Genomic DNA, 128,339 nt, shown 5'->3' with positions numbered 1-128,339 from the left:
AGACCACCGAGGTGTCCCCGTGGCCCGTGCAGTTGCTGGGTGAGCAGGACATGTTCTGCTTGAGCATGCTGGTGTCTCCTAGACAAACACAAGCACGGCTGAGAGGGCTGCGGCAGGGTTGCTTAGCTCAGTGAGGCACTGGAGTCGCTGAGGAAGTTTCCACGGGTGTGAAGAAAGCCTCTTCCCTGTCAGGAGTCTCTGACCTTTATCAGGGAGACTCAGAGACCCGGGTTAACTTTCAGTCTAGACAAAGGCCAACAAGAGAGCCCGGGCTAGGCAGCAAAGGCAGACGCAATACCTGACCATCCAGCCAGGAGCCTACAACGCCTCTAAAAGCAATGAAAAGGACCCCTGCGCCTTGTGTGGCGTGAATCACAACAGGCGTCCCCGGCGCCTCGCTCAGAGAGACAACGGCGCCCGTGTTCGCGTCAGATGCAGGACGTCATAAGCGACCCGGGTCTCCGGGCATGCGCACACAGGGAGGGCAGAGGAGGTGCGTGCAGGAGAGGAGACCAAGGCCGATGCCTGTGCAGTAACGTTTGTCAACATGAACGCCAGGAACTAAAAACAAGAGGTCTTTTTCTTTTGTTGCTGGTTGTGTTTTCTTTGCCTTTTGTTCTGTGTGTCTTTGGGAGGGTAAGGAAGCCACGGAGATGGAGGGTGAGCAATGGCAGCTCTCGGTCCTCACGGATGCTACGTTGGAAATGAACCCTACAACTCGCAGGGGGGGCTGGGAGGGCTGGGAGGAGCAAGGGGAAGGGGACACCGTTCCAAAACGAAATGTGCTCTCGGTCCGACGTGTGTAACTGTAACCCCTCTGCACAGCGCCTTGTAATAATAAACATAAACTTAACAATAAATACATGGTGAGAACTAGAACCAAAAACGAAAAACAAAGTGGAATGTGAGGTCAGCCCGGCTCCCTAGAGCTGAGTTAGGATAGGATTAGACACTCGCAAATCTGGCTATTTGAAACGGAGATTAATTAGATCGACGTGGCAGTGCATGCTTGTGATCAGTGCAGCTGCAGGGGACAGCAAGTTCAAGACCAGCCTGGATGGCCTAATGAGATCCTGGCTCACGAGGCACGCTCAGAGGGCAGGCGGGACCTGTGAGGGGCTTCCTTGGCAGGAGGCGGCTGCGGCCTTGCCCGCGCATCACAGAAAATAAAATAGAACAGACCTAAAGTCAGCTTCCCTCAGCATGGCACCCACAGTTCAGACGCCGGAAGGGAAGTACGGGCCGGGAGGAAGGCCGCTGGGCAGCGCCGATCTAGTTTACAGAAAGCACCAGGAACTGGGGTAGACATTAACTGACACCACAAGGAAGCGATCGGCGCGGTGCGGTGGCTCACACCTGTACGTGCGGCTCCGATTGGCACAGTGCGGTGGCTCACACTTGTACGTGCGGCTCCGATCATGGTGCGGTGGCTCACACCTGTACGTGCGGCTTCCGATCGGCGCGGTGCGGTGGCTCACACCTGTACGTGCGGCTCTGATCGGCACAGTGCGGTGGCTCACACTTGTACGTGCGGCTCCCGATCGGCACAGTGTGGTGGCTCACACCTGTACGTGTGGCTCCGATCACGGTGCGGTGGCTCACACCTGTATGTGCAGCTCCGATCGGCGCAGAGGCCAGAGGGAGGGAGGCTTGCTGACCAGCTCAGGCAAGAGTTAGTGGGACACCACCTCAACCAACGAAAATAAACTGGGCCTGGTGTACACACCCATCATCCCAGCTCTGCAGGAAGCACTAACGGATTGTAGTCTAGGCCAATCCAGGCATACATTTAAGAGCTTATTTTAAAAGCTAAAGCAAACATGGTCTGGGGAGCCATGGTTCAAGTAGCAACAGCCAGCCTAGCAGCACAGAGCTCTGAGCTCACACACCCACGGCTGCGGGAGGGGCAGGGGGGGGGGAGAGAGAGAGAGAGAGAGAGAGAGAGAGAGAGAGAGAGAGAGAGAGAGAGAGAGAGAGAGAGAGAGAGAGAGAGAGAGAGAGAGAACAGCAGTTAACCAAAGCCAGAGACATGGATCAGCTGCAGGAAAACAGGTTCACTTCTCCAATAAATCCCTAGGATTGAACCAAAAAAGTGATGAACTAGTTTATAACAAATTAGACTTAATAAGCCTACCAGCAAAATGCAAGTTGGGGATTGGGGGGGGGCAAATGCTAACTCTAATACGTCAACTATTTGTATTACAACACCTTATAATCACTAGGAGACTTTATGGTTACTAGCTTTAAATAGTCATAAGAGGGTTTCCGCTCATATGTTTATGAATACAGTGCCTCTTGATCAGCTTCATCCACCCCTCCATTTACCTGCTTCCCTTTTACATATGTATATTGAATATTAACTTTAAAATGGTTTAAGTATTAGAAGAAGCTGAAAAATATCAGTTAATTTCTTTGGTATGATCATGATATAGTAGCTATAGCTAGAAAGTTCCTATCAGATATAAATTACTAAAGTATTTTTGTGGACAATAACTGTGTGTGTGTGTGTGTGTGTGTGTGTGTGTTTACTTCAAAATACTATGGCAACAAAAAATGTTGGCAATTACTGACCGAGGACGTTTTAAACGGCAGCTCAAGGTACGATCTCTTCCTGTTTTGTGTATAGAGAAGTTCTGTGCTCTCAGAGTGAGATTACCATCATGGCTACAGGCAAAACGTCTGGTGAGGAAGCACTTGAAAGGAAGTATGTTTGTTCTAGCGGAGAAAGGACCCGTTTGGGAAACAGAGTCTGGGACTGCGGGCCTCTGGGGCCGGTGGCTGCCTGGAAATTTAACCAGGGCCTGCCTTTGCTTCTTAGACCCACGAAGGTCCAGCTAGAATGAAGCCCCAATCGAAGATAGCAACTTCTCTTTTTGTTGCTTTCCCTTTGTGTTTTCAGAACTCGGTTTGAACTCAGGTCATCCTATGTACTGAGCAGGCTGCTGCCACCTGATTCCAGCCCTGATTAGTTTCGAGGTGGAGTCTTGTTTCCAGCTCCGATGGTCAGTAGGATCTGCTGGGAGGCTTCCTGTGATAACTGGAATAAACGCCACACACCGCCATTTCCAGCTCCTCACCGACATGGTGTGTCGCCAACCCTTCTACCTGGACCTGCCTAGGACCCAGACCTTTCGGCCTCCCGGAGAGGCCGGCTTGCGGGCGGGAGCCACCGGCGCCCGTCCGGGACATCACAAGGTGCTGATCGGCCTGTCTGGCGCTGTCCGGGGCTCTGCTCCAAGGTCCCCACACGTGACACCCTCCCCCCCCTCCCCCGGCTGGTCTGGGCGGGCAGTCTCATTCACGACTCTCCCGCCCCAGCCAGCCTCACGCAGGGACCTTCCCACTCCCGCAAGGTCCTCGGTGGGCGATGCACGCACACGTCCAGATGGCTTACCCAGAATGGAGCTGGTCAGCCAGGCCACACAGCTGTGGGCGTCTGCTGCGCACTCGGTCGCACTGACATTCTCGCAGGAGCTCACCGTGGTGTCACACTGGGCGCAACTTAGGGGCTCTAGGAGGCCACACATCCGTGGGGTCAGCCTCCAGTGGACGTTCACCAAGCAGGGAGCCCGGGCCGGCAGCGTGGAGGAGCTGGAGACCCTGCGCTCCAGCCCCCCCCCCACCCCCCTCCACTGTCCACCTCCCACCAGCCCCCCTACCCACCCCCCTCCACTGTCGACTTCCCACCAGCCCCCCCTCCACCCCCTCCACTGTTCACCTCCCACCAGCCCCCCCCACCCTCCACTGTTCACCTCCCACCAGCCCCCCTACCCACCCCCCTCCACTGTCCACCTCCCACCAGCCCCCCCCACCCTCCACTGTTCACCTCCCACCAGCCCCCCCCTCCACTGTTCACCTCCCACCAGCCCCCCTACCCACCCCCTCCACTGTTCACCTCCCACCAGCCCCCCTACCCACCCTCCACTGTTCACCTCCCACCAGCCCCCCTACCCACCCCCCTCCACTGTCCACCTCCCACCAGCCCCCCCCACCCCCTCCACTGTTCACCTCCCACCAGCCCCCCACCCACCCCCCTCCACTGTTCACCTCCCACCAGCCCCCCCCCCACCCTCCACTGTTCACCTCCCACCAGCCCCCCTACCCACCCCCCTCCACTGTCCACCTCCCACCAGCCCCCCCACCCCCTCCACTGTTCACCTCCCACCAGCCCCCCACCCACCCCCCTCCACTGTTCACCTCCCACCAGCCCCCCCTCCACCCCCTCCACTGTTCACCTCCCACCAGCCCCCCTACCCACCCCCCTCCACTGTCCACCTCCCACCAGCCCCCCTACCCACCCCCCTCCTCTGTCCACCTCCCACCAGCCCCCCCAGCCCCCCCAGTGGGCCCCGGGGACTTCTCTCACCCACAGCTGTGACGGCCAGGGCCGCGAGGAGCCCGGCCAGGAGGGCACACTGACGGTGCCGGCGCTCATGTCTCTGGAGCGTGGGAGCGTGGGAGCGTGGGGCCCGAGCCTCAGCCTGCAGAGACACAAGGAAACAGCCCAGGGCTGGAGACACCGCACACCAGCAGCCCCGTCCTGGGCCCCCTTTGAGTGGACATCAGCATCCCGCCAGGGAGAGCGGCGCGGTGATGCGCGTCCACGCCGGGCTGACACGAGGTTCCTAAGCGTTAATGCCTGTAGCGGCATCTTTGCACCCAGGTGAAGCCCAGCGGGGCCGTTTCCTGGGAGCCAGGGCAGCAGACCCAGGTTCAGTTAGGAGGAAGAGGAGTCGGCTGGAAGCCCTTCACTGAACAGACACCCGGCCTGATCGCCTCAAAGCAACACACGATCCCTAAGGCCTGTGGTTTCAGCGGCTCAGCTTCTCCAGGGCCCATTGCCTTGGGCTGGCGGCGGGAGAGCACGGAGGAGGGCACAGGAGAGCACAGGAGAGCACAGAGGATGGCACAGGAGAGCACAGGAGAACACAGGAGAGCACAGGAGAGCACAGGAGAGCACAGGAGAGCACAGGAGAACACGGGAGAGCACGGGAGAGCACAGGAGAGCACAGGAGAGCACAGGAGAGCACAGGAGAACACAGGAGAGCACAGGAGAACACAAGAGAGCACAGGAAAACACAGGAGAACACAGGAGAACACAGGAGAACACAGGAGAGCACAGGAGAGCACAGGAGAACACAGGAGAGCACAGGAGAGCACAGGAGAGCACAGGAGAACACAGGAGAGCACAGGAGAGCACAGGAGAACACAGGAGAACACAGGAGAGCACAGGAGAGCACAGGAAAACACAGGAGAGCATAGGAGAACACAGGAGAACACAGGAGAGCACGGGAGAACACGGGAGAACACGGGAGAACACGGGAGAGCACAGGAGAGCACAGGAGAACACAGGAGAGCACAGGAGAACACAGGAGAGCACAGGAGAGCACAGGAGAACATAGGAGAGCACATGAGAGCACAGGAGAGCACAGGAGAACACAGGAGAACACAGGAGAACACAGGAGAACACAGGAGAGCACAGGAGAGCACAGGACAGCACAGGACAGCACAGGAGAGCACAGGAGGGCACAGGAGAACACAGGAGAGCACAGGAGAGCACAGGAGAACACAGGAGAACACAGGAGAACACAGGAGAACACAGGAGAGAACAGGAGAACACAGGAGAGCACACAGTGCTGTGTGTCCCGTCCCCGCCCAGCAGCAGGATTGCTCAGCAAGAGCGTGGGGCCGGGTCCCAGCCTCTCCTTCAGGGGCACACACCAGGGCAGCTAACTTCCCGTCATAGGTTACACCTTCTAGAAGTTCTACCACCTCCTGGCTGTGCTGCAGGCTGGCCATTAAGAGCACACACATGGCTCTTTGGAGGACATTATTAAATCACTCATCACTGAGTGCCAGGGAAAAGAGCCGGGCTGGGACCCACGTCCGGCTCTCTCAGAGCGCGGTGTCTGTCTGTAGCTGGGCTGGGACCCACGTCTGGCTCTCTCAGAGCGCGGTGTCTGTCTGTCTGTGGCTGGTATCTCCCTACGGTCTCTTTCTATTCTTAGGAGTTCTGTCATGGCCACTGGTGCCACAGATACACACGCGTCGATTGTGCTGTACGGTGCTTTCTGCCAAATCTTTACTCTCCGCTGGTGTAATCCATCCATCGCACCCTTACTAGCACTTACGGGAGACTAAGGTCTGGAGAGGTGAACGAACGCACTCAGAACCAAGTTCTCACCCCTGGCTGGTGTGAGACAGAGCCCCTGACCACCGCCGTCACCAAGGACGGCTCTCAGACACGGCTGCTCAGGCCCAGCCGGAGCCCTCTCCCCCAGCCAGCAGCCCAATCCCTGTGCTCCTCCCACTGCTGATTCCATCTTTGTGGCGTGCTAAGTTGTCCTTATGTGCGTTTGGATTCCGAGGACCTCGATGTGCCGCGTATGGGAGAATGCAGCGCGCGGCCGCCCGGTCTGCACAGCCCGCCTGCCCGGCGTTCCCGGCAGGCGGCTGTGGAGCCGAGACACTGAACCAGACACGCTTGGAGCGGCCAGTGCTGAGCGCCACCGCGTGGCCAGGGAAGGACAGAGCAGGCGTGTTCCCGCTCGGCCGGCCTCAGCTCTGCTCTAACACAGACACAGACGTGCAGGGGCGTCAGCAGCTCTGGGGCCGAGGTGGCGCAGGTCCCTGCACACCTTCAGCTCCGGAACTCACTTGCACATTGCAACGGCTGCCGACTAAGATGGCAACACCCGCCCTCATAGCGGAGTCCTCGCTACCTCACGCTACACGTGCGCCACACCATACACACACCCGAACATCGCCCGGCACGAAAACACGCCATTCCTACCACCGACGTCATACATGTAAATCACATGCTATTCACACACACACACCATGCACCACGTCCTACACTGCCATACACTGTACATCTCTCTCTCTCTCTCTCTCTCTCTCTCTCTCACACACACACACACACACACACTCTAATACACACATTGCACGGTGATCCTCTGGTTGACTTATTAGGATCAGTGAAAAGGAAGAATTAACCCAGTCAGGAAGGCAAGAAGTCCGGATGTTTCCCCAACGGTCCTACTATTTAGAGACCCAGAGAGAAAGGTAAACTATGTCTCCCGGGGACCCATGGCACCCAGGCTGCGAAGCAGCCTCGTGCTCTCGGTATGGGAGAACCCTGCGTGTTGGACCCGGGGTGGAGGGGTCCCCGAGGCTGGGCCTCCCAGGAAGGGCCTCCGGGCTCACTGGTGTGAAGGAGGAGGGGAGGGAGAGGACAGGGTGGAGGGAGAGATTAAAGCGCCTCGGCTCTTCTGTGTGCACACTTCATCATGAGCCTCATTTCCAGAAGGAAACGTGTGAAGGTCAAAGAGGTCAAGACTCCGCTCAGTGGAACACAGCAGACAGGAAGAGTCGAGTTGGTCCAGCAGGGAGACTCAGAGCCTGCTGCCACTTCTGCAGACAGCAGGGGCCAATACAAGAGGTGGCATCCGTGTGTCTGTCTATCTATCTTATCTATCTATCATCTATCTATCTATCTATCTATCTATCTATCTATCTATCTATCTATCTATCTATCTATCTATCTATCTATCTATCTATCTATCTATCTATCTATCCATCCATCCACCTACCTGCCTACCTATCTATCTATACATCCCTAAACATTTCCTCCAGCTTGCGAAGCTCTCCCACAATGACGGTCATCTTACTGGAGCCAGAGCGCAGGAACATTCTGAAGATACAGCACAGCACAGAACAGAAAACACAACAGCAAGCCCCTGCCCCTGCCCCGGCCCCTGCCCCTGCCCCTGCCCCTGCCCCGGCCCCTGCCCCTGCCCCTGCCCCTGCCCCGGCCCCTGCCCCTGCCCCTGCCCCTGCCCCAGCCCCTGCCCCTGCCCCTGCCCCAGCCCTGCCCCGGCCCCTGCCCCAGTCCCAGCCTTGCCCCTGCCCCGGCCCCTGCCCCGGCCCCAGCCCTGTGCTGGCCCCTGCCCTGGCCCCGGCCCCGGCCCCTGCCCCGACCCCGGCCCCTGCCCCAGCCCCAGCCCCTGCCCCTGCCCCGGCCCTGGCCCCTGCCCCAGCCCCAGCCCCTGCCCCTGCCCCGACCCCGACCCCGGCCCCGGCCCCTGCCCCGGCCCCGGCCCCGGCCCCGGCCCCAGCCCTGCCCCGGCCTCGGCCCCGGCCCCTGCCCCGGCCCCAGCCCCTGCCCCGGCCCCTGCCCCAGCCCCAGCCCCTGCCCCTGCCCCGGCCCTGGCCCCTGCCCCAGCCCCAGCCCCTGCCCCTGCCCCGACCCCGACCCCGGCCCCTGCCCCGGCCCGGGCCCCAGCCCCGGCCCCAGCCCCGGCCCCGGCCCCGGCCCCTGCCCCTGCCCTGGCCCCGGCCCCGGCCCCTGCCCCGGCCCTGGCCCCTGCCCCGGCCCCAGCCCCAGCCCCTGCCCCTGCCCCTGCCCCGGCCCCGGCCCCAGCCCTGCCCCGGCCCCGGCCCCTGCCCCGGCCCCGGCCCCGGCCCCAGCCCTGCCCCGGCCTCGGCCCCGGCCCCTGCCCCGGCCCCAGCCCCTGCCCCGGCCCTGGCCCCGGCCCCTGCCCCTGCCCTGGCCCCGGCCCCGGCCCCTGCCCCGGCCCTGGCCCCTGCCCCGGCCCCAGCCCCAGCCCCTGCCCCTGCCCCTGCCCCGGCCCCGGCCCCAGCCCTGCCCCGGCCCCGGCCCCTGCCCCGGCCCCGGCCCCGGCCCCAGCCCTGCCCCGGCCTCGGCCCCGGCCCCTGCCCCGGCCCCAGCCCCTGCCCCGGCCCTGGCCCCTGCCCCTGCCCCGGCCCCGGCCCCGGCCCTGGCCCCAGCCCTGCCCCGGCCTCGGCCCCGGCCCCTGCCCTGGCCCCAGCCCCTGCCCCGGCCCTGGCCCCTGCCCCTGCCCCGGCCCCGGCCCTGGCCCCAGCCCTGCCCCGGCCCCTGCCCTCCCCTGGCTCCCGGCTTCTGTCTCCTGAGGGCGTGACAGCAGAGGAAGCCTGAAGGGTCCAGGCTGGGCCGGGCGGAGTGAGCTGGGCGAGCTGGGCTGAGCCGGGAGGAGCGAGCCGGCCAAGCTGGGCGAGCCGGCCTCGAACCGTCTCCCTGTGGCCTCAGCTGCGGCCTTGGAATCCCCCTCACCTTCTCGGTCTGTGTGGACGCTGGCTGGGAAGCGGCTCCCGGTAGGGCTGGGCGGGTGGGAGGCCGCTTTATAGAGCAGGTGCGGGGCAGAGGCAGTCTGGGCCGGGCGGGGTCTGGGAGGCCGGGCTGGGCTGTGAGCCTCACGTGCCACACACATCCACACGCCACCGACGCCCTCTACCGCACCCCTGGGTCACTGGCATTTTCTTGTGTCCCCGGTGGCTCCCTAAGTCACTTCCTGACCCGTGAACAGCACCCCTCATGCCAGCATAACGGAAAGCTGTTTCTTTATTGTCCCTGAGACACGAAAACAGCCCCTGCGTAGATAAAAAAGCAAGGCACAGGAGGAGGAAGGACGGAGCCGATTCCACGGCAGACAGGACGGCGCGTGGAGCTCCCCGCGGCCGGGGACCGAGGCTGGGCCGACACAGGAAGCCAGGGACCGCCAGGCCCCGCTCCGAGCGAGCCCAGCCCTGTGCAGGGAGAGCAGGCCTGCGGCCGCCGCGGGCCGCACATGCGTGAAGGCTGCCGGAGACGCCGCCCGCCGCCCGGCCACACAGCTCACCTGTGTGCGGTCCCCAGGAGCCGGCCAGGCCGCCCCGGGCCCCGCCACGTCCACGGCGCGATGGCGCCCGGGCTTGGGCTGTGTGCCTGAGTTGCCTCTGCTACCTCTCTGTGTCCTGACACCCCACAGATTCGCTCATGGAGAAGCAGCGGGAGCAGGTGCGCCCCAGGGCACAGCCCCCCAGACCCCGCCTGCGCTTCTGCGCTTAGTCTTTGATGCGCTTGGCTCTTAGAAATCAACACTTCTTAGTCATGTGCTCCCCTGGCTGTGATTTAGCCTTCTTACCCCCCTCTCTCTGTCTCTTGTCTGTCTCTCCCTCCCTCCCTCCCTCCCTCTCTCTCTCCCCTCTCTCTGTCTCTCTCTCTGTCTCTCTCTCTGTCTTTTTCTTTCTCTTCCTCCCTCCTCTAACCTCATGAACGTAACTAACAGATGTTTCTGAGCACCCATGTTTCTCTGCTCTAGACATCGGGAGGCACCGGTGATCAAGGAGACAAACATCTTTACTTTCTTTGGAGTGTGTTTCTTGGAGGGGACACAGAACACAAATTCCCGAAATAAATAAGAAAGCCACAGGAGAGGTCAGAACGCGAGATCTGAGAAAAGCAAGACAGGGTAAGGCGGCCACACTGCTGGAAGGCGGGGTAAGGCGGCCACACTGCTGGAAGGGCAGGATTCAATTTGAATCAGAAAGTCAGGATTGTTTGAGGGAGGAGGCAAACCAGGAGTCGTATGCTGAAGCAGAGCTTCTGGCCATCTCTTCTAGAAAGTACAGTCAGCACCCTAATTCACCAAAAGAAGACAGAATGCCTGTTCCTAACACCAGCTCAGGGATGCAAACCCGGAGCTGAGGCCACTCCCAGAGACGCGCCCTGGGGTCATCTGCAACCATGATGGCTTTCCCTTGACCCTCAGCCAAGCTGGGGGTGAGCTTCAGAAACATAAGTATGTTCACATACTTGCCCAAAACAGTATAACATATAGAACGAGTTTGACCAAGCATATTAAAGACCTCTATGACAGAATTACGAAATATAATGAAAGAAATTGAAAAAAATCGAAAGACTTCTGATGATAATGGACTGGGAGGAGCAATGTTGAGATGCCCATACTCCCCAGAGCTAATAAGATTCAACGTAATCCTTGCCAAATGTAGAACTAGAAAAGGCAATACTGAAATTTATATAAAAGCCACAAAAGGTCTCAAATAGTTAAAGCAATCTTCCACAAAAAGAAGTATGTAGGCATCACGATATCTGAGTGAAAACATTAAACCCACTGTCCTGCCTAAGCCGCCATGACACCGGCATAAAAGCAACGTGTGATTTTTTACTGGTGCTAATTACTCATCCTTGAATCCAAGAATGTTTAGAAAACCAAGCTGAGCACCGGTGGCTCACACCTATCATCCTAGCAATTCAGGAGGCTGAGATCTGAGGATCATGGTTGGAAGCCAGCCTGAATAGGAAAGTTTCTGAGACTCTCATCTCTTGTTAAGCACCCCCCACCAAAAGCCAGAAGTGGAGCTGTGGCTCAAGTGGTAGAGCACTAGTCTTGAGCAAAAAAGCTCAGAGACAGTGCCCAGGCCCTGAGTTCAAGCCCCAGGACTGGTAGGTACATATACATACATATAAATGTACTCTCTCTGTCTCTCTCTCTGTCTCTCTCTCTGTCTCTCTCTCTGTCTCTCTCTTGGTGACATTGTCCAAAACAGGACTGGCACAAATACATATATATGTATATATACACATATATGTATACATGTATGTATTTAAAATGGTGACATTGTCCAAAAGTCAAATGTATGCACGATCTGAATTGTGAAATGGTAACCCCTCTGTATAATATCTTAATAAAAACAATAAAAAAGAATAAAACTAGCCAGCTATCTCCTGCCATCTATAAAACTCAAGCGGATCAAATGCAGCTGGGCTTGGTGGTGTAAAAATTCAGGAGCATCTTGAGTTCTAGGCCAGGCTAGGATACATAGTGAGTTTCTGTCTCAAAAGGCAAAAAAGGGAAAAAGGAGCTGGTTGTTATGGCTTGACTATGCGCTGTCCCTCAGAGAGGGGTGTGTTGAAGACTTGGTCTCTAAGGTGTGGACTCTCAGAGCGGAGTGGATCATTAGGCTCTGACGTCATCCGTGAATGAGCCGACGGATGAGTCCCCAGCTGCAGGGACTATAGGAATACTAGAGGGAGCTGGAGAAGGGTCCCTGGAGACGCGCCTCGGACTGTCGTGCTCTGGTCACTGGGTTTCTCACTCTGCTTCCTGTTGGCTCTCAGGGGAGCCGCTTTGCTCTACCCCACGCTTCCCACCTGATGTTCTGTGTCATCCTGACTGCAGAATCAACGGAGCCAAGTGATCACAGACAGAAACCTCTGAAACCATCAGCCAGCCAGCCAGCCAGCCAGACAGACAGACAGACACACAGCCAGCCAGACAGCCAGCCAGCCAGCCAGCCAGCTAGACAGACAGACAGCCAGACAGACAGCCTGCCAGCCAGCCAGCCAGCCAGACAACCAGCCAGACACACAGCCAGACAGACAGCCAGCCAGACAGACAGCTAGACAGACAGACAGACAGCCAGCCAGACAGACAGACAGACAGCCAGCCAGCCAGACAGACAGCCATACATACAGACAGCCAGATAGCCAGCCAGCCAGCCAGCCAGACAGACAGCCATACATACATACAGACAGACAGACAGACAGACAGCCAGCCAGCCAGACAGATAGATAGATAGATTGATTGATAGATTGATTGATTGATTGACAGGTATTTCCCACTTTTAAGTTATTTCTCTCTGGCATTTTGTCTCAGTGATGGGAAAGTAACTGACATATGAGATGTCTGGCATTTCTATCCCCTACCCAAGAAATGGTGCGACTCACACTGCTGGTAACAAAAGTTGTCCCAATTTTATAATACTTCCAGCCAGGCACGTGTGGCTCATACCTGTAATACTAGCTACTTGGAAGATTGAGATCTGAGGATCATGGTTCAAAGCCAGTTCATGAAGAAAAGTCCCCAAGATTCTTACCCTCCAATTAGCCACCAAAAAAGCTAGAAATGGGGCATTGACTCGAGTGGCAGAGCACTAGCTTGAGTGAAAGAACCGAGGGACAGCTCCCAGGCTCTGAGTTCAAGCCCCAGGACCGGCACCACAAAAATTTAAATTAAGTAATGAATAAATAAACTTTTGTAACTCTCTAGAACACTCCGTGGGGGATTGTGCCTCCCAGCTGAGAACTATTGGCCTGCCACTGAAGCGTTTGATGGAAAGATTGACTGGTATACACAAACAAAAAAAAGCAGCTGTTGGTCCTAATGGGTGTGTGGGAGGGACATTCATACCACATTGAGGTCAGTAATTGTGAAAGCATGTCTTGAATTATCAGCCACATGGCTAGGGTCTGCTGTAGGAATAACTCTCCAGAAGAGAGCCCTACAGGCTAACAGGATGAGTATTTATTTCTCCTTCTGCTCCAAGACTGCATGCATGGGTAGAAGCAGCCTGGCAAAGTGGCAAAGCCAGTGTCATGTCACGTTACCAGGCAGGGGGCAAGAACATGCCCTCCCACGGACACCAGGAGGAGAAGAATCCGTGCAAGTGGCTGGTGACGACTGTCGCGGGTTCAAATGCACCCCTCACGATCGGTGAGATTCGCACTCACTGCTTAGTCTTTCTGTGGCCCTGCCATGGGTCTGGGCTTCGCGTGAACCTGGTCAGCTCCAGCTGGTACCAACCTCAACGCTCATACAGCCCGCCCTCCCCTTTGCCGGATGAGGAATTTGAGGCTCCGTGAGAGTTGGTCCAAGTGTCCTAGTTCTCTCCAATCCCCCCTCCGCGCCCATCGTTCTCAGCGCGGGAAGGTGGAGGCTGTGCTGCCCTCATTCCCAGCTCCCAGAGGAACGGCCGGTAAAAGGCAGCGTCCAGCTCCTGACCTAGGAGGAGCCGCCGCGCTGACAGTTCCCAGAGACCCACACACAGGAGAACAAGGCCCCTTGGAGTGTCTGAAGCCTCTACCTCCCACTGCAAGGGACAGGTGGGATTTGCATAGCTCAAGGACAGAGCTCTTATTGTGTAAAGGTGGAGGAGGAAATAAGGACTGCAAACATTCCATCTCTCTTTATGGCATGCATTCATAGACCTGCCGGTGACTAACCCACCAAAATCCTGTTCTTCCTGGATGGGTAAAATTGGGACAACTTGAGCCAAGCAGGGCTGAGGGGGAGTCTTGGGAGTGAGAGAATCAAGCCAGCGCGGGGCAGCACCCGGAACAGTCATTCTAGAGGAAGGCATTCCACGGCGCCACTGCCCATCCAGGACTCCACAGCCCCAGTGTACACACCAGACGGCGCCACTGCCCATCCAGGACTCCACAGCCCCAGTGTACACACCGGGCTCCTTACAGGAGCCGGGACATGAGGGGTGTAAAAGCTTACCCTTTTCTCTCTTCTCTTATTTTTATTTCTTTGCCAGTCCTGGGGCTTGAACTCAGTCCTGAGCGCTGCCCCTGAGCTGCTTTTGCTCAAGGCTAGCACTGCACCACTTGAGCCACAGCCCCACTTCTGGCTTTTTCTGTGTATGTGGTGCTGAGGAATGGAACCCAGGGCTTTGTGCATGCTAGGCAAGCGCTCTACCGCTGAGCCACCTTCCCAGCCCATGCTTACATTTTCCTGCACAGACTCTAGATGGGCAGCTGGCATGTCTGAGCACGTTGTGGCCGCCGCCGCCGCTAACACACTCCTAGCCTCGCTTCTGCGGCTCCTCCTCCATGACCACTTCCATGGCCCTGGGACCTGGAAGATACACCAGATGTGAATGGGCCCAAACCTTGGCCTGCGCAAACCCCCAATCTGGTGTGGGGAGGGAGACAGGAGACCAAGCACGAGGATTCCAAACTTGAGCCCCAGAGCTTTTGTTTTGTTCAGACGACGGAGCCTGGCCAGCCATGGCTGTTCATCCCCAAGCCACGGCTGGGGTCGCCCGGCGTGGTCCAGGGTCGGGTGTGGATGGGACAGCGTGGCCTGCGGCAGGACTCCCAGGTGACATCACGGCGCTCTGGAAAGCCCGTGTGGAGATGCCGCAGGGACAGCTGGATGATCTGGGCCTCGTCGCTTCTTCCCCGGGACAAGCTGACCCAAAGCCCCACGCGGGTGCCGTGGCCGTGGGAAAGCATGTGCACCCAGCTGCTTCTCCCGGGCAGCCACAGAGTCACAACCCAGAAAGAACTTTCTAGCTCCCGGGGAAGCAAGCGAGGGGCAACGGTGGGGATTCAATGGTGACCTGAAAGACAGGTAGGGGAGACACAGCAGCTTCACAGCACTGAGACCGAGTCTACAGGAAAAAAGAGAGGTGAAGAATGAATGAATGAATGGACGAACCAAGCAGTGCCTCCAGACCTGGCTTCTCCGTCGAGATCTTAACCCCTCTGGGGGGTCCGGTTCTCCTGGCTGCCGTTGGTGAGTGCCTTCTAAGGGGACCTCGGAGGACGCGTGTTTCCTGAGACCACGGGGAGGTGGAAGCCCGCGGGAGCCCTCGCCAGGGCTCGGTTCTTCTGCCACCATAGCTTTCCGATTCCCACCTCTGTGGGCTGTCGGCCGCCCAATCGATGATGCTCGCTCCAGCCACTAACTCTGACAATAACCACCTTTGCCTCAGACCTGCCATAGAGAAGCCCGTCCACTGGATGGTTCAAACAACAGAGATTCTGTCACAACTCTAGAGACCAGAAGCTGAGCTCAAGATGGGACTGTTTCCCCTCGAGGCCTGGGCGAGCCTCTCCCCCTCGCCTCCCCTAGCTCTTAGCCCGACCAGCCGGCCCCGCACCCTCCAGGCTAAATCACTCCGTGGCTGCTTCCACCGTGACCTGCATCGCATTCTGCATTTCTCTACTCTCTTATAGTCATCGTGGATTGGAAACCACTCTAAGCTAGTGTGCCTTCATGTCAACCTGATCACATCAGCCACAATCCTATTTCCAAATGACGTACCGTGTCTGCTCATTTCCTGAACGAGGAGGCCGTGTGTTTCCCGCAGCCAACCCCGGGGTAACCTGGGCCCCCTCCACGTGGCCGGAGGTGACCTGCACGCGGCCTTGGGACTGGGTGAGGCTGTGTCCTGCTGAGGCCATTCTTGGCTAAAGGCTGGTTTTGCCCTGGGGAGTGTAGAGAGGTACACGCTGGTCAGGGTGCAGCCGGGTGCTGTGTGTCTGTGCTGTGTGTGACGGCCACCGCGGAGTCTGTGAACAGGGGAGCCCCTAAATAAACACATGACATCCTTTCCTACCGTCCCTCCAGTGCAGTCAGAGGACCCGAGACCCACGGTACAACAGACAGCAGCAGCCGCCCCGGCCTCTCCCCGTTCTCCAGTTCTCACTCCTCACCTGGCCATCTGGGTGGCAGCATCAGCTCCAGAAACAATGCCTGTGAACATGCGTCAGCCACTCTGAGCCGGCCCTCTGCTTCTTAGTTGGTTATTTTGCTTTCTTGCACTTGTAATATCTCCTTGACCTCAACTCAAGGCCAAAAACTACAAATAATAACAGTAACTATAAGAAATAGCCAAGACTTAATACATCTGAAACATCTTTGAATCCTCATAGGATTGTAACATAAATTTGAATGCCTTGTAATAATCTTTATCCATGAAAATTAATATTTTAAAAAGTAAAGCACAAGCAAAGATGTACTAAGAAAAAGATGTAGTCCCACAATTCCAGGGTTATAATGGGTGTTGGATCCTTGTGATCGTTAATGGATTTTCATTATTAACTTAGTATACAATTAACATTAAAATTTGTTAAAAAATTAACTGAACATTAAATGAATTTAACATGTGAGGCACTGTGAGTCCTAGAAAACCCATAAATTCAAAGCTGAGATAGGGAGGCTCATAGTTCAGGACTAGCCTGGGCAGAAACACTTACAAGACCCCTTCTCAGCCACCGTGTTGATTATGCCTTTAATCCCAGAGGCCAGGCTAGCCCATGCTAGCCTTCCTAGGGTCATCAGACTCCATGTTCGTGGAGAGAAGCTGGGTGTGGTGGGCAGCGTCTGCCTCTCATCCCGGCTGCACTGCGAAGCCTAAAATAGGCAGATCAAAGTCCAGGTACTTGCTGAGCAGGAAGTGAAGGCCTAGCTCAGTGGTTGAGCACCTGCCTAGCAAGCACAAGGCAAAGAGTTCAAACCTCAGCAACACACACACACTCGCGCACACACACACACACACAAGCACACACACATGCACACACACATGCATGCACACACTCACACACACACAAGCACACACATGCATGCACATACACACTCACACACACACAAGCACACACATGCATGCACACACACACTCACACACACACACAAGCACACACATGCATGCACACACACTCACACACACACAAGCACACACATGCATGCACACACACTCACACCACACACAAGCACACACATGCATGCACACACACACTCACACAAGCACACACATACATGCACACACACAGGCACACACAAGGGCACACACACAAGCACACACATGCATGCACACACACACAAATTCAACATGTGCAACATCTAATCCTTTGGAAGAGTGCTTGAGGAAACACTCAGATAACTTTCCTCCAGTGACTGTCACCAAGCGTTGGGCTGAGCTGCGAAGCCAGCGGCCTGTACGTGTCATCAAGAAGACACAGCAAGCAAACAGAAGGGTGAAATCATGAATATTTTACTTTCACTGCTGATATTTTTCTTTGAAACGCATCTCTTGTAGGTGCTGTTCCTCAAATCGTTCATTTTTACTGACTGGAGTGCTTTATTGAGGAAGGACACATTGTGTAACTCAAAGTAAATTTCCTGTTTGGTCAGTCACGATGCTGTAACTCAGGACCTCGGTGCTGTCCCTGAGCTTTTTTGAGCTACAGCACCACTTCCAGTTTCTGGTGGTTTATTGGAGATAAGAGTCTCACAGACTTTCCAGCCTGGACTGGCTTTGAACCATGATCCTCAGATCTCAGCCTCCTGAATAGCTGGGATTACGGGCGTGAGCCACCGTTGCCCGGCCTGACATTCAATTTTAACTTTTTACTTACAGATATACTAAGCATTGGAATAGACATAGCGTCCTCACTGCAGAAGAGTGGTTTGCGGGTCACATGGCCATGGCTGTCCTCTGAAGACACGGGGTAGATTTTTTCCAGAAGTTTCCTTTTGAAATTATACTACCCTGAGCTCTGGACACAGCCTTGTTCAGCTGGGAAAAAACATCGGAATGGTTTCTAATAAAGGCATCCAACAGTGCGCGTGAATCAGGCGGGGAAACACCAGCCAACATTGTTTTACAGATCTCCTGGTGTTCGTGTTTTTTGACATGTTTTTTTTTTTTTTTTGTCTAGATGGTGTAAACCGGCCCTCCGTGTTCAGTTCCTTTGTTGAAAGCAAATGGGGAAATGATTATGAGTCCTGGATAAACAAAAACAAGACAATTTACCACTAGCAGATTATTTTTGATAAGAAATAGGAGAGGGCCGGGTGCCAGTGGCTCATGCCTGAAATCCTAGCTGCTCAGGTGGCTGAGATCTGAGGACAATGGGTCCAAGCCAGCTCAAGCAGGAAAATCATAAAATTCTTATCTCCATTACCCACCAAAAAAGTTAGAAATGGAGCAAAAGCTCAAGCGGTTGAGTGCTAGCCTTGAGCACAAAGGCTCAGGGACAGTGCCCAGTTCCCGGATTCCAGCCCAGGGCTGGCATGGGAAAACAAGAACCAAAGAAATACTAGAAGGTATTTGGGTCCAAAACAAGAGACACCAGATTATAATTTGACTTGATGTCAGAAACAGAGAGCAGTCAGACCCTGGTGGCTCAAGATTAATCCTCGCTCAGGAGGCTGAAATCTGAGGATCATGGTTCAAAGCCAGCTTGGGCAGTAAAGTCCATGAGATGCTTTATCTCTAATTAACTACCAAAAACCTGGAGATAGAACTGTGGATCAAAGAGGTAAAGCACTAGCAAAGAAGTTCAGGGACAACACACAGGCCCTGAGTTCAAGCCCTGCAATTGACAGAAAAGGGAAGTGAGCACTGGTAAGTATAATTATAAAACGACAAAAGACAATATAAAGGCCATCTCATCTTTTTTCTTCTCCTAAAGTTTAAAAATTCATCACAAAAGCATATGTAATGTGTTTTTTACCTGTAACACATAAAAACTGTAATATACTTCCAATAACAGGACAAAAAATTGGTAAGAACAAAGCTCTATTGGGGCAAGATGGTTGTTCAAAACCACACACTGTACCAGGCACCCGTGGCTCACTTTCTAATAACAATAAAAAATTCAAATCACACAAAAAAATTAGTAAAAGGGGGCTGGGAAGGTGGCTCAGTGGTAGAGTGCTGGCCTAGCATGCACGAAGCCCTGGGTTTGATTCCTCAGCACCACATACACAGAAAAAGCTGAAGTGGCGCTGTGGCTCAAGTGGTAGAATGCTAGCCTTGAGCAAAAAAGCTCAGGGACAGAGCCCAGGCCCTGAGTTCAAGCCCCAGGACTGGCAAAAAAAATTAGTAAAAGGGGAATAAAAGACTAAAAGGATCTATATAAAAAAATCAAATATATATATATTTCATTTGTATATTTTGTATATACATATGCAAAGAAGAAATTTAAAATAGCGAATATAAATTTGCTTTGTATCAATAATAACATTGAATGTGAATAAATTTAAAAAGTGTTGATATGGGAAAAAATATAAGGAGATAGGGAAGGCATCTGGAAGGGGGGAGGAGTTGAGTGATAAAGAAGGGAAGGTAGTCTAGGAAGAGAAGGCAAAGCACGAGCAACAGGTTTATTGGGGTAGAGAGTGTGTCTTGCCTAAGGAATTGAACAAAGGAAAATTACTGAGAATTTACCAGGTAGACTCACGCCTTCCTCCTGAGCTGTTTCACAGGCAGCTTAGATGGGGGGCAAAGAGCAGTGGGCTGGGCTGGAATCCAGGATTCGTTTATGAGCTGTGTGCCAGCTTTTCTCAGTGAATCACAAGTTCCTTACCTATAAAGTAGGAATTTCTAAAATAGCTATACCTACCTGAGACAAAGTGGTTTTTCCCCTTCTCCACCATTTATGAAGTAGAATGAGAATCAGTTTGCTATTAGTTTCAGTAAACCTGGTAAGTCTGTTATGTGAGCCAGGCCAGAAGTGAGCCCAATATCAATCCATACGGAGCAAAGGCGTGTTTACAGGTAACATACACTTTTAAAATAAATATATCTGATATATTTGTAACATATAAATGTAATAGAATATATAATATATATGTACATGTAATACATAATGTCATATAAATACATATGCTATAGATCACATACATTTAAGGGTTTTGATTCAACCAGATTGGGGGCTGGGAAGGTGGCCCAGTGGTAGAGTGCTTGCCTTGCATGCATGAGGCCCTGGGTTCAATTCCTCAGCACCACATAAGCAGAAAAAGCCAGAAGTGGCGCTGTGGCTCAAGTGGTAGAGCGCTCACCTTGAGCTGTAGAGCTGAGGGACAGGTTCCAGGCCCAGAGTTCAAGCCCCACAACTGACAGGAAGAAGAAAAAAAAAAGCTGATTCTACCAGATTATGAGTACAGTGCATTTTGATCAATGTCACCGCTACCATCCGTTTCCCCTCTTTCCCAATCCCATTCACACCTCAGATTTCACATATGTCCGTAGAGTATACTTTCTTAACACAGGACAGACTTCCTGTGTCTTGAGAAGACCTTCAATGCCATGTTTGTGTTCCAGATCAAAGGTGATGTTGTACGCAGGTGACCCCAATGGCTGAGGCTCTGGAGACGCCAGCTACACTTCCGCCTCAGAACCTTGCACAGAGGGCCATCTCCATGAACTATAGCATTTTTTATCCTGAACTGAAGGTGTTAGTTAAGACTCCAGAAGTATCAGGGGCACCCATGGCTCACGTCTGCAATCCTAGCTACTCAGGAGGCTGAGATCTAAGGATCACGGTTCAAAGCTAGCCCAGGAAGAAAAAGTCTGCGTGACTCTTATCTCCAATTAACCTCCAAAAAGCTGGTAGTGGAGCTGTAGCTCAACTAGTAGAGCATAGCTGTTAGGAGGAAAAGAGTTCAGGGACAGGCACTGAGTCAAGCTCTAGGATCCTGTGTCTCTTCTGATAAAATAGAAGAAAAATGAGATGTAAGGCTGCACAGATGAAGACAGGGACAGAGGATGCGGGAAGAGGAGAGGCAGAGAAGCAGACAACTCCACACCTGCTCCCCTCCGCCAACCTCTCTGTGAAGCGAGGACAGAGCCACATGGATGTGTCTGGAGGAGGCAGGCAGACATGACTGGCCGACTTGAGATGGATACAATGCCCTACAACCACTCTGATGGTGGTGACAACACAAACACGTGTTATTCTGGAGGGGTGTGTGTGTGTTTTCTTTACCAATACTTAGTCCTTAAAAACAACTTGAAAATTTGGTCGTAGTGGCTCACGCCTGTCATCCTAGCTACTCAGGAGGCTGAGATCTGAGGATCACGGTTCAAAGCCAGTTTGGACAGGAAAGCCTGTGAGAAACCTAAAGGTGGAGCTGTGGCTTGGAGTGGTAGAACATTAGTTTTAAGAAAAAAAGAACTCAGGAACAATGCCCAGGCCCCGAGTTCAAGCCCCATGACCAACACACATACACACACATACACACACACACACACACACACACACACACACACACACACACACACACACACACAGAGAAACATATCCCTTGGGAACTCTAGAGTAGCTCAACATATTTGTTTGGGAACCATCAGGACTTATACCTTATTCTTTTATTCCATTTGCTAATTAATTAATTAATTAATTAGCTAATTTAGTTCTGTGGCTTGAACTCAGGTACAGGACACTGTCCCTGAGCTTCTTTTACTCAAGGCTAGCCCTCTACCACTTGAGCCACAGCGCCACTTCTGGTTTTTCTGTTTATATGGAACTAAAGAATGGAGCCCAGGGCCGCATGCATGCTAGGCTAGCACTCTACCATGGAGCCACATTCCCAGCCCTCCATTTGTTACAAAGGCAAAGAATACAGAAGTTTAGCAGGACCAAGGAAAACAAGCAAGCGCAGGGCACCGAAGACAGCCCCCTTCCCTCAGCTTCGAGTGCGGTGCCTGTGTGCTCAGACATCCTGCACTTTGTGAGGTTCCTTTGGGACTCTCATCCCTTCTCCTGGAAATAGCTAATGAACTGTCAAAGTGTGACGTTGATAGTGTGTGAAATAAGAAAACGAGTTCTTACTTCTGGTTCTTCGGAGTGACTTCAATCAAAGTCCTTCTCTTGTCTGTATCCCTGAAACACACTGAGTTCAGGCTAGCTTCAGGGGCGTTGCTCCAACAGAATCAACTCTTCTGAGACTGTAGTCCCAAGTTTAAGTGCTTTCTTAGGATCTAAATATCTTCACCTAGAAACCGGAAGAGTAGCTCAAGTGGGAAAGGACCAGACTTGGGAAAACAAAAATCCAAAAAACTGAGCAAGAGGGTGAGACAAAGACACTGAAACAGAGTTCTGGCCGTTGCGGAGAGCTTGAGTTGAATCATCACATAAAGTCTTTCAAAATTACCAAGTGGGTTCAAGTGCACATGAAATGTTCATAGGGACAGAATAAGGACAAGATACCTGTCCACATATTCTATCTCCAGTGAAATCTGTATTTTAAAATAAGAGTTCAAGACTGGAACTGCAGGGTTAGACGTCAACACGCAGACACACGTCAGATGCAAGCATGATGGTGAAACTCATTTTGACAAACAACCAAACAAAAGTCTCCGCAATTGTACTGAGAATGCAGCAAATAAAGAAATGGTTTATTTCAGAAAGCCTTCCAAAATACTGTAGGAACAGTGTCTGTGCAGACTTGGACCAGACACCTGTTTGCTACATTCCACACGTGGCCAAACAGTGAACAGACTCCAGGGGGGTGCAGGCCGGCGGGAACAAGGTCTTCCGCCCCCCAGCTCTGGGGTGAGGGTAATGGGATCTTCCTGGGAGCTGCTGAATGTTGGAATTTCTCATTTCCCAGAATTACACCTGGCAGAGGCTAAATTCCAGGCAAACGCAAGCCAGCAGTTCTTTTCCTTTGCCCAGAAATCACCTACTCCAGTAATAGTGTTAACTGTGAGGGCCAGGAGTGCGGCTTGAGTGGTAAAGGGCTTGCTTGGCAAGCCCAAGGCCCTGAGTCCAACCCCAGCACAAGGCGGGAAGGCTCACGCCTGCAATCCTAGCTACTCAGGAGGCTGAGATCTGAGGACAAGCTTCAAAGTCGGCCTGGGCAGGAAAGTCGGAGACTTTTATCTCCAATTAACCAGCAAAAGGTTGCAAGTGGAAGTGTGGCTCACGCGGTAGAACAACAGTCCTGAGTAAAAGGCCAAATGAGAGTCCAACATCCCGAGTTCAAGCCCAGTCCTGGCACACACGCACACGCATGCACGCACAGACACACAGACACACGGATGTAAATAAAGTATGCTGAAAGTATGCTTTCTCTGTTTTTAAGTACTCCAACCGATTCTATTTTGTCTCCTTTCTTGATGTATCCATTCTGTATACTTCCGCCAATATACTTCCTTAAAAAAAATTCCTGCCAGGATGCCCACGCTGGCCTGAGCTTGTGATTGGTCTGAAGCAAGCAGGACCACCTCCTGGGAGGAGGCCTAAGTCAGGAAAGACCCAAGGCCCACCCCTGGGTGGGGCCTCCAGTTGAGGGCTCTGGAGGACCCAGAACCTGTTGACTGATGTTTTCCTCAGTCCCCTCTAAACAATGCTATTCTGTTTCATGTATGATACTTACTAGTGTATGCATAATCATTTGGTAAAACACTATTTCTTTAACAAGTGGTTATCTTCTAGGTCCATGAAAAACAAATATTGTGATTTCATTTATTGCTCTAGCAGATTTTTCTTTTCTTTGTGCTGATTTGTCAAATGTCTTCATTCTCTCAGATCATTCCTCTCCTTATCCAAAGTCCCGAAAGGTAAGTCTGCTAGTGATGCATTCTATTTTGGTTTAGAAAAATAATTTTGTTGACATAGAACTTTAATGGTTTTTCTTCTTCTAATATTTAATATTTTACTCCATTGTCTTTACTCAGGTGACTTCTGATTTTAAAAGCACAATTATAATTCTGACCCCTTGTTTCTTTTAAGTGTTTTGTTTTTGACCTTATACAAGATTTTAGTTTTCTATAGTTTGAATATGATTTGCTCAACTTGGCATTTTTCAAGATTCTTGGGTATGTTATTTGGCACCTGTCATTAATCTTGGGAAATTCTTGGGTTTTATTTCTTAAGACGTGTCTGTAATGCCATTCTTTCTTCCTGCTTTTGTAAATGACACACCTGTTACCCCTCTTGTCTGTGGTGCTCTAGGTGTTTTCCAGTTCTTTGTTCATCTTGACTGCTCTTTCAGGTCACATTTTCTCATCTAGGTCAATACAGACAGGCTATTCTTTGTTATGCAGATTCTGATTTCTAGCACTTTGTATTTCTTAGTTTCCCTCTTTCTGCTTTCATCACCTATACTGCATAGTTTTTTTTTTTTGCATTACAGCACTTATAATAGTTATTAGTTATTTCAAATTCCTGACATAATTACAACACTTGAACTTGGCTCTGGTGTTGGTCATTTTGTGTCTTGAGAGAGTATTTTTTCTTACCGTACAGCATAACTTTTTGGTAGAAAGCTGAAAGTGTTATATTCAGTAATAATGACTGATATCAGTAGGTTTTTAAATATGAGAACTGTGATCATCTCACCAGAATTCAGGCTTAGTTTAATGTGTTCTACCCTTGTAACCACCACTTTTTTCAAATTCCACTAGTTTTGTTTTTATTTTGGAATTTCCTAATACTCTCCTACAGCGATAGTGTGTCTTGCTGCTCTTTTATTTACTATCTGCTATTACTGGAATAAAATCCTGGTGGTATTGTAGTCAGATGTGAAGAAGAGCCTTCATAATCTTCCAATTAAGTTGCATTCATTTAGTGGTCCTATGATTTTCACAGATGCTACATTTATAGCTCCACTCCCCAGTCTCTTAGGTAAGATCAGAGCAAGAGGTGTGCTGGAGTAAGAGCAACGTCTCCTGTTCTCAGAGAAGGAGGGTGAGTTCTGGTGGCATCTTTTCCCCTGGATAGAAGGCTGATAGGAAACGCTTTGAGCGTATTTTACCATGATTCCTCTTCCTCTGTTGATGGAGAATAAAACCAATCTAGTTGAGAATGAAGAAAATTATATTATTTGGGGCTAACAGTCTGAGGAAAACAGATCTGAGCAATCTTACAAATGTGCTCTGATGTTTCACAAAATGGAAGGAAGCTGAATGTGTCCATGACATCCCTGACTAGCCGGGAATCCTGATGCTGGCAAAGGTCAAGCTGTCCTGTAAGAAGGAGATGGGCATGATGGGGAGAAGTCAACAGAAGTCAACAGAGGTTTCAGGAACCTGCAGTATGGCCCAAAGGTTTGTCCCCAACATGTCTGGGCTCGGACTAGCAAGAGCCTCTCAATACCATATTAAGAAGGCCCCAAACTAAAGCCGGCCTCTATTTTGATTTAAAAATTTCCCCCTTGTGTTGGGTCACTGGAGCCGTGAGTTCGTCCTAAAACCCTTGCCATGATTGGGCAGGGTCCTTCAAGCTCTTCATCACAAACGGCGTGTCCCGTGGGCCTGCAGCCCGGGCAGTTACTCATTCTGGAGTGAGGCTTCACACCGGCTCGAGCACTCCGTCAAAATACCCCTTAACGATTCTTACAAGCTTATGGCTCCAGTGCCTTGCGGGGCTTAGCGATCTCTTCCAAAGCTTGTGATTTTGTAAGTTTTGTAGTCGAATGTTGCCCTGAGACTCAGGCTTGGATGGATCTGAGGAAAGTTTAGCCTAGCCTCGGTGTGAGTCAGGGTGACAATGTTCCAAGCTCTTATCATGTCTCCTTTGAAACCAGCAGTCCTGGGGGGCACCAGGGGCTCATGCCATAATCCCAGCCACTCAGGAAGTGGAGAGGTGAAGAGTGCAAATCCATGAGTCGGATCTCGAATTAACCAACAAAAAGTTGGAAATGACTCACCACAAACAACGAACTCACAAAGAGAAAAGGAAAGGGAGGAAAAGGAAAGGAAGGGAATTAAGAGTCTCAGAGAATATAAATCTTAATAACAGAATATTTCATAGGTTTATGGGATTATTAATCCAACAAACTTGTTTATATATTTAGTGAATTAATACAGTTCTAATAAACTTTATTAGTGTATTGATTTAGTTAAAAAAATTGGGGCTCCTTCAAAATCAAAGTACAGTTTTTGGAAGACTATACCTAAAATGTGTATGTTCCCCTAGGCTAGCTCTTGTATCACGACGTAGTATCACTACGCAGCCCCTGAGAACAGATCGCACTGTGTAGTGAGATCTTGGGAGGGGTTTTTTTTTTGGGTCCGGTCATGGGTCCTGAACTCTGGGCCTGGGCACTGTCCCTCAGCTCTTCAGCTCAAGGCTAGCGCTCTACCACTTGAGCCACAGCGCCACTTCCGGCTTTTTTCTTTTTGCTTATGTGGTGCTGAGGAATCGAACCCAGGGCCTCATGCATGCAAGGCAAGCGCTCTACCACTGAGCCACCTTCCCAGCCCCATCTTAGGAGGTTTGATACCACCACTCCAAGTGTGTTCTATTAGTCGAGGAACAATAAGCTGGCCCCAGAGCTTCCCAATTGCCATATTTACAGGAACTTGGATTTATAGCTAAGAAACATTTTAAGTTATCTGGTTGCAGAAAATACTCCAGAAGAAGCAAGCAGTGCTGTGTTGGAGAACGCAGGCAGGCCCAGAAGTGCTGCTCCAAAGCCCAGCAATCCTGTCATTAGGCAGAACACAGGTGTTTGGGGTTTGTTTACCCTAACAGTTCCGATTTCTTGAAAACTACTTGCCAGGTGTTTCTTGCAATAGCAGGTTGAGCTAGTTCTGATAACAGCAGGGTTGAACGAGTTCTGATTTGTTGCAGGTTTTCCTTACATGTGTGTGTGTGTGTGTGTGTGTGTGTGTGTGTGTGTGAACGAGTTCTGATTGTTGCAGGTTTTCCTTATGTGTGTGTGTGTGTGTGTGTGTGTGTGTGTGTGTGTGTGTCCTGAGGCTTGAACTCAGGGCTGTCTTTGAAATGGGTGCTGTCTTTGAGTTTTTTTTTTTTCTTTTGCTAAAGGCTAGTTCTCTACCACTTGAGCCACAATTCCACTTCTGGCTTTTTGGGTAGGTAATTGGAGACAAGACTCCCTTGGGTTTCCTGCTGCTTTGAACCTTGATCCTTAGATTTCAGCCTCTTAAGTAGCTAGGGTTACTGGCGTGAGCCATTAGTGTCTGCCAAGGATATGCTTTTTCAATAATAATAATAATAAAATATCCACCTCAAGAGAGGGAATGTGGTCAAACTCCTTCCAACAATAAAATCCAAGTGCAAATCCCAAGTTAGGCTAGGTGACTTAGCTTTGGCTGGTGACAGGTAAGTAGATGACAAGTCTTGGGACCCTTCAGGCTAATTGCCATGAGTCTTCTGTCTGCCTGGGTGGTATGTTTATCCAACTCCAGCATATACCAGAATCACTGAAAATATGCTGGGGCCTATTCCCAGAATTTCTGAAATGACTGGACAAGGGGAAGACCGAGGATCTGTGTTTCTGACAAATTCCAAGTAATCCTGTGTTGTGGATCAAGAGAACATATTTTAGAGGTCACAGTTAGACAAGGTCTTCTCTTGGACAGCGTTTCTGAATCCTGTTTAGGATAAAGCTTGGGTAAGAAATAAGCCTTTACTCTGACCTCATTCCACAGCAAGATTTTGATGTTCATACTTGAAAGAGCATATTTCACTATCTCCAAGCAAACAATAGTTCTGATTAGATAACGGCTTGTTAGATTCAGCCGGTTTCCAAGTAACCAAATCCTCACAGATCAAGGATACCTAGGAAGACTACATCTGAGCAAGACTTCAGAGATGTCCTAGGATGGAGCCTGTACTGTGCCTCGGCTGGAGTTCTGTGTCTCCCATTCACTTACAGCCTCTGGACTGTCACCATGAAATTGGAGAGAAAACAATACTGGACCCACGCTTGGGTGGAGTTTGAGGAAACTTTAATCAGTGATTTTCCTGGTATAAGTCATAAACCTATGGCTATCACACAACTAAAGAATTTGGGCAGCTCCAGAAAAAGCCCCACTCCTACGAACCTTAACCAGATCAAGATAAGGGAGGGCACTAGGTCTGCCCGGCTCATTACAGTCCAGGCCGCTCTGAGTGTCTGGGCTAGAGCCAGGCACTTCCAGGGGCTTTCCTCAGGTCCGTTCTTCCGGCCGAATGAATGAATCTTGGGGATTCTCTTCCTCGCCTCTCCACCCCTTCTTCCACATTTTCGAGTTCTTTCGGTGTCTATGGACAGGATGTGCAGTTCGATTGGCCTGCCTGTCTCATTCTGCCTTCTTCGTGCCCTCTGCCTGATTCTCAAACAGAGTCTTCACAAAAGCAGGGACAGGAAACAGAAGTGTGTCAAAAGTGACCAAAATACTTGTTTTTTAAAAATTTACCTGGAGTCCTTTCTGTTTGTCGTCAAGTGCTACGCCAGGTCTTGCAGCTGGCTGGGCATACCACACCTGCGCGGGACAGCAGGACAGCGGGACAGCGGGACAGCGGGACAGGTCTGAGCAGAGGCTTCTGACGCCCTGGCCAGTGGAAGAGGGGGTGAGGAGAAAGGGCGTCTGTGAGGCAGGGTGGTCGGATGTGGGGCCGGCGGGACCTGTCACACGCCCAGACCCCTGTGCCCGGGCCGGCGGGACCTGTCACACACCCAGACCCGTGCCCAGGCGTGTGGGGCCAGCGGGACCTGTCACACGCCCAGACCCCTGAGCCAGGGCCGGCGGGCTGGGACCTGTCACACGCCCAGACCCCTGAGCCCCGGCCGGCGAGCTGGGACGCCTCCAACAGCAGCGGCACTGAGGCTGGGAGCCGCAGTGTTAGGCTGTGGTCTCCTCCGCCCATCACCCGGTGGCCGCCCCAGGGAACCCATCCAGCTCCAGGCCCCCCAACAGCCTCCAGGCCCCCTGGCCCTGCCTGCTTCGGGACTGGGAGTGTGCGAGGGTGGGGCCGCAGCTCAGCCCAGCGCCTGGCTCCTTCTGAGGGGGGCGGGGAGGGCGATGCCGGCCATGAACCACAGAAATCCCAAGAAAACTAAGAAAACCAGAACTGCGGCAGCGGACGGGGCCTGGAAAGAGGACTTCATTTCCTTTTTTTTTGGGTCGGTTGTGGAGCTTGAACTCTGGGCCTGGGCGCTGTCCCTCAGCTCTTCAGCTCAAGGCGAGCACTCTACCGCGTGAGCCACAGCACCACTTCCGGTTTCCTGGTGGTTTATTGGAGATAGGAGTCTCACGGACTTTCCTGCCTGGGCTGGCTTTGAACCGCGATCCTCAGCTCTCAGCCTCCTGAGTAGCCAGGGTGACCGCGTGAGCCACCGGTGCCGGGCTGATAGAAGAAATGAAATCAGAAAAGAAATGGTCAGCCTCGGGAGGCGTCCCTGGGCTGGTGGTGGAGCTGGCAGCGCAGCCCGATGCTCTGGGACCATCCCTCCCCTTGGACCACTCTTGCCACAAAAACATGCAGACGATGTTTTAGAAGTTTTGAAGGTTTCAGAAAGCGTTTACCAGACTAAAAATGCTTGCAGTAGCCAGGCACTGGCGGCTCACACCTGTAATCCTAGCTACTCAAGAGGCTGAGATGGCTGTTCAAAGCCAGGCAGGGCAGGAAAGGCTGTGAGACTCTGATCTCCAATGAACCACCTAAAAACTAGAAGTGGCTTGTGGTTCAAAGTGGTAGACCTCTAGGCTTGAGCAGAAAAGCTCAGGGACAGCGCCCAGGCCCTGAACTCCAGCCCCACAGTGGGGGGGGGAGTGGGGAAGAGCCCTTCCTTTCAGCCGAGATGTGGTGCTCTCCCTGCCTCCCCCCCCTTGGTGGGCACAAGTCCCTGGACTTGGAGGCGCTGCAGCCTGGCCAGGACCAGGAGGGGCGGGGAATCCCTCCAAGGCGGCTGCTGGGATGCCAACGGAAGGTCCTTTGTGGGGCCACACACTAAATCTGAAGAGGTCATGGACTGCGCAATACCGATGGAGCCCAACACAGGAAACCCACCAGGGTTTGTTGGGCCTTTCCCAAGATCCACAGTGTGGAGAGGTCCTAGACCAGACAGACAGAGGTCCTAGTTGAGGATGGGGGCCTCTGGCAACTTTGGGGATATGGAGGCCAGTGAGCCCCGACAGATCCCAGTAGATGGGGATTTATTTTTACTGAGTTTAAAGGAGGAAATGTCTCAAGCTCCCAGTGGAAGCAGGTGTGAAACCGAGCAGGCCTGCCAGAGGTCTAGCAGCAGCGGATGTGGAAGCGGCGAGAAGGAAGAGGTGGAGGGGCGTGGGGCGTGGGGCTGGGGCTCGCGCAGCACAGGGTACAGGTGCTGCCCGCCGGAGCAGCTGGGTCACTGCCCGTGGCTATGGTGGCTACGAGCCAAGGCCGCACAAATCCAGGGAGGAAACCAGGGCCGACGGCATCAAAGCAATCACCAGACACACGGAGGCGTGGCAGGAGCCGCCAGGTGACCAGTAGCGAAGGGAACGCATCCGGTGCCCAGTGAACACGGGTGCGTACTGACTCTTTACACGCTATCCCATGTGCGTCCCCCCACCCCTCTGAGATCACCTCCTGTCTACCGTTTGCAGAGCTCCACTTGCAGCCTGCTGTGTCTCAGAAGTGAGTCGCTCTCAGGGCTGACTGGATGACCAATTTCCCAGGATGGGACGGAAGGGCAGCCTCCTGCTGCTGCCCGGCAGCCTGGACCTGTCGGTCGTAGTTGTAAGCGGCATTTAGGGAAAGGTGTTCATCTGTTAGTTTTGTACTGTGTGCGCCACGCAGTTCCTGAGAGGGAAGTGGTAAGTTTTTTGGGTATCTTACAGAGGTATCTTACAGAGTTTTATTTTGCCACAATATAGACACTGAAGCTATTCAAGCTTTTAAAATAAGTTTAACATCCCCCCCCACCCCCAAAGCGTTGTTAATTTTCCAAGTACGGTGAAGTGTGTACCGTGTGGCGCTGTCAGGCGGTGGACAGCAATGGTGACATGAAGACGTAACAAAGACACAGAGCGCCTCCTCACACGGTGCGTCTGTCGATGCCTTTATTTCTAGTGAGTGCTGTACAGCCTGCACACCCTGGCATTCAGGATGGCAGGCTGAGGTTTGCAGACTACCTGTGAGGCAGGCGCCCCTCCACAGCGGGGACCTCTGCCCTGCTGGCGGGGTAAGGCCACAAAATCACCCGGACCTTAGAGTCGACGCTTCTCCTTGGCTTCCCTGAGCCGGCCTGCCTGCCGGGATAACTCGTACAGCTGCGGACCATGTTTAAACACCCCAGCGGCCCTTGGCAGTCAGAAGGCTCCCGGCTCTGGCACGGGAAACAGACCACCTGAGGCCTGACAGGTGACAGCCCTTTCTGGACGGCGTGGAAAATGTTTTCAACGCCTGACCTCACGCATGAGAGCGACCACCGAGCCTGGATGACCCAAGCCAGTCTTGGGTCCTACCTGCCGTTTCAAGCCTTCGACCAGGTAGGAGCCACATACAGGAGACAGATGTTTACATCAGGATAGAGCTCCAGGAATTCAGAAGAGCCATGTGGAACTTGGGATTATGGGAATTCATTCGATTGGACCGAGGGCTGGAAACCCAAGTCCACACAGAGCAATGGCAGCAGCGCAGCCTACCATCCCGGCTGGCAGGAGGCTGACGCAGGAAGATTCCAAAGTCAGGCCAGCCTGGGCTATACAGGGAGACTGTCTGAAAACCAAGCAATCACTTAGCTTCGAAAACCAGGAAGGAGTTTAACAAGTAGACAAGGGGGTAATTTGTATATGGGTAGCACAAAAGGAAGTCAGGAGACACATGCTTGGTGCCAAGTCCTGGGCCACAGAACAGAGCCATGTTTGTGAGGGGGTGGGAGGGGAGCCAGGCGGTCCTGGGCGGCGGCGGCAGCGGGGTCAGCCTGCAGTCCAGGGCTCAGAGCCACAGCCACAGCCGCCCTTCCTCAACGCCCTGCTCTCCTTCTGAGCCGTCCAGCTCTCTGTGTCACTTCCTTCCTGCGCTCTCCTAGAGCGTGCTTGGTGTGTGCTGTTATCAACCCCGCCCGTGTTCTCTAGTGGAAATACCTGGTAAATAGTTAACAGGCTACACACATTCACCTGCCAGCCAGGGATGCAGGCCCATTTCCCCCCGTCAGGGCGTGAGCGAGGCCGGGCAGCCTGGGTTTAGGACAATGGGGGACAGGAGGTGGGGTGGGAGACAAGCCCTGCTGCGGGGCCCCCTCTCCCCCAGCGCGCAGGGAGCTCTCACGTCAGTGGCTGGAGGCCGGAAGGCCAGCGGGGGATGGACGAGGCCAGCTCCCCGGCCTACCCCAGGGCGGCCGCTGCTCGGGATCACAGCCCACTCATTCTGAAGGCTGCTGCCCCCTGGCGACCGTGACCGTGACAGGACAAAGCGGGCCAGGTGGGTGGGAGGCCTGTCAGAAGTCACACCGGGAGAGGGAGCGCAACCTCCGGATGACCAGGTAGGTGGGAGGCCCGTCAGAAGTCACACCGGGAGAGGGAGCGAGCGCAACCTCCGGATGGCTTGTCTAGTACAGGGTCAAGCATCCAGGGCTGAGCTGGTGACCAGTCACGTGGCTCACATCCGTGGATGGAGCATCGCGCACGACACACCCACCTGATCCTACTGTTGGAGGTGACAAAAGGGGAGTGTGGGGAAATTGGAGGCTTTCCCTGGAGACATAACGACGTGATCGGGGCCGTGCAGCTGAGCCCTCAACTCTGTGCCAGTGACGTGCGGTGGTGGGGGCGGAGCTGGGGCGGAGCACCGCCGCTGACCAGGAGGCTCAAGGCGGGCACAGCGCGCCAGCGAGGCCTGCCCCAGCCTCAGAGCCAGTGCACACACGCGCTGCCTGCCACCAGCGCGACCAGAGACACGAATACACAAGCAAGCGCGTGTTCCTGGAGTGAGACGCACCAGGTGAGTACAAATATCTGTGGGTGTGAGGAAGCATCTTTGCTGCGCGGAGGATTCAGAATTTGTTTCAACTTTCTCGGTCTCTCTCCACATTTGCCCTATCTGGGAGAGGACTGCAAGAAGAATCTTCCAGGCCCAGCCCCGCGTTCCTTGGGGGCAGCTGAGCCAGGAGCCTGCACGTCCTGCCTGCCAGGGCCGGGGGCCGCTCAGGAACGACGATCACATATATGTCTCCAAGTCCACCAGGAGAGATCAGGCGTTCTTAACTCAAAAGGAACATGCTACTATTCAGTAAAACGTCATCTGCCCTCTTCACACATCACTCCTGGGGAAGGGAGGGAGTGGGCTTTGCACTCAGGGTTTTATGCCTGTTAGGCAGACAGCCTCCAGCCCTCATATTGCTAGTACTGGTGTTGTATAAGCCATGCACACTCCTGGCAGCTTTTCTTCTTTGAGTTGTGGTCCTGGGTTTGAACTCAGGGCCTCGGGCGTGCTACCCCTTGAGCCATCCACCCAGCCTCACAGCAGCTTCTCTAGCAACAAAAGGAAATTATGTTGGCATCCATCACCCATGGCAGGAAAGGTGGTGTCAGAGATCTGGCCAGGACCTGTCACAGGGCACACAGTGACCGACACACAGTGACCATTCAGCTGTCACAGGACACACAGTGACCGGTCAGCTCACTGTCACAGGACACACAGTGACCGGTCAGCTCACTGTCAAGGGACACACAGTGACCGTTCAGCTCACTGTCACAGGACACACAGTGACCGGTCAGCTGTCACAGGACACACAGTGACCACCCAACTCACTGTCACAGGACACACAGTGACCACCCAACTCACTGTCACAGGACACACAGTGACCGTTCAGCTCACTGTCACAGGACACACAGTGACCGTTCAGCTCACTGTCACAGGACACACAGTGACCGTTCAGCTCACTGTCACAGGACACACAGTGACCGTTCAGCTCACTGTCACAGGACACACAGTGACCGTTCAGCTCACTGTCACAGGACACACAGTGACCGTTCAGCTCACTGTCACAGGACACACAGTGACCGTTCAGCTCACTGTCACAGGACACACAGTGACCGGTCAGCTCACTGTCACAGGACACACAGTGACCGGTCAGCTCACTGTCACAGGACACACAGTGACTGGTCAGCTGTCACAGGACACACAGTGACCGTTCAGCTGTCACAGGATACACAGTGACCGGTCAGCTGGCTCTGCCGCCTGTTACAGGCGTGTCACCGGGAACGCGGCTCTCCCCGGTCCCTCCAGCTCCTGGCCGTCCCTCTGTGCTTGCTGGCCCCCCACGAGCTTCCTCGCTGGCCGTGTGTTCTTCCTTCCGTGGCTAAAGGCAGCACACCCCAGCTGAGGCTCAGGCTCGACCAACAACCTTTGGTTTTCACCTCTGAGGCCCCAAGTTCATATCCCGAAGTTCACAACCATCTACCACCCCTCCCGCACGACCCGTCGCACTCCAACCCGGAGTCTTCTTCCACTTTTTGCTTCAGATGCACATGGGTAACAATACTGAAAGCATGTCCTAATGACTACAGGAGACACAGGCCACCGTCTACTTGAAACTGCGTTTAGGTGGTTCACCATCTGATACGTCCACCGCTCCGCTTTGATCTCTCCCCTGGCCCCCCCATGCCAGGTCCAGGGCACTCATGGTCTCAGCTCTCAGCTTCAACGGTGCTCACGACCCCTCGCCCCGTCTGCACCCCGCCTGGGGACGCCCTCACTTCTCGGCACAGCTGCAGGGCTCCCCGTAGCTGGCTTCATCCGTCCCATCTCCAGAGCACAGAGCTCGCACGCCTGACCACAGTGCTGAGGCCCTGACCTCCTTTCCCCAGCCTCACCTCTGCCCTTTTCTCTAACAGGGACAGCAAACACTACTGTTACATAAACTATTTTTATTTGTACTTAAATAAAACCAGGACTGACCCTTATGTACAGGCACACGCACACCCACTCACACAGACGCACTCACGCGCGCGCACACACACACACACAGCCTTCCGTTCTCCTCTCCATCCACAGTCACATCAAACCCCACAGGTTCTCATTGTGACCATCTCACATCAACCCGAAGAAGGGAGACCGCCGTGCTAGCTGTGAGGGCCCTCCTCACCCGGAGCTCACGGTTCTCAGACAGCTCCAGGCGGACGCCAGACTTCTGGGGTAACCCACTGGCAGGGCCCCTCACAACCTATAAGCACCACCCAGTACCTAAAACTGCTCGCTAAGGGCTGACACTTCACCCAGGACAAATCCTGCCCTGCACAGGGGGAAAGAGAAGCAAGAGCCTTGGGTGTTTCCTGGGAAGAAGCAAAAAAGAGCATTTGAGCACCAAATTCCCTAATGCCACATTGCAGGAAGGCGTGGACATACAGCTCTGCCACTTCCACCCAGAAGAAACGAAAAAGCACAGGGGCAGGAACGGCCAGGCCGCGCGGCCTCGGGGGTCCCGCGTCTCTAGGCCCCGCAGGGAGCCTGTGAAGGGCCCTCTAGCACCTTGGCAGTGCTGGGCTCAGCCAGCCGGGGAAACACGCGTGCGCCGGCTGAGCCGACGGTGCTCTCCACGGCGAGGAGAGGGCTGGGCAGCCCGGAGCCCCGCCCGGAGCACTCGTCACACGAGGCCAGGTCAGAAGGGACCTCGGAGGGAAAGATGGTGCTTCCAGAGGCACACAGCCCATCCGCAGGCGACAGGCAGGCAGGGCAGAGCCCCAGGCCTCAGCAGCATTCCTAGGGCACCCTGGGAGCTGCCTGGGGTGGGGCCAGGGTCAGGGGGCAGCAGGGGGAAGCCTGTCCGTCCAGTCAGGTCAGAGGACTCGTTTTCCTGTGTCTTCTGTATCAAGTTCCCTGAGGGGAAGAGCCGGACAGCTGGAACTCAGACAGAGAGGGAAGCAGGGCGTTACCCGACAGAAGCGGCAGCAGACGAGGAGATGGGCAGGCCGAGAGCAAGCCTTCGCAACGAGTAAGGCCAAGAGAGAGCTGCCTCTTGGTGGATGCGTGAGGGGCGATGGAGACCACGGGCGCCGGAGCACTGGACACAGCGGACTCTCCTGGGAAGCACTGCGGCCGAGGACCTCGGGGGAGACCCCGGGGTGGGGCTCGGGGCCTGGGGGGCCACGTTCGGGAGGGTGATGCCAGCAGTCCTGGCCGGGTGCTGGCTACAGGCTGACGCTGCGCTGGTGGCGGCCCCCCCGGGCCCCCCCGTCGCTGCCCCGGCGGCCCCGGCTCTGCGGGCCCAGCTCCTGGCCGTCCAGGCTGGCGTGGTCCGAGAGGCCTCTCAAGTGCTCCACCGAGTCACACTTCTGCAGGTCAGAGGCGACCGTGCGCAGGCTCAGCAGGCTCAGCGTGTCCACGTCGGGGGTGGGGCCGGGCCCCAGCCCCCCGCCCTCAGCCCCCTCCGTCCCGCACTCCCCGTCCTCGGCGCCCACGGGGGAGGAGCGCCGGGGGCCGGGGGCGTGGGGGGGCAGCCCCCGGCGGCGAGCGTGGATCTGCTCACTGATCTGCTCCAGGTTCCGCAGGGCCACGGAGTAGCGAGTCTTGGCCTGAGCCACCTGCTGCTCCAGCTCCGTCACCTTGGCCTTGTGCTCCTGTGGGGGGTAGGGGGGTGACCGCACGCAGGGGGCGGGGGCACCCCAAGGCCTCTCCCCTTCCCACTCAGAACCGCAGGCCCGGCACCCCTAGGACCCACCGCAGGTCTCAGCGCGACCGCTTTCTCTGCTGTCTGCTCTGCCCGAGCGCTCCCTTCCACAGCCCTCCTCCCAGCTCCTCCTCTTCCTGCCGGTAACTGGTTTGGTTCCTTTCCCCAGCCCTGCGTTCCAATCCTTCCTTCTTCTCATCCACCTCCTCTTCCTCAACTTGGTTCTCGTGGGCACAAATCTCCACCTGGCCTCCCTCCTGCAGCCATGTTGCAGGTGGTCGAGGAGAAGCCTTTCCCGGCCCGCCCCACAGGAGGCGCCCCAGGCGCACGGAGCCCGCCCCGCCTCCCAGGCCTTTCCTTTTCTTGTCCCACTCAGCTACCTCCAGGATTTGGCTGAACTGGGCCTTGAGCTCAAAGTAGGGGCGGCTCTTGCCGATGGCCCGCCGGAGGGTCTTCTGCAGGGACTGGACGCGGGCCTCGGCCTGCTGGCACAGCCGGGTCACTCGCTGGTGCTCCCGCTCTCCTCGGAGCCGCTCCTCCTCCGCCTCGTTCACCTGGCCCCAAGCGGCGGGAGACACATCAGGGATCGGGGGCAGGCTGCCCATTCGAGCCCTGCCTCGGGGAACCGCAGCCCCACCGAGGGCAGAGCTGGCTCTCGTGCGAGGAACACACGTGCGTTAGCCACACGGCGTGGCCTGCTACCTGATCCCAGCTAGCCCTGAGGACGTGTTTCTGCAGCCACTGTGTCCCATGGTCTTATCTACCGTCAACCATGGCGCCCACCGCTCAGCCTTGCTGACGCTTGGACCAAGAATGCTGAGCCCATCCAGAGCACTCAGGAGCAGGAAGGGTACCTGTGAGCACTTACGAGCACTCATGAGCACGAAGTGCCCGCGAGCACACTGCACACACACCGGCGGCAGCGCAGTCCCGGGGCTCTCGAGTGCCTGAGGCGGGGTCAGGGCCCGAAGGAGGCCCTGGGAGGGAGGGAAGCCACAGCTGTGCCCGGGTCCCCGGTTTCTACACACCCCCTGTGCAGCGGGTGCCCATGTCCAAGGAGCACAGGATGACGCGGCAGCCGGCCAGCAGTGCACACGTGCCGCACTCTGGGCAGAAGCAGGCCCACCACCCTCATTACGCTACCCACACCACTGTAAATCCCCCCACGGGGAAGTTCTTTGTCCCGTTAGCATGAGCTCCTCAGTACAAGAAGAACCAAAAGACACAGCCACCTCCGACGGGCTGAAATGGGCCCCGCTCAAGATGCAGGTGACAGAACAAACCCATGACAGGGTCTTCTCATTCTTCAACCTACTTTCAAGCAGAGAAGGGAGACCATGCTGAGAACAGAAGCAGTCACCAAAAACAAGCCTAACAATGTGGCTGGCGGATCCAGGCGTCCATCAGCGACACAGTTTGGTTAGTCTCACTCAGAGGGGAGGCGCCCGGAGGGAACATTCTGAACTGAGGGAAGGCTGCAGGGGAGGCAAAGAAAGGAACACGGAGAGGAAACGGAGAGAGCGAAGGAGCGCGAGGCCCGGCGAGGCACCGCTGTGTGCGCACTCACCTTGCAGGTCGCGTGGTTGAGCATCTCTTGCCACGTGGGGTCTAGCCGGTTCTTGTCGGCCATGACACCCTGTTCAGCCACAAACACCATCTCCCGGGCGGCATTGTGCATGCTCACGGCCCGCTCGTACCGCAGAGCAGCCTTCTGTGTCTCCTGCTGGGCCTGGGGGGAGAAGGTCATCAGGATGAGGGGGGGCTGCTCTGAGCATGAGGACAGTAGACGGACAAAGGCCCACTTGCAATCACTGCTAGTGCCATTTCTAAACTTCACCAAGAAGGCCGTGAGAGCCATGTTCTATAATGCACATTTCCTAAGGATATGGCTGAGGAACAGAAATACATATTAACACTGGTGCTGGGTGGTCCATTTCTATAATCCTTGTTACTCAGGAGGCTGAAATCTGAGAATTAGAGTTTGAAAGCAGCCCAGGGAAGAAAAAAAAAAACAAACCCAAGATTCTGATCTCCAATTAACCAGCAACAATCTGGAAGAAGAAGTGTAGCACAAGAAGTGGCGCTGTGGCTCAAGTGGTCGAGTGCTCACCTTGGGCTGAAAAGCTCAGCGACAGTGCCTAGGCCAGAGTTCAGACCGACCAAAAAAAAAAAGAATAAGCGTAGCACAAACCAGCCATAGTGAAAAGGTCGAAGAGCATGAGAGCTGAGTTCAAGCCCCAGGCTCAGACCTAGATACACACACATATGTATACCTATAAAGTCTACCCATGGACGGCAGGGAGGTTTATACTCTCAAAGGCGGTGTCCTTGGGCCCTAGAAAAGTCCTTACCATTTCAGTTGGAAGGCAGGAAGGGCTGTGGGCCAAATGTTACAGGAAATAGGCTTCAGAGATCCACATCCAGAGGGTAAGTTGAAGAAAATAACCACATATGTGTTCAAAGATATTCATCACAGCCATACAGATCAACTGTCCTTAATCAAACATCTAAAACCCAAAATGCTCCAAAATCTGAAACTTCTTGAGTGCCAATGTAACACCGCAAGCAAAAAATTCAAAATTCAACCATGCACAAAATGATTAAAGATATTTGGATAAAAATTACCTTCAGGCTCTGTGTATAGGGTATTTATGAAATATAATGAATATTTCAACATGAAACCAGAAACACTTTTGGTTCCAAGCATTTCAGATAAGGGATTTAACCAAGCAAAAAACTGAAAGTAAATTTTGTTTTTTCTTTCTTCTTTGCCAGTCCTGTGGTTTGAACTCAGGGCCTGGGTGCTGTCCCTGAGCTTCTTTTTCTCAAGGCTAGCACTCTACCACTTAATCCACAGCACCACTTCTGGCTTTTTCTGTGTATGTGGTACTGAGGAATGGAACCCAGGACTTCATTCATGCTAGGCAAGCACTCTACCACTAAGCCACGTTCCCAGCCCTGCAAACTTGTTTTCAATTGCAAGAAATTCACTAAGCAAATAGCAGTGTACTTTTGAAATGGCATGGTTAAGTTAAAAGCTGTGAGTCAACTCAGTGGCAAAGTACTTGCTTAGTATGCAAGACTCTGGGTTTGATCCCGGCACCCCCACTCCATTATATATGGCCATACATATACACACACACACATATATATAGATATACGTATGCATATACACATGTATATGTGTATAGGCATATATATACACACACACATATATACACACACACATATATATATACTCATGCATATACACATGTATATGTATACAAGCATATATATACACACATACACGTATTTGTATATGTGTGTATATACACATACAGACATGGTATCATATATCATAATGGTAATAGAACAAGAACAGTACATATTGTATAATCTCATTTTGTAAAATACATAGCAAAATCATTTTTAAAACAAACTACAAAAAACACACATGGTTATCTGTGCTACATGAATCACATTGTGTATTTTCTATTTTTTGACATCTTGAAGGCAAGCTAGTTTGGAAGGGATTGTGCCTCCCAGGGCTAACAAATTCCTACACTGTAACTCCTCCGTTTCACCAACCAACCTAAAGCTGAATTCCCCAACCACCTTTACCAAACTAATTCTCACACACCAAGCCAATATTTTGCTTGCCCTAAAACCACCTCAGGGCCAGGAACTAGAAAACTAGATACCACTCTTATAGCCTAGAGTCTATCATATCTGTTCAGACTAGCCCATCCTAAAATCACTCCAACTTGCCTACCAGCTTTACCCATTCTTTCCTAGGAAAGCCAGAGTCAGGCAATGGGCTATGCTTTCTTCACTAGTGCCACCTACTGGCGCCTAGTGAGACCCTCTCCTGGCTGCTCATGGCTCAGGCCCTTCCGAAGTCTTCTTTAGAAATAAACTTCTTTGGAGGCAGTTGTCCACAGATCTAGCACCTTTACATACCGGAATAAAACAAATAATGGATATCCGAGGAGGATTTGGGGCAGTTTTGGATTTCTTTTCATTCTTTTTTTTTTTTCTTTTTTGGTAGAAAACTGTAGACAGAGACTCATGGGCCCCTCTGCCTGGGCTGGCTCCGAGCCGTGCCCCTGACCTCTTGAGTAACTAGGGTTACGGGCATGAGCCACCAGTGCCTGGGCTGGTTTCTTGTTTCTACTAGTCTTATGGTAAACAGATAATTTATGTAAAAACACAGAAGAGGATTGGGTCAAGAGGGTGGATTAAACAAAGACAAGACACATAAAAGACACAAGAAGCAAAGGGAGAGAGAGAGTGGTGGGGGGGGTGAAAATAGTAGAACATTACAAGTAGTATAATAGATAAGCCCTAAGACCGGATTCCTGACAAACAGAAGACATTTCAATTAAACATCAACAAGGGGAGAGTGTGGGTATAGCTCAGTGGTCGAATTTTTGCCTAGCCACTGGGTTTGATTACAAAAAGAAAACAAGAAAAATAAACAAAAATTTAAGGAAAGCAATAAAAGCCAAAAAATAACAATGAACATTAGCAGAACGGAGTTAGACTTTCTATCTCAGGACCCACAAGCCTGCTTCCCACCGTGTCTGAGGCCATAAGCCCAATTTCTAGATCTTAGCCACGGGAGGAGAGGAGTTTCCTCCACCGGCGGGACTCTGGGACTCTCTCCGTCAGGTGCGACGCTTTGTTTATACTCCATCCAGACACAGCAGTCTGAAGCCCTCCCCGAGGGCCAGCCACTGTACCTCCTTGGCCAGCCGCCGGGCCTCGTAGTAGGGCCGGGCCTTCTCAATGCAGCTGCCCAGGTGGGAGCCCTGAGTGTTGAGCTTCCTGGCCGATTCCTGCAGAATCCTGCGGTAGGTAGTTCTGGCTTCCTGGCGGAGGGGAAACAAGCATATTGGTTCTGTACTCTCTTCTTTCCACGACTGTTCTTCCCCCTGCCACTGTCTCGATCTGGGACGGATACAGAGACACCCCGGGACCAGCCTGAGCACGGGACAGAGACACACTCACGTCTAGCTGTAGCTCCACCTGATTGATCTCCTCACTGGCCTGGTTCAGGTGCTCCAGCTCTTCCTGCCAAGAGGAGCAGTGAGTTAGCGCAGAAGGACGTTGCAGAGCGGGTCACGCCCAGAGCAAGCCCCAAAGGACCAGAGGAGGGAAGGGAAGAGAAATGAACTATTCCACTGCCCCCTTCTCTGGAGACATAATGTAGACCATTACATGTAACCTTCACAACTCCACTTTGTGCTGGGCAATCAGACCCTTATTTTAAGGATGAGGAAACTGACGTTCAGGGAATGCATTACTAAAATGCACACAGTATGGTAGCAATGAGTCAACCACCTGTTGCACCGCTTTCTCTCAAGGGAGACCCCTTGGAGCTGCAGGGCTCCTACAAGAGAGCCCTGGCCAGGTCCACTGGGCGCATGCACACTGGAGACTCACCACCTCTAAGCAGGGTAACTCAGGAACTTACCACACAGACAGTGAGGAAGAGCATCACATACTCTTCAGGCTCCTGGAGTAAGAACACTGAGTGAGCCTCGCTGACGCAGTGTCATCTGCCTGGGCAGCTGGCCAGGGCAAGATGCCCGGAGTGGCAGCTCCACCCCACCCCGAGCACCAACGAGTAGGCCCCAAGGTAGACAAGTTCACGTCACAGAGCACCATAGGGCTGGGGTACTTGGGCTCCTCCCGGTGGCAAAGGAGCCCCTCGGAGCCTAGTGTGGTTTTACAATATAAGAAAGCTCGGGAGGGCCACGGAGACCAAAGTAAAAACTGCCACCAGCCAGATGCCCATGGCTCCCGCCTGTCATTCTAGCTACTCAGGGGGCTGAGATCTGAGGATCACGGTTCAAAGCCAGCCCCAGCAAGGAAAGCCCCTGAGACTCTTATCTCCAATAAATTACCAGAAAACTGGAAGTGACGCTGTAACTCAAGTGGTAGAACCCTCGCCTTGAGCTGAAGAGCTGAGGGACAGCACCCAGGACCAGAGCTCAGGCCCCACGACCAACAAAAAACAAAAATACCTGCCACCAGCATTTCATATGGAAGAGAGAGGGTAAGCCCAAGGAAACAGTGCACAGAACCACAAGGGATTGGCGGACGACACAGACCAAGACCACAGAGAGTACCGGCTCCCAAGAGGCCTATGGCCTGCTCGGACAGTTGGGACCCCATGTCCCAGTGAAGTCCCCCGGGGCATAGAGGCGTTCCCAGGGGAAAGCAGCAGGTGTGCCTTACTTGTCCCCGACTGGACAAAGAGGCAATGAAATGACTGCAGGCTTTCTGTGGACTGGCAGAGGGCGAGTGGTCCTCGTCTGGAGGCACCCTCCTTGGTGCAAGGAAGCACACAAGCTCCCAGCGTTCCTAAGGAGCGAAGAGACTCCCAGAGAGCGCTGGTCAACCCCACGGGCTCTGTCTCCAGAAACGCTTAGTGCTTGGCTGCAGGCTCCATGGGACTGCAGGACCCAGACCCGCGTTTGCACAATACATACACACTTTGATCCTGAGTACTCTGCTCCCACCAGCACACACATACATGCTTTGATCCTGAATACTCTACTCCCTGTATAACTCTACACACACACACACACACACACACACACACACACACACTTTGATCCTGAATACTCTAAGTTTGTAAGAAACAGGAAATCAGTCAGATGCATTCAATACAGCAAAAGAAATACAAAAGCAAAAACCTATAATGGAATAAAGAACCAGTATATGAAATTATGCCTACTCAAAGGGAGCATGAGCTTGTCTCTACATTTTCTAGAATAGAGCAGTAGACAGAAGTATAATGTGAACTGCATATGGAGTGTTTACATTGTGTCTTGTGTGTTCTACTTCTTGGTAGGACTGTGACTTGAACCCAGGGCCTCTACTTGAGCCACACCTTTTTTGCCTTTATTCTTCAGATAGAGTCTCACCAACTTTTTTGCCCAGGCTAGTCTTGAACCACATTCCTCCTGTCTTCGCCTGTCTAGTAACTGGATAACAGTGTAAGCAACTCTGCTTAGATAGAATACAAACTTTCCAGCAATCATATTTTTTTTTTTTTGGTCTGAGACCAGAACTTGAAGTCAGTACCTGACGCTTCTACCCATGCCTCCAACCCCACAATCACATTTTTAAAAACCAAAAAACCAAGTGAAATTTAAATAATACATTTCACTTCACCCAATATATCTAAAATGCCATTTTATCATGTAGATATAAAATATTAACCATACTTTTATATTCTTTAAAACGAACTCTACTATATCCACATGAATTTGGCTTTTGTTACATCTTAAAGACACTGGCATCTGAATTCTGGGTTGGGCCATGTGGGTCTAAAAGCTGACATGCATATTGGGAACTGAACCAGTCAAACAACCCAATGATGTGAAACAACAAATCACGCAAGAACAGGGAGCTGACACAATTCAGAGGACTTGAGAGCCCTTAACAGCAGAACCAACACCACAGAGACAGAGCTCCAAGTTTCACAAAGTCACCTCAATAAGGACATCACCACAGCAGATGGGATTACGGGGGGGGGGGTTAGGGGGGTAGGGGGGTGGGGGGAGGCTCTCAAAAAGGCAATCCTGTCAGAGTTAGAGGCAACATCATTCCTGATACGCCCCACCCCACCACAGGGTTTCAGGCTGTCTAGAAGTGACCAGTCCTTCGACAGCTTGTACTGAAATGATCTAAGGCTGCTCATTTACATTAGGTGAAAAATGATGAGAAACAGAATTTGTGACAGTTTGGTCTAGTTCCAGGACCCAGTCTTTGATTTCACTGTCCTGCCTGAGTGGCACTTGGGTGAGATTGAGGCTGTCCTTGCTCAGATGTCTCAGAAGACAGAAGTACTCCTAGAAAAGTAACCTAGAAAACCCACAGCCCTTGTAGAAAAGTAAAGGCCTCAGGAACACAATAATCATTGATTCTAAGGGTGAAGGGAAATTGTTGAAGACCACCTGGCAATGTTTGTATAAGCAAACTGAAGTCCAAGATCAGAAGCCTACTTGTTTGTATGGAGACTGCTCACAGTCCCCAGCCCTCTGCTTCAACAAGACAATCAGAAGTAGATAGCTCAGCATAATCTGTCCCCAATGGAAAGTTATCAGTGCGCTTTCTACTGCCAGTGGTGGGGGTGCCATCATCCTGCAATGGAAGAAAATCACTAGCTTCCAGGAGTGGAGGTGCACATCTGCGATCACGAGTTTTGGGAGGCTGAAATAGGAAGATCACAAAGCAGAGTCAGGCCGAGCCTGTCTTTAGAAAAGTAAACTGGGCATGGGTGGCTCATACCTGTAACCTTAGCTACTCAGGAGGCTAAGATTTGAGGTTCACGGTTTGGAGCCAGCCCAGGCCAAAAAAAAAAAAGTCTGTGAAACTCTTACCTCCAATTAACCACCCCAAATTCAGAAGTGGAATTGTGGTTCAGGTGGCAGAACACTAGTCTTAAGCAAAACAGCTCAAGGGCAGTGCTCAGGGCCCAAGTTCACGCCCCAGGATCAACAGATATACGCACATATATATGTACATAGGTATATATGTGTATGTATATATATATACACACACACACGTACATGTGCATATGCACATGGGTATGTATATATGACGAGGAGAAGCCAGGCAGTGGCGGCAGTGGCAGCAAGATGGGAGGGCAGGGCAAGCTGGGACCCAGGAAACCAGCCTGGAGCAGGTCCAAGGCAACTATGAGTGGGAGTCACTGCGTAGTCAGGTTTTGTTTGGGGCAGTCACAACACATTCCATCTGGCCTGCTCCACCAGGGCCTCCGGCCCTCAGCTGAAGTGGAGTTCTGAGTCATCACCCCTCGGTGAGCCGCGGCCAGCAGGGAGGGCAGCCTCCCTTGGGCACGCTGGACACGGTCCCAGAATGCCAGGCCGCTGACTCGAAAGCACAGCCACGGCGGCCAGCGCCTCCCACCCCACCTGTGGCCAGCTCCCGTCCCCTCCCATAGTGCGCTGAGAGACTCAGGGAGATAATAAGCAGGACCCACAACTTTCCTGTGAGAGTTCCACCAACAAGGACATAGAGATAACAGCTCAGCCCAAAGACGCTGGAGAGGGGTAATTACACGAGCGTGTCCACGCGGCTGAATAAACCATCGTGAATAAATTACATGAGCGTGTCCACACAGCTGAATAAACCATCATGAATAAATTACGTGTGTCCACGAAGTTGAATAAGCCATTGTGAATAAATTATGTGTGTGTCCACGCAGCTGAATAAACAATTGTGAATAAATTACATGAGTGTGTCAACACAGTTGAATAAACCATCGTGAATAAATTACGTGTGTTCATGCAGCTGAGTAAACCATTGTGAATAAATTATGAGTGTGTCCACACACTCATATGATGGTTGAATAAACCATCATAAATTACATGTCCACACAGTTGAATAAATAATTGTGAATAAAGTATGTGTCCACGCAGTTTAATAAACTATTGTGAATAAATTACGTGTACACGCAGTTGAATAAATAATAGTGAATTACATGTGTCCACAGTTAAATAATTGTGAATAAATTATGTGTGTCCACACAGTTGAATAAACCATCATGAATAAATTACGTGAGTGTGTCCATGCAGTTGAATAAACCATTGTGAATAAATTATGTGTGTCCACACAGTTGAATAATTGAGAATAAATTATGTGTGTGTACATGCAGTTGAATAAATAATTGTGAATAAGTTACGTGTCCACAGTTGAATAAACCATTGTGAATATGAATAAATTATGTGTGTGTCCACATAGTAGAATAGTGAATTATGTGTGTCCACGCAGTTGAATAATTGTGAATTACTTGTGTCCACACAGTTGAATAAAGCATTGTGAATAAATTACATAAGTGTGTCCACACAGTTGAATAAAGCATCGTGAATAAATTACGTGAGTGTGTCCACGCAGTTGAATCAACAATTGTGAATAAATTGTGTCCACACAGTTGAATAAATAATAGTGAATAAATTACATGTGTCCACACAGTTGAATAAACCATTGTGAATAAATTACGTGCGTGTATCCATGCAGTTGAATAAACAATTGTGAATTATGAGTGTGTACACACAGTTGAATAAATTACGTGTCCACAGTTGAATAAACCATTGTGAATAAATTATGTGTACACATTGTTGAATAGTGAATTGTGTGTCCACACAGTTGAATAATTGTGAATAAATTACTCGTGTCCACACAGTTGAATAAAGCATTGTGAATAAATTACGTGAGTGTGTCCACGCAGTTGAATAAATAATAGTGAATAAATTATGTGTCCACGCAGTTGAATAAACCATTTTACGTGTGTCCACACAGTTGAATAAACCATTGTGAATAAATTACGTGTGTCCACACAGTTGAATAAACCATTGTGAATAAATTACGTGCGTGCATCCACGCAGGTGAATAAACAATTGTGGTATCACAAAAAGGCAGAGCACAGCACAGGGATTACTAGACCCAGGCCATGCTGGCAGCGCCCTACCTTCCACCGAGACCCTTTCTAAGAAGGCCCGAGGACTGTGAGAACTCAAGGGATGTCAACAGGGAGAGCCAGCCTTCCCTAGAGGGGAAGACAACATAGTGCAGTACCCGCTGGCTTGCTGCCACAGGCGGCCTGGCCTGCACACCGAAAGTCCCAGCCCCACATCAGAGGACAGCCACTTTGCCCTACCCCTCGCTGGTGGCTCGGCCCTGGCTGTGCGCCGGGCCACCTCTCACCCCACTCACACCAAGTGAGTCCAGGTGTCTGGCAAATGTTTTATGACTCCCTGGTGGGGTTTGATGGGTTTACGGGTGGAGACCAACGGCATGAATTGAAGATTCAGGAAGATGGACACTCACTGAAACTGCCAACAGTTACATGAATCTCAGAAGGACACGTCTTCACCTTCCCCCATCCAGGGCCACGCACAACAGGGCATGAAGAAGGGCCGGCCCCATACTAGGGTGACTTTCACACAAGACATCAAATCTTGACTGAGCTGGAGGAATGGCCAGGCCACACACATCATGTGCTGGAAATACCTCAAAAGCTCTCCTCCCTATGCAAATACAAGGTTCCACAGCATGCCACACAATGCACAAGAGAAACAAGGAGATGGCCTCCTCCTGTAAGTCACATTGCAAGCTCAGTGGTGGCAAAGTGGCTCTTGCACCTCCTCAGGATGCCAACCCGCACAAGCTCAGCTGAGAGAAAGAACTGTGGAGTGACAGAGATGTTCCATTGCTGCACTATCAGTATAGCACTGCCAATACAGCACAGAAGAACTCCGCTTTTTATCAGAGATGTTAATTTCCAGAAAAATCACAAAAGACTGGAGACTGCTTGAATATAGCCCAAGACTTTTACACAACTTACCCCTTCAGTGGACAATAAACCAAACAAGAAAAAAATTCACCTGTTTTCAATGTAGCCTCCTGAGGCTCAGCAGAAATAAATTACTGACTTACGCCAGAAATAACCAGCACATCGCTGCTTCCACGTAAGCACTTTCGCATCCTGAGAGGCGTTCCCCTCACTGTCCCATGTCCCGGGAACCCACCAAAAAAAATGGCCACATAAGACTGGCTTTGGTCCCTTCACAACTTACTGGAACAATCCAGTCAAGGTTTGTTGACAGAGAAACCCATGGGTTCAAGCCTGAGATGCTCTTACTCGGAAATGACTGAAAGTCAGGCTGGGGCACAACCACACACGAGCGTCCTGTTCATTACCTGCCCAAGCAGCTCCTCCAGCAATTCCTTCTGCCGAATGCCTTGGAATACCACAGCTCGGCGTAGTTGGCCAGCCATCAGCTCTGCCCAAGCCCCAAGGCTCCCACACAGAGGTCTCTACCAAGCAAACTGTGACTAGTCTAAGGCAAGGAACTTCTTTCCCACCACTCTCTCCACGACACCCCAAGCCTGTAAGTAAGAACTGATCATAGCGAAACACATTCTCGTACATACATACATTGTTAATAGGCCCAAACCTGACACCACCTGAAAGGTCTGACAGCTAACAGAAGTGAACGTCACTGGAAGAGGGAAGCAGGGAAAGGGAAGATTGCTTCCAAGCCGTCCAATCTTGGAATCACCTCATTTCGTTTCTGAAACGAGCAGCTCCTCTGCTTGACACCAACTTCAAGTGTGCCGGGTGCTGACAAGGCTCACTGCGCTCCCCGGGCACCCGCAGGCCGTCCCCGCACCGCCAGCGCTGTCGGACACCGGCCACGTTACGCGGACGCGCTGTGACAGGCCTGCCCAGGCCGGCGCACGGAGGGGCGCACGGAGGGGCGGCGCGGAGGGGCGGCGCGGGCGCGGCCGCGGGCTCCTCACCTGGATGCGGGGGTCCAGCTCCTCCTCTTCCCGCGGGGGCACTTTGGCGTCGCCCCCGCGGCCTCGGCCCGCCGCGGGCGGCTCGGCGGCCGGGCTCCTGGGCGCCGCGTCCTCCACCGGCTCCGGCCGCAGCTCGCCCGGCGGGGTCTCCCGGCCCCCGGGGGCCTGTCTGCACTCGGCCATGCTGGGGCCTAGGGGCGGGAGGGGGCCGCCATGCCGGCCGGCCGGGCTTCCGGGCCCCGGAGACCCCCGGGGGGAGCTCCTCTTCTCCAGCGCGCCGCGGCGGAAGGCACAGAGGGCGGCGGCGGCGGCCCGGGGCCCGAGCCGGGGCGCGCGAACGCCGCCGGAGCCCGCCCGCGCCGGCCGGGGCCGCGGCCTGCGAGCGGGGCCCGAGCTGTCAGGAGACAAAAGCCGGGTCACACGGCCGCCTGCGAGCGCGCGGCCCCCGCGCGTGCCCCGCGGGCTCGGGCCCCGCCGCCCGCCCGCCACGCCGCCCGCCGCGCCCCGCCCCGCCGCCCGCCCGCCCCGCCCCGCCGCCCGCCCGCCCCGCCCCGCCCCGCCGCCCGCCCGCCCCGCCCAGCCGCCCGCCCGCCCCGCCCCGCCCCGCCCCGCCCCGCCCCGCCGCCCGCCCGCCCCGCCCCGCCCCGCCGCCCGCCCGCCCCGCCCCGCCCCGCCGCCCGCCCGCCCCGCCCAGCCGCCCGCCCGCCCGCCCCGCCCCGCCCCGCCCCGCCGCCCGCCCGCCCCGCCCCGCCGCCCGCCCCGCCCCGCCCCGCCCCGCCGCCCGCCCCGCCCCGCCCCGCCCCGCCCCGCCGCCCGCCCCGCCCCGCCCCGCCGCCCGCCCCGCCCCGCCCCGCCCCGCCCCGCCCCGCCGCCCGCCCCGCCGCGCCGCGCCCCGCCCCGCCCGCCCCGCCGCCCCGCCCGCCCCGCCCCGCCGCCCCGCCCGCCCCGCCCCGCCGCCCGCCCCGCCCCGCCCGCCCCGCCGCCCCGCCCGCCCCGCCGCCCCGCCCGCCCCGCCCCGCCGCCCGCCCCGCCGCGCCCCGCCCCGCCCCGCCCGCCCCGCCGCCCCGCCCGCCCCGCCCCGCCCCGCCGCCCGCCCGCCCCGCCCCGCCCCGCCCCGCCGCCCGCCCCGCCCCGCCGCCCCGCCCGCCCGCCCCGCCGCCCCGCCCGCCCGCCCGCCCCGCCGCGCCCCGCCCCGCCCCGCCGCCCGCCCCGCCCCGCCCCGCCGCCCGCCCGCCCCGCCGCCCGCCCCGCCGCCCCGCCGCCCCGCCCCGCCCCGCCCCGCCCCGCCCCGCCCCGCCGCCCGCCCGCCCCGCCCCGCCCCGCCGCCCGCCCGCCCCGCCCCGCCCCGCCGCCCGCCCGCCCCGCCCAGCCGCCCGCCCGCCCGCCCCGCCCCGCCCCGCCCCGCCGCCCGCCCGCCCCGCCCCGCCGCCCGCCCCGCCCCGCCCCGCCCCGCCGCCCGCCCCGCCCCGCCCCGCCCCGCCCCGCCGCCCGCCCCGCCCCGCCCCGCCGCCCGCCCCGCCCCGCCCCGCCCCGCCCCGCCCCGCCGCCCGCCCCGCCGCGCCGCGCCCCGCCCGCCCCGCCGCCCCGCCCGCCCCGCCCCGCCGCCCCGCCCGCCCCGCCCCGCCGCCCGCCCCGCCCCGCCCGCCCCGCCGCCCCGCCCGCCCCGCCGCCCCGCCCGCCCCGCCCCGCCGCCCGCCCCGCCGCGCCCCGCCCCGCCCCGCCCGCCCCGCCGCCCCGCCCGCCCCGCCCCGCCCCGCCGCCCGCCCGCCCCGCCCCGCCCCGCCCCGCCGCCCGCCCCGCCCCGCCGCCCCGCCCGCCCGCCCCGCCGCCCCGCCCGCCCGCCCGCCCCGCCGCGCCCCGCCCCGCCCCGCCGCCCGCCCCGCCCCGCCCCGCCGCCCGCCCGCCCCGCCGCCCGCCCCGCCGCCCCGCCCCGCCCCGCCGCCCCGCCGCCCCGCCCGCCCCGCCGCCCCGCCGCCCCGCCCGCCCCGCCGCCCCGCCCGCCCCGCCGCCCCGCCGCCCCGCCGCGGCTGTCACCCCGGGCCCGGGCCGGGCTAGGCCGGGACGCCCGCCGCCATTCCCGGCCGTCCGCAGCCCCAACGCCGGGCGCGAGCCGCGGACTGCGCTGCCTTACCTCAGTTTACCTCTCCATGTGCGGAGCTAACCAGCAGCAAACAATCTTCCCCCGCCCTCCCGGCAACAAGCAGGTCCAACCACAGAACGACCCGGCCGGCAGGAAGCGGAACTGCGTCATCCCACAACAACGCCCACCCCGCCCCGCCCCGCCCTCCCCCGGCTGGGTCCGGCGACGCGGCCCCGCCCCGCCCGCGGCCCCGCCCACACCCGACCCGCCCGCGGCCACGCCCACACCCGCCCCCGCGGCCCCGCCCCCGCGGCCCCGCCCCGCCAGCGGCCACGCCCCGTTCGTGGCCACGCCCACACCCGCCCCCGCGGCCCCGCCCCGCTCGCGGCCCCGCCCCACCGCGCAGCTGCCGTACAAGATGGTGGCGCGGTGTCCCCCCACCGCCTTACGTTTCTCCGATTCCCCGTCGACTCCCACCAAGCATAACGGTGAAGCCAACGTGAGCGCGCAGCCCTGAGGAAGCCGGAATCCTCCTGAGGTGCTAGCCGTGACGCCAAGGCCACAAAACGACAGCGAGTGGAGCGCCGCCATCTTGCTTTACGGTACACAGACGCCAGCGCGCCGGAAAGTCACTTCCTGCCTCGGCCGGAAGTGCGGGCGCCGGAAGTGAGTGCCGCACTTCCGCGGGCGGGCGGGCCCCTGCGCGCCGGGCCCGTGGGCGCGGGAGCGCGGTGCCGTGCCGCGGTCGGTCCGCTCGGCGCGCCGCGCGGCCCCTCGGGTGGGCCGCGGTGGAGGAGCCGGCGCGGCCGTCCCGGGGTCGCTGCCGCGGCCGGGGAGCCGCCCGCCGCCCTCGGACGCCCGGCGGGGTGCGTGAGGCCCCGCGCTCGACCCTCCGCACCGGCGACGCGGGGAAGCCCGGCGCGGGAGCCAGAGGCCAGGACGGCCCGGGCCGGCAAAAAGACGCGAAGTTTTGAGGACTGGTCAGTGCTTGGCTTGAGTGGTCGAGCGCCCTGCGAGCGCTCACACCCCAGCGCTGGTGCGCACCACACACAGACAGACAGACACAGACAGACAGACAGACACACCATACACACACAGACACAGACAGACACACCAAACACACACAGACACAGACACACAGACACACCATACACACACAGACACAGACAGACGCAGACACACAATACACACACAGACACAGACAGACACAGACACACCATACACAGACAGACACAGACAGACACACCATACACACACAGACAGACAGACACAGACACACAGACACACCATACACACACAGACACAGACAGACACAGACACACAGACAGACACACCATACACACACAGACACAGACAGACACACCATACACACACAGACACAGACAGACACAGACACACAGACACACCATACACACACAGACACAGACAGACACAGACACACAGACACACCATACACACACAGACACACCATACACAGACACACACACACACACCATACACACACACAGACACACACCACACACACAGACACACCACACACCATACACAGACACACACACAGACACACACCACACACAGACACACAGACACACACCATACACACACAGACACACCACACACACACAGACACACCACACACCATACACACACACCACACACACACACACACCATACACACACACCATACACACACAGACACACCACACACACACAGACACACCACACAGCATACACAGACACACCACACACACAGACACACACACACAGACACACCACACACCATACACAGACACACACACAGACACCACACACACACCACACACAGACACACACCACACAGACACACCACACACCATACACAGACACACACACACACCATACACACACAGACACACACCACACACACACACAGACACACCACACACCATACACAGACACACACACAGACACACACCACACACAGACACACACACACACACCATACACACACAGACACACACCACACACACACAGACACACCACACACCATACACAGACACACACCACACACACACAGACACACCACACACCATACACAGACACACACACAGACACCACACACACACCACACACAGACACACACCATACACACACACAGACACACACCACACAGACACACCACACACCATACACAGACACACACACACACCATACACACACACAAACACCACACACACACACAGACACACCACACACCATACACAGACACACACACAGACACACACCACACACACACACACACACCATACACACACAGACACACACCACACACACACAGACACACCACACACCATACACAGACACACACCACACACACACACAGACACACACACAGACACACCACACACCATACAGACACACACACAGACACCACACACACACCACACACAGACACACACCATACACACACACAGACACACACCACACACACACAGACACACCACACACCATACACAGACACACACCACACACACACACAGACACACCACACACCATACACAGACACACACACAGACACCACACACACCACACACAGACACACACCATACACACACAGACACACACACCATACACACAGACACACACACCATACACACAGACACACACACCACACACACACACACCATACACACACCACACACACACACCATACACATACAGACACACACAGACACACCACACACATACAGACACACACAGACACACCACACACATACAGACACCATACACCACGCATACACAGACACACACACAGACACACCACACACATACAGACACACACCATACACCACGCATACACAGACACACACACACCATACACACACCACAGACACACAGACACAGACACACACCACACACATACACACCACACACATACACAGACACACACACCATACACACATACACACCACACACACACAGACACACTGGTGCGTGGGAACGCAGTTCGGCCTGTTAGTGATTTACCCTCGGTGAAACAAGACAACTCCATGGTTGTTTTCACCAGTGAAAAAGGCTTTATTCAGGGCCTTAAACATGAATATCAGGGTGTGGGAGGGAGCTGGGGCTTGATACCGCCTGGAGGACTAGCTTTACAAGCCAAGAATCGGTGAGTGGAATGCTTGAGAAAAGGCTAGGGAGCGAGGGCTGGGCCACCCTGCCAGGATTCCTGCTGCGAGGCCAGGGTGATGAGCCGGACCTTTGCTCAGGACACACAGATGTCCTGTGAGGTGAGGATCCCCATTACATGACTAGTATCAAGTAGCTCCTGGATGGGGAGGGAGTTCTGCCTGCAGAACTTGAGTTTACAAGATTGTTCACTGTTAAACCTCGGTGGTGGTTCTGTGGTGCTTTCTGAGACCAGGAGATAGAGACCCTATCCTTCCCGATGCTTACATTTCAAAGGAATGGCTCTCTGGTTGTTGAGAATGATGCCCCTGAATTGTGATATGCAAACATCTTAAAAGGATAACTGTAGGCATTTTTAGTAAGTACTATAAGAAAGAGATATCAGAAGTCAATTACTAGGTGTTGGCCATAATAAATAGCAAGTTCTGGTGACAGCACTGTGCTTTCTCAGTCAGGCTGGTGTCATTTTAGGGACATGACCATTGCTGCTAGCTAGAAGCAGAAAGGTCTGTTTTTCTTTGCTTTTATGCTGGCCATGGAGCTTAAGTATGGGCCTGGGCACTGCCCCTGAGCTTTTGTGCTCAAGGCTGGCACTCAGCCACTTGAGCCACAGCTCTACTTCTGGCTTTTTGGTGCTTAATTGGAGGTGAGAGTCTCAAAGGATTTCCTGCTTAGACTAGCTTTGAACTGCAGCCTTCAGATCTCAGCCTTTTGAGTAGCTAGAGTTATAGGTGTGAGCTACCAGTTTAAAACAGAAGTTTGGATGGCAGTAGTCTATGCCACAAGTTCTACATTTCTTAGTCCTTTCCTTCCATCCCCTAACCCCAGGAATAATAACTTTTTAAAAAAAAAGTGGGGGGGAGGGTTGGCTGGGCAGCAGTGGCTCACACCTCTAATCCTAGCTACTCAGGAGGCTGAGATCTGAGGATCGTGGTTCAAAGCCAGCCCGGACAGAAAAGTCTGTGAGAGACTCTTATCTCCAACTAACCAACTGAAAACCGGAAGTGGTACTGTGCTCAAGTGGTAGAGTGCTAACCTTGAGCTGAGGAGCTCAGGGATTGCGCCCAGATCCAGAGTTCAAGCCTCACAACTGACACGCACAAAAAAAGGTTGAGAACACAGCTCAATAGTAGAGTGCTTGCCTAACATGCAGGAGCTCCTGAGGGAGGAGGGTAGGACCAAATATATCCCTTCTAAAAAGAAAACGTAAAATGTTTGGGGGGCTCCTGGGCTCATACTTGTAATCCTAGCTATTCAGGAGGCTGAGATCTGAAGATGTTTTTGAAGTCAGCCCAGGCAGGAAAGCCCACAAAACTCTTATCTTGAGCTAACCATCAAAAAGTATGATATAGAACTGTGGCTCAAGAACAAAAGTGCCTAAGGACAGCACCTAGGCCCCGGGTTTAAAATGCCTAGGGACAGTGCCCAGGCCTCAGGTTCAAAACGCCCAGGGACAGCGCCCAGGCCCCCGGTTCAAGCTCCAGGACAGGCACACTGAAGAGGAAAAGAAGGAACTTTTTCCAAAAAATCGAAAATTTTAGTTTTAAAATGTCAGAGTGACCTGTGCCATTCTATTTGATCAGTAGGACCCTAAGTCTTAAATAGATAGCTCAAATGTATAATTCCATAGTCTTCTATGTTTTTTTTTAATTAAGGGGTCATACAGCCCATATTAAATAATACAGAGAAGTCACAAATGCAGTTTACTTGTTCTATACTACTTTAATTTTGTAACACTGGAATTTCACTGCCGTGACTCGGTTTAACCCACTGTCTCTTATCTACCCTACCCTGAACTTCTCAACCATTCTTGTTCAGCACTACTACTACAGTTCCTATGTCCACAGACTCTGATACCTGTGCATCCATGAATCCTTAGCAATTCAAGCTGCTTTTACTTGTCCAGGTCTTTGATGGATTTGGGTGGTGGGAAAATACAAACTCCCTTAAGGATCCCATCCTAAAGTTCAGCAGCATTTTTTTTTTTTTTTTTTTTTGTACTAAGGACTGGACGTGGGGCCTGTTGGTTGCAAGGCAGGTGCCCTACCACTTGAGCCACTTGCTCTGTCCTCTCTTCTGTTTTTCGGACAATGTCTCTAGCTGACGAGGCCGACACGGCATTCCTGATGTCCTCACTCACCTCCTGGAGTTAATTCTCAGCCACTGGAATCAATTGTAATTTTTGTCATATATAGGTCATAATTTCCCAGGGTTTTTTCTGCTAGGTTGGATGATGTTCCATTGCTAATTAACCCACAAGAAGTAAGACTTAAGGGGTGGCTCAAGTGGTAGAGCATCAGCCATGAGCAAACAATCTGAGCGAAAGCTTGAGGCATCAAGTTCAAGCCCTGGAACTGGCTAAATTAAAACAAACTGTGGCTAGTGATTTCCATTATTGGACAGTATAGTTTAGGGAATGCCTTTATCATAATGATCTCGTACACACTCAACTTTGACATCTTCAGTACAACACAAAAATACTTCTCAGTACCCACTGCCATTACTGTCATCTCTACTTCTTCACTTCCTGTTTGTTTTTGCAAAATATTTATGCCCCCATAAAATCCGTATCAACTTCTGCTGCCAGTCTACAGAAATTGCAAATGTAAATCACAGACATCTGGCTCTGGGTTATTTATCTTATTTTGTATCTTCTCAAGTCAACATCCTGGGTTTCTTCTTTGGTAGTCAGCTACTGCATTCCTTCACAGACTGTCTTTACTGTCTATTATGTGCCAGAACTTCAGGTTGTGATTTAATTTTTGTTGTTGTGTTGGTCGTGGGGCTTGAACTCAGGCCTGGGCACTGTTCCTGAGCTGGGTTTCTTCTTTGGTAGTCATCTGGTGCATTCCTTCACAGATGGTCTTTACTATTACGTGCCAGATTTTCAGATGGTGATTTAAAAGAAAGTTGGTTTTTTGTTTTTTGTTGTCTGTCATGGGGCTTGAACTCAGGGCCTGGGCACTGTCCTTCAGCTCTTCAGCTTAAGGCTAGCACTCTACCACTTGAGCCACAGCACCACTTTCCGGTTTGGAGATCAGTCTTATGGACTTTCCTGCCCGGGCTGACTTTGAACTGCAGTCCTTAATCTCAGCCTCCTGAGTAACTGGGATTACAGGTGTGAGCCACTGGCACCCCGCTGTGCTATATACTTTTCCTGAGCTTTGGACAGTCTCATGCTGTGTATTTTCCTGAGCACCCTCACCCAGGTGAGTGGCTCCAGCCCCACTGTGGATGAATATTACTTCTTCCGTGGTGCTGTGTCCATACATTCCTCATAGATCACACCCTGAGATCCAGAAGTCTCACAGATGCCACTGGTTTATTCTAGGTGAAACCTAGTTTACTCCAGATTTGCTAGATTGCATCCCCTTTTTCTAAATCCTACCCTTCATTTAAAATGTTGAGAAATGCTTTGATAACATTTTAATTGCATTTTCTTTCATCACTTTTGATGGAAAATGGTCTGAGAGAGATCTTAGTGCTTTTGCTTCAGCTTAGCCCTGATTCCACCCTACTTCAAGAATCGTCTACATTGGCTCTGTTTAGTAGCACTTTCAGTGATGATAGAAATTTCTACATTTTCATCTGTCAGTAGGATAACTACTAGCCATGTGTAGTTCTTGAGCTCTGAAAATGTGGTTTGACTGAGGAACTAATTTCATTTGGATGTTGTAGGGGAGAGCAGGACACTGTGTCCCTTTGTTTTCTTGGCTGGGTCTAACTTCCTGGGTTCAGGATCCTCAACCTCTTGAGTCCCTGGGATTTGAAGATTTGAACCTCGATCCTCAGATTCTAGCCTCTTGCCCAGGCTGGACCGGCACCACCAGAGTACCAAGGGAGGAAGGGGGAAACCATAGTTTTAGAAGAGACCTGCTTCCTTTTCCTTCCTTCCTTTCTCCCTCCCTCCCTCCATCCCTTCCTCCCTTCCTTCCTTCCCTCCTTCCTTCCTTCTTTCTTCCCTTCCTTCCTCTGGGTTCCAGTACTAGGGGTTGAACGCAGGGCTTAGGTGCTTTCTCTTGGCTTTTCTGAAAGGGTGTTCCTTTACCACTGAGTTATACCCCCACTTCCTGCTTTTTGGTGGTTAATTGGAGGTAAGCATCTCATGATAGACTTTCCAACCCCAGCTGGTTTCAAACTGTGGTCCTAGATTTCGGCTTTTGAGTAGCTAAGATTAGAAGCATGAGCCGCTACTAGCCAGCTGCCCTGCACTTGTCCGCAGCCCTTCACTCAGCAGGCATCTCTGACGTGGGTGGAGTCAGGGAGCCCAAAGGCTCCACGAGCAAGAGATCGGCTATTATTATATTATCTAATATAATGTTGTTGACAGTTTGCTCTGCTGTTTTCCTGTTTTGCTTCTGTCTTCTACCATCTATTCTAGCTTACATTTATTCTGCCTCCTATTCCCACTTCTTTTTGGGAGGAGGATGGGCTTGAACTTGGAGCCTGGCCACTGCCCTGGAGCATCTTTGCTCTACCACTTGAGCCACAGCGCCACTTCCAGCTTTTTGGTGGTTAATTGGAGAAAAGAGTCTCACAGGCTTTCCCATCCCAGCTGGCTTTGAACTGCGGCCCTCAGGTCTCGGCCTCCTGAGTAGCTAGGGTGACAGGTGTGAGCCACCGGCACCTGGCTCCTTCCCCCACTTCTTTTGCCGTTCTGCCTCTTCAGGTAGTGATCACGTATTTGGTCCGTTAGGCCAGCTCTGCACTATTTTTGTTTTAGTTCTACCTATTAACCTCTGTTGCTATCTCATTCTGCTTAAGATAGAGGCAGAGGTGGGAATTTGCAGGCAAGCGGGGGCGCTCACTTCAGTGCCTGGCATCTCCACGCCAAGTGCTGCCCACGTCTAAGCAGAGGTAAGCCACTCACATGACAGCGGCCTTCAGTGTGTCCCCGTCTCTCCCCTCTTCAAACGGTGATTTCCAGTCAGTTTGGGACATTTGCTCTGGAACCCACACCAAGACTATGTGGCGCCTCAAAGCCCAGTACTGCCCAGTGGACCGTCAGAATGCTCTTTGCAGAGCCTGGAACCACGGGGAAGCAGGCTCCGAGAGAAGTGGGCGGGCCGAAGTGGCTTTGTATTCACAGCCTGTGGCTTTTTGATGTGAACAGCCCATTGTGTCAGCTGCGACTTTGTCTTCTCAGACCTGTGGAGTGATCCAAGAGTCAGTTGGATTCATAACTCCAGGTCTCTCACCTCTTCTGTGTCAGTCTTATTCACTCATAGCTGCGACACAATACCGGAGAAAATCCACTTAAAAGACAAAAGGTTTATTTTGAGTGATGGTGTCAGAGGTCTCTTATCCGTTGCTCCGCCGAGTGAGGCAGAATGCATTGCAGTGGGTAGGAGGTGACGGAGCAGAGCCTCATCTCAGGGCAGCAGAAAGCGGAGAGAGGAAGAAAGGGTCTTCTGGGGGCGATACACCCTCTTCCAAGGCATGCCCCCAGGGCAAGCAAACCTGTGAAACTGCAGCATTTCCCTCAACCACCCTGCTGGTAGAACACCTCTGCACTAGGCCAGACCCTTCGAGCCTTCCTGCTTTCTCAGGATAGACCCAGGGTCCTATGCCTTGTCCTGCCAGAGCCTGGCTCCAGCGCTGTCCCACATCGCTCTGCTGGAGCGTGAGTGCAGGCGTCATGCTCAGCAGAGAAGGGTGTGTGTGTGTGGGGGGGGACCCTGGCTCTCAGGTTCAGGGCGGGCGAGGGCCTGCATTTATACTGCACTCTGGCACATTCTAACAGTCTGCTTTCAGAGGAAGCCAAAATTCTTGCCTCCAGTGCTAAATATTTGCTCTGCCATACATGCTTCTTTAGAACTCTGTTGACTCCTTTCTTTACGAGGACTAACGCAGTCTGTCTTCGCTAGAGCCCTTCTTGCCTCCATGCTGCGTTCCCTGTAATCCCAGGAGCCAGGCTATGGGGCATCTCCTCACACCTTCTCGGTGCCTGGGGGCTGGCGTCCCGGCTCAGGGGAGGAGCTCGCTGCAGGGACTCAGGGGCAGACACCCCGGGACAGGCCTCCTCTGGGGCAGCGGGGAGCAGCGCCTGGTGGCTTTTGCTGCAGTGAGCGGCAACGCTGTCTGGCTTCTCGAAGCGCTTGCCGCAGAAGTCGCATGGGAAGCGCAAGGTGGCTGCTGTCTCTGCATGCTTACGCCGGTGCCAGTTCAGGGAGGCCTTCTGGCGGCAGGTGAACCCGCAGATCTCACACCTGCAGCAGGGGCGGGGGGGGGAAGGAAGGGGCTGCGGGCTCCAGGGATTCTCCTGTACCCCACTGCCAGGCTGTCAGTGCCGCTCCCCACGGCCCCAACACACTGCAGGGGTTCTCCCCGTGTGGATGCGTCTCAGACACCCCCACACACACACCCCCCTCCCCCCCCACAGCCCTGCGACCCTCCTCCCCAACACTCACTGCAGGGGTTCTCCCCGTGTGGATGCGTCTCAGACACCCCACACACACCCCCCTCCCCCCACGGCCCTGAGACCCTCCTCCCCAACACTCACTGCAGGGGTTCTCCCCGTGTGGATGCATCTCAGACACCCCCACACACACACCCCCTCCCCCCCCACAGCCCTGAGACCCTCCTCCCCAACACTCACTGCAGGGGGTTCTCCCCGGTGTGGTAGACACCCCCCCCACGGCCCTGAGACCCTCCTCCCCACGGCCCTGAGACCCTCCTCCCCAACACTCACTGCAGGGGGTTCTCCCCGGTGTGGTAGACACCCCCCCCACACACATGGCCTGCGACCCTCCTCCCCGACACTCACTGCAGGGGTTTCTCCCCGGTATGGTAGACACCCCCCCCCCACGGCCCTGCAACCCTCCTCCCCGACACTCACTGCAGGGGTTTCTCCCCGGTGTGGATGCGTCTGTGGATGACGAGGTTACTGCTGGTGCGAAAGGACCGGGCACAGAACTCACAGATGTAGTCGCGGGTGTCTGTGGGCACAGGAGGGGAGCTCCAGCCACACCCTCCTTGCCACCCCTGCCCGCCACTTCTGAGACAAGGCACAGTGCCGCTGGGCAGGAGGCCTGAGCTCCGGGAGCCGTCCAGACAGCTGAGCGAGACAGGCACACAGGAAGCAGGCCTGGCTAGACTGCTGCATGGTCATCAGCTGCGCTCTCTTCAAGTGGAGGTGACCTGGGTCCCTACACTGGTCTTGGTCCGCGGAGAGTCAGGGAGTGGAATGCCTAGTCCGTGTGCGTGGTTAGGAAGCGGGCTCATGCAAGCGGAGGGTCAGGGACTGGAATTATAATTTAAGCCCAACCCCAGGGACCCCCGCATGTGGAATCATCTTCCCACCAGGCTGGCCTACCTTACTTCTCCACATCCCCTTCCCTGCCTTTCAGCCCACTAATCTCTCCTTTTCCTGTACCAACCCTTCCTATGGGCTCCAGTAGCCCCTGCCCGTTGCCATGGTTACTGCATCTCCAACAGCTCTCACGGGCTGCTGTGGCTTTCTCCTGTACCACAGCCTACAGTGCAACAGCTGTCCTTGTCCTTGCTTCTCTGAGTGCCTTCAGGCCTCTCCGCTAACCAACGCAGCCTCCCCCTGGGCTCCCGGCTTCACGGCTTCACGCCGTCCGCCCGGCAGCCACCATCCTGCCTTGGGGCAGCCTCACCCCCTTTGGTCCCGGACACGCCTCCCCCACCCCTGCGGTGCAGTTGGCAGAGCGGCACCCGTACCACCAGCCCTCCTGTGACCAGGCTCCTCTACCTCGTGACTCCAGACCCCCAGCCCCATTACTGCCTCCGCTCTTGGCCATTCACACTGCCACACTGCCTGCCCCTTCTCTCCGTGCACTCTGCTCTGCTAAAGCCCAGTACAACCCCCCGGCCTGCTCTAGACCCGAACCCAGGGCGGCACGGCTCCCCGTGGCCTCTCCTAGCGCCTGGCCCTGTGCGCGTGCGCTCCCCTGGCTAGGTCTCTCTCCGCACCTTCTCCGTCGGCATTCTGCAGTGCTCTTACGCTTTAAAGTCAACGTGTGCATGAGCCTCCCACTGTCTACACCGTCGGGAGCCCGCTCCACTCTGGCTGTCCTCGCTACACTTCAACCACTTGCCGGTTCTGTCTTGTTCTCTAATCTAGGAAAACGTCAGGGCTACGTTTGGTGGGATGTTTGGACCCTCACCTTAGTGTGCCCTGGCTGGCAAGTCGCCTTCTGCACTTGTGTCTTCAAATGCCTCTTCCGTTCCCTTCCTCTCCTCCCACCTCAGGCCTTTTCTCCACTACCTCCCTACGCAGGAACATTCTAGCCGTACACTCTAGCTGTACATCCTGCTCAAATTCTACGTTCACGTCTTCTGGAAGCTCGGGCTGGAGTCCTGAGTCTCCCCAAGCTCCTTGTCTGCCTTGGGACTAGCCCACTCTTACCCACCCAGCCTGTCTGCCACCACCCCCACACACACGAGCCTCCAGTCACTGCTCACTAACCAGCATCTCCATCCACGCGCACGAACTCAGGAGCTCCCTGCCACCAACACCCAGTTCCACCCATCTGGAGGCCCTGTTCTCCACAGTTACAACAATCTTTTTGAAAGTCAAAGCCAACCTTATCTCTGATGCTCTCCTTGCACTCAAAGCTAGAGATGCCATCCTGACTCTGACCTTTGCTTAGAACACACCAGACACCACCTAAGGATGTGTCCGTGTGCTGTCCCCCGTTGCTCACTCCTCTCAGGTCTTCGCTAGAGTTTTCCTTTTCCTTGCTGGTACCAGGGCTTTAAAACCCAGGGCTTCACACTCCCTCGCTAGCCTGGCAACATGAGCCACACCTCCAGCGCCACTTGTTGCTGGCTAATTGGAGTCTTGGGAACTTTTCCACCTGACTAACTTCAAACCACAGTCCTTTGGATCTCAGCCTCCTGAATAGCTGGGTGTGAGCTACCAATGTCCAGCAACTTTTCTACAGAAGCAGCTTGTCCTTCGTGTCCTACTCTTCTGGCTTTCCCGTCTTTCTTAGCCCTCAGTGATGTCTCAGAGGAGCGTATGCTACCTTCTTTGTTCATGACTGTAGCAGACACGTGGGCATGGAAGGGGGGAAGAGAGTGGTTGCTCAGGGGAGGGAAGGACGCCACCGCGCCACCCACCGCGGAGCAGCGCAGCTCCAGCTCTCACCACTGTGCAGCTTCACGTGCTCCTTCAGGTGTTTCTTAAAGTTGAAGGACTTCCCGCAGGCTGGCTCCGGACAGCAGAACGACTTCTGGTGGAGGTGCTGGTACTTCTTGTGGTGCTGGAAGGAAGGTAGCGGTGGAGAAGGTATGGGGACTGGCTGAGCTGACCCAGCCAGCCGGGGCCCAGACGCCCTCCTGCTCCCCACACCGCAGCCATCCGCCATTGCCTGACCCTGACCCTGACCCCGTCCTCACCTAGCCAGCCTGCCAAACTGCCCTCTTCTGTGCTTGCCTCCCATCCACCCATTTCCTCGCCACACCCTGCAACGTTTTGCAGTGTTCCTGTGCCAAGTACCACTCTGGGCACATTCCTCCTTCCCCAGCACAGGTCCAGTCGGCAGAAGGAACACTGTTTGGGTGACCGTGTTTATTACATCAATATGCAGCTCGCTCTCACTCTCTAAAATAACTTTAATGGGTAAGGGCTCCCCCCCCCCTTTTTTAAGTGCCAAAGATCTAATCTAGGGCCTCAAATACTGTAGGCAAGTGTTCTACCACTCAGCTATACCCAGCCTGGGCCATGGGCCTACATCAACTTTAATCCTCCATTTATCTTTTCATCAGATCTAGTTTTGCATTTTGGATCATCATCATATTAGAGCTCTCTCCCCTTTTTCATGATCCTGGTTTACCTCCAGCTTAGTCTCCTCCACAAAGCTCAAGCATGACCTGTTCCTGCCAAATGTCCTTCTTATAGTCTCAGTGTTGCATTGGGACTTTCCCCATTTCTCCATGACGCCTTGCAGTCCCCCTCTGGCCCTCGGCCCCTCACCCTCAGGGCCTGCTCCGCTAAAGGTCCAGGCCCAAACTCCCTGTGTGGTGTGGTCTTCCCTGCTCAGGAGATGCCTTTCAAGCCACGTGGCCAGGCGGGCTGGGTCGGAGCTCAGAGCTCCAGCTAGCACCAGCAATGTGTGCCTCAGGGCCAAGTGGGAATAACATCAGCACCGCGTCCCTCCCCGGGGGTGTGGTGAGGGCCAGGGCTCACATTCCCTGTCAGGCCACAGGGCCCGAGGAGCGGCACTGAGCGGCACTGGAGCGGGGTGCTGCCTGCCTGAAGCTTGATGTTCTGCCTCCCCGATCATTTAACGATTATTACAGGAAAGCTGTTGGCTTCTGGACTCTCAACACACCCCAGATCGTCTCCTCCCCCTGCTTTTTGTTGTTCTTTTAGTGGTCCAGGGACACATCCAGGTCCTAGTACATGGTAGGCACTGAGCTATGCCCCTAGTGGGCTTCCTTTCTTCAGCTTTTCCCCAGTCGCAGTGGCCGTAGGCCTCAGTCTGGCCCCTCACGTTCAGATACTGCCGGTTGGAGAAGATCCTTCCGCAGCCAGGGAAGTCACAAGGCATCAGCTCTCTTCTGGCAGCTTTCCTGAGGGAGGAAAGTGAGGAACAGCAGGACTCCTACCTGCTCTCCTCTCCTCCCCTCTCCCCTCCCCTTCCCAGAGTCCTAGTCCCCAAATCCTACCGAATTCTCCTGGGCCCAATCTGTGCAGCGTCCTCATCACGGGCTGGGGCTGGAGCTGACGGCACCCGGCTCCCAGCAGGGCTGTGGGCAGCAAAGAAGGCACAGAGGGCCTCTAGGGACGCGCACTCAGGACACCCCTGCACTCCACCTGGGCCAACAGGTTACCTGGCCAGAGGCTCCGTCTGCCGGGCTGCCAGAGGCGTCCCGCTCAGATCAACTCGGGAACCCGCCGCGCGCGCGGGTGAAGAGCAGCCAGCAAGAGGAGTGGGGAGAGCCTCGGGCGCAGGCGCCGTGCGTGCCGCCTCAGCCCGGGAGCCAGCAGGGGCGCGGGGTGGCCTGCCGACGTCTGGTTCACTGCTAAAAGGAGAACCGGAGCTGGAGGTGACCCCTCTGGGCGCGCAGCGGGTCCTCCCCAGCCCTAACTGCAGCTAACAGATCTCAGATCCCCATCCCGGCTGGCTTTGCTCACGGCCTCCATCCCCCCCACCCCCGCCACAGGACCGCCCCTCTCCTGTCCCACAACCCCAACTGGCTCATCTGGGGAGGAGCTGTAGGTCCACGGGCTGGCGTCGCTGAGCATCTCCTCTTCATCTCCATCCCCCTCATCTTCCTCATCTTGCTCCTCTCCGGGGGACGGGACGGGCTCTGCTGGGGGTGCTGCCCCCCTGGAAGCCCACGGAAGGCAAGCTTGAGGTTCTGCTCCCACCCCTGCTACCTGACAAGTCCGCCCCGCCCGGCCCCGCCCAGGCCCCGCCCGGCCCCGCCCAGCCGGCCCCGCCCAGCCCGCCCGGCCCCGCCCAGCTGGCCCCGCCCGGCCCCGCCCCACCCAGCCTGCCCGGCCCCGCCCAGCCCGCCCGGCCCCGCCCAGCCGGCCCCGCCCAGCCCGCCCGGCCCCGCCCAGCCTGCCCGGCCCCGCCCAGCTGGCCCCGCCCAGCCCGCCCGGCCCCGCCCCACCCAGCCCGCCCGGCCCCGCCCAGCCGGCCCCGCCCAGCTGGCCCCGCCCCGCCCCGCCCGCCCGGCCCCGCCCCGCCCCGCCCAGCCCCGCCCAGCTGGCCCCGCCCCGCCCAGCCCGCCCGGCCCCGCCCCGCCCCGCCCCGCCCAGCCCGCCGCCCGTGCTCACCCGGGCAGTTTGGCTTCTTGAGTTCTCTCTTGCTCAGACCCCAAACCTGTTGGCACAGACAGGGTCAGAGGGAAGGAGCGCTGGGGCCACGCAGTGAGGGGGTTCTGAGGTCTGGAGGAGGAAGGGAGGGCGCGGGCACAAAGGCTACTGGGACGGGGGAGGGGATTTTGCCTCGCAAATGATGCATCACATGGGTTTTTTTAAAGTATCACCAGGACACCTTAAAACATTATATTTCTAGTAAAATTGCATCTTAAAGCGCAGTCCCTCCAGAGACGGATTCCAGCGCACACGGGTGAATGTGACCGTTTGCACCCCTAGGCCTGGCTGCGTTTTGTATCGGGGTGGTGTGAGGGGTTCTCCGCAGCCCTCCCCAGCCCAGCCTACCTGCCGGCTTCCCGCGCCTCCTGGGCTCCGGGCGCGGGGCCGGGGCCTGCGCGGACTCCGTGGACGCTCCGGGGGACGCGGGGCGGGGCGAGGGCTCCCAGGAGAAGGTGTGGCCCGCGGAGCACTCCCACACGAGGCCCCCGTCCCGGCCTCGGGGCCCCCGGAGCCCGGGCACCTGGCTGCATTCCCGGCTGTGCGCGTGCGACAGGAGCACCAGGCCCTGCAGGCCCTGGTGCGGCCTGGGCTCGGGACCTGGAGGGCGGCGCGGGTCAGGCCAGGCCGTGCTGGGAAGAATGACCCCCGCCCCCCCCCCCCCAGCAGCCAGCACCCACCTGCGCAGAGGACGCAGCCTGGAGAGGCGAACCTGCGGACAGAGGCTGCGGTCAGAGCTCTCAAGGCCCGCCTGCGCGGTCAGCCCACAGGACCAGGCATGGACGCCGGCCTGGGGGAGGCCAGGGATGGACTGGGGGAGAGTGGGGCTGGCCTGGGGGAGGGCTGGGGCTGGCCTGGGGGGAGGGCTGGAGATGGACTGGGGGAGGGCTGGAGATGGACTGGGGAGGGCTGGGGATGGACTGGGGGAGGGCTAGGGATGGACTGGGGAGGGCTAGGGATGGACTGGGGGAGGGCTGGGGATGGACTGGGGGAGGGCTGGGGGAGGGCGGGGATGGACTGGGGGTAGACTATGGATGGACTGGGGGAGGGCTGGAGATGGACTGGGGGAGGGCTGGGGATGGACTGGGGGTAGACTGGGGGAGGGCTGGGGGAGGCCAGGGATGGACTGGGGGAGAGTGGGGCTGGCCTGGGGGAGGGCTGGGGCTGGCCTGGGGGGAGGGCTGGAGATGGACTGGGGGAGGGCGGGGATGGACTGGGGGAGGGCTGGGGGAGGGCTGGGGGAGGGCTGGGGATGGGCTGGGGGAGAGCGGGGGATGGGCTGGGGGAGAGTGGGGGCTGGCCTGGGGGAGGGCTGGGGATAGACTGGGGGAGGGCTGGGGATGTGCTGGGGGAGGGCTGGGGGAGGGCGGGGATGGACTGGGGGTAGACTGGGGATGGACTGGGGGAGGGCGGGGTTGGACTGGGGGAGGGCTGGGGATGGGCTGGGGGAGGGTGGGGATGGACTGGGGGAGGGCTGGGGATGGGCTGGGGGAGGGCGGGGCTGGCCTGGGGGAGGGCTGGGGATGGGCTGGGGGAGGGCTGGGGATGGGCTGGGGGAGGGCTGGGGGAGGGCGGGGCTGGCCTGGGGGAGGGCTGGGGATGGACTGGGGGAGGGTGGGGGATGGACTGGGGGAGGGCTGGGGATGGACTGGGGGAGGGCGGGGCTGGCCTGGGGGAGGGCTGGGGATGGACTGGGGGAGGGCTGGGGATGGGCTGGGGGAGGGCTGGGGATGGACTGGGGGAGGGCTGGGGATGGACTGGGGGAGGGCTGGGGATGGACTGGGGGAGGGCTGGGGCTGGCCTGGGGGAGGGCTGGGGATGGACTGGGGGAGGGCGGGGCTGGCCTGGGGGAGGGCTGGGGATGGACTGGGGGAGGGCTGGGGATGGGCTGGGGGAGGGCTGGGGATGGACTGGGGGAGGGCTGGGGATGGACTGGGGGAGGGCGGGGGATGGACTGGGGGAGGGCTGGGGATGGGCTGGGGGAGGGCTGGGGATGGACTGGGGGAGGGCTGGGGATGGACTGGGGGAGGGCTGGGGATGGACTGGGGGAGGGCTGGGGATGGGCTGGGGGAGGGCTGGGGATGGGCTGGGGGAGGGCTGGGGATGGGCTGGGGGAGGGCTGGGGATGGGCTGGGGGAGGGCGGGGGATGGACTGGGGGAGGGCGGGGGATGGACTGGGGGAGGGCGGGGGATGGACTGGGGGAGGGCTGGGGCTGGCCTGGGGGAGGGCTGGGGATGGACTGGGGGAGGGCGGGGCTGGCCTGGGGGAGGGCTGGGGATGGGCTGGGGGAGGGCTGGGGATGGGCTGGGGGAGGGCTGGGGGAGGGCTGGGGATGGACTGGGGGAGGGCTGGGGATGGGCTGGGGGAGGGCGGGGATGGACTGGGGGGTGGACTGGGGATGGCCCCGCCCCTCCGCCGCACCGGTCCAGCAGGAAGGCGGCCAGCTGCGAGTGCAGCGCGAAGCCCAGCCGCTCCTTGAGGCGGCACCAGCGCTCCGTGTGGCCGCCCAGGCGCACGCGGCCCTTGCTGCGGCGCGCGTCCAGCTGCCGCCGCTTCTCCCGCCGCCGCTCGCGGGACGCGTCCGCCTCCGGGGAGGCCATGGGCCGCGCCTGCAAGAGAGGCCGCGCCGTCGGGGCTGCGGGGCGGGGGGGGGGCGGGGGGCGCTGCGGGACGGGGCGGAGGGGGTCTGCGGGGGGGGCGCTGCAGGACGGGGCGGAGGGGGTCTGTGGGGGCGGGGCGTTGCGGGACGGGGAGGAGGGGGTCTGCGGGGGGGGCGCTGCGGGACGGGGAGGAGGGGCGCTGCGGGGGGGGCGCTGCGGGACGGGGAGGAGGGGCGCTGCGGGGGGGGGGCGCTGCGGGACGGGGAGGAGGGGCGCTGCGGGGGGGGGCGCTGCGGGACGGGGAGGAGGGGGCCTGCGGGGGGGGGGCGCTGCGGGACGGAAGCACGGGGAGATTCAGAACAAAAGCCCGGGACTTCCACCGAGAGGCGTCCACGGAGGACGGGGCCCGGGGTCGGGGCGATCCCGGCGGCGCAGCCGCGGCGGGACGGAGGCCGGGGCCGCCCCGCCCGGGCCCCAGGGGCGTCCGCAGCCGCCCGCTCCCCGCCGGGCCGTTTCCCGTCCGCCGGGCCTTACCTTGGCGCCCGCCGCCTGCCTCGCCCCGATGCGCCTGCGCCGCCCGGGCCGCTGGGACGGGGCCCACCCCGCACGCGCGCCGCCGTTTCTCCTTTAAGAAGAACCGGACCCCGCGTCCGAGGCGGCGCCGGGAGGGGCGGGGCCCCGGCCGGGGGGCGGGGTCTGCGAGGGGCGGGGCCCTGCGTGCGCCTGCGCACTGGGCCGTGCGCGCCGCCCCTGCCGGGGCTGCGGTTCTCCGCGTCGCCGAGCCCCGCGGAGCCGGCGCGGGCATCTCGCTGGCCAGCGCCTCCGGGCGCAGTGAGCTAGGGCGGGTCGTGGTCCGCGCGCTGCGGTCCCGCCGCCCTCGCGTCCTCGCCCGGCCCGCGGTGACGCCCGCGTGCGAGGCCGGTCAGGGCCGGCCGGAGCCGCCGCGGGCCCCGAACCCCCCCACCCCCCCCCCCGCGGGCCCCGAACTCCCCCCACCCCCCCGCGGGCCCCGAACTCCCCCCACCCCCCCGCGGGCCCCGAACCCCCCCACCCCCCCCGCGGGCCCCGAACCCCCCCACCCCCCCCCGCGGGCCCCGAACCCCCCCACCCCCCCGCGGGCCCCGAGCCCCCCCACCCCCCCCGCGGGCCCCGAACCCCCCACCCCCCCGCGGGCCCCGAACCCCCCCCACCCCCCCGCGGGCCCCGAGCCCCCCCACCCCCCCCGCGGGCCCCGAACCCCCCACCCCCCCGCCGCCGCGGGCCCCGAACCCCCCCACCCCCCCCCCCGCGGGCCCCGAACTCCCCCCACCCCCCCCGCCGCCGCGGGCCCCGAACCCCCCCACTCCCCCCGCGGGCCCCGAACCCCCCCACCCCCCCCGCGGGCCCCGAACCCCCCACCCCCCCGCGGGCCCCGAACTCCCCCCACCCCCCCCGCGGGCCCCGAACTCCCCCCACCCCCCCCGCAGGCCCCGAACTCCCCCCACCCCCCCGCGGGCCCCGAACACCCACCCCCGCGGCGTCCAGAGTGCAACAGACCCAGCCGCCCTCCTCCGCCGTCTCCTTCATGGCAGGAGTCTCCCGTCCGCAGGCCGTGTCCGTGTCCGTCCGTGTCCGCAGGCCGTGTCCGTGTCCGTCCGTGTCCGCAGGCCGTGTCCGCAGGCCGTGCCCGTGTCCGCAGGCCGTGTCCGCAGGCCGTGCCCGTGTCCGCAGGCCGTGTCCGCAGGCCGTGTCCGCAGGCCGTGTCCGCAGGCCGTGTCTGCAGGCCGTGTCCGCAGGCCGTGTCCGTGTCCGCAGGCCGTGTCCGTGTCCGCAGGCCGTGCCCGTGTCCGCAGGCCGTGTCCGCAGGCCGTGTCCGCAGGCTGTGCCCGTGTCCGCAGGCCGTGTCCGTGTCCGCAGGCCGTGTCCGCAGGCCGTGTCCGCAGGCCGTGTCCGCAGGCCGTGTCTGCAGGCCGTGCCCGTGTCCGCAGGCCGTGTCCGTGTCCGCAGGCCGTGTCCGTGTCCGTCCGTGTCCGCAGGCCGTGTCCGCAGGCCGTGCCCGTGTCCGCAGGCCGTGTCCGCAGGCCGTGTCCGTGTCCGCAGGCCGTGCCCGTGTCCGCAGGCCGTGTCCGTGTCCGCAGGCCGTGTCCGCAGGCCGTGTCCGTGTCCGCAGGCCGTGCCCGTGTCCGCAGGCCGTGTCCGTGTCCGCAGGCCGTGTCCGCAGGCCGTGCCCGTGTCCGCAGGCCGTGTCCGTGTCCGCAGGCCGTGTCCGTGTCCGCAGGCCGTGTCCGCAGGCCGTGTCCGTGTCCGCAGGCCGTGTCCGCAGGCTGTGTCCGTGTCCGCAGGCTGTGCCCGTGTCCGCAGGCCGTGTCCGCAGGCCGTGTCCGCAGGCCGTGTCCGTGTCCGCAGGCCGTGTCCGCAGGCTGTGCCCGTGTCCGCAGGCCGTGCCCATGTCCGCAGGCCGTGTCCGCAGGCCGTGTCCGCAGGCCGTGTCCGTGTCCGCAGGCCGTGTCCGCAGGCCGTGTCCGTGTCCGCAGGCCGTGTCCGTGTCCGCAGGCCGTGTCCGCAGGCCGTGTCCGTGTCCGCAGGCCGTGCCCGTGTCCGCAGGCCGTGCCCGTGTCCGCAGGCCGTGCCCGTGTCCGCAGGCCGTGTCCGCAGGCCGTGCCCGTGTCCGCAGGCCGTGCCCGTGTCCGCAGGCCGTGCCCGTGTCCGCAGGCCGTGCCCAGCACCCGTGTCCACGCTGTGGCCCAGTCCTCTGCACTCTGGACACAGCGGCTGCGCCTGTCCCAGTTTAGCGCTTCTCCCTGGCCTGGGGAGTTGGCGGCCGGGCGCCCGCCGTGGTCCCGCTGCGTGCCCCGAGGTCTGAGGCTCGGCGTTCGGCCAGCAGGGGCAGGACAGCACGGGAGGCCCGGGAGGCCCGGGCGCCAGGCCCAAGTCCCCAAAGCCCACACACCCTGGGAGTGCCTTTCCCCCCTGCGGCCCTGTGGCTCCACGTCCTGTCCTGCTGCCCTTCCTCCCTGCAGCCAAGGCCCCTTCCCCCAGGGCGTCCAGAGAGGGCGCCTCGTTAAGTAACATAATCTTCACAAATTCCAGAATCAGAACACGGGTATCTCTTTTTTTGGTCGGTTGTGGGGCTCGAACTCAGGGCAAACCCTTTTCCATGACTTGGAGAGCCTGTGTGGGGAGCCCTGGCTGCCCCTCCACCGTCTCACTGGCCTCCAGCTGCTGCTGCTGCGGCCTGAGCCAGCCGTGCTGCATGGAGGTTTGGATTTGCCCCCACCCAACTCACCTCACAGCTCTTCCCGTGGCTGCTTCACTCCCATCTCAACCCCGACTCCAAATTCTCCACTCAGCCTTCTTTGCCGTCCTGGTGAGTCCCCTGAAGAACGCTCATCAGTCTCTGAAAGTCATTTTAGGGACTTGTTTGTACGTGTGTTGTTGGTATAAGCTGGTTGCTGACCAGCCCCAAACTCTATAGACTGAATATCCCAAATAGCATGGCATTCAAACATGAACCACCCCTGTACATGCTTGTCGGGTCCATGTTTCTCTTGACTTTTGATAACAATGACTCAATATACTTGTCTGGTCAGTGTAAGGGAGGGAGAAAGATTATCCACCTTGTTGCAGATATTTTACTCATTAATGAAGATGGGATCTCTCCACCAAAATGCCAGCATACCACAGGGGACAAATAGGAAAACACTATTTTTGTGTCCTCTATAGTTCCCTCGTAAATACCTGCAAAATCCTAGTTTCCTGAACCACTTGGACAAAATCACAAACTTGCCCATAAGTCTTGATTATTGTTAGATAATGAACAATTCTTTACTCATTTAGAGATCCAAGAACATTCTTGGTTCTCTCAAGCTAAAACTTTAGTCACCTGCTGGTGGTTTACACCTGTAATCCTAGCTACTCAGGAAGCCGAGATCTGAGGATTGCAGTCAAAGCCAGCCCAAGTAGGAAAGTCTCCAATTAACCACCAAAAACCAAGAAGTGGAGTTGTGAATCAAGTGATGGAGTGCTGACCTTGAGTGAAAAAGCTAAGGAACAGTATACCAGCCCTGAGTTCAAGCCCCAGCTAAGGGACAGTGTACCAGCCCAGAGTTCAAGCCCCAGCTAAGGGACAGTGTACCAGCCCTGAGTTCAAGCTCCACTACCAACACAGTAAGTAAAAAAAAAACAAAAAAACCAAAAACTACTTTCATTGCCTAATCTCCAAAGAACTCTTTTTCTCTTGGCCTGTCTTCCATCTCTTACACCATGGAAGTAAGGACAAACCAATTCTCTCAAGTCATTAGCGCTCACCTTTTAAAAATCCTGAAGAGGAGCAGTGTCTGGGGGAGTAAAGATGGCTGTTTTTTCCCTTGTGTTTCTTTGCCTTTGTACAATGAGACTGAATTTCATTTTAGTATCTAATTACAAAAGACTAAGCTTAAGCTTGAGCTATTTGTAGCTCAGTGTTGAAAAACTGTTTCCACTTGTGACAACTGCTGATTCTTCCTGGTATGTAAAGTTCCTAAATCTCATCATCACCAGGTATTGGGACCTCGGTGGACAGATTCATATAGCCAAATTATTTTCTGGAAGGCTTTAATAGCTCAAGGCTGGTGGATCAAGGGGTAGAGCTCCAGCAGTGAGCCAAGCAACTGTGTCAGCTGAAGGCTGAAGTTGCAGCCCAGTCCTGGCATGGGCAGACGAGGCCGTACCAACGACGCACACACAGACAAGGCCGTACCAACCACGCACAAACAGACGAGGCCGTACCAACCACGCACACACAGACCAGGCCGTACCGACCACGCACACACAGACGAGGCCTTACCAACCACGCACACACAGACGAGGCCGTACCGACCACGCACACACAGACGCTCTGGCTTCCCTGCCCTTGCAGAGCTGAATATTTTCATTAAGGTGTTTCAATATTTTAATGTAATTAGGATTTTAATATTTTCAAGAGTCGTGACTCTTCCCGTCCCGTCTCCCGGCCTTTACACTGTTGGCTTCGTGGTTTGGGACTAGACTGCGTAGGGGGACGGCCACCAGCTTTCCACTGCTTTGAAACGGGAACAGCCTCCATTCCGAGATTTAAACCTCCAGTATCTCACATTAGAGATTTGTGGCTTAACATCAACATTGTTAATACTCGTGGTTTTTTTGTTTTTACAGTGATTCTTTGAGTAATTGGAAATACTTTATACTTGTCTGATATGAGGACGGGAAATTTATTTATGGAATGTAACATACATCTAGCCAATTGCTCAGATACGTGAGCAGTCATCTACTTTCTTGGTGATTTTTTTTTTTTTTGGGTCCGGTCGTGGGGCCTGAACTCTGGGCCTGGGTGCTATCCTTCAGCTCTTCAGCTCAAGGCTAGCGCTCTACCACTTGAGCCACAGTGCCACTTCTGGCTTTTTCTGCTTATGTGGTGCTGAGGAATTGAACCCAGGGCCTCATGCATGCAAGGTAAGCACGCTACCACTGAGCCACCTTCCCAGCCCCTCTTGGTGATTTTTTATATACTTGGAGATTCATTACTTTGTATTTAGAAACACAAAAGAATTGTTTGAAAAAAATACAAGGACATTTGGCAACATGGAAAAAGAACGCTACGTTATCACAATGTTACACTTATTTTAGAAATGCAAGGTGACAGACTCAAACCCAATTATATATAAGCTGGGCACAGGTGACCCACACCTGTAATCCTAGCTATTCAGGAGGCTGAGATAGGGAGGATTGTGGTCGGAAGCCAGAACTAGCAAAAAAGTCTGTGAGACTCCATCTCCAGTTAGCCACCAAAATCGACTAAGGCATCACTCAAATGGCAGAATGCCAGTCATGAGCAGGAAAGCTAGGAGAGAACACTAGACCTTGAGTTCAAGACCTAAACTGGTTCTCACAAATAGAGAAAGAGAGAGAGCACCAATCATAGAAAAAGAAAAGTTAGACAATTAGCTCAATAGATACAGAAAAATATTTACTACTGGTTCATTATCCAAAAATAACTGTCAGTCGGCTAGAAGGGGGGGGGCTCCCTTCACTGGCTTCATCTGATAAAGAGTATGAGTTACAAAAATTAAAGCAATGGATCATTCTTAAGAGTGGAATGTTGGGGCCTGGAAGGTGGCTCAGTGGTAGAGTTCTTGCCTCTCATGCATGAGGTCCTGGGTTCGATTCCTCAGCACCACACGAACAGAAAAGGCTGGAAATGGTGCTATGGCTCAAGTGGTAGAGCACTAGTCTTGAGCTGAAGAGCTGAGGGACAGCACCCAGGCCTAGAGTTCAGGCCCCATATAATCAAAATTAAAAGTTTTAGAAAACAAAAGAGTGGAATGTTCTTTAAATCAAGCATAAGGATACTTCTGTTATTATTCAACATTTTACAAGAGGTTCTAGCCAGTGAAGTGTGACAAAGAGTGTTAAGAAAGGACATGAAGGTTGAAAAGAGGAGATGTGATTTTGCTTCTTTACAAAAACTGTGATTGTGTACACTGAAGATCTAAAAGAACGTATAGATCAGTGATTAGAAAGAATAAGTAAGTTTCGAACACTATTGGATGTAAGCTGTATGGCAGGTTGTGTTTTACAGAGCCTGCTGTCCCAACACGTGCCCCAGCCCTGGGGTTCTGAGCAGTGTGAAGCAGGTGGAGTCTGATGAAGCACTGTTCCCAGCTTCTGGCTCGAGGCCAGTCGCAATGCCGGTCCACTCTGCCCATTTCACCCTTTAGAGTCTCCGACACAAAACATCTCAAGTAGTTTACTCTAGGCATTTAGTACCAGAAGAAAAGAAAGTCATTTCAAAGAAACACTCTTTTTGGATAGTTGAACTCAGTATAGAACTTCCCTTTCTTTTTTATTAGAAGAACCTTTTCCCTCATAATTTTATTTCCTTAATGGTGGGATTTAGGCTATGCATTCTTAGCCAGAACACTACAATAGTGATACTTTGTCTTTCTCAATATATGGACCCTATGTAACTTAAAGCACTTAACATAGATATTTTATCTTAACTTATGCTTCTGTCTCTTATTATAAGCTATTTCATAGCATTTTAGGGGAAAGCTAGGAAAGGAACCGATTTAATAAATGAAACTCACAAAACCCACATTTTATGCTTAAGCATGCTTGTCATAAAGTTGTTAGAGCTAGAAAGCGAAGGGAGGGCGCCTCAGCCTGACCATGCCAAGGAAGTTCTGTCCTGGCGCTCACGGAGGGCGCTCTGGAGAACGCTCCTTGGGATTGTGGAAGCGCCGTACTGCCAGGTGTAGAGGTAGGACAGAGGCTTGAACGCCGTGGACAGGGCGGAATGGGCGAGAGATGGCCTGTTAGAATTCAGCACCACTAGCATGTGGCGTGACAAAGGATGTGTGAATCTCCCTTGTGTTTTTGAGTGCCCCAGAGGAGGAAATCATGCTAGGTTGTTTTTCATGGCACACCAATTGAGAGATGAAGTCTAATAGGGTGGTGGACCACAGAAACCAGTAGCTAAAGGAGAAGTTGTGCTGGTCATCTACGGGAGGCCTGGCTCACGTCAGAGGAACTATATGTAGGCAGAAGATCTCTGGTGATGGTCATCTTCGAAAAAGCCACAAAACCACTGCAAGAAAGAACACATTGACATTTAGAATGTCCCTCACAGAGGATACCTGTGGCCAAGTGTAAGTGTACACTGAAAAAATGTCTTTACTTACCTTATCACTTTTTCAATCCTGGAAGGTCTGAAGCACCATCCAGGAGTGAAGGAGAAGGTGTGACCAGGGTTACACATGGATCTTACCACCACCACCCCCCTTCCACCATCTTTGCTTATTTCTGGCTTCCAGACCTGAAGCCAGACCACAGCTCAGAGAACTTTCTGATTTGATAAGAATAGTTTTAATTAACACCATCTTTCAATACCCAGAAAGAGAGATTACTAGGGTTTATCAAGTCTGAAGTGTTATCTTTTTATGATGCTTCATTATTTTCATGTATTACTTAAAAAGGGCAAAAAGTTCTTAAGATTATAAAATGCCATTGAGATAGATTTCAGATGGAAAATGTTGAAAGGAAACAAATATATTCATCTTGTTGTTTTACTCCAAGAGTGGTTGGAAAAATCTATGAGATATGCCTGAGATTTGTACCCAGGGAAGAGTACATGAATTAATATAGAATATTTTATTTTTATTTCTTATCATTCAAATGAATATTTTAATATATACTTTTCATTTTTTATTGTAAAGGGGATGTCCCAAGGGGTTACAGTTATATAACTCAGGTAATGAGTACATTTATTTTACATTTTGATCACCTCCTATCTTTTTTATTCCTGCTTTCAAAAGCAGTTCTAATGGGATCCATCAGGCTATTTCCATGCGTACAGATATTTAATTGCATTTAACCCCCGCACCCTGTCTCCTTTGTTCCATCCTTCCAACAGTCCACCTTCTACATTCATGCCTCATTTTTGGTGAAGGTAGATCCCATGTATGAGAGAAAACATGGTTTTTTACTTTCTGAGACGAGTACATTTCTTTTTGGGCACATTCCCTTGCTCTCTCCATATAGAACTTTTAAATGGTACAGTAACTATAGAAAGTGGAAATAGTTCTGGCTTCTGTTCTATAGTGTCCAACTGTTTCATAAACTGGTAAAACAATGCCATTTCTCAATCTAACCTCAAACAAATGGGTTCCCAGAAGCCAAATCATTTTTACAAATGCCCAGACAGAAAAGGGGTCCAGTTGCTTGAAGGCCCACCTTCCCCAATTTATCCACATCCACGGCTTGAATGTACTGCCAGAATGCTGACTTAGGTACCCAGTTTTCTTGGTTGGGGTTATAAATTGGGACCCATAACAATATTGAAAGACTTGGGATATTCTCATAACTTATGGCAGCTCATAGAAAGGGAATTTTCCGAAATTATAGGTATACTTGAAAGTTGTACACATCTTTCCCTCACTAGCCTGTTCAACAACATGCAGACTTCTTGGGGAAATCACCCCCACATCCCTCAGCCTCTGGCCTCACATGTTTCGATCTTGACTTAAAATTGGACATCTGAGCTGCTTTTAAAATATGTCCAAAAATTGTTTGACACTCACTTCTTCAGGACAAGAGATGGTTCAAAGTGGCAGAGCACTTGCCTTGAGCTGAAGGGCTCAGGGACAGTGGCCAGGCCCACAGTTCAAGCCCCACGACTGACAAAAAACAAAAACAAAAAAACCCACCAAAACTGTAAATGTTAACTTATTCAGGTCCCTCTTTCTTCTGATTCAGATCAGAACAGCTGTCTGATTCATATCTTTGCCGCATATTAGTGTAGCACTCTCGGTTCCGCTCCTTCCAGCCGCCCATGTTTGAAGTTCCTTGTGGACAGCTGGTTTCTCTTTTTTCCAGATTTCTCGGGATCAGCGACCCCACGTGCGGGTCCACTGGCTCAGACGCCCACGTGACTGAGACGGAGTTCTGTGCCATTGCACCCCAACTGTTGGTTGAGAGGAGGCCTTATGAACTTCTTATTTTCTCTCAATTTCTTTCTTTCAGTTCTGAAAGTAATTGTTACTGAATCAGAGAGACTTGTGAGGACAGTCAAGTCTTAGAATGTATTTTGGAGACCATTCAAGCCTCACTGAAAGCAGCAGCAAATTATGACAAGTTTCGGTACCTTTCTCTCTTTCTCTTTCTCAGAAATATAATTGGAACTGAGCTGATTGTTAGAGAGATGACCATAAGCTTGTTTTCTTTAAAATAAAGAATAATGCAAGCAGGTAAATAAAAATAGACTAATTTGTTTTAGTAATGAATACTTGCTACTCACTATTATTATAGGTAGGTATTTTACATAAATAGTCTCTACTAAATATACAGCTTCCAGATTTTGGAAAAAATGTATTTAAATATAAATTATTATTATTATTATTTTTTGTCAGTTGTGGGGCTTGAACTCCGGGGCCTGGGCGCTGTCCCTGTACTCTTCAGCTCAAGGCTAGCGCTCTACCTCTTGGTCCCCAGTGCCACTTCTGGTTTTCAGGTGGTTCATTGGAGATGAGTCTCTTGGGCTTTCCTTCCCCGGGCTGGCTTTGAACCACGCGATGCTCAGATCTCAGCCTCCTGAGCAGCTGGGATGACCAGCGTGAGCCACCGGCGCCCGGCGAAGATTAACTTTTTGTAAAAGGTGAAGTATGTAGCAGCTAGTGGTTAGGCGTGTCTCCAGTTGTCTCCGCTCACTCCTGTGGATTTCCCTGGGTGGGCTCTGGCCTGCCCAGAGGAGGACCTGCCATCTTTCTTTAAACTCTTGTCGGCAGGGCCAGGTGATGGTGCTTATCCACAGAGGTGAGGAGGGAGCGCTTACTGAGTGGACTTTAGAGTCAAAGCAACAGTCAGGTGATCTGACTCAAGGAGACCTATGGTGTCGGCTAGTTGCTCTTGGTGTTTCTTCTAAATTCTTATTTGATCTGGGTAAGTAGAAACATCCTAGATCAAATGAACAAATGAATGTTGAGCCCAAATCAGGTCGGCAGTCATGACCTCTTGATCAACTCCCAGATTTGAGTCAGGAACGAAGGGAAGCCTGGTGAAAATTGGTGCTGTCTCTTTTTTCAGGTCGCCTTCAGAGAGACCTGTAGATTTTTTTCCCAAGGCAATTCTGCGTTGAGGAAGAACCAATGCTTTTGGGGATTACTAATACTAGCTCTCAGCGGATGGTAATTCTAGGAGGCGAAAAAAGCCACTGTGTCCCAGAAGTTAGAGAGGGGAGCATGGAGTCAGACAGTGAATGGGGTGTTAGCTCAGGTCCTCAGTGACACAGGATGCCCTGTTCTCGCCTTCCAAGTTATGAAACGAATAATTGAAATGGAAATGGACCTATTCATACCTCACAGAATCCTCACAGAAGCTGCCTGACCTGTGGAGGAAATACCAGGATGGGAAAAGCTACATAGGATTGGTTTACCTGAAATGCTTTTGTCTCCAGTCATGTTGGATTACTGAAGGTGTTATGTGATTGATCGTCATCATTATCATCAGGGACTAGGAAGATGCAGGTAGGTCTTCTCAATACGTTCCAGTTTGGCTTATTTAGCCTGGGCAGAGAATGACAGTGGGTGATTGTAAACATGAAATGATAACACAGATTACAGCTGCTAGACCAGACGCGGCTTCGTTGCTCAAGCAAGTTGACGCATTTTTCTGGCATAAAGCTAAGGAGCTGTTGAGTGCTCTTTACTGCACTCAGGAGATTCATGAGAATCACTTGAAGTAGTTTGCTTTTAGCTTTTGAAGCCTGCAAATACATCTCCACTGTCCGTCCTCAGGGGTATAGAACTCTCCATTTCTGCGTCGTAATTTAGTTTGCTGACGCCTTCCTTGCATTAGCCTTCCACCAGCTCAGCGCGTGGACGACAGTGTTGCAGATTAGCAATATTCCACATCTGCTGGAGAGACATTGACATATGAGAGGATAAGAAATAGTCCCAACAAAGACTCCCGTCTCCTTCTACATGAGTGGATTTTCTGGGGAGCTTAGTAGTGGGTGGGGGTCAAGATGCCCTTTGTGAGGTGAAGGATTACTGCTGCAGCCAGCACCTCCTGCTACCCGTGCGGGGATCCAGTGCCTCGTGGGCTTTCTTTGGGTCTTGGAGGTAGCCTGCTCCTCATTTAGGCGCATTACTTCCAGACACTGATGCTTGATTCCCCAAACTACTAGTCTGGAGTGAGACTCAGAACAAAATAAGTCTTTGTTATGTCCATTCTGATTGGACCACGCAGCTCAGCACATCCAGTGCTGTCTGACGTGTCACGTGATGGCAGACCCTGTGTGCATCATTTGGCCAGCAGTTATGGATAGACCGCAGCCTCGGTCCTAGGATTTTGGAGCAAAGCATACTCATTTTCTGCAGAGAATTGCCTTTTATTTTAAGAGATAGCTTTTGGCCCGATGTTGGGCCTCGGTAGACACTGCATGGCTGACCATGGCCACCGAGAAACCATGTAGCTTGACCCCATCTCGAACTGGGTGTTGTTTAACCTACCAAGTCATAAAGTTGGGCACAAATGAAGAAGCTCCAGTGTTCTGGTGTCAGGTCCTGTGACGTGGTTGTCTTTCCAGTGTTGTACCATAGCCTCGGGGTAAGCTGGCAGAGTTAGGAGAAGCCTGGTTGGTTTTACATACAGTTCTACCTAAAGTAAGCTATTTGCCGGGAGTAGGCTTTATGAGTTCTCTCAGTCATGGAAGGGGTCTTGCTGGAACACAGTGCTTCTGCTTAGAAGTTCTTTTTTATTATTATCATTAAGTAGTTGTACGAAGGCATTGCATTTAGCAAAGCAGCTTATGAATGCGACGTATCCTGACCAACATGAGCACTTTCAGTATTCCCGCCCCTCCCCGTCCACCCCTTCCCTGGTACTTGTTCAGGTTGGAGGCTATACGTCGGATTCTTGTCTGCGTTTTCACTCTCTCCTCTTGAAAGGGGTGGATGAGCCATAGGAGATTGACTATGTTAGTTTTAACGGGCTGACTTGTGATGTGGCATTTGGCAGTTTACAGGAGTGAAATGACACAGATCATGAGAGAGATCACCATGTGATTTGGGGGTTTGGGCTTTGAGCCCTAGTGCTGTCCGCCTGACCTCTGGAGGGTAGTGCTGGAAATCGAGTTCAACCGTACAAGGTAGTGAATGCTCGTGCAAAGAACTGCCAATAACATCGTGAACGCTAGAGCATGGATACGCTTCTCCAGTCATCTGGGAACTAACTGCCCAGCATCGTGTGGGAGGAAGAGAAGGCTTCCTGGCGTCTGCAAGCAGAGGAAGACACAAACTTCAGGTTTGCAACTTTTCTAGACCCTGTCCTCAGGCTCCTCCCTTCGGTGGTTCTGATTTATATCTTTACGATTTACTAAAACTGTAATAAATGCTTTTTTTCTGAGTTCTATAGGTTGTTCTATAAAACATCAAACCTGAAGGGTTAAACGGATACCCTCAAAGCTGTAGCCCATTGATCAGAAGTGAGGAAAGGCTTGGGAGCCCCTGTACTTGGAACTAGTGTCTGAAATAAAAGCAGTCTTGTGAAGGATTGTGCCCGTAACTTGTGAATTTAGTACCGGCGAAGGGAGTTTCCCACTTTGATTCTCTCTCCTATGATCTTTCAAATCTAATGTGCTGAAGTCCTAACAAGTAGTGTGATAGGGTCTTTTAATTATTTTGTGGGCTGGTCTGGGACTTGAACTTAGGGCTTTTTTTGCTCAGGGTTAGCTTTCCATCACGTGAGCCAGAATTCTACTTCCAGCTTTTAGCTGGAGATCAGAGGCTCAAGACTTTCCTGCCCAGGCTGGCTTTGAACCATGATCCTCAGATCTCAGCCTCCTGAGTAGCAAGATGATAAACTAAGTTACAGATTGCATTGAACATTCATCTAAGTTTTATTAATATACTAAAATGATCCAACCTAAGTAGTTTTAAAGTTTGCCTGGAACCACAGTCAATAAAAATTACCCATCAGGCCCACTGAAATCAAACTTCAGTTAGGTGCTTAGTTAGCTGTGTTGATGGACACGAAGTGGCCATATATGGACATACGGATTATCCATTTTTACGTGTTCGCAATATGAGGAAGTATGCCCCATACTAAACTCATGAAACACACAAGTATTGGATGATTTAAGGGGTTCAGAATCGTGGTGTGATTCTGAGCTATCAGCATGACCTTTGTGGGAGCTACCTCACCCAGCATTCATTGAGTGAGTGCTCAGTGCTAATTGCTCATCCTCTGGGAGTCCTGGCGGCTTCTGTGAGGCAGATGGTGCTGGGGGTTGGCAGAGCTTTTCTCCAGGGGTTGCTATGAAGGGGCTTTGTCACTGGGAAAGGCAGGTGGCTTTAGGATCTGGGGGCAGGCCTCTGGGGAGCGGAGGGGCTGCCGCGTGGGTTGACCCCAGCGGCCGCCTGACAGTCTCAGGTCGCCCGACTGATGCTAACATCCAGCTGCTCTTCCCTCTTTCCGGGGTCCACCCACCCTGTGGTCCGCCTGAAATGTCATGTGACAGGGCCAGAGACTCAAACCGTCAGGAGGATGGCTCCTTCCTGTGCAGACATCCTGGGGAAATGGAATGGGTGGCCCTGTCTCCTGCCTCCCTTGACCACGCATTTCCATAATGAGAGCGATGCCCTGAGCGGTGAGCGGAAACCTCCCTCTTGATCCCTAGCTGGGCTTCTCAGTACTTGCAGCCCGCCTCCTCGCTGGTTTCTGGCCTTCTTTTCTCCTTTGCTATTCTCTTATCTTTAAGTTGTCCCGGTTGTCAAAGTGCTCCTTCTAGAAATGCTTGCGCAGTATTACCTTCCTGTTGCTCTGGCTCGCCACAAGTCACTCCATGACTGCTGGGCACCGACCCCTCCTGCCTTATCTGTCACCGAATGGAACAAGAGGGACGAGAGGTTGAAAAGTCCTATTATTATGTTTTGCACATACGCTATCTTAAATACCAGTTAATATCTGAAAGAGAAAAAAAGGCTTTTTGCATCCACAATATCAGTATGTGTGTTCATAAATGGATTAGAAGACTTTTCAAGTCAACACGACTGCTAAAAAATTTCAGCCCAGTTTACATTCAGCATATCTTAGGAAGAAGCTGGCATTTTGGTATAAACTAAACATTTGAATCATGAGGAAAATAAGGGAATATTTCCAGTTACATATCCTAAATTTATATTAAAATATAAGAATTAGCAACAAAGGTTTAATATCTAAAAAACTATGGACAAGGAGGTTTTCATCTTTCACATACCGCAGTGGTTTAAAGCTTTAAGAATTACAAACGATTACCGGTAAGTAGCTGTACGAAAGTGTTTCAGTTCATCACGCCAGCTGTGAGTGCTATGTGTCTTGATTGATGCCACCCTCTCCCAGCCGCACCTAACCCTCAAGTTACCCGGTTCAATTTTCACAGATGCGATTGAATATTGTGACTGGGGCTGGGTGTGTGGCTCCATGGTTGAGTGCTGGCCTAGCATGCATGAAGCCCTGGGTTCGATTCCTCAGTACCACATGCACAGAAAAAGCCAGAAGTGATGCTGTGGTTCAAGTGGTAGAGCGCTAGCCTTGGGCAAAAGAAGCTCAGGGACAGCACCCAGGCCCTGGGTTCAAGCCCTGGGACTGGAAAAAAGGAATAAATAAAATAAAAATAAATACCTTTCCCTTATTAAAAAAAAAGATGGGACTACATCAAAATAAAAAATTTCTGCACAGCTAAAGACAAAGTTACTAAACTAGAAAGACAGCCAACACACTGGGAGATCTTTACCAGCAATACATGTGACAAAGCCTAATATCCAATATATATAAGGAGCTCAAGAAACTAACCCCTCCCAGTCCTAATAACCAATCACTAGATGGGCAAGGGAGCTGAGAAGAGGTAAGAATGGCAAAGAAACACCTGAGCACATGCTCATCATCCCTGGCCATAAAGGAAATGCAAATCAGAACAACCCTGAGATACTGTCTCATCCAAGTAAGATTGGACAACATTGTGAATTCAGACAACAACAAATGCTGGCGGGGATGTGGGGGGAAGGGAACCCTACTGCACTGTTGGTGGGAATGTAAGTACAACCACTCTGGACAGCAGTCTGGAAAACCAAACATAGACTTCCCCATGACCCAGCCATAACCACTCCTGAGCATCTACCTCCGCATCACAAGCCAGGATATGATAAAGACACCTGCACACCCACGTTCACTGCCGCAGTATTCACAATGGTCAAGATATGGAAACAGCCCAGCTGCCCACAAGAGATGAGTGGATCAAAAATGTGGTACCTATACATAATGGAAGTTTTCACAGCCATTAGAATAAAATAATATCATTTGTAGGGAAAGGGATGGAGCTAGAACAAATCATGGTAAATGAGGTAAGCCAAGCCCAGAGAGGAACGCCACATGTTCTCTCTGATATGTGGAAATTAGATCTAAAAATACGCTGGGATATGATAACTAATACGGGATTTTAGATATTCACACACAAACCAAGAGAGGACACTCTTAGGAGAACCACAAAGGCACATGCCAAAGTGCCTCATCCCACGTATATAAAATGATGTACACGAGCTCCAAGAGACCTCTGTCTTCGGTGTCTCAGTCAGGATCTTTGTGTGGGACTATACAGCGTTCTAATGACTGTGTGGAGGCCGGCCTCCCCTCCCCGCACGCGTGCAGGTAGACCAGATAGCAAATGACTGCGGGTGGGAAGCTGCCCTGGACAAGTAGAGAATGTGAGGACAGGCTGGGAAAGAGGGTGTGGGTGTGAGCACAGTCATCCATTCTCAGAAGGGTGATGCGGAGAAGGAACGCGACGTGGAAGGATGTGGAAGGATCACCAGAGCCGGCAGGAAGCAGGCACCGGAAGGGGCCGGCAGCTGCCGTCCAGGAAGGGACGGGACCGGCAGGGGCGGTAGGCCTGGGAGCTGGCCAGCTGTTGGCCATTGGCTGGTCTGCAGTACAAGCCTTCACCTGCAGCACATTGCTCCTGACACCATGATCGGTGCCCAGTGCCCCGCTAGGACGATGGACGGTGGATGGATTCTAGTGCAGTGTGTCGCAGGCGTGACTCTCTGAGTCTGCCAGTTACAAACATGGCTCTCAACACTATGTACATATCATTGTTACAACGGGCCAACCTGTATCCTTATTTCAGCTTTTGTTATTTCCCTTCCCCTTGTATATACAAGATGCAGGGCATCGACATCAAATACAGTGAAAATAGGGAAATGAAATGAACCCAAGACAGGCACACAGATGCTTGTTCTTTCTTGTATTGCTTCTGACATATTGAAAAGGTACCATGTGATTTCTCTGCTTCTGAGCTTTTTTGTAGAACCCATTCTGGGACAGTTTTCTTCACTTCTAACCAGAAGCCTCATTTTCTAGATGATGATTTTTACCTGAATCTTCCTTGTGGAAGAATCCCTATTCTATACCTTATCAAATAGCTTCTGGTTCACACCCTAGCTATTGATTGTGTTTAGTTTCCTTCAGAGTTCTTATTTATATAAAAAAAACCACCTATTGTATTACTGTCTGTGTGGCTGTTTTTGGAGTACTTTTACTCAATTAGCATGGTATCTGGTACTTAATAAATATTAAACTGTATATAAATGAATGAAGTAGTAATTAGTAACTCTTTAAAATAACAATATACAAATGGAAAAAAAAGTTAAGACAGATGCCAGTGGCTTATATCCATAATCCTAGCTACTCAGGAGGCTGAGATTCAGCAGATCATGGCTCAAGCCAGACTAGGGGGGGCTGGGAAGGTGGCTCAGTGGTAGAGTGCTTGCCTTGCATGCATGAGGCCCTGGGTTCGATTCCTCAGCACCACATAAACAGAAAAAGCTGGAAGTGGCACTGTGGCTCAGGTGGCAGAGTGCTAGCCTTGAGCTGAAGAACTGAGGGACAGCGCCCAGACCTAGAGTTCAGGCCCCACGACCAACAAACAACAACAACAACAACTAATAATAATAATAATAATAAAGCTCATAAATAAATAAATAAAACCAGAAAGAAAAAAAAAAGCCAGCCTAGGCAGGAAAATCCATGAGACTCTGTCTCCAAAATAAAGACCAGGGCTAGAGGCCTGGCTCATGTTGTGGAGCATCAGCTGACGAAGCAAGCTGAGCAAACGAGTGGGTCTTTAAATTTCCTCAGGGTAGAGAAGATAAAGTCATTTGCTATCCACACACACCTAGCACTGAGCTACCCCACAGCATGCATCCAGAACTTCTGGGTTTTCTTTGCCTGGTGAGGGGTCCTTCACAATGGCTCCAAGCATTGACAGATAGTTGTTAGCACCTGGTGATGGTAAGAGGAGCCGGAGTGCTCGGTATGGGGAGTGCTGGGGTGGGGTGGTGGGCAGCAATGACTCCAGGCCGCTGACAGGAGGATTTCGTAAGACGTGGGTGCTGGGAGACGGGGCAGGGGGGTTTGGGTTTCCATTTTGAGATAAGGCAGAAGTGAAGGTGAGTTACTCTGTAATAGCTGGGCTGGAGCCGCTGGTGTGTGTGTGGGTTTGTGTTCTAACCCGCTACCATTCCCTAACCCCCAACCCAAATCCACCCGACTCTACGGTCGAGGCCAAACAGATGGAAAATCTGAACCCTCTTGGTTTCAGATTCTTGGCTGCTTTCTGGAGCAAGCTTTCTAACTCATTAGGAATACACATCTCCTCTGTTCTATTAACACTGTAATAATGACAGTTATTTAGTAAATAAATTAATGATAATTTGATAAAATGTAATAAAGTTTTTTTCTAGTCCTGGGGTTTGAGCTCTGGGCCTGGGCACTGTCCCTGACCTTCTTTAGCTCAAGGTTAGCACTCAATCACATGAGCCACAGCTCTACTTCCAGCTTTTTCTGAGTAGTTGACTGGAGATAAGAGTCTCACAGATTTTACTGCCCGGCTGGCTGTGAACTGTGATCCTCGGATCTCAGCCTCCTGAGTAGCTAGGATGACAGGCGTGAGCCGCCGGTGCCCAGATTAACAAAGGTATTCTCCTTGCTTGCAATTTAGACGACATTTTCACAATTCTCTTTGTTCCTAGGCCTCAAACTAGACTTTAGAAAAAAGCTTGAAGGAAGACATATCAAACAAAGGAAAGCTAGTGCTCTACCACTGGAGCCACAGCTCAACTTCTGGAATTTTTGGTAGTCAATGGAAGATCAGAGTCTAACGTACTTTCCTGCCTGGGGCTGGCTTTGAACCTTGATCTTCTGATCTCAGCCTCCTGAATAGCTAGGATTACAGGTGTGAGCCACCGGTGCCCAGCAATCAGTGGTGCTTTCTTAAAAAAAAGTATTTCCTTACCAACCACTCATCTACTCTTTGTGTGTTTCTTTGTGCACAGCTACATCTAATCTTCTGGTATTGTGCATATGCCAAGAACAAAACAGCAGCCATTGAGGGGTTGTCTGAACCAACCCGACTATTTCCCTTTTACTCAGGATATCTGGTTTGGGGCAACAAGTGACCCTCACACCATCCAGGGCATTTTCCTTTGAGTCTAGCAGTGGCATGATCCGGCTGTGAGCTCTGGTGTCTGAGCCGGATCCTGCTCTAATAGAACCGCCCCTGCGTTGGCAGGCGTGCCCGCCCAGGTGAGCCCTGTTGCGTGCCTTCTTCTCCTGGGGAGTCCCCGGGAGCGTCCAGCCCATGCTCTGTGGTGGGTGTCACCCGCTCCCGTCCCTGTGGCTTCTCTCCTCTTCCTGGAGCTCATGCTGTGACAAGGCATGGATCCGCTTCTCTCCTTTCCTGATATTTCTAGCCAGTTACGTTTTTCTGGGTTCTCTAGCTTTTTAGGATATGTGTGGGAAAGGGGAAAAGGAGAGGACAATCATGCACGAGGGGAGGTCACAGTTCTTCAGAAGTCATCCTAACCTCACTGGGGCTTGAACAGACTCTTGCTTAGACAGCTCTCTTCTCTGTTGGCATTTTCCAATGCGTCTCTGGAATTCTCTTTGTCTAATCTCCACCTGTTTCCCTGATGTTCTCTGAAACAACTTCCCTCACTGGGTTCACGGTTTTCCTTAGCTTTATTTATGCATGTTTTGAACGTGTACTTCTCATCGTTCTGGAGACATGGGAAGTGCAGGCAGGAGGGGCATGCCCCTCTGCCCGGGCTGTAGATGCTGCTGTGTGTGTGTGTGTGTGTGTGTGTGTGTGTGTGTGAGAGAGAGAGAGAGAGAGAGAGAGAGAGAGAGAGAGAGAGAGACAGACAGACAGACAGACAGACAGACAGACAGACAGACAGACAGAGACAGAGAGAGACAGAGAGAAACAGAGAGACAGAGGGAGGAGAGAGAGAGAGAGAGTGAGAGCGCCTTTCCACATTCATTGATGGGGAGACCATGGACACAGGAGGTTTTTCTTTGTCGTTGTTGCTCTCAATGAACTACGTGATTTCTTGTGTGTTGTTTCTTTTGTGTGTTCTTCCCCCTGTGGTTTATCCCTGTTGTCACTGTATTTGATTTTGGTATCCTGGTATTGTATGTACGTTTATCTGAACTAGGGAAGGGAAGGGGAACAACAAAATGGTGAGACAAAGGACCAATGCAACAGCGATACTCACAAGATGTTGGACATGAACTGTACAGTTTGGGGCGGGGTGGAGGGGTGGAAGGGAGGGAGAGAGAAAAACGAAGGAGGAAGTAACAAGTTCAACAAGACATGTACGCCCCCCCCTTCTGTAACTAACCACTCTGCGCATCACCTAGACAATACAATTAAAATTAAAAAAATAGAGTTACCTCTTGTACCCCAATCACTCCAATGATTCTTCTCTTGTGAGTGACAAGCCTGAGACAAACCAGATTAACCTCCACAGCCTGTCTCCAGAGCTCTTCTGAACTCTATTAAATCAGACTGGAGGAGCCAGAGCCCCCCAGGTGTAGCCAGGGTGAGAGCGGGCGGAGCCTGAGGGCTTGCTGTGGGTGGCGAGGGGCCCCGACCTCGCTCTCCCGCGGCCTCGTGCCTACACTGTCTGCACAGCGTCTAGTGCCAGTCCCAAGGACTGTGTTTCCAGTTTCCCATCACGCTCCTCTGGTGGCTGCTCAGAAGCTCATCTTTCCCGTGATCTCAGCTGGCATTGTGTTTTTCCCTCTGTCCTTCTTTCTTGTTGGAGAGGAAACATTCGTTCTGTCCGCGTGGACTTGGGCATCATGGAAGAGGTGTACAAGCCTTTGACCTTGCTAAATGTGAGTGCATTCTTCCGGAGGTCAGTCTCGGGAAAGTGCTCTTGCGTCCTCCCTTCCCCTGGCTTTCCGGTTTCAGGATTTCCACGGTCTGATTTTATAGTGCTTTTCACTGATGCAGCTAAGTCTCCCCAATTACAATGGGGATCTTTGCCTCTTTGGTCATTTCAGACCCTTTTTGGTGGAGTTTTTCTGCCTTGTCTTTTGCTTCTTTTGTTTCCCGCTCTTAGTCAGGCTTTATTTCAGGTATCGATTCGTATTCCTCTCTCAGCTACCCATAGGACACTGCTGTTCACAGGCATTCGGGTTCTCCTGTGGTCTGCAGTCACAACCATGAGAAAGCAGGCCAGAGGCATGGGCTACGGAGAGCTGGAGGGGAGAATGCATCTTTTATGGATTCATTTGTTATGTTTTCATTGTAAAGACGCTGTACAGAGGGGTTACAGTTACGTGAGTAAGGCCATGAGTCCATTTCCTGTGGAGCATTGTTACCTCCTCCTTTGATTGTCCCCTGCCATCCCTTCCCTCCCCACCTCTCCAACTCCAAGTTGTAAAGTTCATTTTCAGCGTAGTGTCTAGGTCCTTTAAACAACATAATGCTATTGTATTCCTAGATTGCAAATGACCGACTATGATCATTATCACTGACCTCTGCTGAACACATCCATGCATTATATCCATATATATGATATGTGTATATATACTGTACTATATCATGAACACCACCTACTTTGTCTAACTGAATTCTCATATGTGCCCTGAACAAGAATTTTCCAATTTCAAGAGAAGACAAAGTCGGGCGTAGGGAAACCAACAGCCTTGCCGGAGGGCCCCACAGCGGCAGCCATGGAACTGCACACCACGTCTTCACTGTGCAAATGAAAGCGTCACATAGGCTGAGTGAACCAAGTGACTCTGACCATGTTACATAACCGCCTGTGTTTTAGTTTCCTCATCTGCAAAATAGAGAAAAGGAAATGACTCTTAGAGGATCCCTGTGTGGCTGGTGAGGAGCTGTGCGGACGGGAACCCTTGGTCTGCACACTATCCCCCGCCCCCAGCCGGTTCAGACCCCGCTCTTCCCCGCGCCTTGGCTAACGGCACCTGGGCACTGGACTCAGGAGTTGCCCCTCATGGTGTCGGCTGCCTTCTCTAACCCAGCGGGTCTTACTGCTCAAGCTCTCTAGCCTATCTCGAGCCGATCATTCCACTCCTCCCCTGTTGCTGTGTCGGAAGTCCACGTGCACATTTTGCCTGAATACGAGAGGCTCATCTCCCTTTACGTCCTGTCCCACGCGGCCGTATGAGCTCGCTGCTCACCACGATACCAGTTCTCTGCTTGAGATCACTCCCATTTGAAACCTTGGAATGGGACCACAATCCACGACACAGGCCCAGCCAGCTTTGCCTCCCACTGCCATGGAAGCCACGCTGCCACCCACCTGCTCCCGCTCGGATGGGCTACGCCCTGGCCTCTGTCTCTTCTTCAAGCATGCCAAACTTGTGTTTTCATCCATGGCTAACTGGCGCTAATGTCTAGAATGTACTTCCCCTCGCTCTTCTCATGGCTGTGAAGGCTTTGCTAAATTATTACCTCCTCAGAGAGGCCTTTGGTGGTACAATCACCAAAGTGACTATGGCCTTTCTTGTTAATGTCTATGTCAGTGCTGGTGTGTTTTGATGTGGGGTGTGTGTGTGTGTGTGTGTGTGTGTGTGTGTGTGTGTGTGTGTGTGTGTGTGCATATATGTTTGTGGATGAGAGAGAGACACCAGGAGATGCAGACAAGACAAAGACAGAGATCCAGGGCTTGGGCTGCCGTGGCCAAATAACTTCAGGCTAGGGTAGCTTAAGTGATAAACATTTCTTTTTTGTGATGCTGGAGACTGGGAAACAAAATCAAGCTGTCAGAAACCTTGGGGCCTGGTGATGTTTCTCTTTCGGTCGTACAGACAAACAGACAGACAGACAGACACATGCACACACACAAAATAAAAAAAGATAAAATGAGATTTTTATGAGTGCCAAAAGCCTGTGTGAGGAGTCGGTTTCCTAAAGACGGGGAATATAAGGAAAAATAAAGGAATAGTTCCAAATGGACGGGGCTGATGTTTTTGCCACTGGGTTTTAGACTTAACTAACTTGCCCTAACGTAACTGGTCACTCCAAGCTGTAAAAAGGTCCCAAGGAATATGAAGAAGGAAAAGGAAGAGCCACACCGCGAGTGCTGGCAGTCTGGAACCCAAAGAAATAGCACTAAATGAGCCGCATTTGCATTTGAACTAGTGTAATGTCTTACATCCGGTTTCAATGAAAAATACATATTTCAGTTTTGCTAATCTTTCAAATGTAATGTCAATGTCCAGAAACCAGGAGACTCTTGTATTCAATAGTGTCATGTTTCAGTATCATTTAGACTTACTCTTTTCCGAGCTTATAAGATATTCAATTGAATTTGACACATCTTTGTAGAAAGTTTATGCTGGCCCTGTGAGAATACCGTACAGTCTCTTTGACCTCAGGAGCATGCAACACGCTGGGGAGATTGAAATATAGATTTGAATAGTAAAAGACAAAGAATTAAAAACAGTGAGTTCTTCTGGGAGGCACCGAGAAGGCTGTGGTGTGTGTGTGTGTGTGTGTGTGTGTGCACGCGTGTGCACCCATGCACGTGCACGCATGCACCCGAGCGTGCGCATGCTGGTCCTGGGCTTGAACTCTCAGCGTTCACCAGACCCATGGTAAACACTGAACAATGCTTAGCAGCAGCTCTGGATCATGGTGAGGTCTTCGTGGGAGTCAGAGCCAGGTCTCCTCCCTGGGTCTATGAATTAGAAATGGAGTCGCTCCTTTCAGGGACTGGAAGCAGAATGTCGCTTTGCGGGAAGAGCGTGACCCCCCGTTCTTGTGGAACACTTCCCATACAGGGCGCAGCGTGTGGAGGGCTGCGTGCAGGGTTACTGTACATTTCACCCACGGACCCCGTCCGTGGCACAGTGCACTGGAACTCTCGCTGGCTGTTCACCATGACCACACCCAAGCGTTTTTGTGGCATTTTGTTGGTGCAGTTTTTTCTTTCAGGGTTATGTTCGTTGTGATATTCTCACACATATATACGACGTGTCCTAATCAAACTCACGCCTTCTGTCTCTCTCTGTCTCTCTGTCTCTGTCTCTCTCTCTCATCCCCTTTAAACATTTTTCTTAAACGTTTTTCAACAGGTCTCGTTGTTCTATTTTCATATATGCATTAAGATACTTTGGCCAAATTGGCTCTTACTGGCTTTCACTTGGCTCGCTCTCTTCTTGTCCCCAGGACAACTTGCTTTACTTTTCTGTGATTCATTGTTTTTTTTCTGGCTTGTATTTGTTCAGAGTGTTTCACCACGGTCGTTTGTATGTGTGTGTGTTGTAATTTAGTCAGAGACCACTTCGACTGTTGGGTAGAAGCAGACCACTGTGGGCAGGAATGGAAATATGGATTCTGGTTGGGAGAGGATGGTGTCATCCTAGGAAAGGACAGGGTGGCAGTGGGGGGTAGGGGGGTGGGAGTGGGGGGGTGGGGGTGGGGGAAATGAGCTCACGTGGGGGGGGGGTTCACCAGAGAGTTGAAAAGCCCCCTATGGGTTGGAGTGATTGTTTTCTCAAATGTAACAATACCATCTCTTATTTCACATGGCTTCATGTTTCCGGGCTCCTCTACAATGGAGTCACAGAAGCCTTTTCAGGAAACTGTCCTGCTTCTAGCCTGGACCTTCAGGGTGTGTTCTGTTCCTGTTCATCACACTGAGCATCCAGCTGTAGGCATCTGGCTCAAAACAATCAGATGGACAGAAGATAGCGTAGTACAGAATTTGCTAATAAACAGACAAAACCCCAAATACTAAAGAAACCAAACAATAAAATCCCCAAACCAATAAAACCCCCCAAACATTTTTGCTGCCTTCTATCTGTGTGGTATTGTGTCAGCTATTGAAAAGTTTGATTTCCCACATGTTTCTGTGGTCATGGAGTAGCCATTCCTGTAGGAGGGTAAGGGTCTGCGCTTTGCCTCCTGAGGTCTCGTTACGAGGCTAATTTGTTCTGCGCTATACATTTGACCTCTGTGAGATGCTCCAGGAGCAGCTGCCCGCCGATGCAGTAATGTAGCTGATCTCTTTTTACAAACCTTTCACCTTGGTTTGTTGAAGAATATTTTCAAGATGAATCTCTGTCCATTTGCCCGAGACTGAATTGCCACCAGCTATCTCTGGTGGTTTTGTCAGCAAGAGCTGACCAGGAATGAACTTTGAAGTGTAGTCTATCCAAAGCTCTTCCCCAGGACTTCCAGCCCAGCTTCTATTTCTTTGTGTGTGTAGGGAGTGTGTGTGTGTGTGTGTGTGTGTGTGTGTGTAAGGAGAGGGTGTGTGTGTGTGGGGGTAGGGAATGTTCTCTCCCTTTCCACAAAGAATGTGAAGTAGACAGAATGTCATCAGTGAAAAAGGAAGAACTAAGTACAAGACATCACTTAAACGTCAGCATAAATTACAGGAGGGAGACGGGCCCTGAGGAGTCCCATGGTGTTGTTTAGCTGACTTGGCTTTCTCGGGACCACGCAGAAATAAAAACTGATTCTGTTGCATTTTCTTTACTCTTCTTTTCTTTTCTTTTTCTTTCTTTTTTTTTTTTTTTTTGGTTGGTCCTGGGGCCTGAACTCTGGGCCTGGGCGCTGTCTTTGCACTCTTCAGCTCAAGGCGAGGGCGATACCACTTGAGTCACAGCGCCGCTTCCAGTTTTCTAGTTGTTTATTGGAGATAAAGAGTCTCATGGACTTTCTTGCCTGGGCTGGCTTTGAACCGCGATCCTCAGATCTGAGCCTCCTGAGTAGCTAGGATGACAGGCGGGAGCCACTGGTGCCCAGCTTGCATTTTCTTATTGTCAATAGAGAAAAGTAGCCTTTGTTGATTTCTTAGCTTTGAGAAGCCCGAGGTTGACGTTGAATGGGAATGCTGTGGTCGAGTGCATTTGTATCTTGTTGCTGTTTATCTGTTTTGTTTTCTCCCATCTTTTTGGTAGTGATTGAAAAAATATTCTCTGTGCTTTTCAGCAGGAACAGACTTCATGAATTCTTTTTTTCAGCCTCTCTCCAGTTTCTGGTCACAATTCAGGCTTTTTTGTGTATGGTCTCTTTTAGTCATGGTTGAAAATAGATGAGTTAACACACAGTTTAATGCTCATTTCTAACTACTAAGTACTGCATGAGAGTTGGGAGCGATACACTGAGTTTTGTCTTCCCATTTTAATGTGCTGTTTACAACTTGCTAAGGGAAATGACCTTTTACAGAGTAGCCTAAAAGGAACTTGATTTCTAGTTTTGTCTTGTTTCATATTGTGTCTAACTTCAGTTTTAATTCAGATAACAATTCAAATGACCCAAAGAACCATGCCATTGGATTGCATTGCAATTTGAATTTGCATCTAAATGAAATGCATTTGAAGAGCCAAATAAATGAGCGTTTACGTATAGTATTTACTCATCTATTTTCAAAAAATGATTATTTTCAAGTGCAAGGCATAAGTATGGAAATGAAGGTATCAATTCGTTTTATTTTATGTATCTAGGTAATTGTGTATTTATGCATTCTGAGTGTAAATGTCAGTACTGGGACTTGATCCTAGGCCTGTGTCCTTGCTCAGTTTTGTTTCTTACTCATAGCCAGGCTAGAACTACCACTTGAGCCATGCCTTCAGTCCAGCTATTCTGTGGATTAATTGGAGATAGGTCTTTGAAGACTTTCTTCCTGAGCTGGTCTTGAATCTCAGACCTCAGCTGTCAATCTCCAGAATAGCTAGGACTACGGGCACAAAACACTGGAACCTCGCTTGAATTCACTTTGAATTGATTGATGCCACGATAAATTCCTTTCCATTTTCTACACACTCTTTTTCTTTTGAATATGTCTCATATTCATTTTGTTTGTGAAACATAGCTGCACACAGCATCTTCTGTGGCGAATACCCTCAAACTCCTCCTTCTCTTCTTTCTTTAAGTATCTACCGAATGTCTCCGGGAAGCCCAGACTCACTTTTCTATGCGAGAGACACAGAGCTTTTTCATAACCAGGCCTTGTCCAGGATCCCTGCATCATCTGGCATGGGCACTGGGTTCATATTATGTGCTCAGTAAATATTTGAATTTGACATTATAATTTTATCACCTCTTTAATTTCATTGTTTATTTCAATGACAAAGGATAAAGAAAGTCCGTTGGTCGGGTGGTGTTGCTTGCTAGGTCTGAATTCAGCTAAGAGACTCAAGGTAGGAACAATCTTTGAAGGCTATTTGAATCTATGTATTTGCTCATTCATGATAAAATTATGTATGGGGAGGATGCAGAGTGGGAGAGAAGGAAAAACCAAAATTCTCTTCTCTATCTGTCTCGGTGTGCAGAAAACCAACTATCTACACGTTTACTGAATTTGCAGGACAGATTTGGAGAAAAGATGGCAGGTCATGTAGTATGGTATCTGATACATAGTAGGTGATTGGGAAGTCCTGGCATATTTTAATGTGATGGGCTGTGCAACTAGAATATTCCTCTCCTTATCTTTGCATAAACTGCCTTCCTATTGTCTCCTCTTTCGTTTTGAGAGGAGTCCACACATGCCGGGTTTCTGGATCTAGAAAACGGGTCCAGAACTTAGTTATGAAATAGAGATAAGAACCCTAGGCCTTTTCCGATTTAAAACACCTTGAAGACGGATGTGTGAGCCACTGCCTCAATGGCTCGACCTCTAGCTTTCGCAAATGACCCACAGATTGGTGACTACTTCAATGAGAGGGGTGTGTGTGTGTGTGTGTGTGTGTGTGTGTGTGTGTGTGTGTGTGTGTGAGCTTGTATGTGCACTGGTCTGAGCTTTTTATTTGGTCAAGGCTAGTGATCTTCCACTTGCGCCACAGCTCCACATCAGGCTTGTTTTTGGTTGTTAATTGGAGATAAGTCTCATGGGCTTTCCTTCCTGGGCTGGCTTCAAACTGTGATCCTCAGATCTCAGCCTCCTGAGTAGCTGGGATTGCAGGCGAGAGCCAGGGCCCGGCCACAGCACGCCTTTCTAACTGTCACTCCACAGTCACTCAAATCAGAACTGGAATGCCACAAAAACAACTCCCTGTTAGCCCAGAGGAAAAAAATAAAGAAAGAAAGTAAAGGGGAAATTCAGATTAGTCACAAAGAAGTTCCCCCGCCTGCCTTCAAAAGTTGCAGGGTTAAAACTGAGAGAGCCTGCTCTGCTCTTTCAATCGCCTTTTGTCTGGGTTCTGGAGGGGGTGTCGACCTTCTGATTGTCGGACTTGCTTTGCCCTCCTCTCCTCCTTGGTGGGGAAGACTGAAGTCTTCCAGGTTCCCTTCGTGGCTCCCCTGCGTCCAGATCCTGAAGATGGATGGGATCCAACCCCAGAGCCAGAACGTGCCAAGGTCAGGATTCAAGTGGAACAAGACATGGCTGGTGGTCTTGGGGATTCAGGGGCTGGGGCTGCTCCTCTGCCTGGCTTCCATCGCTCTGCACTTCCGCGCGGCTCAGGTAAGACGCACCTCCAGCGTGGGGCAGCCACGGCCACCGCTGCGCGGGCCACGTGGACAGAATCCAGTGCTGGAAGGGGTCGGCTCCTCCATTGCTTGGGGATGGCGAAGCCCAGGCAGGCGTCCTTCCCGCCCTCCTCCCTCCCTTCTGAGCTGGGTAGAGGAGTGGTTCAGAGGCACCGCTTCCAGGGCTTTCTCTTCTTCTCTGCGTTTCCTGATGAGCTGTCACTTTGAGGCTTTGAGTCACGGATGTGCACAGCGGGTCTCTCTCACTGTGGAACCAATGTGCCTGATGAGGGAATTCATATCAAAATAGAGAGAAGTCACAGACCAGTTCTGCTTTCCTATTTTATTCATCTAAACTTCACAGGCATTCAAAGAGATGTGGTTTTTTAAGTCTCCTTGTATCAACAGTGCGTCCTTTGAAACGGCGGCCTTGCCTGTGTCTGCACACACATTTGCCCAATAATTGCCATCAGCTGTCTTATCTACAAACACATTCGATGATGCCTTTTAAGATATGCTTCCCCATCTCCCATTTCACCCTGCTCCCCCTCCTCCCCCTCAGATTTGGAGATATCTGATCTTTTCAAGACTGGAGGAGGTGGCAGGAAAAGGAAAATGAGTCTTAGTGTCCCCAGGTTCTTTCACGAGGGACAATTCCCAATAATTCCTGTTTCCGGGGTTTGGCTGCTTGGAGTTAGACAAAGGCTTTCCCCAATCAACATCCGACTGTAGGAATTTTTATTGCGACTTGCTACTTCAGATTAAATGAGGAAAAGAGACGAGTCGCCCAAGCAGATGCCTGGGCTTGTCTCTGCCTGCAGGAAGTGGGGGTTTTCAGTGCAGAGGCTGGTGGGAGAGTGTGCGGTCACAAGTACCGAGGCGCAGAGCGCTCCTGTCCCGATTCCACAAGTGTGACCCCGGGGCCTCAGGGCGGCGACCAGTCAGCGGCACCGCCCTCTCCCCAACCTCCTCCACCTCCACCGCTCCCGGTGGAGCCTCCGCGTGACCTTGAGATAGGTGCTTTGGGGAGAAGGGGTCGGGGTAGAGCCAGCGTCCAGGGCAGACCAGAATGAGGCTCTTCTGAGAAGAGAGCCAAGCAGCCAAAAATAGCACAGCGGAGCCCTCGGGGTGCATTTCAGCCAACCACAGGGCTGCGTGTTTCCTCACGTGGCAGGATGACAGAAACATCTCCGCAGGACTCCCAGCAGAGCTAAGCAACGGCCCTGAGCCTGCGGGCAGGAGAGAGCCTGCGGGGACCGGGGCCACCCCCCCCCTCTTATTGCCCTGCGGCCAGCAAGTCACTCGTGCTAGGAACTCTGTGACAGGATTAGGACTGGAAACCTGTACTGTCCTCTGGGAGGTAACCAGCTTTCTGCAGAAATAGGAGAGGCATAGCTGCGCTGTTTGCTTAAGAAACAAGGTCCAGACACCCTGGCCACAGACAGAAAACCCGAGGGGCTGAGATATCGGAAGTTCTTCAACTAACATTAAACTTCATTTTTTCCCTATGTCTAGGTAGACTGTTTTAGCGAATGCAGTTTCTTGTACTGTTCTAGGACCCCGACAGCCCAAAGGGCTCTTAGATATAATCTTATATTATAGAGTGTAGAGCGTAGCTAGGTGGTGCGTGTTTTCCTCTGAATCTGAAAGGGTATTGGTGATAGCAGTGATAGCTGAGTGTGTAAGAGAGAAAGAGAGTGAGGGAGAGAGAGCGCGCGCGTGCGAGAGAGAGAGAGAGAGAGAGCGCACGCGAGAGAGAGAGAGAGCGCGCGCGCGCGCGAGAGAGAGAGCGCTACAGAATAGTTGAAAGAAGAGCCATACACTGGAAACTTGTTAAAAGACTGATGTATGAAAGTATGAACAAGGATAAAATAAATAATTGGTGGTGACGATGTAGTGAAGGTACAGGGTCATGTTACGTTTATAGGTGGTAAACAGACAAAACGTCCTCACTTAACCAGTTAAGTGGAGGGATCTCTTCTATTGTAGGAGATAGGAGCAATCAATAATATCTGCTTCAGATCTTATTTCTTAGGTTTAGTGTTTAGCCTTAGAAAATGATTGCCCACATGCCTGGATCTGTGAGAATACATGTGTAACTTCTAAACTCCCTTCGAAGGCCAGTTTTCCTTCAATCAGGTTGGTGTAGTAGCTACTGTTTTCTCCTGGCTGGGTTAACTTCCATTCACATCCATGAATAGTACAAAGTTTTGTGAGATGTTAGGAAAAAGTATAATCCATATTCTTCTCTGGGCCTTGGTTTGCTCATTGATAACAGGAGGAAGTTGGATTAAAGAATCAATAAAATCTCTTCTAGCGCAATGTCCTCAGTATGTGTTTACATATTTGCGGAATGGGCATGTGGATTTAAGAAATACAAAATGTGAGAATGTGAGCCGGGTGCCCATGGCTCATGCCTGTGTCATCCTAGCTACTCAGGAGGCTGAGATCTGAGGATCACGGTTCAAAGCCAGCCCGGGCAGGGAAGTCTGTGAGTCTCTCATCTCCAATAAGCCACAAGAAAACTGGAAATGGGGGGCTGGGAAGGTGGCTCAGTGGTAGAGTGCTTGCCTTGCATGCATGAGGCCCTGGGTTCAACTCCTTAGCACCACATAAGCAAAAAGAAAAAAGCCGGAAGTGGCGCTGTGGCTCAAGTGGTAGAGCACTAGCCTTGAGCTGAAGAGCTGAGGGGCAGCGCCCAAGCTCAGAGTTCAGGCCCCACGACCGGACCCAAAAAAAAAAAAAGAAAAAAAGAAAAAAAAGAAAACTGGAAATGGTATTGTAGTTCAAGTGGTAGAGCACTCGCCTTGAGCTGAAGAGCTGAGGGACAGTGCCCCAGGACAAAAACAAACAAACACAGAAACAACAAAATTAAGAGATTTATTGTGCCTAAGCATACAACTTCTTGGCTTTTAAGAAGGAACTGAGAGAAATCAAGTTTTCACACATATAATGTCTATACTCAATGTGTATCCTCTGTGCTTACCTAAATAACCTATTCTGAACCAGCAAAAACACCTCCTTGAGGTGTCCCCGAAGAATATCCACAAGTTATAAAGTCAAATGCTTTGGATTTTATTTGGCTATTATTTTGGGGGTACCATTTAAATGTCTTCAGCAGGGAACAGTGGCAGAAAAGAGAAGGCTCTGGAAGCGGAGCTGTGAATTGTGCTTTTGTGTCTCAGGCTGTGTAGTCTTCCTCTGTTAAGGTTCAAAGCTCTTTAAAAGTACAGACATTTTTTTAAAGTGATCATTCTTTTGCAAATTCCACTGCCAGAAGTTGACCTTGTTGGCACGTCTCTGGAGAGACAGGAAGATGAGGTAGTTGGAAAGTGGGTTTGTCAGCTCTGTGTTAAGGAGATCAAGAGCTAGAATTTACGCTTGTTTTTTTTTTAAATTTTATTTCCTTGTAAAGATGCTGTACAGAGCGGTTACAGTTACATCAGTAATAGAAGTTACAGTTTCTTGATGAACTTTCAGCCTGTAACTTCAATTGTTCTTTGCCAGTCTTGGGGCTTGAACTTAGGACCTGAGCCCTGTCCCTGAGCTTTTTTTTTTTCTTCCCTCAAGGCTATCTCTCTACCACTTGAAGCACAATTCCATTGCCAGCTTGATATGATTAATTAGAGTCTCATGGCCTTTCCTGCCTGGCCTGGCTTTGAACCATGGTCTTCATGTCTCAGCCTCCTGAGTAACTAGGGTTATAGATGTGAGCCACTGATGTCTGATTTGTTCTTTTTTGAATCTCTTTTAAAAAGAGGAAGAGGAATTTGTCTGAAACACCATGTCTCAGATTAGCTCAATTTAAATGTCTGTGGGTAATCTAACACATTTTAAAAAAGAAATACTCTTGTTATGACAGACATGAAAATAAAATAACTAAAAATGATTTTTCATAAGCAATTCTTTGAGAATTAGAAACAGTTGAAGTTTTTATTCATCAAGAAATATGCTGAGGCTCTTAGGGGAGAGTTCAGTGAGAGGAACAGAATCACTTGAGATTTCTTTGTTTTGTTTTTATGCCAGTACTGGGTCTTGAACTTGGGGCTTGGGTATGACATTTTAGCTTTTTTGCTCAAGGCTAATACTCTATCATCCTTCCACTTCTAGCTTTTGGTGGTTAATTGAAGATAAGAGTTTTATGGACTTCCCTTTCCAGGCTGGCTTAGAACTGTGATCCTCAGATCACAGACTCTTCAGTAGCTAGGATTGCAGATGTGAGCCACCAAAACCCGGCTTGCCTTGAGTTTTAAGAAGGCTTTAGACAGTCTTTTTACAGATAAGACAACACAATCTTGAGAAGGGAGTTCATCTAAAATTCTGACGGCTGTATCAAGGTTTTATTATAAAAGTGTTCTTACCCAAATTCACGCCAGGGAGTGTGTCTACCTGTTCCTGGTGCAGTTTGGAGGTTCAGAGATACAAACTGCACCGGAGAGGTTTTTGAAGTCTTTAGACCAATGAGTAAGAAGCAAGGTGGCACAAAAGAGTGACAGACATGTGCAGGATGCTCAAAGGCCGTCCCGAGGAGAGGGGACGGACCACCTTCCTCTCTGGGGGTGGGGGTGGGGGGTCAAAGGCCATCCCGAGGAGAGGGGACGGACCACCTTCCTCTGGGGGGGGGGGCGTCAGCTCAGCGGAGGGAAGTGATCATTTGGAATTCCTTTGCAGCCAGGAGAGGTGGGTGGAGGTGGGGGTGTGGTTGGGGCTGGGAAGACAGAGGCTGGGCAGGCAGGAGATGTAAGTTGTTTGTGATGGCTGAAGTTTACAGGGCGGGCAGGGTGGCAGAAGATGGAGCTGACTGTCTAGGTGGAGTGAGCTGCTGGGGTCTGTGACATGCTGGGGACACATTTCATTCTATTCTCCATAAAATAGTTGCAGGAACCGTGACCCGGACGGTGGCTTCTCCATCTGCCTTTCCTCTTTCATGTGGCCTGTTGGCGCGGACAGACCTTAGCCTGATCTCATCCAACACTAGGGGGCACCGCAGTGATGCTGACGGTGCTGAGAGCCGGCCTCCCTCCCTGCAGAGCGGAGGACCAGCCTGTTCTCAGGAGACAGAACTGCTCACTGTTGGCACGGGCTGGCGTTATCCAAAGGCACAGTTTAGATACATACACGCGCCCACCCCAGTCCACAGGACAGGGCAGAACAATTTCAGTGGAGATTCTGCTGGAAAATGTCGCACCTACATATGCATACAGACGCAAACACAGCCCTGCATGTAGAACAGAAACTTGGTGCAGACCTCGGGATAGAACCTTTCAATTCCTCGCTGCTGACCACAGCTCCTCGCTATGCATTCTGAGCAGGTCCAGTCTTGTTTGCTAAGGGCTGGCCTTCGGCTGCCCATTTCAGTGTCCTCCACACTAACCAGTCTGCAGCTTTCCTCTCATTTCAGGAATTTCCACTCATGGACAACAGACATTAATTAATCCTTCGGAGTCATTTGGGGGACACGAGCAGGTGCTCTCTTATGACTACTCAATGAATGAGAAGAAAACAATGACAACAGTAAAACCAAAAAAAAACCAAAACAAAAACTTGTGAAGAAGAAAGGTTAGTTCTCCACACTCACAGATGAAGTAGGTGTAGAGTGGAAGAGAAACTGAACTTTCCACCTCGCTATACCTTGTAGATTTTATTTGTAGTTACGCACACACACACACACACACACACACACACACACACACACACACACACACACACAGAGAGGCAGTGCAGGGTTTGAACTCAGGGACTTGTACCTGTCAGGCTCTATCATCAAGCTATATCTGCGGCCATTTTTGTGCTGCTTTTGAGATAGGGTCTCACTTCCTACGCAGGTTCATGCCGGGATCTTGATCCCCCGATTCTGGTTTTCTCTCATGGTTGAGAGGTACATGCTGGCATACCCTGCTTTTTCTATTGAGATCGAGCCTTCCAGACTCGGCTTGGGCTGACCTGGCCTATGATCTCCTTATTTCAGACTGGCATCTAGCTAGGATGAGCGGAGTGAGACTCTGGTGCCCACCTGTAGTTATGTATGCTTCTGATAGCCACATCTTTTCAAGTCAAGGTATTGATCTATAGAGAGTCACGGCCGTATCACCTGTAAATGCAGAGGGAAACATGACTGCGAATGGTGACCATCTCCCCATGTATGGACTGCCACTCGAGCGTTTGCTTTGCCCTGCGAGTGTGCGCATCGCACACAGAATCCTGACCACCCACCTCAGAGCGTAGCATAGCGACCATCATGAGCCTCAGCCTCGGACTTAGAGCTTGGGTTATAAAACATAGATCTGTATTTCTGAATACGGATTTCTAATTGTGAGCTCCTGGCTGTGTTGGAGAGCACAAAGGAGGAAGGCGAGAATGTATAAGGTTAACAGGTTCGGCGTCTGGCTGAAAGTGGTTCAGAGAGCCAGCATTCCACGTGGGCCTGCTGGGTTCCATTTCCCTTTACTCTGGCATATCTCATCCAATTCTCCAGCGACTCGGCTGTCAAATAGGGCAGAACTTGGGTCTACAAGAGACGAGGTCTGGTTCACAAAACTAGAATCATTGGGAATATGGCCGGCATAACAGTTCTTATTCCCAGTAAATAACTAATTCTGAAACGCACCTTAGCTAGGTAATTTGGGCACACTGGACTGGCATTGGTCATCTATGCTGTGAGTGTGTAAGAAAACATGCCGACAGAAAGACAGGCTCGGCTGTGACTCTCCCTCAAAGCGGCAGGCAGAAGCCCACATGTGCTGCATCGTGGAGAGAGGGCTGAGTTTACGCTCAGGGCCGGGCTTCCCCAGGCAGGCAGAGCGCGAACCTGGCAAGGCAGCGGGAGAGCAATGGGGCTGGGAGCCACAGCAGCCTGGCCCTCAGGGAGGGGGTGGGTGGACACCTTGTCAGGTTACAAAGTACATTGCGAAACATGTAAACTTGGCAGTTCAGGGGCATAAAACACAGTTTGTATTATGTGTGTGTCAGATCCTTAGTACTGTTAGCTCCCAGGGCCTTTAAAAGTATTCATCTGACTCTGTTACCTGTGACGGATGAGCTACTCTGTGTGTGGGCAGCATGGGCAGGGCAGAGCTGGGAGGCTGAGCAGTTTCACTGTAGGTAGTTTCCCTCCCCGCCCCCCCCCCATCAGTATGGGGTCTGGACTCGGGGTTTTATGCTTACTAGGTAAGCACTTCCCACTTGAGCTTCTTCACGCCCACACATGGCGGGGATTGTACCCAGCTCCTTTGTTCAGATGTGGGTTGGTCTAGGAGAGCAGTCCTTCCTCTTTCTGTCTCCTGAGTCGCTGGGATTACAGGGTGCACGTTGTGGCACTGGCTTCCGTCCTTGTTTATTTACTCTGGCCTCAGAGGATGATTGGGCAGATACTGTGTGCCGCATTACTCTGATTGGACAGATACTGTGTGCTGCGTTACTCTGATTGGACAGATACTGTATGCTGAATTACTCTGGGGAAATCAAAGGCATAGAAACTTCATCAAATCTTCCCAGAAAGTGATAGAGTTAGAAATAAATTCTAGGGTTTTTTTTGTTGTTGTTTCTGTTGTTTTGTTGTTGTTGGGGTTTTTCTTGGCGGTTGTGGGGCTTGAACTCTGAGCCTGGGCGCCGTCCCGGAGCTCTTCAGCTCAAGGTGAGTGCTCTATCACTTGAGACACAGCACCACTTCCTAAATTCTAGTTTTTTTTTTCTGGTGCTACACCTTTGAGCTTCAAGAACGTTGGCTAGTTGTTCAAAATCGGACATCCTTTTCTGATGTCAGTTGCATTTGAGGACACAAAGTAGAAAAGATTCCTGCTTTGTCACCGAGGACAGGGGATTTAACTCGGCTTACACCCGTGCAGGTAATGGGATCCAGGAAGCCTGGGCAGTCACAATTCCTCATGAACCATTTTGATAAAACAATGGGGATACCGCGTGTATAATCTATTCATAGAGGGAGAAAGGGCTGCATTCATTTTTCAATTTTTTAAAAAAGAACACTAAGGAAAGACTACGAAGCCATTTCCCATTCTCATTCTGTCAGACACCTGTGTGCAGAGCAACTTCCGTGTGACCGTGTGATGTTCACATGTGCGAACACCTGCTCCACCGTCCGGGGATGCCGTAAGGCTCCTGTAACGAATGGCTCTGGACTGAGTGTCATACCACAACAGGACATTGTCTTCCCAGTTCTGGAGGCCAGAGATTCACGATCCAAGTCTTAGGGTGGCCCCACTCCCTCTGGAGACGCGGGAAGAGTTCTTCCTGCTGCTTTCCAGCTTTGAGCCCCTTCTGTGTCACGCCGAGCTCTGCCTTCTTCGGCCCATGCCGTCCTTCCCTGTGAGTCCTCTCACCTGCCACTGTTCTTCTGTTCAAGATCCCAGTCATACCGGATTTAGGGCCCTGCCCCGTCCTAGTGACCGTAGGTTATCAATGAGTTCATGTGGGCCTGGGAGGCTCCGTCATTTGGCTTTCTGAATTTTCTTGCGTGGTTTCAGAGAAAAACTCGAATGAGTGGCTGTCTTTGCCACCCCCTCACGCTCAGCTTCTGCTCCCTGTGGTTTTACCAATCACTGAGCACAATCATCAGAGCACACGCTTCGGACAAGTAGCCTAAACGCTTCCTGCACAGGGATGGAGCACAGTCCTGCTGGCTCATAAGCATCACAAGGCCCACGTCGGTGCGAAGAGCTGCTGCTTTTGCTGTGGCAGAGGCTTTGGGGTGCTGACAAGTCCCGGGGGTCAGAAACTCCTGTTTTCAAGATTTCTTTCTTGAGTATGGTGATCTGCCTCACTTCTGACATGGAAGTTTCGTTGGGCACCTTAACCATTTTCATTGAGGTTGGACATTGAAATGGAGATACTGAAAGCATATCGAGGGAAAACGTGTGCTAGATTGAGAGCAAAAACAACAACAACAACAACAAAACCAGGATCAGCTGGGCACCAGTGGTTCCCGCTGGAATCCTAGCTACTCAGGAGGCTGAGATCTGAGGATTGAAGTTCAAAGCCAGCCAGGGCAGGAAAGCCCGTGAGACTCTTATCTCCAATTAATCACAGAACGAAATCTTATCTCCAATTAATCACAGAACCACCAGAAGGGAGGCTGTAGCTGAAGTGGTAGAGTGTTAGCCTTGAGCAAAAGAAGCTCAAGGACATTGCCCGAGCCCCAGGTGTAAGCCCCAGGACAGGTACAAAAACAAAGTAACAACCCATCCCCCCAACAATTCCCTCCTGCCAGCCCAATGATGTTGCTTTAAGATAAAAAAAAACCCTTATGTTTATGTAGCAAGAGTGATGGAGAATTAGTGATTCCAAATGGGAAAAAAAATCTTTTAATAGTTCTGCTACTGCCTTTGGATGTGAAGATGAGCAGGCCAGTTCCAAGAACCTGGAGCCGTGAATGCTGTTGACTAGAGCTGGTATGGGTATTGAGTGATTGTGACTCACTGTGGACACAGCCTGGCCCCAGGGCCTCAGGGCCAGCAAATGCAGCAAACACTCTCCACGGAGTGCCATTGTGTTTGAGACACAGTATGAAGAGTCAGTGCATTAGGCTCATCCTATAATTTTATAGTGTGTTCATGTCCTGTGGAGCTTTGGGTTGATTTTGTTGTTTACCTGAATAATGTAGGATTACTCTTAGAAATCTGTCAATGGCAAAGTATAGTTCATATTTTCTAAGCTAGAGAGGAGGGCTGTGTCCGGGGGAAGAGAGTATCTCAACCGCCGGAGAGTAGACAAGCGGAGTGGGCCCAGAGGGAGGCTCCAGGGATGGGAAACAGGCTGCCTGCAGAGAGGGGTGGAAGGGAGAGGTGTGGGGAAGGTGCTGGAAGGTGCTGGAAGGTGCTGGCAGCGATGGTAGAATGGGGCAGGGGGATGGAGGAGGTTTTGGATGACAGAAGAACTTCTCTTCCGACTCATTGAATCCCAGGGATCTTGGTTCAACTGAGTTTCGAAGCCATACATTTTTGTCGCTAAGAAATGGAACATTAAAGATAGTTAAAAACAGCAGCAGGGCGACTCCTTGATGGATCAAACTTTTGCCCTGTTCTTCTATTCTTTCTCTGATGAAGACTGGGGGGTCATCCCTTTGTAACCAGATCGTTTCTGCAGCTAACACACCACCGTGGCGTTGACCCTGCCGGCCTACTGCAGCGGGAACTGTGGAAAGTTCCGCTCTTCTCTCTTGAGGCTTTTGGAGACGCCCCGAGATCTTGTGGGTGCTTCTGTGATGTCTCCGGTTTCCTCTGGCTGACACAGAGTGAAACGGAGAGCGGGGCTCCTGCTGCAGCGCAGCGCCAGGAGCCCCAGAGCCACCACGGACCCACTCCCGCCGTCCCGTCCTTCGCAGACTCAGCCTCCCCGGCCTGGCGGCCTGGCGCTGACGGGGTCGGGCAAGACTCCCACGGCCCATGTAAGCCTGCTCCCTGGTTGCACAGCTGACGAGTGCCACCGAGACCCCCTGCGGCCCAGACAAATGTCAGATGAGCCCCACGCCACATCCCACGGAGAACCGGAGGCTCTCGCTGTCCAAAGATACGCTCTTGACGCGGGATTACTTCCCAGGAGCTGGCCCAGGCTGCCAGGCAGATGCCACGCGCTGGGCTTTCCCATCTATGTCCTTGGACAGTCCGGAGCCCGGGCGTTGGATGACCAGGGAGTGAGCTAATCAGAGCCCAGCCTGTGCCACCCGGCCCGTGTAGCTGCGTGGGGGAGTATCTACCCCAAAATGAAAATCCTCAGCTCGCTCAGCAGCGGTGATGAGAAGAGTCGCAGTCCATGCGGGGGCCCCCAGATAAATGTCTTTTTACAATGTCTTCATTCTCAAGGTAGGGTGAAGAGAAGAGTTACGTCATACTTCGTGTGTGTGTTTCAAACAAACTTAGATGAATACCTTTCACTTCTCAGTAAATTGTGGCCAGCACTAGTTTCCCTATTTGTGAAACATGGAAAATGATTATTTGTACTTCCCTGGACTATTTTGAGTGCTGAGAGATAGAACGAGTTAGGAGAATGTCTTTTTCTGGAGTGGTTTCCTGTTTAGAACTTTCTAGACTCTCCCAGTGGCTTATGGTTATCTGGCTCTTGTCCTCGAAGGCTATGTCTTGGTCCTTGCTCTTTGTGCTACTTACTAAAGCTTGGTTATCTTATTTTAGTTTCCATTTAATGGAACTTCCTGGTTCATATTGTTAGTATTTCATAAACGTTTTATGAAGGACTACAAGTCCACAGAAACAAGGACTGTGTTCTATCCTTTTGTGTTCTGAGTTGAATATAATGTCTACTACCTAGTGGCCCTTAATAGTACTTATTGATGTAATCAGATCTGCAGACAATAGGACAATCACATTATTCTTGAACTGCTGAAGAATCCGTGTAGTAGACCTTTCTGTCTGTATGAGGCCTTGTTGAAGATATAGGTTGTAGATATAGTTCCCAGACCTTAAAAAGCACAGTTTAGTGCTTTGAACTTGTGGTTCAAAGCCAGCCTAGGCAGGAAAGTCTGTGAGACTCTTATCTCCAATAAACCACCAGAAAACCAGAAGTGGCGCGGTGGCTCTAGTGGTAGAGTGCTTGCCTTGAGCTGAAGAGCTGAGGGACAGCACCCAGGCTGAGTTGAAGTCCCACGACCGACCCCCCCCCCCCACAAAAAAATGTGAACCTGGGATGCTGATAGGAATGCCAACCTGATCTTCCAGATCAAGACCTTTGCCGTAAACGGTCCACTTGTATTGAAAATTTATTTGTGCGTGTGCCTGTCCTGAGCGTTTATTTATTTATTTTTTTGGTCCAGTCGTGGGGCCTGAGCTCTGGGCCTGGGTGCTGTCCCTCAGCTCTTCAGCTCAAGGCTAGCGCTCTACCACTTGAGCCACAGCGCCACTTCCGGCTTTTTCTTTTTGCTTATGTGGTGCTGAGGAATCGAACCCAGGGCCTCAGGCATGCAAGGCAAGCACTCTGCCACTGAGCCACCTTCCCAGCCCTCCCTGAGATTTTTTTGCTCAGTGCTAGCGCTCTACTACTTGAGCCCCAGCTCCTCTTCTGGCTTTTTGGAGCTTCACTGGAGATAAGTGTCTCGTGGCCTTCCCTGGCCATGGCTTTGAATCACAATCCTTGTATCTCAGCCTCCTGAGAAGCTAGGATCGCAGGTGTGAGCTGGGGGGTCCCAGCTGGTATTAAAACGTCTGTGTGATTCCAAGGCCCCTTGGCTCTAGCCATCCCAGGCCGGAGGCTTCCTACTACGCACTGCCCGCTCCTAGGCAGGGATCCACGCAGTGTCCGATCAGAAAGCCGAGTGGCCCACGGATTTGCCAAGTGGGCACCTGGTTGTTTTGCTGTTGTTGTTTTTTTTAAGTTTCCCCGCTTTTGGTTTCATTGATGGGAAAAGCTTGGCTTCTGAGTGTCTCCTGGGTGCTCTCATGATGAGCTCATTACCCGTCTGACAACAGCGTCTCTTCTCCAACCCTGGTACCAAGTGGACACGCGACACAGGCATTAGTACAATCATGTTCACAGACGTTTCTCCTCACTTTCTATTTGCATGAGGAGGAAAAATTTGTTGCGGGGTACAATAAATGTTTTCCTACAATTAATTGTACAGTTCGTCCAAGTGAAGTCTACCCTCTCCACTTCTGTGAAGACGTTGATTCCCTCATTTGTAAAATAAAACCTTCAACTAGAAGATGACGGCCTTTGTACTTTGGCTCTTACGTTTGAAGGCTGGACTTCAGTTCTGGTTGGTACAGGGATCTAAATGCAGCTTTGAGGGCTTCACATTGCAGATTAAAGCAGCTCTGTCCGGCAGCCTGTGCTTCGGTGGACGCCCACCTCGCCCTTGATATTTGCTGTTTTCTCTTACCGTCTGGGGAAGCTGTGGGGATTTTCTTTTCCTTGATATTTAAAGCAGTACATCTGTGTGGCTTCAACTGTGTTTTCTATCAGCCTCAGGTTCTATGGTGGTATTTCCCTGGTACAGGAAAGCAAGGGATTGATCTGATGACATTTTTCTCTTTTATGTGTTCACCAATCCTGTTGTCATATACCCAGTTTATATGGAGCCTATAGGACCAGTTGTAAACATGACAGGATTCTGGTCTTGGGCATGCATCCAAGAGTGATGGCCAGTGTCAATCAGCTTGCAATATTCCAGCCACGTGCCTACCGTTCGCATATCAGATTACCTTCTTTCACATAGCAACACAAATGTAAGACTCCTCTGTAGCTTTTTTTTTTTTTTTAATTGTATTTTATTTTATTTGAGAACATACTGTACAGAGGGGCTACAATTACATGGGCAGGATAATGCATACATTTCTTACCAAGCATTGCAGCCTCCTCCTTTGTTTACCCTTCACTTCCCTTCCCCGCCTCCCCCCTCCCCCCACCCAATTTTACCCCCCTCCCCCCACCCAATTATACCCCCCTCCCCCCCCCACACCGACATTGTAAAGCTGGTTTTGACATGACATTTTGTACTTCTCATTGTTGCAACAGGTCCACCTGAATCCTTAAACAACTTGTTTGTCCCCATCTCCTCCACATGTTATACTGACATCAAATATAGTGAAAGCGGGGGTTACACTGTGGGGGAGGGACATACAAAGCAACAAAGAAATAATCTTATAAATGCGTTAGAAACACATGCATGAAAGAAACGAAAACATTAAAATACATATTTAAGGGTTCGCCTCTGTAGCTTTTAATGGTTGCCAACTCATTTCATTTTAGTACTGAAAATAATGTTCTACTGAAAATAATGTTCTACTTTATGTCTGTATCACAGTGTTTGGTACTACAGATTTTGGCGATTATGATCAAAGCTTCTGAAAACATGCGTGTGGGTAGGGTGTAAATGTTTGGTAGGGGAAGGCAAATGCCAAGCATCAAAGGCTCATTTTAGGCTTAGAAGTATAAAATCTGGATGATCAGAGTCAGATGGAGACTGTTCTTGGGAGAGAGATCAAAGAAAACAAGGCCTTTTCAAGTGTTCAGCAAGTGCCTGGCAGAATGCTTGGTGTGCTCAGTTATCCTATCTATGTATCCCTGTAGCAGCATTAGAACTCATCAGCGAATGCTAAGTAGTCGTACACTCACACACACATTTTTCTAATTCACCAAACTAGAGAAGTCACAACTTGAACACATTTTGATTCCACAGTCTAAGCTTTCTGTGTTGTCCTACCAGAAGAGCAGAGAGATTGGAGCCAACAGTTGATTGCTCGTAAGGCGACAATAAGTTTGACAGGAAGCTGGAGGTGGGCCAAGGAGGTCTTGATCTGAGTTTTGGGGCAGTCAGCATGGAGCCTCAGGTAGGGATGGTTTCAGAGAGGAAGGGATATCTTTTTCTTCATCAGAGACTTCTGAGAGTGTGCAGCTCTCTACCTCTGGCTGACCTTGGTGGGAAGGAAGAGGATGCCAGCGTCTGGAGTTCTGGGAGATCTCTCAAGGCAGGACACCACTTGAACACCTGCTCACTACTACACACATCATGACACTTCATAAAGTTGGAGAATTTCTCTTATTTTTTGGAACCTTGCAGAAACTTACAGATGCAGTCAAAAGAGTTGACTCACCAGGGCTGTTAATTTGAGAATGAGGAAGTTTTATGGTTTTTCTCTTTTACTACATTGGCGTAGAGTTACAGCGTTTAAAGTTGCAGTCATGGGCAGTCAGTGCTGAAAGGGAGGCCCATGTTCTTCTAAGGACTTTTTTTTTTAAGATGATAAATTGACATCCAGGGAGGTTTTGATGATTGCCTAAGATGACCACGTAGTGGCTGCTGTCAGCACCTGGCACGCTCCTGAGCCCTGGCCCTCTATAGTCTTTTCATCAGACCACCTCTGACTCTAACAGACGGCACTTCGTGGGGCCACTAACCAGCTCTGGGGAACGGGGGCATTTCTTTACCTAAGAATTATGGTTGTGGTGGTGATGGGTAATACGCCTTCTGAAAAGTTGCTTCCTCCCTCCCTCCCTCCCTCCCTCCCTCCCTCCCTCCCTCCCTCCCTCCCTCCCTCCCTCCCTCCCTCCCTCCCTTCCTTCCTTCCTTCCTTCCTTGTCATGGGGCTTGAACTCAGAGCCCAGGCAATTGCTCCTGAGCTCTTTTGGTCAAGGCTAGCACTGTACCACTTGGAGCCACAACTCCACTTGTAGTTTTTGACTGTTTAATAGGAGATAAGAGTCTGCCCAGGATGGCTTTGAACCACTACCCTTGTATCTGTCTCAGCCTCCTGAGAAGCTAGGTGTGAGCCACTGGCACGCACCCGGCCGAGAGATTTTCTTACAGAGCACTGTCTTCACCACAAAGAACACCTAATTAATGCGACTCCGCAGGGGAGGGAGCAAAGGCTCTCATGTCTACTCCTGCCAACACTTGTCCACACACCTGACGACAAGGAGCTGGTACGGTTTATCACCCCAAGCGCTGGCAGGGCTCCGGAGGGCTCTCCTTCCCACTCAGCCTGTTGGCTTCGGTTTGCGTTAGAAGGGAAGTTGGGGCTCCGGCTGAGCGTGGGGAGCACAGTTGGCTGCCATCTGCCAGCCGCGTAGGAAGTGGGATTCCACTGCAGGGCATGAGCCCAGTTCTCCCCTGTACCTTCGGTTGGGATATCCCCCAGACAACACGTTGGGACAAGGTCCTTCCTGGCAGGCACAGCACTTTAAAAATTTTTTTTCTATACCTTTTAGAATTTATTGTTTTTCGTAGGGAATACAGAATTTCAGTCAAAATTAGCAAACACAAACACAAACACAAAAGCTGTGAGGTCTGAGAATTTGAGGATTTTTTATGCCATATGATTTTTAAAAGCCCAAAACAGACAACAATCACCCAACTAACCAACCAACCAACCAACCAGCTAACCAACCAGCCAACCAACCAACCAGCCAACCAACCAACCAACCAGCCAACCAACCAACCAACCAGCTAACCAACCACCCAGCCAACTAACCAACCAACCAGCTAACCAACCAGCCAACCAACTAACCAACCAACCAGCTAACCAACTAACCAACCGACCAGCTAACCAACCAACCAACCAACCAACCACAATGACTACCAAGAAACCTCAAAAGTTGATCAGGAAGACATAAGGAGTCCTACTACTCCTGACTTTAGGTTTCTACAACCTTTCTCCAGAGGTTAATTTCTGCAAACAGGTTCTCCTGCATTCTTCTAGATTCATCTATTGCCTATAGAAATGTTCCTTTTCTCTCTCTTTTTAGTTACAGATCAATATACTTTGCATACAATTATTCTTCTTTGTTATTTTCATATGATAGATCTTCTGACTTCTCTCCCCTTGAGCTTGTTTATTACTATGGATATTGAATCTGTCAAGCTTCCTCTCTTAACTGTTTAATAATTTTTTTTTCTTGCTACTGAGGATTGATTTGGTTCGTTAGTTCTACCAAGCTGGTGAAGAGAAGGGACAGATCCAGTGTTTTTTTCTTTTTTTAAAAAAGCAAACAAGCTGCATTCAAATATCTTGAACTCTGAAGGATCAGAACCGAGTACATTGCTTATGTCCCTAGCGCCGGATGCTGCTCCTATTTTCCGGATGCTTCCACGGTGTCACATTCTGCTCTGGGCCTCTGTGGTCATCACGACCTGGTTGCTCACAGACCTCTCCGTGGAAGAATCTCTGTGCATGAGTTTCTTAACAAATGCACAATTAAGTGCACTGCTAGCTAAAATGGGAAGTGGAGGCTATGTGAGTTAAAACAAGAGTTTGGCAGGAATGAGCGAGATCCCAGATGCTTGTGTGAAAGATAAGAGTAATCCTCACCGTAGGGATGTTAGGGAGAACCAAGGGCGGGGGGAAGGAGCCTGCATGTAATCCCCGCCGGGCAGCGGGGGTCTCTCCTCACGAGTTCTCCTCTGCAGGCTGCGTTAGTTCTGCCAGCAGGGGGGACTGGACAATTTCATTTACTCCCCTTTTTATTTTTTCTAAAACAATATACTTTTTTCCTCCCTTAGGTGAAATCTCCTCCACTTCAAAGTATTAGTGCCGACGTTCTCGGTAAGTGTTGTCAAAGTTTAATTAGTTTGATATTTTTCAGGGCTTGTTCTAGGGCTTGAACTTGGGCCCCCTGCTCTGCTTTTCTTGCTCAAGGTTGGAACACTACCGCTTGAGCCACTCCTTCAGTCCCAGCCTTTTGCCAGCTCATTACAGATAAGAGCTTCATCGTTTTGTCTGCCTGGGCTGGCTTTAAACTAGGGTCTTCAAACTCAGGCTTCTTAGCAGCGAGGCTTACAGATGTGAGCCAGGCTGCTGGACCTGGCTCATGAATCGTCTAGAAGGACCATTGCTGTAGTGTTTTAATATCATTTGATAGCACAGGGGGCAGCATTATATTCTAGAAGTGTTGAAGCCTGAGTATTATTTCCGTGAAGGACAAGGAAGGTACATGAAGAACCAAAGGAGGATGAAAAGTACCCGATGGGCCTGTCCTTTCCGGACCTCCCTTCGAGCTCCGGAGCTCTTTGAGCAGGGATGATGTTTATTTTCTCATCCAAGGAGACTAAGCTTTATTTATGTATTTTCACAAGTCCATAAGACTGTAGCACACATTGTTGGCTGGTTTTGTGCTGGGTGAGACCTTACCTGAATGAGAATCGAGGAAGCCTAGCAGGGAAGGAAAAGGAACTTGACGATCAGGGAGGCAGCCTTTGAGTCTCCCGGTATAGCCACCCACCCACCAGTGGTTTCCCTATGAGTATTCACGCACACGTTATATTTTCTGAGCCTGAAGGAAAGTACATGTTTGCTTTCAGTTTGAAATATGCCCTCTGGGCTTGGTACAAAGCAAGAACCACTGAATTGTGGCCAGCAGCTGGTGTCTGTTCTTTCCCATCACCAGGGGATGTGAGACAGAGTAGAATGTTGAGATACAGAGGCTGGGCTATTCAGGATGATATTCAGGCCGATTTAGAAAGAAATCGAGGCTTTGGGGCCTGCACTTGGAGTGGCTTGTACCCAACTGCGCCTGCTCTTCCTCCTCTTCCTCTTTCTCCTCCTCTCCTCTCCTCCTTCTCCTGTGGGGCTAGGAGACAATTAAAGCAAAGCTTTGAGTTGGGCTCGTAGGTGATGGGCAGAGCCAGGGCCGCCCTTCGGAGCAGTCCATCCACTGATCGTGACAGGAATCACCAGAGTGGCCGGTACCTCCGGCTTCTGAAACTAAGGAAAACTCAGGGAAACTGAGAAGCTACTTGTCCTGCCATAGATCTCGGCTAACAACGGCTGTAATGGTTCAACTCTGGACTCCCAGCCCCATCAGACCTGCCGCTGGACGGTAGTATTGGCTTTTGCGCCTTCTCTTCTACAGGGAAACAGATTCCGGCCCCTAGCTAGACAGGAGGCATGCTCTGGCCTTCTCTCTTCAAAAGCTCTCTCCCTACCATTCTCTTCACTCAGTTCTAGAGATACTGGAAGGTGTTGCCCCTTGGTATGCTTTGTGTGTGTGTGTGTGTGTGTGTGTGTGTGTGTGTGTGTGTGTGTGTGTGGTGCCCATGCACGCACGCGCGCGTGTGTGTAAAACTTCTTATCCCACCCTTTCTAGGCTGTGAGAAGGACAGACTCTCCCTCTCCCCCATGGCAAACGAGAATGGCGTCATGCAGGTGCAGAGCAACGCGGTGGTGATCCAGTGTGACGGGCTGTACCTCATCTCCCTGAGGGGCTTCTTCTTCCACAACGTCAGCATCGACATCCACTACCGGAACAGCTCGGCCCCGATCCAGGCCCTCCGCAGGGAGAGGAGGGCCGACTTCACCACGGTGGTGCACATGGCCTACAAGGACGCCGTGCACCTGGGCGTGAAGAGCCAGGACGGCGCCTGCGAACAGCTCCAGATGAACGGCGGCAAACTGTTCCTCATCCAGCTGCGCTCCGACCGGTACTGTGCCCCGTGAGGACCCGTCCCGTCTGCGGGCCTCCCGGCAGCCCCAGCGGACGGCGGGGCTGGGCAGGGCCGGGCAGGGCGGGGCTGGGCAGGGCGGGGCGGGGCTGGGCAGGGCCGGGCAGGGCTGGGCAGGGCCGGGCAGGGCCGAGCAGGGCGCCGAGTCCCCCTGCGGTGAGGAGCTCCTTCCCTCAGCCACGCGGGATACGGCCAGAAGGAAATTCCGCCCCCACCTCCACTCAGGGATATTTAAAATATGTTTTACGTAGCCATTAACCTTATTTATCCTTTTCATCCTCTAAACGCGTCCGACTCTCCTTCCCCGCCATTGCCCTTGAAGCAGGAAGCACGTTGTTTATATCAATCAGACACTTGCAATAAACTCATGTCACTGGAAAAGACACTGCCTACCACTTGCTGGCTGTGGACCTGTGCGTGATATTGTCAGAAAGCACCAGGAGGGGGTGGTGGGTCTGTCACCTCCGGGAGGCCAAGTCTCTCCACAGGTGGACGGGCCGGGGCCGGCGGTGCTCAGCACCTCTCCTATCTGGTGGGAGCTAAAAAAGTCAGCTTGTGAGCATGGGATGTGAAGATGGCCGGGAACGCTTGTGAGCATGGGGATGTGAAGATGGCCGGGGACGCTGCATTTACGCTGGGACTCTCCCCGCTCTGCTGCCTTCTGTCTTCCGGGCTTCCACACATACTTAATAGAAATAGCCCTCAGAGAAGCATCCTGGAGGTAGGATGCTGTGAAAAATCTCAGGGAGTCACAGGCAGCGTGAGGTAACTCACTGTGGGCTGATTTATCGCCGGACACTCTCAGGGTAAAGTGCAGTTTATCGTAGGAAACCTGTTCTTTGTAGGCAAAGAAATCTACTCAGGACCAGGCCACAGACACCTGTACTATGCTGCCAGTTTCAAAAGGACCAAACAGAGCTGTATTAAATGCAGGTTTAAGTCAAACAGCACGAGGAAGCTGTTGTACCATGTGTAAAACAATAATCCCCAGCTGGGCACTGGTGGCTCACTCCTGTAATCCTAGCTACTGAGCAGGCTGAATCTGAGGATTGCAGTTCAAAGCCAGCCTGGGGAGGAAAGTCCTTGAGCCTCTTATCGCTAATAAACTACTCAAGCAAAGCTGGAAGTGCAGCTATGGCTCAAGTGGTAGAGAGCTAGCCTTGAGCAAAAAGAAGCTCAGGGACAGCGCCCAGGCTGTGAGTTCAAGCCCCAGGACTGGCATCAAAAAAACCAAACATCAATAACAGGAAAGAAGTCTTACCAAAAATCTAAAAACAAGACCTCACAATAACCTCTGTCTAGAAATTCCAACATACACATAAGGTTTCACATTGATGATTAAGACTAGAAGGACCTATAATCAGGCAATACTGAGGCTTTGAGGGCAGAAGATAACCTTATATTTAGATAAATGTCCACTTTCTTGTGATCTAGCATATTATGTATATGACATTGAGAGCAAGCGTGATTTTTCATGTCAGATTTTCAGATAAGTTGGAAGTTTCTGTGTCAAATAGATAACAAGAGCCAGGTAGTGGTAGCTTCTTTTCTTCAACCTTGGCTACTCAGAGAGCTGAGATCTGAAGAGCAAAGGCTTGAACCCAGCCTAGGCCAAAAAAAAATCCACGAGACTCTTACTTCCAGATAACTAGCAAAAAGAGAGGAGGAGAAGATGCCTGGCTCAAGTGGCCGAGCAAGGGCTGTGAACACAGCGGTGAGGCGCTGCGAAACACGTCCACCAGCACACAGCCATAAACACGTCCACCAGCACACAGCCATAAACACGTCCACCAGCACACAGCCATAAACACGTCCACCAGCACACAGCCATAAACACGTCCACCAGCACACAGCCATAAACAGAAGCTTGCCAAATGTTCTCCAGCAATTTGAAGTAGAGGGCATCACATATCGTCAGCCCGGGATCGGTGCTGCGCCGCTCTGCTTATCTCTAGAACCGTTGAGGACTTGGCCGGCTGTATCCCAGCGCTCAGCGGTCTCCACTACACCCGCAATTTTGAAACATCTGCTTGCTTTCTATTTTTCTCTTCCGTGTTTGTCTCTGTATTCCTACCCCTCTTTTCCAACGTTATGGAAAGAAGCTAACGAAGAAGGCTAAGGAAACATGTGCATATAGCAATCAAGCTCTGGGGCTGCCAGGAATTTGCGTAGCCGTGGCCCCAGGCTAGATACTGAGGAAGGAAGGTCTGCTGAGGACCCTCACCATAGCCTATTCTTTATTTGTTTTCTTTTCATTATTTTTCTATGATTGTTTTTGTCTAGTTGATAGACAGAGGGGTCACGGTAACACGAATCAGATGCCATCCGTACAATTCCTTTCGAACCACGTCTCCCCTTCCCTCACCCTCTCCCAGTCTTTCCCTCCCATCCCCACCCACGAGATACCTGGTTCATTTTCCACACAGTGTCTAGTGACATCACTGTTGAATTTGTTCTGAGCAAGATATTCTGTGATAACTTTCCTGATGACTCAGAAGATGCAGTATGTGTGGTATGCACTATTGGCTTTCTGCTATCGACTAGTTTTACAAGTTTACATGTACTTAATTAGTAAGATCTGGAAGAGTGAATGTTTATGACTACAGCTAATATTTAAGAAAATATTTACCGCCGGGCGCTGGTGGCTCACGCCTGTAATCCTAGCTACTCAGGAGGCTGAGATCTGAGGATCGCGGTTCAAAGCCAGCCCGGGCAGGAGAGACCGTGAGACTCCTATCTCCAATAAACCACCAGAAAACCGGAGTGGCGCTGTAGCTCAAGTGGTAGAGCGCTCGCCTTGAGCTGAAGAGCTGAGGGACAGCGCCCAAGCCCAGAGTTCAAGCCCCACGACCGACCAAAAAAAAAAAAAAAAAAAAAAAAGAAAATATTTACCATTATTTTTTGCCTATCCTGGGGTTTGAACTCAGGCACTGCCCTGAGCCTTTGTGCTCGAGGCTGGAGTTCTACTACGTCGAGCCACAGCTCCACATCCAGCATTTTGTGGCTCACTGGAGATAAGAGTCTCTTGGACTTTCCTGCCCGGGCTGGCTTTGAACTGCGATCCTCAGATCTCAGCCTCCTGGGTAGCCAGGTGGACAGGTGTGAGCCACCGACGCTTGGCTATGTTTACTTTTGTAAGGACCGGAACTTCTTTCTGTCCGTATTTCCCGTGGACGCACCGGTCCCTGGCATCTGTTTTAGGGGTTTTGCCTTTGTTCTGTGAACGCTGGCTCTGCCCACGGATGTCCAGGCTTTCTGTGGCCCCTCGGCCTGCTCCTCCCAGGCTGACTCCTTCCGCCACCCTTGCTCTGCCCAACCGTACTCCCCGCTCCCACCTAGCAAGTGCTTCAGTCCTGTTACACCCTTTCCTTCGAGGGGATAATTAATCTTGTACTCATGTCTATGGAATTGGGAAGAAAATGGAATGAGAAGTCAAAAGATAAGAATTCTACATTGACTCAGCTAACTTAGTTGCCAAGTAACTTTGGGCATAAAGAAGCTTCCAGTTCTACAGCCTGCTTTTCTCGTTTAGAAATGGTCAGGAATGTTAACTATCAGATGCTCCTGTTAGTGGAGAATGTATCTGTGGGATGTTTGTCTACTGGATGTTATGAGGGCTAACTTTTCTTTTACTCTATAGAAGTGCTTTTTATCTCCATGAACAGGCTACATCTCTTCTTTTTGTCTTCTTGGCGATTCCTTCAAGAATAGTTACCAATTGTGATTTAGTAATTGTCTACTTAGAACTTGCTCAAAGGATCCTAGCCTTGATCAAAATCACATTTGTTCTTAGACCTCCTGGGTACTGTCCCTGTTTTAAGAGATCATTTTGTATTTCCTGTGTTCTTGACTCTCAGAGGGTATTAATAACGTAGGTGATAACAATCCTGATATTTACAGGGACACAAGTAGAAGGCCTCAGAATGTACTACTGGTTGGAATGTTGGTGTTTTTCTTGATCTGTCTTCATATTAGCTAACCCCTTCATAGAGGGAGGATGGGCCAAGCTTTCTGCTTTCTTACCTGCCCGATTTGAGCTGTCAGCGCTCTGGGTGGGGACGCTTCAGGAGGAAAAGTCCCTCTTGGCTTGCGATCATGGGTCCTCAGCAGCTCTGCACGGTCCAAGATGCTGAGCCACCCGGCCCTACCTCGTCCCGTTCTTTCCCGCAGGGTCTTTTGCCTCATTTCTGCCCTGGGACAATGCAGTTGAGTGTTGCATGCTCTCTATGGAGATGATTCCATCTACGGTCGCAGGAAGAGGACACAGCTGTGGGTGGCTGTGTGTGTGAGCGCAGCCGCGGTGGTCTCTGTGCTACCTTCTGGTGCTGATGACCTCTCTCAAGCGCTCCTCTTCTGGCTTCCCCGACTCCCCCTTTCTGACCCCTTCTCCCTTGCTGTTTTCTCTGCCTCCTCTTCTTTTTTCCTGCCAGTCCTTCCGCGCTCGTGCCCTGTGGTTCTACTTGCATGTGAGATGTGTTTCCATCAGACAGCATGCTCCCGGATGCTGCCCCGGAGGTGTCTGGGCCGCGCACCTGCGTGCTGCCCTACTGTTCTTTGCTCGTGTGGTAACAATGCTAGAGCCTTCTGCAGCCCTGACAGCTCATGTGACCTGGTCGCGTTCACATTTCTTGTAATCATTTCATTATCATGAATAAAATACCTCTTACTGAACTCTCACTCTTTTCCAGGCCTTGTATTTAGCCGTGTTATAGACATTGTCTAACAACTCTTTCAGGTAGGGATTGCTTAGAGTTCTTATTTTGCACATGAGACTTGGGATTTTAAGGGGTAAGCATGGCTGAAGCCATGAGGCTCAGATTCAAGACCAAAGGCAGTGGTTTATGTTTTTTTTGGTCAGTTGTGGGGCCTGAACTCAGTTGTGGGGCCTGGGCGCTGTCCCTCAGCTCTTCAGCTCAAGGCGAGCGCTCTACCACTTGAGCCACAGCGCCACTTCCGGCTTTTTCTGCTTGTGTGGTGCTGAGGAATCGAACCCAGGGCCTCATGCATGCAAGGCGAGCGCTCTACCACTGAGCCACCTCCCCCGCCCCCCAAAGGCAGTTTGACAGGAAAAAATCATGCTCTTGACTGCCCTAACTCATGCTGGGGACACCTGCGTGTGTGCACCACGGCCCCTCTCCACAGTCAGCTCACAGAGAACATTCCACGGCTCACAGAGAACATTCCACGGCTCACAGAGAACATTCCACGGCTCACAGAGAACATTCCATGGCTCACAGAGAACATTCCACGGCTCACAGAGAACATTCCGTCCTCCTAACTAGCCCTTCCTTTCTGGTCAAGCCGCTCTTGGTCCAGCATCAGAGTCTCTCCTGAATCTAGAACCCCTGTGCCTCCACCCATCAGCCCGTGGATTATGGTTTGGCTAACTCTGCTCATCAACGCTCCGTTATGCAATTAGATTAAGCTCTTCCCAGGCCCAGTTGCTTCAGTGCTTTCTGGCCTAATAACGTACAGCCAGGCGGGATTGTCTGTGCCTGCGAGCTCAGCCCCTCGGGTGGCGGAGGCGAGTTGATCGTGGCTGGAGGCCCAAGACCCAACCTGATAGCAGGAGACCCAACTTGGAAAACAAACTGGGACTGGAGGTGTGGCCCAAGCGGCCGTGGTGCAAGGCCATGAAACCCGAGCGGCTGTCCACCATCCCACGAGGCACGCCCATCAGTTCAGAGGACAAACACACCGAGGAGGTGCCACGGTGGAAAGATCCGGGCTTGGTGAGCTGGGTGAAATCTGTCATTCACCATCTCGGTGACCTGGGCAAAGTTTTAAATCACTCAGGATCTGGCTTTACCCTTAAAGGGAGGGATTGTTATATTTCTTCTGGGCTATTATGAACGTAAGAGAGAATTCCTACAGAATACCCAGTGTGGCGTCTGCAAAGTCATTGCTATCACCAAATGTTAATTGCAAAACTCGTCTGTCCCACAACACAGAAAGGAGGCATCAAACTTACGATGCCGCTTTGGGGCCTGAGGTATCAAACTTACCATGCTGCTTTGGGGCCTGAGGTATCAAACTTGCGATGCTGCTTTGGGGCCTGAGGTATCAAACTTGCGATGCCGCTTTGGGGCCTGAGGTATCAAACTTGCGATGCTGCTTTGGGGCCTGGGGCGTAGAAGTACCTAGAGTGTGCTGGGAGGTTGCAGGGCTCAGACTGGAGGCAGAAGAGGAGGTGATGGGAAGGAGAGTGTGCAGAGGCCCAGGGCAGACGCTCCCTTAAACCCTGAGCATTGACTGGAAGACACTTCTAGTGAGTAACAAACAACTCTCACTTCATTTACAGTACAACCTCATTTTATTAGTTCAAATATCCAGTATTTTTGAGAAGATATTTAGAAATGAAAATTTAAAATAACTTCACCTATCACTGCCATTCTTAGGGTATTAGATTCATAAAATGACCATGGTCAAAACCAGCACATTTCTCAATACATCTAATTAGTGATATTTTATTTATTCAAGTACCTGTGTTAGGTACTTTACATAGGAAGACAAATTTGAAATAGTCTTCTCCCACTATCTAGTATGAATTGATGGGAAAGTAGCTAGAAGGAAGCCAAGCAATTGGATTTAAAATCTGGAAGGCCGGGCGCCGGTGAATCACTCCTATAATCCTAGCTACGCAAGAGGCTAAGATCTGAGGATCATGGTTCAAAGCCAACCCGGGCAGGAAAGTCCATGAGACTCTTATCTCCAATAAACCACTAGAAAACTGGAAGTGGTGCTGTGGCTGAAGGAGTAGAGCGCTAGCCTTGAGCTGAAGAGCTGAGGGACAGCGCCCAGGCCCAGAGTTCAAGCCCCACGACCAACTGGAAGTTGATGGATGGAAAGAAATGGATGAACCTGAACTATACAAGAAATGGAAACCTGGTAGCCTTGACGATTAATCTGTGTCGTGGTACAATTAAAACGGAGGCATTTATTTGTTCTTGAACAGGCGAACGCTGCATGTTCTGAGGGAAGGTGAGAGGTGGTCTACTTTCAGGAAGAAATGAGACAGACCTCTGAGGGGAAATGACATTTAAGTCAAGATCTGAAAACTGGAAGAAATCAGCTCTGTGACACATTATCAGGGTCTAAGCCGGGAGCACACAGTGGAAAAAAGCTAAAAATACGGTCTAGCTAATTTTGGAAACGAAGACGAATAGTTATCACCAGCTCTTCCTGATTCTGATACGACTGTCTTTATTATGTGCGACTCACTAACCATGTCTTCCTTCCATGCTTTCGTCCCTGCCATCTACTCGAACTCGTGGTGGTTGAGGTTGACCTTGAACCTCACGTGGAATTGCAGGGTGTCAAAGACAGAGTGTGACTGCTAAAAAAAGGATCGCACGCGACCCGAAGATGGGAAAAGGAGCCCCGCTTCCTATGTGGGCGGTGGACTAGCGTGGCCTTCTTACATCGGATGACGTGAGACCTGGAAGGCAGAGGTTCCCGGCAGCCAGGCTTACGCTCGCGGCGTTGGGGCTCCCGGGCTGCGGTGGGGGGAGGCGCGGGCTCCTTCAGACCCTCCAGCTCCTCAGATCACCTTCAGCTTCTCCACATCCTGGGTCAGGCACGCAGGTAGCTTTGTGGCACATGGACCGAATCGCTCTGCCTTGGTGTAGGGCAGCACCAGATGTGGATTCCAGCCTGTCTGCGCGAGATCCAGCAGAAAAGAAAGCGTTGAAAAGAAGCAACATGATACACGCTGTAGGGCAAAACCCAGTGCAGTAACTAGAAGTGCTGCAAACGACATTTTTTTCTGAACTAAAGGAGATCGAGTTGACTTAGGTAATTATAACTCCTCGGATGAGAACATTTTTTTAAAAAAAAAATCAGAAACCACCTATTGAAAAGGCATAGTCCTGAAGGACTAACTCAAGTCACATCACCATGAAGTTACTGAGTATCAAATAAGACAAAGACAGGAGGCAAAATGTCAGACTCCTGGACACGAAGACTCCTCGCTTTCTACGGTTGCTGTTCTCAAAGGACCGCAAATGAACTGACTACAGAACAGAAATTTCCTATCACAGTTTTAGAGGCCAGAAGTCTGAGATGCATCTCACAGGGCTGAAGTCCAGAGAAGAGGTCAGCAGGCTGATGCCCGCTAGAAGGTCTGAGGAGAAGGGCTCTCCCTCCTGGCCCAGCTCCTTGCTCTCAGTGGGGGGCTAGGCACCACTTACCTCTTTAATCACCACATTGTCCCCTTTGCTTTCTGTTTCAACTATAACTCTACTTCGCTCTCATAACCCTATCTAGATAAGCGAGGCTAATTTCCCATCTCCAGATCCTCAATCATATCCGCTAAGCCCTTTTGGCCACATGAAGTAAGATTCATAGATTCTTATTCATTGGGAGTCATTACTCATCCTGTTACAACTACTGTAAACCAGAAGAAAATGGAGTAAATACCCAAGGAAAGAATATAGGAACCAAAGATATGACTTAAGGATTTATGGTGATCTTGAAACACCTAAATAATGCTTAAGAGAAGATTATAGTATAAAATAGATATAATCTCTTGAAATAGAGGTGTAGTATAACTAGAGAAAGGTAAAGGAAGAATAGTGAGATTATATCAAGGTATATTTAAAATTGTTTTTACTAGTTAACAGTGGTTATGTAAATATTGCAATTCTGAAACTGTGGTATGTAAAGTATGGAATAAAATAACTGTATAATTATTATTCAAGGTTTAGCCCACACAAAAATCTTCTCTGAGGCCTTCCTTAATTCTACTAGGAAGAAGCATTTTGCTTTCTCTGAATTCACATTACATATTATATAATTGTTATATAATTGCTTCATAATACTTAGTACATTTTATTTTGTATTATGTTATATTTTCTATTATAGTGATTAGATGCAAGCACTTTCTCCAGGAGAGTGCCAATCACATAAACTGGGCAATAAATCTATGTTTATAAATAAATGACTTATCTCAAAGAAACAAAGTTGTTACCAAAATTCTCAAGCAACGTCTGTATTTCTTTTTTTCATAAAATGATGCAATATCTGAAAGATAAAACATCCTTATTAGTGATATCTCCTTATTGACTAGTGAAATGTTGGGCGTATGTCTTCAATCCAAGTTATTCAGGAGAACCATGGTCTGAGACTGGATGGGAAATTCACGAGCCCTTATTGGAAAAACAAACCAAAGCCAAAAGGGCTGAGCCTGTGGTTCAAGTGGTATAGCGCTTGCTGAGAGGTGAGAAGGGCCGGGTCTAAATCCCAGCACTGCCAAAACAAATTAAGTGAAAAAGGTAAGATGTCCTTTGACAAGCTCCGCTCCGCCCGGTTACTACTGTGTCCGCACCAGCGGCATGCAAACAGCTCCCAAGGGCCCTATTTTGTGGTTTTCTTTAAGTGGTTTGTTCTTGTGACTAGAACTTTCTCAACACGCCTCATACGCCATAATTGTCTGACCATAACGAAAGCAATTAGAGTTACTAATTACCTGCCACCGCCTTCTTGTTCAGAGAGCATAGTACTTTGTTTAGCATATAAGAAAGCCCAGTATTCATCCCGACCCTACACACAACCATGTGCTTACAATCAGGACATCTGTGAGGAATTAAGCTAGCTGGTTTTAGAACCAGAAAAGAAAAAAAAAAAAAAAAAAAGGAATCCTGACTCCCTGCTGGCTGGGCACACTTCTTGGTTAATTTAGTGTCAAGAGAAACCTACTTCACAAGCCGTCCCTCAGGGTCCTGGAGGAGGCCAGGCCAGGAAGCCTGGATTTTAAACACAGTGTTTCCGCTAAGTCCTATACGCAGGCAGACCCACACTGCGCCGGAAGCTCTCGTGGGAACTGTTGTTCTCATGAGATGAGCACAGGAGCCCCTCCCAAGGGTAGTAAGTCGTATTCTTCTCAGGACTTTTGCTGGAAGATTCCAGGGGACTAAGAGGCCTGGCATGTGAGCAGTGACCTCGTGCTGAGGCCGGCTCGGAGGAGCACTCAGGGAGGGGAGGGAACCAAAGCAAGGGGAAGGCAGAGATGGACCCCGCACGCAGGAGAAGGGACTTGGGAAAGGGACAGTGTAGTTAACATCAACGCACATTATAGTCACACTGAAGATTTATGAGACTGAAGGGTGTGGGCTGGAATTTGGATCTGGAAAACCCCCAAGGGCTCACGAGTTAAAGGTTTGTTCCTCAGACTGTCAACACTGGGAGGTATAAATCTTCAGCAGATGGGGCCTGCAGAAGCTTTTGAGCCGCTGGGCTCTTGCCTTTGGAGGCGGCAGTGAGACCTCTCTGCTCCCAGATCTGCGATCCCTTCCTCTCTCTTTGGCTCTTCAGCCATGAAGTGCTTCTTTTCCTTCGTTGTATACTTCTGACATGTATTCTGTACAGCGGGAACTCATCAACCGTGGGCCTTTGTCTCTGTGCAAGTTAACCCCCCCCATACTCCAGTAATGAACAGTGGAGTGGCACCGCATGTGACTTTCAGTGCCAGCTATGTGCATGAACAAGCGTCGGGTCAGCTCCGCTCACTAGGTTCATGCACTCTGCCAGGTATGCTGAGAAATCTTCAAGAGGGAGAAATTCTACACCAGCAGGGAAGATAGCACAGGAAAGCACACATTTCACTGGACAAGTTGATAAGCAGATGATGAGTAAGAAAGAATCACATACTACAAAAATCACAAAATGGCAGGAGTTACTATAAACATTTCTGTAATTCACAAATGTTAAACATCTCAATTCTCCAATCAGTAAACACATAGTCAAAGGGTTGATTAAAAGATAATACCTAACCCTTTGTTGCCTATAAGAAATGTCTTCACTAGCCAAGACAAATGGACTTCAAGTGAGATTGTCAAGATTTTTCCAAACAAATGGAACCTAGCTCAGGAGGAGTACCTGGCCAGTAGATTTCAAACCAAAATTAGTTAAGAGACAAGCTCACTTTATGTTGAAAAATGGATCAATAAATAAAGAAGAGTCACGGGGCTGGGAAGGTGGCTCAGTGGTAGAGTGCTTGCCTTGAGCTGTAGAGCTGAGGGACAGCGCCCAGGCCCAGAGCTCAGGTCCCATGACCAACAAAAAAAAAAGTAAATAAAGAAGAGTCAATGATTTTAAACGTGTGCACTGAATGCTGTACAATACATCTCATAAAAACACTCCCTGGCAAAAAACCAGAGATAGTCCTGAACACACTGGTAGTAGGTGGTTTTAACTTCCAACTTGGAAGGACAGGTAATGTAGGCATCTAGATAAAATATCAACAGGAAAACTTCAGCATTCTATGGTGCTATAGATAAACAGATAGCAATAAACTATTTCATCCCCAAATCACAGAATATGCTGTCTCAGTAATCCATAAAACTTTCTCTAAAATGGGTCATATTTTAGGACATAAAAAATCAAATCTTAACAACAGAAAATTGAAATAACTTACTGTATTTGATCAAAGTATAATGGACTAAAACTAGAAATCAATCGCATGAAAAACTACAGGGAATATCTAAATATATGGATACTGGACAATTCATTTTTAGCGGTGTTATTGAAGAAACAAGAGGAATAAAAAAATTCCTAGCATCAAACAAAAGTGAAAACAACAAAGAACCTTCAGGGCAGAGCAAAGGCGTTGAATTCTGCCAAACATTTAAGGAAATAGTTCCATTGTTTTTCTTACTCTTCCAAAAAATTGAAGAGCAAGAAAACACTTCTAAAGTAATTTTATGAGGCTAGCATGACTTTGATACCAAAGCCAGAGACACTAAAAGACAATTATAAGCCAGTATTTTTGGTGTTACGCAAATACACACCTTATAACCAAGTAGTAGCAAGTAACAAAAGAGATTTGACAGTACATTTAAAAGATTATTCGCTATGATCAAGTGAGGTTTATCCAAAGCTACAAAGGTGATTCAACATATAGAAATCAGTAAATGTGCTACAGCCTAGCAGCATAATGAAAGACAAAAGTGATATGAACAATAGAGAGCCAAATTTGATTTGGTCAAAATTAGCCTGCGCATGGTGTGGCTTGTGCCTGTAATCCTAGCCACTCAGGAGATAGAGATCAGGAGGGTTGAAGTTCAAAGCTAACCCAGGCAAAAGGTTAATGAGACTGCACCTTGGCCAATAAACTGGGCTTGGTGACAGCACCTGTCATCTTAGTGAAATGGGGCTGTAAACAGAGGATCATGGCCCAGCTTGCCTGAGCGAAAACGGAAGACCTCATTTGAAGAATGACTAAAGGGCTGAGAGTGTGGTTCAAATGCAAGGCTCTGAGTTCAAACCTCAGTTCAACTAAATACAGACACACACACACACACACACACACACACACACACACACACACACACACACACACACACACACACACACACCCGCAGTTTGAGGTTGCTGTGTGATGTCTCATAAAGAGGTTTTATGGCCTGTCCTACTTGTGAATCTCTATGTTTTTCTTCTTCACACTTGCTGAATATGGACGTAGGCCAATGTTAAATCTCCATCAGCCTCGGTTCTTAACCAACACTGTGGAATAAACATTTCCCTCACCTCTTACCGTCAATCAAAAATACCCATGTGATCTACACGGGCAAGAAATTTGCTCCTCTATGAAATAGAATTGCTGGATGGATACTTATTACAGAGATGCATTCAGAGGTGTCAGCTCTTAACCACAAATTATGTATTATTATTCGAGTGACAGTGTTAGGGCAAGTAATGACTCTATGGAAAACTGAGGCCTCAACGTCTGTCACTTTCCGTGTCGATGGCGCAGC

General features: G+C 52.1%; 3 protein-coding genes across 3 annotated transcripts; 1 reads left to right on the top strand and 2 right to left on the bottom strand.

Moving 5' to 3' along the window:
• Positions 1 to 31,580: 31,580 nt before the first annotated feature.
• Positions 31,581 to 50,993, bottom strand: LOC138809248 (SH3 domain-binding protein 5-like). The gene is made up of 7 exons (XM_069995758.1): positions 50,908 to 50,993; positions 48,777 to 49,170; positions 41,445 to 41,507; positions 41,177 to 41,305; positions 38,020 to 38,181; positions 36,833 to 37,006; positions 31,581 to 36,402 (listed from the first exon to the last, which is right to left on the bottom strand). The coding sequence occupies exons 2-7, from the start codon at positions 48,957 to 48,959 to the stop codon at positions 35,974 to 35,976; spliced, it is 1,140 nt and encodes a 379-aa protein (XP_069851859.1). The 5' UTR covers positions 48,960 to 49,170; positions 50,908 to 50,993; the 3' UTR covers positions 31,581 to 35,973.
• A 2,896-nt stretch (positions 50,994 to 53,889) lies between these two features.
• Positions 53,890 to 69,057, bottom strand: LOC138809238 (zinc finger protein 692-like). Its single transcript, XM_069995733.1, has 12 exons — positions 68,960 to 69,057; positions 68,247 to 68,434; positions 66,505 to 66,536; positions 66,173 to 66,424; positions 65,786 to 65,831; positions 65,199 to 65,330; positions 64,831 to 65,022; positions 64,666 to 64,746; positions 64,491 to 64,569; positions 63,143 to 63,257; positions 60,863 to 60,962; positions 53,890 to 60,233 (listed from the first exon to the last, which is right to left on the bottom strand). Exons 2-12 carry the CDS (start codon positions 68,423 to 68,425, stop codon positions 59,888 to 59,890), a joined length of 1,554 nt encoding a protein of 517 aa, XP_069851834.1. The 5' UTR covers positions 68,426 to 68,434; positions 68,960 to 69,057; the 3' UTR covers positions 53,890 to 59,887.
• A 10,361-nt stretch (positions 69,058 to 79,418) lies between these two features.
• Positions 79,419 to 115,582, top strand: LOC138809242 (tumor necrosis factor ligand superfamily member 4-like). Its single transcript, XM_069995744.1, has 3 exons — positions 79,419 to 79,440; positions 113,650 to 113,692; positions 115,233 to 115,582. The coding sequence occupies exons 1-3, from the start codon at positions 79,435 to 79,437 to the stop codon at positions 115,580 to 115,582; spliced, it is 399 nt and encodes a 132-aa protein (XP_069851845.1). The 5' UTR covers positions 79,419 to 79,434.
• The last annotated feature ends 12,757 nt before the right edge of the window (positions 115,583 to 128,339 follow it).

The sequence above is a fragment of the Dipodomys merriami genome, unplaced genomic scaffold (genome assembly GCF_024711535.1).
Source record: "Dipodomys merriami isolate MVZ:Mamm:240054 unplaced genomic scaffold, mDipMer1.0.p SCAF_1023, whole genome shotgun sequence".
NCBI classification, from domain to species: Eukaryota; Metazoa; Chordata; class Mammalia; order Rodentia; family Heteromyidae; genus Dipodomys; species Dipodomys merriami.
This window is presented reverse-complemented; position numbering and strand designations above follow the sequence as displayed.

Coding starts and splice junctions, on each gene's coding strand:
- LOC138809242 (XM_069995744.1), top strand. Junction 113,693..115,232: donor TATTAGTGCCGACGTTCTCG/GTAAGTGTTGTC, acceptor CACCCTTTCTAG/GCTGTGAGAAGGACAGACTC.
- LOC138809248 (XM_069995758.1), bottom strand. CDS start 48,959: ATGGCCGAGTGCAGACAGGCCCCCGGGGGCCGGGAGACCCCGCCGGGC. Junction 38,182..41,176: donor CCCGGCGGCTGGCCAAGGAG/GTACAGTGGCTG, acceptor TTCTCCCCCCAG/GCCCAGCAGGAGACACAGAA. Junction 37,007..38,019: donor TCAACCACGCGACCTGCAAG/GTGAGTGCGCAC, acceptor GCTTGGGGCCAG/GTGAACGAGGCGGAGGAGGA.
- LOC138809238 (XM_069995733.1), bottom strand. CDS start 68,425: ATGGCCTCCCCGGAGGCGGACGCGTCCCGCGAGCGGCGGCGGGAGAAG. Junction 64,747..64,830: donor CAGACGGAGCCTCTGGCCAG/GTAACCTGTTGG, acceptor TGCTGCCCACAG/CCCTGCTGGGAGCCGGGTGC. Junction 64,570..64,665: donor ATTGGGCCCAGGAGAATTCG/GTAGGATTTGGG, acceptor TTCCTCCCTCAG/GAAAGCTGCCAGAAGAGAGC.